Source organism: Ptychodera flava, chromosome 21 (assembly GCF_041260155.1).
Source record: "Ptychodera flava strain L36383 chromosome 21, AS_Pfla_20210202, whole genome shotgun sequence".
Lineage (NCBI taxonomy): Eukaryota > Metazoa > Hemichordata > Enteropneusta > Ptychoderidae > Ptychodera > Ptychodera flava.
This window is the reverse complement of record NC_091948.1, coordinates 13,785,833-13,890,878: the sequence shown is the minus strand read 5'-3', so window position 1 is coordinate 13,890,878 and position 105,046 is coordinate 13,785,833. Positions and strand designations below refer to the sequence as shown.

The following is a 105,046-nucleotide window of genomic DNA, read 5'->3' as shown; positions in this document are numbered from 1 at the left end:
TTGTATTTACGCAATATTATCCTCATGAATATTCTGTGTTACGCACACAGACGTGCCAAACCCGTGCACAGAACAGGAACATCGAAAAAAGCTGTTCCGAGGCGATTTTTGAGGGCAGAGGAAATTTTAATTTTGCTCAGGCAGGGAACATGTTTTTAAGTGGCAGGGGAGCAAATTTTAGTGTTTGTTTTGTAGGGCAGGGCAGATATCGGTTGATTGTCCTGGGACAGAGCTTGGCGAAAAACGAGGAGAGAGAAAGCTACTTTTAAAACGGGGACAGGGGAAGTTGAGTCATGGTGTTTCTGGGGATTGGGACACAGGGCTAGTACTTATAACTTTTCATGTCTGCAGGGGAAAAGGAATGACAACATTTTGAGGGAATTTTTTTCCAGGGCAGGGGAAATTGGCAAGTTTTTTTTCGCCACAGGGCAGCTTCAAAAATTCACAGTAGGGAGGGGAAACGGGCAAAAATAAGTGGGGAGTGGGTTTGAGTGCGGCAGGTAGGTCGAAAAAGTTTTAGTGGGAGGGCAAATTATGAATTAATTACCCTCTCGACTGAAAATTAGTCAGTTCACACTATATACCTTATCATTAGTAAGGACCCCTTTAAAAGTGAATTGTTCGTTGGCTGCACCTGGCTGAACCGGATATTTGGCGAGGTCTTTTTCAAAATAGTAAAAACTAGCAGCAATTAGGCCTAATTAAAACTTTGGGTAAGGCCTGCAATCGTGTGTCAGTCATACTAAGAGGTACCAAAACGACTGAAGACAGTATTTCCTAACCAAAAAAAACGGGGTGTCAAAGAAAGTCGATAACTAAATTTTAAAAGTTGAATAAATATTCATGGTCGTTGCTCACTGTTGATTAATTCGTGGAAAGTATCGTGTCTCCCGACTTTGATTCAACATACCCTCTCTTTCTTTCTTTTTTTTTTTTTTTTTTTTTTTGTCGATCGATAAAAGTATTTTAATCTTTAATATTCCATCATTGTAACCGATGTCATATCCAAACCTACTGTATTTAGTTTCTGACGAAAATACAAGGACGTGTCCAATGCGCCAACGTGGTGCAATATGTTTTGAGACATTGAAGAAATATTGTAGTTCGGTCGCGCTCAACCAGGTTGCTCCAGAAGTAAGGATGTCACAACAAGGTCTAGGCGAAAAGATAACGAATCAGTTGTATAAAAACACGGTTTTTAGTTGGATATCGTATCTGTTTCAATTTCTAAATAAGCTTTGGAATCAGCCTGGTATAATAACTATCAACCTGTAGGCACCCCCCCCCCCCTATGACGGGAAAAAGCGAATATAAGCACTTTTTATGCAATTCATCATCATCGGGTCACGGTCGCGATTTCACATGCGGAACTGAGCTCGGTGTTCACCACAACTTGATGTGGGATTTGATGGAGCTTGGAGGTACCGGTGTATGAGTTAGGTAGTCAGAATAACAATAAATCACAAAAGATTTATGCATCAAAATGTACAGATTAATGTGACTGAACTATCTTATGATTTGTTTGCTGATTGACGTTTGGGGCAAGGCGGCGAAAGTCCAAGGCCAAAAGAAGAAGTACGCAGTCGAATCACATATTTTGTAAGAAATAACCACCGGTTTCCATAGGTACTGTGCTCAATCCGGCCCTGACTTATGCTCCCGTCCTGTTTCCAAGAATAAGTTTCTGCGTTGCTAAGCAATGTCGCTAAACAACCTTGACTCACCCCCGAGCCGATTTTTGATGTCGTTGATGCCCCTGGTGAATGTTAATGAGAGTGTATTGGCAATATTCGAAAACACACCGGTACAAATGTAATGCAGCTCTCCTATAGTTATGTGTCAATTAATCAATTTTCGTCGCAAGTCACATCAATTTTAACAAAGTTGAACTCAGAAGAGAGTGTCGTCTGCTGACTGCACATATTTGTCATATAAATGAGCGACATTTGCGATGGCAACCCTAACAAATCGAAACGAGAGCATTTTGCTAAATATCATGATCTTAGTTGTCCGCGGATTATAAGATTATAAAGTTGTTATAAAACGTGCCTGTCTATAGAATTCTTTGGAAGTCTTGATCGCTTACGTCGTACAATGATTCATAATAAACTGGACAAGTAGAATTCGGACGTCCGTCAATTCTAAATCTCTCATGCAGGATTTTTTTACTTAATCAGGCAGTCTGGTATAGACCATCTTGTAAAACGCTCCATCTCTATATACTCGCTAACTCTTTGCAATTGGAATGCTATGCCTGGGAAAACAATACGAAAAGTTCAGACATGTCGCCATACGGTATATTTTCTATACACTTCGGGGGAAGAACAAAATATAAAAAGCTTCATACTTCATAATTGATTTTATTGGTAATATAAACAGATGAAAGTCGATGTACATCAGCTCTCCTCAACTTTATTACATTTTGACTGTATTTTGGATAGTGTGCGGTTGTTGGTGTACTCTTTACATGTAGCTACCGAGGGACACATCTGACTGCGTTTCCGCTGTATATCGTAAATGTTCTTGTTCTGTACAAGTTTACGAGCATTTTCGTCTCGCCAGTCGTTAATAACCCGTTCCAAACGCCAATCATGTGATTTTACCCACCCAGCAAACAAACAAAATCTGCCACACATCCAGTTAAAATATTGTTTCACTGCCCTTAAAATATCCACTGCCATTACGATTCCCCTGCCCCTTTTCGATGAACAGCTCCGTTGACTACCTGTACCTGAAAATTTAGCGTTCTTTCAACTGTCACTATGGGTCTGGTCAGTTTCTTCGGCCTGGGGGATCCCAGGCTATGGAACTTTACCCGAATAACCGCCGTCACCCCACAAAATGGAGTGGCAATGAAATTAACAAATCACACAAATTGCGTAACTTCTCACCCGTAGGATGGGACCGTTAGAGACTAGTGACAACTGCTTCTGAGAATTAGTCTTTGACTGTTGAGAAGATTTTGCGGTCATGTAACGTCTCTTGTCTTACCAATCAGATATTGTTCATTTATATGTTTATCATCAAGGGGAGGCGTTAGAATCTAGTTTCGCCTTACAGAAGTTTAGCTATGTTTTGTTGATCCTTTGACAAAAATGCTATCGGCGCGTGCCATGGGACCGCAAAGTCATGCAAACACGTGCTTTGATGCAAATACTGTATTGCTGATGCGTCAGTTTTCGGTGCGGAGCTAAATCGTGGCGATCAACAGTGCTCAGTGAACGATGGCTTGAAGCAGGGACCTGGGCGATCTTCACCGCTCCTAAAATTAAAGGCTTTTTTTTTCAGTGAAAACCGACTGTTTTGGAGAATGCCCGAAATGTCACCACCATTATCGTTTCACCTCTTTGACACTGATAGTACTCGCACCATACACCATAGGCGAAAGAAATCAGTCCCCTGGGGTAGGGAGGGGGGGTTTATTTGTGCAACGGTTTACCTTATTTTATTTTATTAATTTTGACTGTGATATTTCAAATAAAGTTCAACTCCAAACCATCTGACTGCTTTCTTGATCATCGAAATCTTTATTTGAAATACCACAGTCAAAATTAATAAAATTACTTTTATTAATTTTACCACAGTCAAAATTAATAAAATTACTTTTATTAATTTTGACTGTGGTATTTCAAATAAAGATTTCGACTCCACACCGTCTGACTGTTTTATATATTACCCGACAAGTCCTTATCTCCTCTCCAACGTGTGTATACACCATTGTAATTGCTCCGAAAACATTGCCAACTTGCTAATCCGTTGTCGGTATCAGCGGATTAAGTGATTGAGTCAACACCACAGCCGCCCTACACATGTGGGACGAATGTGGTGTTGACGTAATTAATAAGCCATCCGCTGATACGCTGATACAAGTTGGCAATGTTTGCGCAGCAATTAGAGTGGTATGTGCACTGGTTGAAGAGGAGATAAGGACGTTGGAAACACAGTCAGACAGTTTGGATTCGAAAGCTTTATTTGAAATATCACAGTCAAAATTGATAAATCAAATAAGGTAAACCGTTGCACAAAAAACCTCCCACCCCGGGGACTTTCATCTGCCCCTTGTGCATACACAATGAACCATTAATTACAACACCGTCCCTCCACCTAGGTGGGTGGAGGGACGGTGATTACAACATCGCTTCAACCCGTGAAAACGACAGGTTGAAATCTCATTTCACATGCATATGTGCAAATCCAAAGCCAAGACGGCTTCATTTAGATGCAAATGAACGAAGGGTGCAGTTGCTAATCATAATATCAAACAAAGGACAGCCGACTTCTAAGAATACCTAACATTAAACTATTTCCCCATCGATCTGCGTATCATAATATGAAAAAGTTCTCTGGGAAGGAAATCAATTCTATAATTTTAGCGTAGCATTACGGTGTTTTTGTCCAACAGTAAAACCATATACAGAAACAAAGCCTGTGGTTAAAAATGAGCTTACGCGGACCACGGTCCCTTGGTGGAGGGACTGTGCACGGACAAGTACAATGAGACATACACTGATTTTCTTGATTTCGTTAATGCTTTCCTCTGACTAATTTTTCTTTGATTTTTTTCCTTCTGAGTCCACCAGTAGAATTGAAAGCCATCTAGTCGATCGACACCCGTGACACACTTGTCAGATGTTATCTTCGATACCTCTAATGTCCGATGCAACATTCTCTTCGACAAGCTTGCTTGACTTATTCTACCTGCAACTTAAAACTTATAGTGATTTTGTAGCTCATTCCACTGTCATTCTTTACTATTTTGCGTAGTATTTGATAGCCGGTACGTTCTCTCGATACCTCGACACACTTGTCCGACAACCTCTCAAATGGGTTATATCTCCGGGGAATATATTGGCTATGAAATGCGGACCTGTGAACTTTTATCTCATTTTTGTACTAAATTGAACTGACTTGGCTTCAATGTTTGTCGGCTGAAATATTTTTTTCATGATTGTTTAGAGAGTTTACTGGCGCAATGGTAATTGACACGTTTTGTACAAAGAAAACACCGTTTGAAGGACTTCCTCTGCAGGAAAAGCGTACCCGTTTCACACGATCTACATTTGTTCACCGTCCCTCCACCCACGGAGGGACGGTGATTTGTTGCATAATTGTTCATGTCAGTGGCTTTTCTGCATTTTGGAAAAAAGTTATGTTTCTATCATTTGTCTTTCACTCGTAGTTCTGACGTCGCGAAGGTCGGACGAATTCTGATCGCATGGTTTAGATGTCAACGGAAAGTTTCACAAACGGCGATTTTCAGAAATTCTCTCGGATATTTGAGGACGCCATTAGGCCAATTACCTCACAGCCATGATATAGCTGAATGATCTGGGCCTGACCTACACTTTGACAACTGTAATTACCACGATAAAAATTTGCGTTAAAAAGACTGATAGCTTGTGGAATAAAAGGGTTTGCGTAGCGCTGGCTACCGGTGGCCTCCAGCCAGTCGTTTCAACCCATGTCATTACGATCTCAATTTCCGGCCGCAAGTCACATCGGCATCGTGACCTAAGTCGTTTCAGCATCCCTGTTTCGATTTGTTTTGTTTTGTTTTGTTTTTCTTGTTGTTGTTTTTTTTTTGGGGGGGGCAAACTTATCAGTCATTGACTGACTAGTTGTATTCGTAAGCTTGATTGACCTTTGCCTTCTTACCTTTACTTTTACGTGCATTTGTTTTTTCTCCAACGGATTCGCCTTCAAGCTTTTGTTTTATCAGCGGCTAGTGCTATCGATAAACTTGTGTCACAGAATTGAAAATGATGTGAAGATATTACTATGTTTTACCATGTTCCCTGTAAGATAGAACATGCTAGAGGCCGACACGAAACGGCTTGCGGTCGGAATTTACGACTTTATGCCGAAACATCTAGAAATTTAACCCGGAAATAAATGTTAAAATACGTGCCAGGAGGGACCGTGGCCAGTATCATGGCGTTTCCAGTCAGTGGACTTTTTCAGGAATTTCCCAGTTTTCACTGAAGCGCCATTATAAATTGACGAAAGTCCATCATGTGTTTTATGATAATTGCTTATTGCATCTGTCTTTGAGGTTGCGGTATTTTGTAAGTATATCATAGTTCCCAGCGATATAAACATTATAGTGCTGGTTTGCTCACAGTGGCAAGAAAATTCATATCATGCAATCGCAGATTCCATCGCGAAACATGAGGTGTCAAGAGGTTAGAACTACATTTACACATAAGTACCAGATACACCTCCATGCTCTATTGTATTTCACATTCAGAACAGGCGTGATCGGCGTTTGCGAAGAAACGCTTTGCGTTGTTCATGTAGTTATGTGTTTAGGGACTGTCGTTGTACATATGATTGTCAAATTGATAAATTGATGTATAAATTAGCGACATTTCCTATAGTATATGTATTCTTGGCAGCTATTCTATTCATTCGAGGAGATTTTCAGGGGGATAATTCACTTCACTCATGGAAACACGGTCCCTTGATCGTTCGAAACGTCAGTCGTACCGGCTTACTGTCACTCACAACTTTTTATCCTGTTCGTCCTGTGAAACATCGGAACATCGTTCCGTCGCAACTTACTGAAACCACGGTATTTAGCGGTTCACTGACCTTCAAAAACAGGAACAATTGTTTTCGAAAGTTTGCGTAATATGCCTTTTTTTTCTATAACACGACCCTAACTTACACTAAACTTTTTTTCGCATTTCAAAAATTACTAGTGAACTTTCTTAATTTTATAGTTTTTTTGTGCGTCCCTATTGACCAGCCAGCGTTTTTGAATGTAAGTTTCGGGAAACTTCTTTTAGGCTCAAATCAAAAGTAGCTCGCGCGCACCTAAGGACCACAGTAGGTAACGACATCGTCCAATTACTGATCAACGTCCAGCCAGAATTATTGCCACTTCGATCCTGATCATTCTGACCGCCAAGCTGTTTGTGTGAGCAGTCAATCCATGGCTAATTACAAATCAAATCAGAGTGGGTTGAAATGATTCAAAGTTAAGTACATGTATAGTTATGAGGTAAAGAAGGCGCTAGGCGATAATGCGTGCTGGTAGACACTAATGAATGCCATGCTACCGTGCCTCGGAGTGAGAGTTAACACGTTCTTGAACGTACTACATGTAGTACCTAGAATTAGCTTCGCCTTAAAACGTGCGTTAACATGAAGAAAAGGAGTGAAATGAGAATTTCCCTTGTTGGAAGTGACTAAAAAGGGGAATCAATGTGGCCGCGGCAAAACTAGACGTCGAATAACTCCTGTCGAAATGGTCCGGGTGTCCAAGTGAAGCTGGCTACCGTCAGCCTTTAGTTACTGGGAAGACTACATATTTACTGGGAGACATTCTGTGCTAAAATTGACCGAGGCTGCTCCACTATTAATGTTCCTTTATATACCAGAACTAAAAGAGTGTGGTCATAGTATTAGTAAGGCACGTAACCGAAGCGATTCATACTTCCCGTGTGTTACCCGAGCGCGTTGCTTATGTAATCACAACGGACAGTGGTGACAATTGCCCCGCCTGTCCACTGACGCCACTCGCTAGCAACTTCGACATAGTTGAGTAACCCTGCTCAAAACCATATTTTCTATCCAGTTTTAGCTCCGTAAACCACAAAAGTGCATGTTAAAGACAACGTAGATCACTATGTTAGCACTATAGTTGAAAACTGCAACGAATCACCCTGCTGAAACGTACATTTGGGCGTATTTGTAGATTCGACGTACACGGCCTGTAACAGCTTAAGTGTGAGATTTAGGATGTGTAAGTTTCTGCCGGTCACAACCCTAGGAAATATAAGCTGGCTTAATCGACGGGACAGGAAGTGGATAAGGCGCGTTTACGTTAGCTTATAAAATCGTAAACGCCCGATTTCATACAGTGCATGTGTCAAAAATAGTTATTCTGTACATAAACACAGCGGAGCTATATCGGCCGCTAGGTCGCTTGTTTCATTGAAATATTAGAAGAAATCTCAGGGGAAAGTTTGAGGGTAAAGTATTTTTTAGGAAGGATGATAGGTAATTATGCCAAATATGCATAAAAAGGTAAAAGGTTTAGGACTAGTGGCTGGATTATCGGGTTTTAATAGATACAGTGGGTTTAAATTCGGTGCCATACTCTGTGTATGAGACAGACACATTACGGCTATATGTACAATATAAACGATAAGTTTGGGTATCATTACACGTTTCAAAGTCACCAATTCATTGATAATTTACGGTTAACTAGCATGTGACGACTCTGTCTGGACTGATAGCTGAACAGTTGATTGCTTGATGTACAATGTAGCTGTTACAATTCAAGTAACAATAACAACTGAAAGTTAGACGTTAGAGAGTTGTGGCATCACATTGTAACCCACTTAAGATGAGTATTGGTGGGGAATATCAGTTTTTTGTCATGTGACCCAATATTATAAACGTATTTTACGCGGAATCTGTTGTATTTAATACAATTGTCCAAATTTCGATGAAATCAGACAATGTACGTTGAAAAACTATCCTTCTCTTTTATTACAGCATGCGCCTGGTACATGGAACCGTGCCTTAGCATTTTTGAGTATGCTTACAGATGTCTATCCTTAATAAATTGTATAATGAATAATGGTTTATTTACATTTTTTTCAGTTCCATTTCGTCTAGTCTGAATGCTGCCGTTGCGTGCATATTGCAAGACATCGTTAAACCTTGGAGACGGTGGCGATCTGAAAGGACAAAAATTGAAGTGAAAGAGGACGATGTTTGGGACACTAAGCTTACCAAAATAATTAGTATGTATATTGTATTAATTAAATAGAAACTTTTTCTGTTCAAGTGTTATCCGGCACCGATACACTACAAGATCCGTCTGCATGTCGGTCTGAAGGATTTTCCCTCCCTCCTCCCCTCCCTCCTCCCTCCCCCATATCTCTCTCTCTGCCTCATAAGATAAATCTAACATACTAATGCCATGCGTATCAAGTGATGATAAAATTAATTTACTGCATATAAAGATTTTAATGAGTTCTCTTCAAAGTTTTCCGTTTAATTTAAAATAACTTATATTTTTCGGTCCAAAATCAATACGACTTTTTATATCATGTGCATTATGACATGACATTTGCATGGTACGTCACGATGAGCAACAATGTATTATGTAGATATGCCGAGAAAACGTTCCGTCAAATTGTTTTGTATACTTATTGGATGTGTGTTCGATTGCTGTGTATTACATTACATAAAATTATTTTCCAGATTGTGTTCTTGGAGTGTTTGGAACGCTTCTCGGGTTTCTTGTGCCATACCTAGGGACGTTTGTCGAAATATCGAATATAGTACTAGGCGTGCTTTTCGGACCTTTACTTGCCATCTTCATCATGGGGATGTTCTTTCCAAGAACTAACACGTGGTAACTATGTTATTTTTTGATGTACTCCGATTTGGCCAGTGTTTTTGCCGACACAGAACTATTATGCTAGAAGTTGTGAACATCAGGCCACCTTCTTGATGACAAAAATAACATGACAGTAATATAAAAAAATCATTTCTTTATCTTATTGTGGCATTCTCCCAAACGTATACATTCCCCGATTTATAGAGAAGTTTAGAAATGTTATGAATACTATTATTGGCAGAGTACTAAAGGAACAAAGTCGCTCATTTTTCATGAATTTTGTTTGATACGAGATACTAAAAGAATCTGAATGAATGGGTGACCTTGCATTTATTTGACCCCGGTTCTAGGCAAATTAAATGAAACCATCGCGAGAATGAATTAATGGTCATGACCATTCATTAATTCTCACGGTGGTTTCATGTATCGTGGCTAAAACTGGGCTCGAATATATGCATGACCACCCATTTATTATCTTTCAACATGTCAAACAATATAAATAGTATCTCGTATCAAACAAAATTCATGAAAAATAGGCGATTTTGTCCCTTTTATACGTTTATATAATTAATATACCTTTGCCATCCGGATTACAATTTGTTGGCCATGATCGGCAGTTGCTCAGTAAACAATTGTGCAACCCCATAGTTTCACCCCATGGACTCCAAATTTGTAGGCTTGAACCCTACAGTCCTGTACGACATCGGCCGTTTCCGGAAGAAGTACCAATATCAAATCTCCAACAATCTTAATCGCTATTAATAAAAAAATCGCGAAAAAAGCTTTTCACTTTATGAGTTATTCTATATATTGATGCGACGTCATTTGATATTAAGAGAAGTGGTAATTTAGCGGAGCGGTTTTTAACACCCTTGTCACCGCTAAATGAACAGGACCCGTATGTTGTGTGTTTGAATCCGATCGAGAATGTAGTAAATTTACCATGATATTTTACTTATTTCACTCATTATCTGTCAACAATGTCCCTTAAGTCTGATATGTGTTTTTATAGGGGTGTCTTTACTGGCCTCGTTATTGCCCTCGCCTTCGGCATATTCGTCAGTGCTGGTCCTATATTAGCAAGGGAGTTCAATTTAGAGCTGCTAGCGATACATAAGGTAAGAGAAATTCCGAAAAACCCACATTTATCTTCAATGCTGACACACCCACAGCGAAAAGTTTTTTCCGCTTAAGTAAAATATGTTTCACTATACGTATGTAACTATTTTTTCCGCCAACGGCTAAAACCTGACATCAAACGACATAACGTTATCTGTTTACAAGACATAGCATTCGTTTTTGGTCTTACCGCAATTAAACGATTAATTTTGCTTTGTCTTTTTGCTCATGGTGAATTCTCTCTACGAAGTAAAAAAAAAATCCAAAATTATCAAAGTTTTGACAAGGTAAACATGCATTAACTTTCTTTGTTGCAAAATTAAATGAATTGATTCTTACGTGCAGTTATTTTCCTTAGGATTGTCTTTTTCTGTTTGACTGGCCACGACCTATAAACTAATCTTATCTCCTCAGATGTCCTTCATGTGGTACACAACTGTTAACTTTCTGGTCACAGTATTTGTTGGTTTAATAGTCAGTGAGATTGCTCGATGTGTCAAACCATCGCTGAAGAGACCAGTTGATCCTTCGTTGCTGGTTAATTTACTCAGGTAAAAAGATTAAATATGCATAAGTCAAAGGAGTTGCATCAATTCCATTTACTTAGATTGAAGGGAGGAAGATTTACTTTTTACAATTTACTTAGATTGAAGGGAGGTAAGGACAGAGGAATAGGAGTAGGAAACCATTCAATGGCATAGCATGGGATGGTAAGGGGTTTGTTTAATGGGGGCATGGCTGAATGGATTGAATAACACGCTAGTTTGATAGCACATATATTCGCATCCGGGATACTACTTGTTTGCATACTCAAGGAATATTTGTACAGTATTATTGTCTGCTTCAAAGTTGCTTATCACAATGGATTCACATATAGGTAAAGGCGAAAAGATAGTCTAGTTGAGAGAAAGACGAACTGATAGACAGAGCCAAAGACGAACAGATAGACATGGCCATCCATGCGTGCTTGCACACACACATACATACATACATACATACATACATACATACATACATACATACATACATACATACATACATAAGGACAGGCAGACAGACAGACGGACAGGCAGACAGGCAGACATCTACTTATTAGACAGAGAGACAGCTACTGGATAGACAGACACATACAAACGGCCTCACAGATAGACAGACAGACACAAACAGATAGAAAACTAGGTAGGTATACATAAATAGGACGATTAATTGATTAACAGATACGCGGTGTTAAAATTGTGTGCATCTTATATTTGAATGTTTGAACTGAATACCGTTGCTACAATTTACATTCTTCTATTTAAAGTCAGTATAAACAATACGGGAAACATATGCAATAATGTGTATAAACTCATCTAACTTGCGAAGACTGCTTGAGGAATTCCATTTATAATGATGTGCTTTTTCTACAGATCGAAGTATCCAAAGAATTTTGATGATAAATCAGTTAAACAAGACGGGTTTCAGCTTTCATCCAAAGAGACCAACCCGCCAAAGTGTGATTGAATTTCTGATCAGTGAGACCTTTCATGCAGAGACTAATTCATATATGTCACAGAGTTATCACAGCCTGAAATAGTGCCAGCCTACTTCAGATTACAGTAGCGCTATGACTAATTAGAAAAGACCATATATGTGATATGTAAGCAAAGTAATTCGATCCTATGCATTAAATATTATGTACAGAAATGATACTCACGTTTTCGTGTTGAGTGTGAATACTAATAATCATTAGAATGATGTAGAAAGAAACCTGACATTGGAATTATTGTCGTTAGCACGTGATATAACCCCACGCCAAATAAACTGTGCAATGCTTATCGGCAAGATCTAATTTTATTTGGACGGGTTTACAAACAGTATTACTAGCTGCACGTATTTGCTCTTAACAGCTATCGTTAAGATACTGTGGCAACTTGCTCTCTTTTAAAATTTCTATGATAAGAAATTAAACAAACACAGGCGAAGGTCTTATCGCTGTGTAGAACGTCTAAACCTTGACAGCTGGTTCACTTTGGAGAGTCATGGCCTGTTTATGTGACACTTTGCCCCCAAATGATCACGACTTCGACTTTTAGACCTTGTTTAAGTGCTACAGCTACTTTAGCTGGTGCATGCACAAATTTAAATAAAAAAAATTGTCAATGCTCCGGAGGTCCTGGGGCATCAAAAATATTAACTGTAATAGCAATTTTCTTTGTCAGTGGGCTATAAAACCCTACCATGAGTTATTTGAGTGATCAGGTGCACAGTGAGCCTTTCAGGCTATTGACGAGAGTAATGAGATTGAAATTTAATCTGCACTGACCATCGTACTAACGGAAAGTACAATGTTCAAAGAGTCAACTCGCTTAATCTGACCTCAGAAAATGCATTTCAATTTGCCCTCAGGATCAACCAAAGTTCCAAAGTTCTCAGGTACTGTATCTCCTTCATAAGACTCAGAAGGTATAAATCATACAGTGATGGTCGATGCACTATAGGTTTGATGAAACACTTGTCAAGCGATTATCACCCAGCAATACTACGATATGAAGTGTTATCTTTGATGGTAAAACTAGAACTACACTTATTATATCTTGTATTTTCCCGCAAAATCTTAAACTCCTAGGCGCATGATCAACGTTGAGTCTCTGCTTATCCGTCGAAACCATATGTTATCCCCGTTTGACATATTATGGTGCATTCTATGGCATTGTCAATGGCTGTCATATTGACAGCTTAACCTTGAGCAACCAAATTCGGTTGATAAGTAGACAAAAACTGACACAAACACTATATGTAAAACACTCTGGTCCGGATAGCTGCTAGAAAGTCGGACAATATTAAACCAACGTAGCACGTCAACATTTGCTATTACAACTGTTATCATACGCAGACCGTTTACCGAGTTCTATCTAGGTAAGTACTTTGAAGGGTTTCTTGTGTTTTATCTTCGAGCAAAAACGCAATCTGAAAGTACGTGTACGTTCAACATTTTACTGTTGTTACACGAATCGTTGTTCTCTCAGGGGGCGCGTTCTTTCATAGGGGCGTGTGGCCGCTTTCGCGATATGTAGCCGCCTCTGAAATAGTCGTTTGCATTTATCAGCGCACTTCTATATTAGCTCAGGTACTTATTAATGTGTGTGTGTGTGTGTTTATGTGTGTGTGTTACTCAACTTCATCGATCGTTAAAACATCATCAAAGAGCACTCATATGGAAAATAAGAACAATTACTAAAGCCATGTTTTAGTATGATATGACGTTTTATGCAACACGAATGCTGTCATTTCATAAATATTGTGTTGAGCTCCGATCATTTGCCTATAAGTTGCTTTGTAGAACATGGTCGCGACCGCTTTGCTGAGTTTTTGAAGTGATTTCCTTGCGATGGGCGTGTGTCCACGATTTGAATGTAAGATCGATGTATCATATCTTGTTTTAAAGGGAGGGGGTCGTCAGAACTGCGCCTATGTGACTCTCTTTTTTACAAGCGATGTATTTTAGGCACGGTATCTAGATACATCACGTCGACACACCGTCAACATTTACATATATTATTATAATATTATACTCGGTGACTTTAATTTCCACTGGAGAGCAAACCAACCAGATTCAAAAACACAGAAGTTCAAGGACCTAGTTCACCCTTGCAATCTCAAGCAAATTGTCAGCAAACCAACTCATACCCGAGGCCATGCACTCGATCTTGTTTTCACTAACTCTGATGCCATCATCTCTTCTACTACCATTGACAAACTATACCTGTCAGATCACTTCCCAATGCGTCTCAGCTTAACACAACCAAAACCGCCACTCATCCAGGCTGAAGTCACCTATCGCCGTATCAAAGATATTTCACTGAGCACATTTACGGAAGATCTCAACAATTCTGTCCTGCATCACCTAAGTACTGATGACGTAGAAACTGCGGTCTCACATTATAATACTTGCTTGGAGGAGCTGCTAATAAGCATGCACAGGTTCGAAAACGTGTCATCACCCTGCGTCCGGACTCCACATGGTATAACACTAACATATCTGTAGCAAAGAAACTCAGACGTAAATTAGAAAACAAGTGGCGGCACAACAAGCTTGAAATCAACAGGCAAATTTTCCGCAGCCAGTGTAATAAAGTCAACTCATTAATTCGTCATGCAAAGACCAGGTATTACACCAAACTCATCGAGGAGAAAAGTCATGACCACAAAGCTCTTAACAGGATCGTTTCCAACTTAACTAAAGTCATACCTCCTGGTTCAAGTCATTCACCTGTAAATGCCCCAAATATTTTCAGCAAATATTTCATCGAGAAAATCGTCGACATACGTTTGGATCTGGATGCAGCACCAAGCGCCTATCAACCTTCTGTAAATTCTTTAACTCCATCATCATCATCACTTTCATCCTTCTCACCAGCTAGTCAGAAGGAAATCAAGAATATGATAACGTCATCGCCATCGAAATCTTGCAGCCTTGACCCAATCCAAACAAACCTACTAAAAGGAGTCATCGACACACTTGTGCCAGCCATCAACACCATCGTCAACCTTTCACTGAACCCTGGGATTGTTCCTAGCTCATATAAATCAGCAGTTGTTACTCCATTACTGAAAAAACCTTCACTTGATCCAGACATCCTGAAAAATTACAGACCCGTTTCTAACCTTCCATTCATCTCAAAAGTTACAGAAAAAGTAGTTGCCAAGAGACTCAATGCCTATCTCAACAGTAATTCACTTCTTGAACCGCTCCAATCTGCCTACAGAAAATTCCACAGTACTGAAACTGCACTTCTAAAGATCCACAATGACATTACTCTTTCCCTCGATGCTGGGCAATATGTTATCCTTGTAATGCTTGATTTATCTGCAGCGTTTGACACCATCGACCACAACGTTCTGCTTTTACGCCTCGCTCATCTGGGTATTTAAGGTACTGCCCTTCAGTGGCTTTCATCACATCTAACCAATCGATACCAGTCCATCATAATCAATGGTTATTCGTCACAATCAACTCCACTTCAATTCGGAGTTCCACAGGGATCAGTTCTAGGCCCGCTGTTATTCACTCTATATACTCAACCGTGGACAGATAATCCGTAACCACAATCTTAAATTTCACCAATATGCAGATGATAACCAACTGTACTTGGCTTTAAGAAAAATCAATATTCCGACAGCAATTTCTCAAATCGAAGACTGTCTGGTTGACATTAAAGATTGGATGACATCAAACAAATTACAACTCAACGATGGCAAAACAGAAATCCTCCTTATTCGTTCACGATATGATCACTCACCAACCACCATTGACAGCATTCAAGTTGCATGAAGTTCCATTCAACTGGCAGACGCAGCACGCAATATTGGATTCCTGTTTACAGTAGCCACGATTTCAAGAAACACATAATTCAGACCTGTCAGAGCATCTATCTACTTATCCGCCGTATTGGATTAATCAGGAAATATCTCTCTCAACAGACAGACTTGTTTGACTCTCATGTATTCAACTCTTTCTGCCAAGCTAGACTACAGCAACTCCCTACTCTACGGTTTACCAGACTCATACATCAGATTTCCACAAAGAGCACAAATTTCGGCTGCCCGTCTCATCATAAAAACAAGGAAAAGGGATCACATTACACCAATCCTGAAGGAACTTCACTGGCTCCCCGTGTCTACAGAATTCAGTTCACAATCCTACTTCTCACATATAAATCAATACATGGACTCGCTCCTTCATACCTGGCTGAACTCATTGAAGTCAACACCCCTAGCAGATCTCTCCGATCAAGTCTACAAACCACACTTAAAGTTCCACGAACTCGGTTAAAATCATACGGTGACAGATCCTTCTCCTATTCCTCATCAATTCTATTGAACAAACTGCCAGCTCTTATTCGATCAGCCCCGGACATTCGCACCTTCAGATTTATGCTTAAGACTCATTTTTTCAAGAGAGCTTACCTGTGACCTAGTGTAAAGCGCCAGTGAACATTGCTGATGGATAATGGGCGCTCTATAAATTATTTATCCTATCCTATCCTATCCTATCCTATCCTATCCTATCCTATCCTATCCTATCCTTTTTCACACTGAGCACAGTTCCGACGATCCCTTTCCTTTACACATCAGAAAAAGTGTCGCATTAGTAGCAAACAGAAATCACATCATGACAAACCCTACAATCTAGACATAATCATTGTTAAAACGTTTACCACAGAAAGTTGATCTGACTATAACTTAGAAACATGCAAAATATTATTATTATTATTATTATTATTATTATTATTATAAGACCTTATGGAAAGAAGTCTGACTTATAGATTAAACTGTAATAGCCATCAACTCGAAACTGTACATTGATCGCGTTCAAGCATTGACAAAGACAACATATTCGAATGTTATCTAAGTTTGGTCAAAGAAAGACTTGTAATGTAAAATAACCCGTTTAATACTTTCATAGGTATGCATAGTAAAGCAAATGCTTTCAAATATTGACAAATTATCAACATTCTTTGCTGATGACACTAAAATCACCACGAGTTTAGAAATGTCAAGTATGCGTCAGCTGTGTAAACTTTGTGACACAAAAGAAGTGAACTGTCCCCGTGGTTAACGATTTTAGAAGAGTTCAATTGCAGATTAAAAACATGTCCACTAACGTTGTACCCTTTGGAGTAGTTGATTATATCATCTTTGGCGCCATGCTGGCAATCTCGGCTGCAACGGGAATATATCATTGTTTGGCTGGAGGAGGACAAAAGTCAACATCAAAGTAAGTTTATTATTATATATAATCCCATGGTATTTTTCTCTGTTTGACGTCATCGTATACGAGTGTTTTTCGCGGAGCCGTACAACTTCGAGCCGAAGGCGAGAAGTTGTGCGGCTCCGCGAAAAACACGAGTATACGATGATGTCAAACTGAGAAAAATTCCATGGGATTATATATTTATCACATGAACAGTAGATGACGTAGATGGATCAAAATTATCGTAACAAATTGCATGAATTTCGTCGCGATTTGTGTTTTACTTACGCGGATTACTTTCATTTAAAGAGTAAGCGGCCCGTCACCCAGGAGATACTTTCATTCATAAATCCCATCAAGCTGAAATTTGCTACATTAAAGGGTATCTCCACCAACCAGACGTACGGATTCGGTCACGTGAACGTGTCAATCATTATCTCGCGCTGTACCGATGCTAAGGCAAGTTGCCATCGGCGGACATGTAGCTTTCACCGTGCTAGCGACGGATACCATAGTATTCAGAGTTACTTAGAATATTTACAGTTATATTTATGAAGTAAATGAGACGACACGATCGAAACAGTAATTCTCATTCTCAGAGATGCCGTGGCTTTCAAAATATCACACAAGTTTACGACCTTTGCGAGCGCGAAAGATTCCGTTCGATGACACACTCATTGCATGTCTGTGCCCACAACGTTGCCGTCACCGGTCTCTGCCGGTGTCAACTCGTCAATCCCGATCTCGGTCATCAATGTTTTCGTCTTACGAACTTTGATGTTTGCATTGACACATATCTCGTCCATGGATACATCCTAATTTTGTTGACGGAAACTCTGTTTTGAGTGTTGTCTGAGTCAACTTTCGAAGTACATGGGATTCTACAGCGCTGCACACAGCTCGACAGCTTATGTCTTCGCTATATACAGCATTATGCCGCGCTGCAAGTTTGATTCCGACGGGGATTCCGAGCGAGACTTTACGGAGTTTTTGTGTGATTAAAGAAATTGATCGTTGTTAGTCGAATGACTTTAGGCTTGTGCCTCCTATGTCGCTTTCCCGAAGATTATACTATACTCATTTATTCAGTTTGAGGTGTAGGTTTCGGTTTTATCGCCAACCGGGATCGCCAGGTACGACGTCCACGCGACTCGACTGGAGCCGAGACGTTACTGAGCCATTAAAATAACGATCGTCAGTGCGGTATCTCCATTCGATTCTCGGGAAAAGCTATTGTTTTAGCGACTTGAAATTTCGTTGGACAAATATGCCTTCTATGTTTCCATGTCTGGATTTATCGGGTCACCTTTTTGTAAAAATAACGTGCGAGCTAGCACGGCATCGATCACAACAAATCTGTTCGTGTCGCGACGCCTGCATATCATGTATGAACGGTACCATGAAAGAAAAAAGTTCCGGTTGATGACGTACAACAGGGGTAATTCGGATTTCTTATCCGTCCTGTTCTACGTCACACAGGTGGAAATTCGGGCCAGTTCATGTGATAAGTCAAATAATTGTTTGATTTTCACACCTTGGCACTCCATATTTTTTCTGATTTCAGGTAATTTCAGGCATTCAGAATTTGGCAATAATATAGCTCGTATGCAATAGATTTTGAACCCATTTTGATGTTGTCTATATATAACATTACTGGAAAAATTTTTGTTATGACTAAGATCCCGAGTAAAAGAAAACGTTACAGACACAATAACACTCGCTCCATCATTGTATCTCTGTCGTTTTATCGGATATTACAATATTCGCTGACAAAGTTATTTTTAGAAAACCAAACAATGGTTTCCCCAAGGTTTATGTTTCGGGCTTACCTTGACGGCGTTTGGTGGGTATTAACGCCATTCCACTGCTGCGACAGCACAAATTGAATAAAAAATTAAAATGCCTTTCAAATGAGACATAGCTTGATTCAGTTTCTCTTTTAATTTGTAAGTGGTACCTCTTCGTGTATGTTCACTCTCAGATTCTTGGTTGCCGATGGTCGTATGGGATGCGTACCGATCGCTATGTCGATATTTGTAACGTATACATCATCAATAGCTATTCTTGGATTTCCAGCCGAAGTATACATACACGGAATTCAATATGCCATGTATGTTACAAAGTACTTATGGGCCTACTCCTTCGCTGCCTACTTTTTCATCCCAGTCTTTCGGAATCTTCCTATAACGAGCGTCTACGAGGTAAGATAATTAAATAATACCACATGATAGCAAGAACGTGATCCGCCCTACGACTGGTGTTCAAGATAATAATATTGATGATACATGATAATATTGATGATACCTTAGTCGAAGGTGAGGATATCATCAATATTACGGTCATATGAGCACTAGTCCGGAGGCATCTTGCCCATATTATCATGCGTTATTAAAGATACATTCAAATGTAATCTAAAGATGTCCATATATGGTCAAAGGGCGTTCCTTGGTATTCAAAATGCCCATGTGACGGCGCTGTTTTTAAAAAGCGGTCACCCGCTTAAAATCTGTGATTGGTTAGATTTTCTCTTTCCATGATAACTGTGGCAAAATTGGAACATTTGACAGTATACCTTTAATTTTATTTCATCGAACACACAGCTTCATGCTAACCTTTGCGAAGAATGCAATCGAAAATCTAGCAGGGTCACCGCTACGAATCACAATATGTCTTGAACGCCATGCTACCTGAAGTTAATGATCATCTTGAAATATTGGCTAAAACTGAAAAATTCTTGTTATGACTGAGATCTTGAGATCAGTTTTTGAAATTTACTGTATGGTGTAAATGTCAGCTTGGTTAAAGTGGCAACAGTGTACAGATTTATCAATGATTGAATTGTCTTCTACCATGTGCACCCTTGAAGACAATGTGAGGGACAAAATATCATTGTTTTAACATGAAACTTGAAAAAATACCGTGGTTCGATATATCTCGAATACCATTACCAAATTTTACCTTTGATATTTAGATACATTCTTTAGTGCATTTTAATTGAAACAATTCAATTTACATTAAATGTAATAATGTAAGGGGCACTGTCAAAAGTTCGATGTCGGATAAAAAACTTAATCCTTTTAGTTTTGGGGTGGGGAGTGTTTGACCCAAAAAATTTTCTATCCGACAAATCGATTTAAGGTCTTATCTCTTAAAGGAGAAACCTTGCTTGTTCACCCATCGATAAACTTCAAGTTTGTTGTTAATATTGTTGTATTTTCATTCGATAAAACACAAAATTAAAATGTGTTCTTAGTGTTAATGAAGTATTATTTTAGTCGTTTTTTTATTTCACCCCATAACTGACTGGTCCTTTGCTTCGCTTAACATAGAAAGAGCCTGCCAATAAGTTCAATATAAGTCGATTAAGTTTCTAGGGGGGGGGGGGGGGGTAGGGGGAAACTAAGGGAATTAATTTTTTTATCCTAAATTAAACTTTTGACATCGCCCCTAATAATTAATGGGACAGAAAAGTTAATAGACGGGAACACAATGGCTTTGCCCACGCATAAATTGAGCGATAAACTGATTTATGAGCCTTTCCCTCTGATTGCAGTATGTCGGTTTGCGATATAACCTGGGTCTACGCATTGCATGTACTGTGATATTCATATTGAATACAGCAATTTACATGGCGACCACGATGGTAGGACCAGCTCTGGCAGTTGAAGCAGGTACGGAGAATAATAATGTATATTATAACCCAAATAAGGGACTATGTGCTTTAGGTTAGTTGCACACCGGGATGATTTGCCCGACGTTAGGAGAGCAAATAGTCTCCTGCTTCGAGGGTACATAGTCCCGTGCTAGAATATTTTCAGTACAGGCCTTTCTTAAGGTAGAACGCACCTTGGGGACAGACATTCGGACTCTCAAACTTTTACAATTCTCTTCTGATATACCACATGTGGGGGTTCATTTTAAAGCTCTTGGCGAAAGAAAACTTTTGACCTGTTTTTTTTTTTCGAAATTCGAAAATTTTTCTTTTTCTTTATAGAGTTAACACAGGGATGGCGGCCATTTTGAATTTCTAATATCGGTAAATCTTGGGTAATTTGTTTCTCTAGTACCAAAATTTGCACGGTGACCCCCGATTTTTAGGGGCCCAAGCCGACCGGCTGGGCCCCTATTGGTTTTATAGGAGTTCAACTTTCTTCTACTTCTTCTTCTTCTTCTCCTTCCGCTCTTTTTTTGTCGACCTAGAACTCAAACACCGCTTACCGCAAACTTCTGAAACTTGCAGGGCTAATAGGTACCTATGAGATCTCGTGCACCTGGGTATACAAATTTCGATTGGTCACGTGACCTGGCGGCCATATTGGATTTTCCAAAAACCTAAAAATGGCTTCTCCAGAAGACCCAGGGGTCTAGTCGATTTGAAATTTTTTGTATAGCAAGCATGGCCTAAGGTCTTAAGAATTTGCTAATAAAATCGCATGCGGTCACGTGACCTTGGCCGCCATATTGGATTTTGCAAAAATCGTGATTTATTCTTTAAAAATCTTCTTCTCCAGAACCAAAACACCGATTTGACTGAAATTTCACATGTAACATCTTAAGTGTGATCTCTTTCAAGTTTGCGAAAGGCGTTTTGATCGGTCACGTGGTTTGGCCGCCATATTGGATTTTGCAAAATCGTGATTTAATCTTCAAAAATCTTCTTCTCCAGAACGAACACACCGATTCAACTGAAATTTGACATGTAGCATCTTAAGTGTGATCTCTTTCAAGTTTGCGAAAGGCGTTTTAATCGGTCACGTGGTCTGGCCGCCATATTGGATTTTGCGAAAATCGTGATTTAATCTTTAAAAATCTTCTTCTCCTGAACCAACACACCGATTCGACTGAAATTTGACATATAACATCTTAAGTGTGATCTCTTTCAAGTTTGCGAAAGGCGTTTTGATCGGTCACATGGTTTGGCCGCCATATTGGATTTTGCGAAAATCGTGATTTAATCTTTAAAAATCTTCTACTCAGAACCAATACACAGATTCGATTGAAATTTGACATGTAACATCTTTAGTGTGATCTCTTTCAAGTTTGCGAAAGGCCTTTTGATCGGTCACGTGGTTTGGCCGCCATATTGGTTTTTTCGAAAATCGTGATTTAATCTTTAAAAATCTTCTTCTCCCGAACAAACATCGAATTGACTGAAATTTTGCATATAGCATCTTTAAAGTGATGTGGTTCAAGTTTGTGAAACAAGGTTTTGATCGGTCTCGTGGTTTGGCCGCCATATTGGATTTTCCGTAAAATATTAAATTCCAAGTGAAACGTACAGTAACTATTAGATGATGTTCAAAATCCTACTTTTTCAAGCTCGAATTTTGCACATAATTCTTCTTCCGCTCTTTTTTTGTCGACCTAGAACTCAAACACCGCTTACCGCAAACTTCTAAACTTGCAGGGCTAATAGGTACCTATGAGATCTCGTGCACCTGGGTATACAAATTTCGAATAGTCGCGCGACCTGGCGGTCATATTGGATTTTCGAAAAATACAGATTTAATTTTAAAAATCTTCTTCTACAGAACCAATATACAGATTTAGCTGAAATTTTACTCATGTCATCCTTAGAGTGATCTCTTTCAAGTTTGCGAAAGACGTTTGGATCGGTCACGTGATTTGGCCGCCATCTTGGATTTTACGAAAATCGCAATTTAATCATTAAAAATCTTCTTCTCCAGAACCAACACACTGATTTAACTGAAATTTTACACATGTCATCCTTAGAGTGATCTCTTTTAAGTTTGCGAAAGACGTTTGGATCGGTCAAATGATTTGGCCGCCATCTTGGATTTTACGAAAATCACAATTTAATCATTAAAAATCTTCTTCTCCAGAACCAACACACAGATTTAACTGAAATTTTACTCATGTCATCCTTAGAGTGATCTCTTTTAAGTTTGCGAAAGACGTTTTGATCGGTCAAATGATTTGGCCGCCATCTTGGATTTTACGAAAATCGCAATTTAATCATTAAAAATCTTCTTCTCCAGAACCAACACACCAATTAAACTGAAATTTTACTCATGTCATCCTTAGAGTGATCTCTCTTAAGTTTGCGAAAGACCTTTGGATCGGTCACGTGATTTGGCTGCCATCTTTTATTTTACGAAAATCGCAATTTAATCATTAAAAATCTTCTACTTCAGAACCAACACACCAATTTAACTGAAATTTTACTCATGTCATCCTTAGAGTGATCTCTTTTAAGTTTGCGAAAGACGTTTGGATCGGTCACATGATTTGGCCGCTATCTTGGATTTTACGAAAATCGCAATTTAATCATTAAAAATCTTCTTCTCCAGAACCAACACACTGACTGAACTGAAATTTTACTCATGTCATCCTTAGAGTGATCTCTTTTAAGTTTGCGAAAGACGTTTTGATCGGTCACGTGATTTGGCCGCCATCTTGAATTTTACGAAAATCGCAATTTAATCATTAAAAATCTTCTTCTCCAGAACAAACACACCGATTTAACTGAAATTGTACTCATGTCATCCTGAGAGTGATCTCTTTTGAGTTTGCGAAAGACATTTGGATCAGTCACGTTATTTGGTTGCCATATTGGATTTTTGAAAAATACCAATTTAATCTTTAAAAATCTTCTTCTCCGGAACTAACACCAAAATCTTTTCGCAAACTTTCTAGGCCATACTTCTTGATGCTATATAATAAATTCAAAGGAAATTGACCTGGCAGTTTTTGAGAAGAAGATTTTTAAATTATTATTTTTCTGATTTTTCAATGACCTTTGACCTCCCCTATACCTCTGCAGCTTAGCTATACAAATGGCTTATTCTAGCCTATGTAAGAGTCATATCTAATTCTGGGTAATCTAATAGAGCAAGAGGTCAGATTTTTGGTATATAGGGATAACTACGAAAAACAATTTTTTTAAGAAATTTCAAATGACTTTGATGACCTTTGACCTCAAATATACATATATGTCCATAACTCAGGAACCACAATTTGCTACATCCTTCATATTTGGTATGATCGTAGACCACATGGTGCCATATCTGGTACCTCATTAAATGTGCACATATCTAATTTTGGGCAAGCCAATACAGCTAAAGGTCTGATTTTTGGTATATAGGCATAACTTAGCAATGCAATTTTTTGGACAAAATGTCATGTGACCTCGATAACCTTTGACCTTAAATATACGTATATGTTCATAACTAAGTAACCACAAGTGCTACACCCTTCATATTTGGTATGATGAGAGACCATATGGTGCCATATCCGGTACCTCATTAAATATGCACATATCTAATTTTGGGCAAGCCAATAGAGCTAGAGGTCTGATTTTTGGTATATGGGGATAAGTATGGGATACAATTTTTTTTGACAAAATGTCACATGACCCCAATGACCTTTGACCTCAAATATACATATATGTCCATAACTCAGGAACCACAAGTGCTACATCCTTCATATTTAGTATGATTGGAGACCACATGGTGCCATATCCGGTACCTCATTAAATATGCACATATCTAATTTTGAGCAAGCCAATTAAGCTAGAGGTCTGATTTTTGGTATATAGGCATAACTTAGCAATACAATTTTTTTGACAAAATGTCATGTGACCTCGATGACCTTTGACCTTAAATATACATATTTGTCCATAACTCAAGAACCACAAGTGCTACATCCTTCATATTTGGTATGATCAGAGATCATATGGCGCCATATTTTGTACCTCATTAAATATGTACATATCTAATTTTGGGCAAGCCAATAGAGCTAGAGGTCTGATTTTTTGTATATGGGGATCAGTATGGGATACAATTTTTTTCACAAAATGTCTTATGACCTCAATGACCTTTGACCTCAAATATACATATATGTCCATAATTCAATAACCACAAGTGCTACATCCTTCATATTTGGTATGATGGCAGATCTTATGATGCCATATCCGGTACCTCATTAAATATGCACATATCTAATTCTGGGCGAGCCAATAGAGCTAGAAGTCTGATTTTTGGTATAAAGGCATAACTTAGCAATACAAATTTTTGGACAAAATGTCATGTGACCTCGATGACCTTTGACCTTAAATATGCGTATATGTTCATAACTAAGTAACCACAAGTGCTACACCCTTCATATTTGGTATGATGGAACACCATATTTGCGAAAGGTGTTTTGATCGGTCACATGGTTTGGCCGCCATATTGGATTTTGAGGAAATCGTGATTTAATCTTCAACATCAACTTCTCCAAAACCAACACACGCAATCAACATGATAAAGTCCATGAATTCTGATATCAAGTTCTGTCTATCAGATAATACATCAGGGAGTGATGTTTCATACTATCCTTAAAGAGAGAAATTCACTCTTAACTACAGGATAAAGAAGAAAAAATTGTGATATGCAAGTGACTGAGCCATGACTAATGATGAGATTTTAACTCCCTTTATTTAAACTCAGTGGATAGCCATAGCTATTAAGACTTGGAAGAACACTAACAACAAAATCATTATTACATAAATGTGTAAAATTCAATAATAACAAAAATATTTCATTTTGAGCAATTACTCCTACTTGAAGTTTCACCATACAGTACTAACAAAAAGTAAAACAGAACGATATTAGAAACTCTTCTTCACAGTAGATGTATCACCATATTATTTCATTACAATCATTGAGTAGCTAATAATGAACACAGACTGAAGAAAGTCATACTGCACTGTTCCAATAGGTGTAACAATTTTGATCATGAAAGTTATCTCTTAAGGTGCAGCTGCGTGTTACCAACACAGTTTTTTCAAAGCAACATTTCTCATCAAAGATGACAAGGAAACCCCCTCAAACTATATATTTTCAAAAAGTAGATGGCAGTAGTTTAGTGAAAAGATGAAGTGGGTGTATATTTGACATAAAAAAAACTCAATATCGGTACTAATGATAACAGTTAATTTAAGTCAAAAACTTGATGCTAATTTTTGAAATGTAATACTTCACTTCAAAGAACAGTATACGTAGTAAAAAAGGACTATTTTGTTTTGCATGATCTATCTTCATTCTAAAATGGCAAGGGTTTAAACACTGACAGTCAAAAAATTGATTGAAATCATGATAAGAAAAATTAAAATACCTCTTATTCAAAATGTAATAACTTTATTGCAAAACAAAATAGTCTTTTTGTTATACAGTATTTAAGGAACATAATGTGAAAATTTCAGAAAATTTGTGCCAGCCAGAGTGGAGTTAAATTCTTTTGAAATTTCGAACTTGGGAGGAAAAAGAAGCCAGGAAATTGGGTGATATGCATATATTTGCATAAATTGACACTTCTTTATCTCATGTATGTTCAAGAAGCTAAAAGGTGAACCCAACCAATATTTTAATTTTGGGTCAATAAATTTATTAAACTTGAATAAATATTTGCAAAAAAGTAATTTTTGAGCAAAATATGCTGTGTTTGGTAAGTGACTTGCTGTATATTTAAGCAATAAACTACACCAAGCAACAGTATATACAATGAAATTTGACCACTTCATGACATAAATGCACGAGCCGTAGTGAGTGCATGTCTAAAGTGAACTGGTCAAAACCCAGTGGTATCTGGTCTCTGGGTGTGATATATTGCTATTATATCATAACAATATATTGAAACTCTGGCATGGAGTTTGCAAATGTGCTAACTGTGTTATATCATGAATATACCAAATTGTTTTAATGTCTTGATTAATAAGATGGCTGCATTTGTCCGATCAATATACTGGTATGGTATAATTTAATGTATAATACTACCATGGTATCCAGCCTTTAAAACTGTCAAAAAGCACAAACACTCAGTATGCAGTCACACAGCCTGTTTGAACTCATCATAACATTATACCAAGTGTGGCATCATCTTTCTGCACGTTAAGCCATGCTCCAGCTAGTCTTGCTTTCCAGACTACCAATGATGTATTCCATTGAGATAATGTGAATTGGGCAGGCACAGCACTATATTCAAATATTACATATCAGCATGCCCAGGTTGAATATTCATTTAAAAGCCAAAAGAAGTGTACATGTCAGGTTGATTCCAGCAGCACAGAATCATGCTGCATTGTGATTACATATCACTTACATTGTACTTGTCAAGACTACATTGTTGCAGACTATCAACAAAGTTGAAGACTTCCTTGAAAATATAGAGACCATGAAGCATGGTTATATATCATAACTTGGCAAAAAATGTGAATTTACTTTGTTTTGAACTGTTCTGACCCTTTAAACTACATGTTGAGAAACTACATGTGAGTCTTCCATAGTAAATTTATAAACTTATATCCTCAGTTCTTTGCTGACGTTTGGAAATTCCTTGAACCTTGAATGAATGGTTTCAGACTTTTACACAACAAACAGAACACAGCATAAAGATTCATTCACAATAGATTACCATCTACAGAAATGAAGTCTTTTGAAACTCAACTCATGAAGTAATTGGCACATGATTGACACCTGGCAAAGATATGCACCATATGTCAGACAAATATATAAACCATTTTTCTTTAAAGAACCAATAACCATGTAACCATACAATGTACTTAATTGATGAAAATTCTGCAAAGTATTTCATGATATGGTATATAATGCCATAGTTGCCGAATCTCCCTATATTGAAGCACGAGACATTGACACTTCAAAACATGAAGTGGCAGCTTCCATCTCTATTTTCTGTTTCACTGTCATGTAGCAACTTCCTTCTATTGCTGTGGCATTAGACATGATCTTGTAATTGTTTTTGTATGTATCGTACCAATGCTTTCCATACCAGCCAACAAGTTAATGTAGCATGTCTTTTTCCACATATTTAAAAGGCAATAACTTCAATGTGCTTGTATCTCACACACTTTATCAAGACTTTTTCTCTGCAACAATCAATTGCTTTCTTCAATTGTGCTGTACAGCTCCATTTGTTGGGTTGAACTAGCTATGGTGTTTGTCTAGTGTTAGCAGTTTTCTAGTATGTCAATAACTTGAAGGAATCCCTGAAAGTTTTTATGAATCATTGATATATCAGTTGATTGTGTAAAAGTCACTTGCGATGAGTTTCTTAAGCACTTTCAGATTTATCTTCTTCTTTGTTGTTATTACAAGTGCCTTGTCTTGAATATGCACAACGGTTTTAACAAGTGTCTCCATTGTCTTTCTATTAAATTGGTGGCTATAAATATCCTAAAATATGAATATTTGTAGTCGCCACATATCCTTGTTGCTTTGTGACTCACTCTTCTCACTTTGCAGCTTGATGCTAAAGTCATACTCCCAACTGCTTGCAGTACACCTTACTATGATATTATGTCAAAGTGACGCCTCTAAGGTCTGGAAAGCAAGACTATGCTCTAGCCAGCCACAACTTGTACAGATATTACAACTGGCAAACATTTTGTTCATTATGTAATGTTTAACATTTGTATGGCAAACACATTGATAGCATGCTCTGACAGCTATGACAATCAGTAAGTCAGATGCTCATGCTTCTAAGATAAATTCCTTGAAAAATACAACAAACTGCGTCAGCACATCCATGAGTTTTGCTTCATCTTTTCACACAAGTTCAACAGACATCATTTCCAGTATTTCATGTAAAGAACTCATACATTAGCTACCACTTGCAATGTGGACTTGTAAACACACCTTATTAAATTTCTTTGCTTACTATAGGATATAGCTCTTAAAATTAAATAATAAATATGAATAAATAAGTAAATAAGTCTACAGCCAACAATGCAAAAGAATATTGCAAACTTGGAACATTCATAAAGTATGTACATGTATTGTGAAGTAATACAGGGCTCTAAATTACTGACTATAAAGGCCACCACTTTTCCAGTTTGGGCCAGCTATTTCAAACATCAGTAGTCTTTTCCGTTTTGAATCATCTTTTTCAAGAAGCAGTCGTTCAATTTGGAGTAGAATGTCTACCTTTTTGACAACACACATACTACAGACAAAATCTGTAATTGTATGCAGGTCATTGTGAAAAGATCAATGGCTTGTTGACTGGGACACTCCCATGTCTCACTCATTAAGAGTAATACAGTCAAACTCATTTTTCAGATATCAATACAGTAGGTGATCTATAGAAGTTCATCTAGAATGTACAGTGGCTGCATATGCAACAGTTTTGCATCATCAATTATTAGTGACTAACCTTTGTCAACATTGATTGTCATAAAATAAACATTAGAGTACTATACTACAGCGACCACAATACTTTCTCACTATAGATCACCTAAATAAATTTGTTACCGTTAAACCAGTTGAAATTGAATTTCCTTGCATTAAAATGATTATTGGACCAGTTTCATGTGATATTCAAACAAAATCTCCTTTGTAGTCCAGTTATATCTAGTCTTATGGGAACATCAGCGAGGTCAAGAAGTTTCTGTATTTCATTAGAGTATCTATAGCAACTAATGGCAACATCTAAATAAAAGCATTTCTTTTAGGTCAAATACATAAAAATCACATAACAAATACAATATTTGCATGCACTTATTTCAATTCTTAAGTCCGTCATAGCCATATCTCTTAATTTCATTTTTCATCATAGTCCGTAACTTATATACAGGAAGGTGGTCAGTTTCCATCTACAGGGATGAAAAGACTTTCTATAACATATTTCTTAAATTATCCTCCACATTGTATTACCAAATAAGCTGTAAACTCCGTAACCCTAACAATTTTTTTTCTGATGTTTTTGAAGATTCCCCTGTCTGATGCAAAGTGACCACCTCATACATTACATACTTTATGAATGTCCTACAAAATAAATAAAATATATAAATAAACAAATATATAAATGAAATAAATAAATAAAATAAATAAAAAAATAAATAAAAAAATTGGGAGGCCGTCTAGCACCAAACTCCCAAAGCTCCCGCTGCAGAGAGCTTCCTCATTGGGACGGCACAATTCAACAAATTTGAATCCTAACAGCTTCATGAAAACTGAAATATCTTGGTATAACTTCAACTTTTACACTGTCAATACCTTTCACATAAACGTGGTCAATCAATGTGCCAAGTTCTGTGGTTTCTTGATAGACATATTGCTTGAAGCCATGTTCTTCCATTAAAGCAACTGTTGATTTTGAGACAAACAAGTTTTCATTAAAATCACCCATTATTATTGTATGTTTATATTTGTCCATTTCTTTTATCAAAAGTAGTAAGAATTTTCTAAATGTAGGGGCACTATATGATGCTGGTCTGTATACAATGGCCACTTTCACATTTACATCATTCAAACAAAATGTTATACATTCCAAATTAGAGATACCTGGATGCAAAATTTCACATGACATTGATGTTTTCCAATATACTCCAACACCACCATGGCACTGAGAGAGCAAGCTTGCAGTATTCTTGTTATATTGGTCATATGATTTACTTCTTGGTTGATGATTAAATGTAAACTCATCTAATTCCACATCAAAGTGTTGTTGATCATCAGATAACCATGTTTCTGTCAAACAAATACAGTCAGACTCCATAAATAGACTATCATTACGAATATCTTCAATATGTGAGCACAGCCCTTGTATGTTATGCAATATCAAGGAGCAGGAAAAACGTCCCTCAAATGTTAAATCTGGCTCACTGAGAAATGGTGGCATTTCAGCAATGGCATCTGTAATTTTTTCATTACAATATATTGAAGATGGTTGGAAATCTTCAATGACAAGTCCATCCAATGATGTCACTCTACTTAAAGCTACATAAGCTTGTCCAGCTGCAAACATCTTTTTCAAGCTAACAACTGTTTCTTCTTTCGTCACTCCCTGGATTTTATGGACAGTGCACGCCCAGGCTAGTCTCACTGGGAATTGTTTCCTAATTCCGCCGTTGTGTGCGACAGTAACTTCATGTGGTTCAATAGGGGTGCTATTTTCTTCCATATCTGATGGTATCACTTTTTTTCTACGTAAATTTACACCAACTTTTGCATCATCGAATACAACAAACACTGTTGATGGAAAGCATTGACTAGTGGTAAATGCAATGTGAGACACAGTTCCAAAGACACCATTTACCAGTCCATCAGATATGTCAATATTGTGGGTCAGCTGCACTCGGGCACCAATGGCAATTGTAAGAGTCTTTGCCAAATCCTTTCTGTATACTTTGGCATGATGTCCTTCTATTTTTTCCATTTTGCCACTTGTAGCATTTCTACTGTAATCTTCAGCCTCAATGCACACAGGATCTGTACACAAAGAATGAAGCATTGTAACATTGCAATTATTCACTTCAGCATTGGTACCAAATATGTGAATAGCATCAGATTTCTCGCCAGTTACACGGCTTTGCAGCATCTCAAAATCCTTTGGTGCCAATTCGTCACTTTTCTTTTTAACCCTCAATCGATTCAGTGTCTCTGCAAATTTGTACTCTTTCTGTCTCATAATTTCTGTCAATTCTACAATGCGGAAATTATCTTTCCATAAACTAACTGCTTCATTGTCAATACACAATGGATTGCCTTTCACAGGAGGCAGTTGATAAAAATCCCCTACTCCTATGACACATACATTTCCAAATGCAGTAGAATTGCAAGTTTGTTTAATTTGCTTTAATCTTCCATGAACGTAATGCAACAATTTGCGGTCTACCATGGAAATTTCATCGATAATTAAAATTTGAAGATTTTCCAATTTACTACGAAGAGTGTTTATCTTTTCTTCACGCAGAGGTAGATACGGCAACTTTGAATCTACAGCAATTGAGAATGCACTATGTAAAGTTGTGCCTCCAATATTAAATGCTGCAACACCTGTAGGTGCAGTTAATAGTACAGAAACATCATCAGGTTTTGGCAATATACGTGCCAGTATTCGTGTTGCTTCATAATAAATTGTTTTGATTAAATGGCTTTTGCCAGTGCCAGCACCACCGCTAACAAATACATTAAATGCCTTTGGATGCTTGCCATTGCTCTTGTCTAAACACCATTTCCTAACTTTGTAAAACACTTCAGATTGTTTCCTGTTCAATGATCGTAGCATTGCTTCAACCTTTACTCTTGGTAGTGAAGATGTGGATACTTCTACATGACAATCACCACGTGGTTTTTGCACTAAATCAGGAATATCTGCCTCATCAAAATCATCATTATCAAGGCAATTTCTACGTGATTCAAGACATTCCATTCTTTCTAATTCACTTTCTGGACATATTTCAGCCCATGCATCCTCTAGTGGACCATTCATATCCAACATTTCTTCAGCCATATCAATTGCATCAGTATCTTTCTCAAATAAAGCTTTGTTGCTATCTACTATCACTTTCACCTTTTCCAAACAGCCACCTTGAAATTTCACTGCACCATTACAATAGAAATCTTGATATGTTTCAAAAGTCTTAGGTTTCAGTTGAGATTCAACACGATAGGGCAGGAAGAGTTGCAGGATGCTTTGAAAATACTTCTCAGGATATTTGGTTTCTGAAAATCTTGGGTATCTAATTACAGCTGGTTCAGTTCTAGATCTCTTTTGCATGTATCCTGCACCATTTTGCAACTTCTCAACAGGCATCTTATGTTTTCTACTTTTTACATTGGACATTTCTGTACTTGAAACAATTCTATATTCTGAACAAAAACTAGCAAGACACATATAGTTAAACTCTTTCTTGTTTGGTCTGTTTTTATATCTATCAACAATACTTGTCATCCAGATTGATTCTTCATCGATTTGTTCTCCTTTCAATTTTTTCTGTATTACACTGAAGGGTAAGCTCATCTTGATAGGATTTTCTCCTACAGCAATAAACTGAACTTTCCGTGAGCATTGTTTTAGCTTCAATCCACAAACTCTATATACAGCCTCCTGAGCACTTACTTCTCTATTGTGCAGATATACACTACCCAATTGTTTCAGTGCAGATTTTGCATCCAAATTGCCCTCTTTAGTAGCCTCTCTTTGAGCATGTTCCAACAGTAAACCCATTTCTCTTTCGGCTTTTGAGATGTATGAAACAATATACACAACACAGGCATAGGCATCTACAACAAACTGGATATCCATATTTGCATTCCAGCAACCAAGGAGATAAGCATTGTACTGATTGACCCAGAGGTCATTCGGCTTACGTTTTAAAACTAAACTTGTCTTCTTTGAACGAAGCGCATATGCTTTCTCAAACACATCCTGCGATATTCCAACTGCATTAAATAATGCATCCACAGATTGAAATTCCTTCTTCTCGTCACAGACAAATGCCCAAACTCTTTCTAAGATTTTTGTAGCGATCATCTTGCCAATTGCTGTATCATCTAGCTCTACCTGTGGCACTTCAATTCATAATTCATTGGCCAGATTTGGTACAACATTATCAGTCTCTGACTTTCATCATCATCTTTATTTTCACTATCTACACTGTCACCTGGGCGACATATGAATGTCTCCTTGGAAGGAGGTCTTGGGAAGTTAAATCTACATGCAGTACCCTTTTTCATGCATGATTTTGAGTGCCTTTTGCTGTGTGTCTGAACTGTCTTTACAATCTCATGCAATTCCTCATCCTCATCCACAGATGGCATGTCACATGTTACATATTTGTCAACAAATCCAACAACATCTTCATCACAATCTTTGTCAACTTTTGGAGCATTTTCAACCCAAAATAAACAGTGTGTGTGTGGTGAACCACGCTGTTGAAACTCCACTCGATAAAAATAATCTTTAATCTTTCCAATAGGGTTTGCTGGTGACCTTATGACTTCATTTAGAAAACAATTAAATCTGTGATCAAACATTCTTGCTGCAGTTACAGGATTTGCCCTCAAAATAGCACATTTCTCAGACCAATTAAGATCACTAGCATTACGTGTATCATCTTGCTCACGAAGTATTGTTTCAACTACTTCTGTCCACCTTAGGTCAGCAGCAGAAAAGGAACAAAACCATGTTGGTATGCCTAGTTGTCTTATCATTGCAAACAAGTCTTTCTGTGTTGCTTGCCAATAAGGAGGGGTTCCTCTGATTGGCTTCAGAAATTTGTAACCTTCATCACACTTCAAATTTCCTTCAAAGACTCTTTGTTTGTTAGAACATCACTGGTCACTTTTTACACACAAGCATGAGCACTTCCCTTCCTCAAGGCAATTGACACATTTGACACAACCTGTTCTACTTCTGCAAGATACTGTGCAAAAAATATGTAATCTATACTCTTTGCAAACCTGTTTACTCGCATTCATTAAACGACTTTGCAGGTATCGACCTAATGTTATCTTAACCTCTCGATCATCATGAAATGTTGGTGAACCAGTTGGAAACAAAACAGGAAAGCATTTCGCTTCATTACATTCATCCATCAAAAGTCTAACAGGAGCATTACCCTCTCCAGGTGCAACACAAACAATATCCTCAAAGTGATAATCAAGAATATCTTGACCTATATCAACTGGTTGAAAACAGGTGTCAACAAACATTCCATGAACATCTTGATCAGGTTCATTTTCATTGTCTGTGTCTAACAACCCATCATCTTCATCAGAATCATCTTCTTTTTGTTTTTCAAGTGTGTTTTCCCAATCCACATTAAATTTTATATCCCTGTACAACTTGTTATTCCTCTGCAGGTATTCCAAAGCATTCTTTACATGACCCTTCTTCACAAACTGATACTGGTAACAACCTTTATAACTAAGTTTACGTTTCAGTTTCACCTTTATCATCTGATCATCTGTCTCACATCGAGGCAACATACTAGTAGCCTTCTCTATATTAGATGGCACACATACTATAGGTCCATGAACACCATTCTGTCCACCTTTAGGTAAAGCTAACATCTTCATAAATGGAATGTGTAATGCAATCAAGTGTTGCTCTAAACCATTCAGGCAATTTAGTTCATAGGGATTGGCTTTACTTCAAGATTGTTTGCAACAGCTTGAGCTGGCATTTGTCCCTGTAAAAGCTTGTTGTGGCATGTGTAACATATCCACAATTTACTAGCTGCACTATTCTTAATTGGACAATCTTCCATACACAAATGGCTGCATTTATGCACATATTCATCCGTTATACATTTGTTGGCGATGGTTTTACAAATCCCTGCTTTCAAACAATATGTCTTTTTAGTACATAGCAGTACTTGCTTTCTGAACAGCCGTCTATTGCAAACAGAGCAAACACAATTTGGAACATTTGACAATTCTTTTCTGAAAGCGAAAATAACATGTTCCATATTTTCACATTTCAGTCTAGCATTTAACCTATTCGTCTTACTTTTATCCAATACATGTTGTTTAAAATCTTGATTTTTGTCATATCGACCAACAAATCGTGCTTTCGATGCTTCTTTAAATTCAAAATCTTGTTGATACTTTTCTTTGAAGTGTGAAGCACACTGAGCTTTCTTAGTTTCTCTTAACTCATGGTCTTCTTTATACTTTGCTAACAACTGTGATTTTTTTGTTTCCCTGAATTCTGAATCTTGCTGGTATCTTTCTGAATATCGTGATTTCTCTGTTTCCCTAAATTCAGCATCTTGCTGATATCTTTCTGAGAATTGTGATTTCTTTGTTTCTCTGAATTCAGCATCTTGCTGATATCTTTCTGAGAATTGTGATTTCTTTTTTTCTCTGAATTCAGCATCTTGCTGGTATCTTTGTGAAGATTGTGATTTCTTTGTTTCCCTGAATTCTGGATCTTCCTCATATCTTTTCACAAATTTTGCCTTTTTACCCTCTCGAAACTCAGCATCTCGAAGATATTTTCCTGAACTTAGCAATTTTTTTCTTTCTCTGTACTCTGCATCTTCTCGATATCTTTTTCTTTTCTGTTCAATTCTCAACTGTTGGTAGAGCTTGTCTCCATAGTATTTCATCTGACTTTCTGTCTTCTTTTTCTCTCGAAATTCAGAATTTCCATGATATAGCTCATACTCTCTAGCAGCTTTACTATGTTTTACATCATAACATATATTTGTTGCACTCTTCATACTTTTTTCCACTTCATATTTTTCTCGTCTTAATTTCTTACGCAACCGTTCACCGATACGTTTTCGTTTCATTGATTTAACTCTTTGCTCACTTGAAGGTTCATCAAGACTGTCAAATAATTTCTTTACATTCATATTATCATCTGCTTCATACTTATTAGTGTCAGAAATGCTGCAGTTAAAATCTGCTGCTTGTGCCATATTACTTTCCCTCTTCAAAGTAACATTAGCAATGATTTGGTCACAACTGTTTGCCAAAGAACACACTCGGCAATGTGGCAACCTGACACATTTGACAAATTCATAGTGATTTTGATTTAAATGATTCAGGTATATACCTTCACCAGTATCAATATTGGTCTCATTAAATAGACTACAAGAAAATTTCAGCCACTGATTTGCACTGTAAGTGTATACGTTTATGCCAAACATTTCGGCAGCGGTCAGAATTTCTGTCTCTGTTCCCCATACACCAAGCTGTTGTATTTTTGACTTACTTATGTAGTCTGAAACAGAACTGAATTCCTCCCTCATATAACCATCATATACTTCACTATTCAGAATCATGTGATTGACAATAGCCAATCTTACTGTTTCATGATTATCCTCAGTTCCGCTGATAGCATATGATAATGCTCTGAACAAACAATTGCCATCACCTTCAATTGATTTAACTCTACATGGCTCTCCAGCTTGAATATTATGAACCTTGTCAAACATTCCAACACTACCTTTATACTGTATGCCAAGTTTTACACACAACTGTTGACAAACACTTATTGTCAGTGGACAAAAGGGAAATTTAGATTCCCTTATGTCACTTATCAATACTACATCTTCATTGTTTGCATCTTGTACATTTGTACTTACTTTGGTCTCCATGTGTCTTTCAACAATACTCAGTGTATCATACTTTTCTAATATATCAGATTTACCAACACTATTTCTGATTTTACCTGTACCAGTAACATCAACTACTTCATCAGAAATATTACTAGAATCATACCTACAAGAATTTGCTTCTTTTAACACAGTCACAGTGGTACTTACTTTGCTTGCCACAGATTTCTTGTCCATGTCAGCAAGTATCTCATGTTGGTTGCAGACTCCATTGTCACATTTGGCAGTTGTATTTTTAGGTAAAATGTTACTGCTCAATTTCTCACACATGTTATTATCCAATGTCTCACATTCTTTTATAGTTTCACTGCAAGTGAAATCGCTTAATTTCTCACGTATTGTTTGACTGTTAATATTCAATGTTTCTGACTGCTTTGGCAATTCATAGCTGCTGTTGTTTAGGAGGGCAGCATCCTCTGGTTTGTCGCTGTTGTTTAGGAGGGTAGCATCCTCTGATTTTGTGCTGTTTTGTAAGAGGCCAGCATCCTCTGGTTTGCTGCAATGGTTCAGGAGGGCAGCATCCTCTGATTTTGTGCTGTTTTTTAAGAGGGCAGCATCCTCTGGTTTGCCGCGATAGTTTAGGAGGGCAGCATCCTCTGATTCTGTGCTGTTTTTTAAGAGGGCAGCATCCCCTTCTTTACACATTCTACTCTTCTTCCAGTACTTCTTGCGAGGCATCTGAAATGAAATACAAAGATTATGTTACTTTCCAGACATTGAATACACTTTGAGTTGTCTCCCCATTGCCCTGTTACACAATGCCTTTACAATCATTCTATGACTTTTGAATTTATTAAAGGTGGTTGGTCACAATTGTTTTCTAAGCACTTCTTCTTTCCAAATGTTGCAACTTTGAGATCATAATTTCAGAGTATCATAATGTTAACATAATCCATCAAGTATATAGGAGTACCTCTAACCATAAACTCTGAATTCCAAAACCAATTCTGACTTACAAATGTGAGTACTCACACTTGCATACACCGAGTATAACAGCTTACTTGGACTTATACAGTACAAGTGCAAGGCTACCAGCTTTCTTGTGTGAACAGTATGAAAAATAGCGTCAAGGACACTGAAGCTCCTCAAGTGTGAGAACACTTGAAGTAGTTCGTTGTTGGTAAGCAGTAATTGACTTGGAGGCATGGGGTTGGCATATGGGATACACAAGATTTGTGTTAGATACATTTAATTGTATATACAGCATGATTTGGCTCATTAATATAAGTTGCATACATTAACACCAATCTGTCCTGATGGAGTATGTGGCTGTCTACTATCAGGCGACTACTAAAGTGAGTAAGTGCCATTTACTGTATTGCAATGCAGGTGAGCCACAGTTATTCCTCTGTCAGCACTCTAGTGAACATTGCTTCATTGCGTTTTTCAACATTTACATTTATAGTATACAACTGAATTGCATGTTCACATTGATCTGCTTGACCAAAAAATTCGTCAGCCTTTTGCTGAATTAGGTTTATATCTTCTGGTGTACATGGGCCAACTCTGAGACAATTAAGTAATCCTGCATATTGTTTGTCATCTTTCTGTCGCATAATACCAGTCAGTTCATGCACTGTAAAGTAGTCTTTCCAGAGGTTTATTGATAAAGGGTTACATCACTGGTATAGATTTCCAAAATCCATCCATCCATGACAGGTTTCAGTTGGAACATATCACCTACAGAAACTATTGACACACCACTAAATATCTTTATTTCCCTTCATTTCTTGAAGACGGAGATTAATAAAATTGAATAAACTGTTACCAACCATGCTAACTTCATCAATGATGACAACTGACAAATTCATATATATTGTTTGTACAGTGTTTACTTTGTCAGTGTGTAATGGTTTATAACAAAAACCTTGACTTGGCGGTATTTTAAAAGCACATTGAAATATAGCTGCACAGCAGCGATGACCAGCTTTCGAGACATCTCGGTGCCCAGCGGCAATAGAGAAATAAATATGCAAAAAAGATGAAAGGCTACAGTAGTATTTGTGAAATCAAGCTCAAAGGTCATCAAATTCATGTGACATCTCACAGTTTTCCCTATATACAAAAAATCAGACTTCTAGCTGTATTGACTTGCCCAGAATTAAATTTTTGCACAATTAATAAGGTACATGATATCGCACCATAAGGTCTCCGATCATAATACATATGAAGTGTGTAGCACTTGTGGTTATTGAGTTATGGCCATATATGTATATTTGGGTCAAAGGTCACCCAGGTCACATAATATTTTGTCAAAAACATTGTATCACATAGTTACCCTATATACCGAACATCAGACCTCCAGCTCTATTGGCTTGCCCACAATTAGATATGTGCATAATTAATGAAGTACAGGATGTGTCATCATTAGCTGTCCCATCATACAAAATGAGGGCTGTAGCCGTTGTGGTTACTGAGTTACAGAGAAATATGTATATTTGAGGTCAAACGTCATCGAGGTCACGTGACATTGTGTGAAATAAATTGTATCCCATAGTTATCCCTATATACCAACCAGATATGAACTGAAAATGCTCACGTGTTTCATTACATATTGCAGTTATGTGTAAATTTGAACCTTTGGCACATGTTTCCAACTTCATTGACAGTATCATGATCAACATAATGAAAAATAATCAACGCCGATTAATTCTAAAAGGTCATGAAGTATACAAATATGTAATTAGCTCAAATAAAACTATTACAGTTGTTTGACTGCTGTCATTGTATCACCATTTTATAGAGCAAGTGTAATTACTGTTGGCAAAGTCCTTCAAGCCATATATGCCGAGCTGTGAAAGCTCATTATATATGCAAATTATAAAATAGCTGACATGAAAATGTGAGATGACTTTCAATATTGTTTTAACCAGGTATAATCATCAATGTACATAGCATATTTTGCGGACTTTGATCAAGTAAATCCCAGTATACATCCCTAATACGCACAGTTCATTAAATATGTAAATTAGCAATTGACTTAAGTAAAAATACTTAATGATTGTCAATAATGTCGTATCATGGTATCTGCAATATATGTGGCAAGTTTTGTCAACTTTGGTCAAGCTAATTCAGATATATATCTCTAATAAGGAAAGTTCATTAAATATGCAAATTGGGAATTTGCTGAAGAGAAAATGCTTAATAACTTTCAATAATATTGTATTACAGTGTCTTTAATGTACATAGCAAGTTTCATCAATTTTGATCAAGTCGATTCAGATAAATATCCCTGATTATGAAAATTCATTTAATATGCAAATTAGAAATTGGCTGAAGTAAAAATGTCTTTTGACTTTCAATAATGTTATATCACAGTATCTTTGATGTATATAGCAAGTTTCAACAACTACAATCAAGTTAATTCAGATATATATCCCTAATTGGGAAAGTTCATGAAATATGAATTGGCAGAAGTAAAAATGCTTAAAGACTCTCAAAAATGTTGTATCATAGTGGCTCCAAATACATGTATCAAGTTTCATCAACGTCGCTCCAGTGAATTCAAATATATATCCCTCATTAGCAAAGTTCATTCAATATTATGTGCAAATTAGGAATTGACTAATGTTAAAACTTTCAATAATGTTAAATAATAGTACTTTTAATATACATACCAAGTTTGGTCAATTTTGATCGAGTCAAATCAGACATATATCCCTAATTAAAAAGTTCATTAAATATGCAAATTAGCAACTATCTTTCATGTCACCCATTAATGGTTCCCACTGCTGATATATCTTGGTGTGATCAACATTTGTAGCATATCTCATCAAAGTGTGTGTAGTCGTTTTTAATGTATATCCGTTTTTTCTAAAATCATTAATTATGCAAATGAGTAAAAAGTATGCACGCCACACCCACCAAAAACTATTCACTTCTTGCCATTTGCTAACTGAATATATGTACCAGATTTGATTCTGATCTGATTAGCCATTTTTGAGATATCGGTCCAACAGACAGACAGACAGACAAACACACGGACACACAGACAGATAGACAGGCATCGCTGCGACATACACTCACATGTGTAAACATGTGAGCAAAAAATCAGCGTCATAAGGTCTCCCATCATACCAATAATGAAGGGTGTAGCCCTTGTGGTTACTGAGTTATGGACTGTAGATGTATATTTGCAGTCAAATATCATCAAGGTCACGTGATATTTTTGTCAAAAAAAATTGTATCCCGTAGTTATCCCTACACACCAAAAATAGTCACAATGTCACTGGTCGCTCCCATATAGTTATCAAAACAAGCTAAAATCAAGCTAAGAGATTTTTTTATCACAAATAGAAACAATTCCCCCAATAAAATAAAATTATACAAATTTCACCCGAATTTGATCAAATCTTACTGACGTCACCCGTAAAAACCTCTACACTAAGTTTCAACTCAATCGGACGTGTGGTTTCAGAGTTTAAAAAAATTTTTGATCAAAAATGAAAAAAATAGCCAAAAAATGCAAATATGCAAATTTCACCACGATTTGCCCAGATTTGAGAAAGGTCACTCCTATGCACTTCCATACCAAGTTTCAAATCAATCAGACTTGTGGTTTCAGAGAAGAAGATTTTTTGACCAAAAATGGGAGAAAATTACAAAAAAATCATGAAAATAGCAAGTCAGATACTGACCCAAGATGTGCACAATCATTTCAGGTCAGCCCAAAGTACTTACATGCTAATTTTTCATCTAATCTGCTCAGTGGCTATTGAGATTTTCAATAAAATATAAACTTGTTAACATATATACATATTGCTATGGGAGCTAACAAACGACCCAATGGACGACAGAGCTCTGCTGTGTTATGAAGAGAGCAACGTTTTGTGACATATGTATTGATGAAGAAGGTTGAGATCTTTGATAGCTCATTTCAGGATGGCCTGACCTAAAATGGCAAAATTAGCTGCAAAAATACAAAATTGATGATTTCATCATAATTATGTATACAAATGTATACCAAATATCAAAGCTATCACATGAGTAACTTTTGAGAAACAAATATTTTGACCAAAAACGGCAAAAACTGACCCAAAATACAAAAATTGAAGATTTCATCAAATTTCACTATATCACACTAAGAGAACCCCCAGGAACCTGTATACCAAATATCAAAGGCATCAGACAAGTAGTTTTTGAGAAACACATTTTTTGACAAAAATGGCAAAAATTGCACCAAAAATACAAATTGCAGATTTCATCATATATTCTGTATATCATATTTAGTTTATCTGTAGGAACCTGTATACCAAATATCAAAGCTGTCAGACGAGCGGTTTTGATGAAATAAATTTTGACCAAAATGACAAAAAAATTCCTTACAAATACAGATTGGCTTATTCATTACAATTTGAAGAAATCCAAGTTGGGCTTCCCTAGGGACTGTATACCAAATATCAAAGCTGTCAGACGAGCGGTTTTGATGAAATAAATTTTTGACCAAAAATGACGAAAAAATTCCTTAAAAATACAGATTTGCTTATTTCATCACAATTTGAACAAATCCAAGTTGGGCTATCCCTAGGGACCTATATACCAAATATCAAAGCTGTCAGACGAGCGGTTTTGATAAAATAAATTTTTGACCAAAAATGACAAAAAAATTCCTTAAAAATACAGATTGGCTTATTTCATTACAATTTGAACAAATCCAAGTTGGGCTATCCCTAGGGACCTGTATACCAAATATCAAAGCTGTCTGACCAGCGGTTATGAGGAAGGAGATTTTTTACCAGAAACGCCTTTTTTGGCACTAATTTGCATATTTTTGGCAATGACAACTTCATTTGAACAAAATCTCATCTAAAGCCCATCACCCATGTACACATCAAATATCAAGATGAAATGTGCAGCGGTTTTGGAGTTTTTGATGTTGACGGACAGACATACAGACATACAAACATACAGACATACAGACATACAGACGTACAGACATTTTCCTAGCCTATAAGAATAGCTTCCATTGCCATATATACATATGGCTATGAGAGCCAAAAATCAGATCTCTAGCTCTATTATTAAGCCCAGAGTTAGGTATGTGCATAATTAACACAGGAAGTGGCTGGTCATGTGACATTTTGTCAAAAAACTTTGCTCCCATAGTTATCCCTATGTACCACAAACACATTGAAGTTGACAGCCAGTTAATTGGCCCCCATCAGTTTATCACATGACACATGGACACACAGATGAAATTGGCTAAATCTTGACAGAGGGAAGTAAAAGTTGACACCGCCATACTGGTTTGCAATTCTAATAGCTCCTCAGTATATAAAACTGAGAAGCTAAAAATCTGTCTGCCTGGATAACTTTGATATACATACTCAAAGTTATACCGTTCCAGGCAGACAGATTTCTGATATTACTCATTTAATCATAAATTGCAATTATTTTCATTATGAAATAAATCTTTCTCTTGGTATTCTTTCTTTGGATAAGGAAAATGCTTTATATCTGCTCTTCAGAAGAAAAGTATTTTATTTTAACAATGTCTAGTAATCTGTTGTGCAATAGGTAAAACTTCACAGGAAAGCTGCCACCACAGCAGCAAAGTTTTTTGAAACATCACTCTGGTCGTCATTAGAAGTATTGTCTGAACATTCCATGCACTGCCGAGAATGCCCTGAATTATTTCGACAGTTATATATCACGCAATCATTCCATTAGCGAAATCAATGAAGTACATCACAGGTCAGGTCAGGTTAGCTCATTATCTCCGACTTCAGAAGAGTAGGTTTTCATAAACAAATTGTCTGACCAAAACCAGCAAAATTTGCCCCGACAATGCGAAATGATAAAAACAAAAAATTCTGACTACAAATGACAAACATGACTGTTATTTGATGTAGTTCTATGTGTTTTACTGAATTACAATTTGTGTTCTTCTAAGGCTGATTGTAAAGGCTGTGGCATTGCCACATATGAACAACTATTCCAGTGTCACAAAATGGCAGCAAGTTTTGATAGATTGCCTGACAGTATGCCCCTATGCCATCAACACTACTGACTGTGAACTTTACAATTTTGTCAAAGGTCACATTCCAGTTATCTGTGCAATTTGCAGTAGTTACAAGGATGTTGAGTGTGTAACCATAAACACTGCATCAGATCATGCTGAGGCATCTGCTGTACTAACTGTAGCTTATGAGTTTGAGGAAGACAGGGCAGTAATGCTCTCCACAGTTTATGATGTACATACTTGACAACATTGCAAAGACATTTTCATAATTACAGGTAGTCCAGCGAAACATTTGATACACTGAAAAAATCTATGAGCTGGCTTATGGTCAAACTTCAAAGCGTATTTGAAGATTGCATGGTGTCATATTCAAATCCTGCATACAGAAAACTTTGGACAATATTCAGGCACTGTGGTTCATCTTTGGAGGACTACTTGCCCTTTACTTAATATGCAAAAAGTAATAAACTTCATTTTGTGAAAGTCTCCAAATATACAAAGTTGCCATATGTAAAAACACTATGAAGGAAGGACCCAAACTTTGCAATCAGTGTTTCACTACAGTATCCATCGATAAAGTTGATGAACTCAGTTCATATGCTACAGTCAAATGTAATCAGATGGGAAGACGGTTCAATGCAACATCTATTTCGACAGTAGAGATTAAGCCTTCATTAATTCTTACTGATGAAGACATTATGCCATTTCGACTACACACTACTTTAGGTGAATACCGGTACTTCACTGTTGTTCCAACTATCTATAAGAAATCCCTCTATAGGGCTATTGCAGTACAGGGAATTTACTCTCTCAGACATTGTCATCGTGATGAGGCTGGAAAACCAATGTCAGCACAATTACTGACTCTTGAAAACAAGCTTATGTTTAAAGTGAGAAATGAAATTGTGGACAACCTTGACAAAAAACACACAAGATGTTGAACTTCTCAACTCCTCTACAATGAATCATTTCTCCTGAAAAGCAATGGCTGTGATAAGTATATTGATTTTCAACACAGATATGATGAAATTAGACAAGGTGCTGATTGTGCAGGTGTTCCAGAAATTCAATCATTGTGTTTTTGCTTATCCCGACCTGTAACGATATACAAGGAGAGTGATGGTTAGTACCTTGAGGTCTGCAAATATGGGGCTGATTTATTATCTAACTCTGATCCAATTAATCTTTTAGTTCTGTATCATGAGGATGCACAGGTATATAGACAATTGCTAAATCAAAGTGTCTACTATGATTCTACAACATTCCTCAACGAAGACAACAATCTGTCTTCCTGGAAAGAAATGAATGAAGCAAGTGAGAATGATATTTCAGTCAATGAACTTCTCTGTCCGACATACATGTATACAGTGATAGCCCATAAGAGCACTCAAAGATCTTCTCATCACATACGGTAATTGCTCCAGTACTGATTGAAAAATACTATAATACTACTTTTACAGGGTTTGATGAAGAAAGCGGTCAACATAATCTTTCTTTACAGGATTTCCAGGTTTCAACTGAGGAGAAAATAGATTTGACAAAGTTAAAGTTAGAGTGCTTTCTCTATACCCTCAAAAAACATCCCCTCCATCACGTAAACCTTGACATGTACATTCCCAGTCTAAAAGAAAGAATTAATAAAGATGTCAAAGATGCAATGCTTTCAACGGATAGGGAAGCACTTTCAACGCTGACACTCTACCTCCCCCACAGAGCATTACTACAAAAGAATATCAAACAACAAATCTTCCAAGTAGCAACACAGTCATCACCTGTTAATCAGTCAGTGTCTGCAATGAAAAATATAGAAATGCATGTGAGAACATACATTGACAAATTGAGAAAATCAGTGGTGCTTTATGAAACAACTTCAAACTCTCCTGACTCTGTCTCTCATCTTTTTCCAAGCAAAACACCATCTGGTAAAGATGCACAAGATTTGTTGACATTCAGGGCTGTGGGAAAAAAATCAATGGAAGATTACATCTCCTGTGTGATACTTTTCTCCCCAAATTCAAAGCTTTGCACCTGTTCAACGCAAGAACTTGAAAACATTTGCTATCAACCCATGCCATTACACAAAATATGCAATTCAAAGACCAGAAATTGGTCAACTCTATTCTACAGAAAAAAATCTCATGACATCAGCCAGTTCATTCAACTCCCAACGGCAACAGTCACTGTAGATGGCCTGCCAGAAAAGGGACAAAAAGCAAGACTAGTGTGGGTAAGAAATTGAAAGGAAGACACCCGTCTGCTTTTTATTCAGATTTGCCAAGGATTTTTAAAGTACAATGTGTTGTCTTTGAGGAACTCTTTCTAATAAACACATCACCACTTGCATTTCATCACACCTTCAAGGATTTTGTGTCATTTCCGTGTAGGTGGGTGAAACCATACTTTAGTAAAGAGAGCACACATATAGTACCATTTTCTTTGATCAGCCACAACGTCATGGCCTTAATCCCAACGCTATCGAAAGAGGTGAAGACAATGATATGGTATTTGAAACATTGGAGAAAAATTTTGGAGTGCATACACACAAACAACTATTCGTAAACCTACTATGTAATACCATGTTGACATTGTCAAAGCCATACATCTCAAGACATCAGAACATCGTAACAGCTGAGGCTTTGATAGAGTAGACACTGACAGAACCAAACAAAGTGATACACATGGTGTCATATCAATAATTTCTCTGTACAAATCCAACCACGAAGAGAGTGACTCCAGAGTATGGTACAATGCACTCCGATCACAGTATCAGAGTATTCTCATATATTTTACTGATACTGATGTTGATTATATTGATTTGCCCTTGCATTCTGTTGATAAAAATGTTTTGCTACACTTGAGAGCAGCACCATTTGATAATGTTTACCTCAATATGCCTACACTTTTGACCTGTATGAAGCATGACCTTTCACTAACATCAATCCACCAACTAGCAGAGCAAGTTTTTTAAAACTTTATTTTTCTGCAGTGGATATGACAACGTGTTTCACTTTCATGGTTATAGCGAACCAGCCTTTTAGATACATTTTTTAAGAATGCAGAGTTTATAACAGAAACAGAAAATTGTCACATGACCAGTATGCTTAGTGATACACATGAATCAATGGATCAAAGGTTACATGTTTTGGTCTTTTATACGTTGGTTGGCTGTGTGTTCAACAAGAAACATTCATTTGCTTTTCCTGGGTATGACAGGCCTAATGCACGTTTTACATCATTCATCAGTAATGAATTAACTTTAGACATTCATCACAAATGGCTTGATGATATTTGAAATAGAATATGGGGTAAAATAGACTCTGAAGTTGGATTTTAACCATCAAATGAGGCAATGAAATATCACTGGAAACGGTCATGTCGAGTATCCTATTTGTGGGACAATGCAAAAGTAGATGATGTACAAATACCCCCAAGAACTGAGTTTGGATGGAAAGTTGACAATGAAAAATTAGAAGTTCTTTGGAACTCTAATTAGAACTTTGAAAAATTAAGAACAACATTGAATTTTCAACAAGTGGATGCAAATGTACAAAAATCTACATGTACCAAGAGGTGCTGTACATTTGTGAAATCTGGAAATGTAGTGGACCTGGCTGTAACTTCCTGTCATGTGAACACTTGCCAAATCAACCCACTGCAGTTGACAGTACAAGTGATGAATATCAGTTAGCTTTAGACGAAGCAGAAGAAGATGATGACAATTTTGAAGAGGTTTTTTATGGCACTAATGAGGATTTAATTGTTGATGATGACACAGATTCATTGGTTGATAATATGGAAGTGAGTACTAAACAGTGTTTGCAAATTGAAGAGAATCAGAAGTACACTATAGCTCAGATTGGAATTTCAAGGATATTTAATGTCTGTTAAACTATGATGATAACTTCTTATTATTGGCTCATACTAAATGAAGACATCAATAATTATAAGCAAATTTTGCTACACAATATTAAATGGGGTGAGCTACATGGAAATCTCTCTCTTGCAGACAATTATGACAATATTCCACCATGTTAAACATGATTCAGGTAATTTTCCCAGTAGGGAAGCAATTCTTACATTACCATGGCAATTTTGCTTTTCTCCTACTTGATATCAACAGTCAAAGCGTAAGTGGCCTACCGCGTGAAAATACTGTTTCACTTACGTAGTACTCACACATATATACGATACATTTACTCTTCATGTATATTGTTCACTAATATGCCGTTCATACACAGGCCATTGAAACGTCTCTGAAACGGTTCTGGGCCAATACTGACACAGAAAGTTATGTGTGGACACTCCGAAGTGGTTCTGAAACGTTTCAGATTTGAGACGGTTTAGTCGGCCCGACCAGAGCCGTTGTAGGGATTAACTCTATCCGCAAATCGCTGTGTGGACAGACTGAGCCGCTTCAGAAGCGTTTCAAACGCCCTCATGCGACAGGTATTTGTAACATAAAACAAACAACAACCAATATACAATATTCACTTTCGCCATGGCTGCCGAACACAGTACTACATCTCGCGGTATACTGGTCCGACGAAGAGATAAGCTTGATACCAAAAACCCTATCAATTCGACCAGAAAAAATTCATTAGGATTTGAAAAACGTCGAATTAATAGGAAATTAAAACTGCCGGAATAATTTAGTGGTCGAATTTAATTTGGAACGACGAGGATGAAATTTAAGCGAGACATTTTTGCCATGTTGAGACTGCTTCAAAGCATGGACTGTGAAATTTTGTGAGGTCGACAAATTTCGTAACAAAAAAACCTCAAACGCACGTTGGTGTCACATCAAAATCAAAGTGGCCGCGATTACAAACGGAACAATCTGTGAGACTGCCACCGGCCGCTCGACGGACGACACGTAAGTTGACATCGTGTGCCAGCCCTTGGAAATATATTGTAACTCCTTGACAGGCAGATGAGATAGTCTTATAGCATTTGATGCATTGAAATTTTGTAAAAATAATAAAAAATGACATCACCGATCATAAGAAACGTGGTGTTGAAGATAATAGTTTTGAAAAGAAGACTATGACGACCATATTTCTGTAAGTATTATCTAACTTTAGAAAACCAACATCTGAAGATTTACTTCCACCAACACTTTTGGATTTGTTCCACTCTTTATTATAAGATTCGTCGAATTTCTGGAAAGTAGGTGTACATTTTCGATGTCTGTGTATCGTCTACACCGAAGTCATATCCGAAAGAGTATAATCAGTTCGCGACCGCGTAAACCTCTCTCTCCCTCTCTCTCCGGCATTTCAATGTTTTATATTGTCGACATTTATATATCAGTCTGAAGTTTCAGGTCACTGCTCATTGCAAGTAGTTGATGTCAATTTTTCCGTATCGGGCATGGTCTCTATCGTCACTCTAATTGTTAGTGTTTTCCTGTTATATTCCATATCAAACTCAAAACACAACGTGAACAACGCTGATAATATATTGCATATTTCGTATCGAAAACCGGTAAAGTTCGTAACTGGTGACATGTCACGCCCTGGAGAAAGTTCATCACCATCGATCGAATGTCCGTGGCGCTTTTGCTTCCAAATAGACATATTGAAATGCACAGGGAACTTCGCGGTATGGCAATTATATGAACTTTACCTTGAAGAAAGTCTGTGACTTTAAACTGGCCGTACAACCAACAATAAACATGGCGGAGCAACGATACCGATTTCAGAGACTTCGATTTTTTTTCATTGCGACCTCGACCGTTGGTGAGAGCGAGTTGTCTATTTTTTTCCCACTGGCTATTTGGCTTTGAATTTTCAATTGCCATCTTGCGCTAAGTTAAAGCTAAAAACAAGACGGGCGTTCTCTGTAAATCAATAAGCCTTTTGAATATGAAAAAATCGGACATCTGAACCTCAACACGCAGCTTGAAAGTTGTTCTCCGAATCAGGACAGGGACATCGGCCCGGGACATCGGTGAGGCCGGATTTCACGTAGTAGCTATGGAAACCGACGGCTCTGTCTATGGTTCGTTGTAAGAAACCATGCGATGTACGCTCCCTTGGGCCGTGGAATTTCGCCGTATCGCCTCTACAGACTACACCGTCTATTACCTAACCATGCTATTTAAACAATCACACGATAGTTCAGTAACATATATCTTCATTAATCTACCGATCATCCACCCGTCGAACACTTCGAAAACAATGGTCGCGGTCACGGATTCAAGGACGTTCACAAGAAGAAATTATCAATAAGTGGCGCGCAGAATTATTTTTACTGGTTTTGAGAACTTCTAAAATAACTTGTAATCTGTATATCTTCACACATCGAACCGATATTGTATACCTATCACCGTCGAGAACCGATATTGTATACCTATCACCGTCGAAGTCTATGTCTTTTACTGTAGAGTTCTTTTTATCCAAAACACATATTCAGAAGAGTCCCACAGAGCAGTCAAATGAAAGGATAATTGCTTCAAGCGAATGAAATTGCACGAAAGAATGAAAATCAACAGCACACCATGGACGTGATTTAAAACAATAGAGCTTGTGAATAGGACTATTTGAGTAAAAAGTGCCGTTTTTCTCGCAATTTTAGCAACTGTAACGACCCTTTATTCTTTAATACCTTTCCATAATTAAATTAAACTAGGTTTAGGGCTTATACACACAGTGTACACTGATGTACAGAACTTTAAAAAGTATTCTGCTGGTAACGAACAGGGGTTTACACTCTAATGGGCGCGGTAAAACAATGGTCACGTCCATAGATTCAAGGGGATTCACGGGGAGACACGATGGCAAATAGTGCAGTGTCGTAAAATTGCTTAGACTAGTTTTAAGAACAGTACAATATCTGGTCATCGGTGTACCGCTACCTGTGAATCGAAACGACAAGTGTAGACCTATAGCTTCGAAATTTTATGGGAGAGACACCACGACTGAGACCGACAGTAGCATAACAAACTATTCCCAATTGTTCGTCGTGTTTAATACAGACATCTCTGTAGGTGATTCTGGTTTCTCTTGAATCAAAAGTCCGACATTGACAAAATTGACATAAAATAAGTCCGAAAAGTTATGTTTTATTCAACTAACTGATTCATCTCCTTTGATATCCCCTATTAGCTACATGTAAACAGTCCGGAAGACTGACATCGATGTCTCCGGGCCCCCATTTCTTCACCGTTTTGCAAAACATCTCATCAGCCGCACGCATGGGCAATATCTTTGTACGTTGGTCAAAACTAATGACAGTATAGGTCAGGATGTAACATCGGTCAAAGTAATATTGAATATGGAAGACGAAAATGCTTTCATTGATTGACAAAAATGAGAGGGAACGAGTCAGTAAATATCGAACCATAAAGGGGAGATCGAGACTGCCATCCCCCATGATTAATCAACTGGGAACAAAATTATATTTCGATCAACAGACTTACACAACCAGAGACAGCATTTTATTCAGCTGTAAAATAAGTCACCGCCTTTCCTATAATAACACCCCGTTTGCGTTTCGATCTACTCTGCTCTGTCTCCAATCGGTATGGCCGTCCGGGTTTCGCCTGCCGTACTGACTGATACATGGTTATTTCTTCACATATTTTTTCATCGTTTGGCATAAAATACAGCATCTCTTTGGTGCACAAGGCAAATCAACGTTTAGAAGGAAAGTCACAGGAGGTTAGGATATTATATACCGTAGGTGAAATTAGAATGGAATGTTGAAGATGAAAAGACTTTTATCAGTCGACAAAAATTGCCATAAACCGAGAATTGAGATTGTCTATATGATTTATTAATTGGGAACAAAAATATTCGATTGAGTCATTAAGTTTGTGTTTGATTCGTTTTAAAATGTGTCCCTACATTCTTATCCGATTGTTTGTGTTTAATAAAAATGTTTGTTTCGCCTCGGATATTTGTAGGGAAGTTTGGATTAGTGTGGACGGTAATGTTTTGTATGTGTGAGGAAAGCTATGGCGAGGCGAAACAAACATTTTTATTAACACAAACAATCGGATAAGAATGTAGGAACACAATTTAGAAACGAATAAAACACAAACTCGACACAAAAACATTTTGGATAGTTCGGTGGGGAGCCTCTTTCACATTCTTTACAGCCAGTACGACGTCGTTCGTTTCAGCCATCTTGTTATGCAGTATGCTTGGCCATACACACCTTTTGAACTCGAGAGGGCGCATTAAGACGTCTTAAATATCAAAACAATGGCTTAATTTTGTGAGTATGGACACGAGCGGACCCAAACTATTAATCCCCTGTGTTTACAAATCACAAATAAAGTCGCTGAAACGTTTCAATTTTTGCCTGTATGAACGAAGTAGAAGATGTGCAGCAAACTTTTATAAAACCTCTATGAAACCTCAAATTTCAGAGTGTTACACCTTAGACAGTTATCTTGGGTTCCATCAAAGACATTTTTTGAGACCACCTGTAATTTTGGAAATATTGGTCTACGTACTTTGAAAATGACAATTTCCATGGCTGAACAAACAATAGTATGATCTAAGACAAAACTACTAGCATAAATTCAACGCACTAGTTCCTTCAATCCATCCATTATTTTTAAATAAATATCACTCTGGACTGGTCATTGTCAGGAGTATTGCCTGAACACTCTATGCACTCCCCTATTTAGACGTAACATTTACAATAAAACCTGTAACCTTGAGGCAGGCCCAGCCAGTTATTGAATTTCATATATCAAGCAATCATTCCATTAGCGAAATCAATGAAGGACATCATAGGTAAGGTCATGGCATTAACTCCCACCAAGTGCTCACTCAATTCATACCATAGACTATCGCACTGTCCTCTTTTATTTTTAAAACTTATCAGTGTCATTTCAGACATAATATGCCTAAACAGTTTGGGCAAGTCTATCATGTCCTCATCCCCCAGGCTAGCCCAGCTAGCAATCTGAAATCAATGGCATGACAGGTCAGGTCATCCAAGAATGGCATCCACGTCCTTACAACTTGCTGAAATGATAATAGAACATTGTCCTACGAAATTCAAGTCCTCTAACAAATCACAATTTCACCCAGTAATCAGAGACATGCCAATACTTAATGAAAACATAAGACACAGTCACAATTTTACTGATACACAGTCCCTCTACTAAACTGGGACTTGCCATCTCAACAAAATGGTGCACTGATTCGGCTACCTTCAAAACTTCAGTCCAATTTTCTTAGTGAAAAACATGGCAGAATTACCACGAAAAATCAGTAAGCCAATGAAAACACTTGCATTTTCCTACAACATCACCACCGACTTTAGTATGATAGTGACTCGATAGTGCTAACTGCAGTGTCGACCATTACATTCAACCCCTGTTTCTTCTTGTCTGGATAACACTATAGACAGTCGCATCCAGAGCAAAGTCATTTGTGTAATCATAAACAGTTCAGGACAAAAATACAACCTTTAGATTTCAAAAACAAATTTTGTTTCAATGCTATTTGTTATTTCCTGGTCGCTCTCGTTTCCTTACCTGTGTAAAAAGATGAGTTGTGTCAAATACAACAAATTTACTGGGCAACAATTCAAAACTTGTTATTATTCACACTCCCTAATATGAAATGGTTTAGTCTGGTGCTTCTATGTATTAGGTTTCGCCATCATGCTTTAGCTCATGTACGATGTCTACTCTACGGCAAATGATGAATGAAGTCATTCAGGGAATTCCCCTGGCATATTGCATAACAATGTGGTCTGTGCTTCTGATGTTACTATTACTGTGTCATGAACTTTATTTATTGTAAATGGCCACAATAATGTTCACTTGTTACAATTTTTCACATCTATAAAGCACGTCTAACCACAGTGTACATGTCCCTGTTCCAACCATGTTCCATTGTCTCACGAATTCTCACCTACTGTCATTGGATTATCAATTGGTATGATTGCAATTATCGTAGCAATGTTGTCACCGACAACTACCTACCTGTGGGCGCACATTTTTGAGTTCAATAACCCACACCAAGGCTCTTGTACCAAGTTTGGATAAAATCCAATGATACATGTTTGAGTTATGGCTAAGCACATCAGAAAAATTGTAACAAAATGGCCACCATGTGGCCATATTGGATCATATCGTGCAACACATGGACATGCATATGTATGATATACGTCAATGTCCTTGTATCAACTTTGAATAAAATCAGTTGATTTGACATGTGCCTGAGTTATAGCGCTGTACATGAAAAAATCATAACAAAATGGCTGCCATGCAGCCATATTGGATCATGATAGGATCATGATAGGTCATACATTCATGTACATATCACATTATGACATCGGTCCATGTCCTTGTAACAAGTTTGAATAAAATCAAATGATACATGTAATAAACACAACACCACTTGCATTTCATCACACCTTCAAGGATTATGTGTTTATGTCGTTTAGAAGGTGGGTGAAACCATACATTAGTAAAGAAAGCACCCATGAAATACACACTGTCTTTGATCATCACCCACAACGTCATTGCCTTAATCCTAAGGATATTGAAAAGGGTAAAGATGACGACATTGTATTTGAAACATTAACAGTTGAGCATCTTCTTCTGACGTATTGGAGAAAATTTCTTGGAGTGCGTACACACAAACGACTATTAAATAACCTACTATCTGTTGCCATGTTGACATTGTCAAAGCCACAGCTGTGGTTGGTCTTCATGTGTTCTCAGGTTGTGACAGTGTAAGTGCTTTCAAAGGCAAGGACAAGAAGAAGATGGCAAATATGTTGCTGGCTAATGATAACTATACAAGTACATTCCAATAACTTGGGGCAGAATGGACACTTTCTGATGAATTGTTTACACAAATAGAATCATTTGTGTGTGATGTGCAGTGTTGAATCTAGGATCTTAGGATTGGGGGACATTTGGGCCCACTGCCTTAAATTTTGGGGGACATTTTCAAAATTTGGGGGACAATTTTTTGGCAGTAAATTTGCATATTAATCTGCATATTAAATTAGCATTTATTTAAAATAAGTCTATGAAGTCTTTGTACATCTATTCAAGAATATAATTGTTTTGAATAAAGTATCACAAATTCACTCACATTCATAGAAAAGATGCAGCACATTCTGTTAGTCTCAAGAGATAATTCTTTCAGTATTATGCAAAAATACAATTGACAATTTCCCCACAGTGAGAAAAGTAAGTTCATTTGTCATTTCACAGCTCTCATTGATAGAGCAGGACTTTTTTTAATGACTAAGTAGTCTCGATCTCTGCAGCAGTAAGTTCCCATAGAGTGATGACGCTTTGTCCTAAGCAAGTTTGGAAAATGGCCGACACCATGTGCTGCATCGAGGCAAAACAAACACAGCACAACGTCCCGACTCTGACAATGCAAGCCGTGCAAGTATTAGTAAATGCATTCTTACTGAAGAACTTGACATATGACCCGTCTGGTATAAGATCTGAATAGATATTCACTGTTGTTCTCGCTAGATCGAATTTCTTGGCAAGCCATGCATGCGTGACCGTGGCATAACGACTTTGACAAACAACATGAACAAGCTACGTCTAGTATCTCGATCCATGTGGACACATGAAATGTTTCAGAAAATTTTGGAATTTGGTTTGATTTCCGCTTGATCAAGAACATGTTTTTTCTTTTTGAATGGAATAGGTGTGTTGGCTACATTTTTCAAAAACCTTTCTGTGTGAGAGTTAGTTTGAAATTACTCCCGTACATGAATTTTTTTTCTCGTCACGGCTGTCAGTCAGTACATTCACAAACAAGTTTTATTGACAATGTAACAAACGCAAATGTCATTTCAAAACGGACGTGTGCTGCTAAAGTATTTATAAATGAAATCATTGGTAACATTCTAGCAAAATATAGCAAATCATCACGCAAAGTGGTTACGTTTAACAATGAAAGAAAACACACGTTGACCTATTTACAGACCTCCCCTTATTGTGAGTGCGCCCAAAGTGACGCACTGGGTAGATTTCAGAGCGGGATTTTTTGCTGAAACGCGTCAATCCCGCGATGGCGCGCTCTAGATTCAACACTGATGTGTATGGCCAAAATCAGTGCAGTGATGTGAATGAAGCAAGATACAATTGCTTCTGTCTTGGTTCACAAAATGATGGTGCCCTCCCTGCTAACAGAGATAGTCTGAAAAAGCATACACAGTGTGCAAACTACCAAACAGCAATCTACAGGCGATATTTGCAAGCCAAAATGGATGCACCAAGCCCACATGGACAAGAATGGATAGTGCAAGACTCAGATGTATCAATCCAGTGGATGACACTTCCCACTTTACCAGATTCTGTTATCAACTTTGTGAGCTGTAAACACCAGAAGTCAGGATGCTCGTCAAGATGTTCTTGTAGAGAGGTAAACCTGCTATGCACAGAGTTATGTCAATGTATTTCATGTTCAAACTCACAGAACGATGAGAAAAGTGCACTAGGAGATGACAGTGCTTCAGACATTGACAGTGACAGTGAATGAACTGACAGATTGCATTTGAAAGATGAAACCACATTCAATATTAATTTTACTGTCTTTGATGATCTTCAATTAATATACACTGCTGAAATTCTACAGTCATTATCTGGCAAGTGAAGAGGAAATCAATCTTCATATGAGAAAGCAATGAAAATTTCATATATTTTGCACAGTAAAAAACTCATTGTTAATTTTGAATACCGGGTATGGCATGATCATGTAAATTTTTCTAATTGTGCAAGAACAATCAATTTTTGGTCAAAAATACATGTTCATACATACTGTTCCGAAAAGAAAATTACCTACTGACAACTTTGAATAGACCATTCATATATATCTTTCAATGACAAAAGTACACAATGCATTGGCACATGTATCTTAATTTTGGGGTACAAACCTAGAAATAGATAGTTTTTTGTAAAGATGATAAACTGTGTCATCAAGATTATATTGCCAGTAAGTAAAGTAGATATTGCAGTAAAAAATATTGGTGATTGACTTAAAGAAAATGCACCTGTGCTGATATCTACACTTTGGGGGAAAAAATCTCAAAATTTCACGTTTTGGGTAAAAAATTACTTTTTTGTCAATATTTCACATCCCAAAAAATAAGTTGTTGATATCTACAAAATAATATGCAGAAAAAAATTCATTACATATCAAAGATCACACACTTGAATGGATTTCCCTCCTTTCGGGAAAAACATGCGAAAAAGCATATTTTTGATCAAAAATCTCACTTGTAACCGCATAATTTGGGGTAAACTTTTTTCCCTATACACACACTATTAAAAAATATTTGAAGCTGACACTAAGTATTTCAAAGACCATAAACAACTGAATGCTATTTCTAGAGCCTTTTTCAACGTTAAACCACAGACTAAATGTATGTGTCAAAGGTCAAACGGAGTTTAGATAGCAACGGATATGGATGGCAGAACAGCAGCTCCCGAAACACTGATGCCCAACGCACGCCCAATGTTTATGGAGCACGGTCGACGTTTTCGAACAAATTGCAAACCCAATAAACGACAACATTAGTGAAGTAAAGTATTGAGTCTTCAGTATTAATAAATCAGTATGACCAAATGCAGTAAATATGTAGCATTTCACACCAACACGCCTTGTCCAGTGGGGTGCGCCTATTTTCACCTCTACAGGGCCATCGGTATTGTAGCGCTACTGGTGAGCGAAGTCGCAAAAACCATAAATCGCCGACCGCCTCACCGATGCGCTACAATTTTGCATCTACCGTCGACCGTGCTTCCATCCCGGGTCATACGGCCTCGTGTGGTGAAGGCCGTATAACACCGGGAACACACAGCCCTATGGGCAGGGCTATAAGCTACCGATTCCACAATTTCGTCCATTTATCCGAATGGAGTACGTTCACATCAATAACACTCATACTGTCTTCTACCTTAATCTCTCTCAAGCATGAAGGGATTCCTGATCAGACTCCGCCGCTGACAACAAACAATCTATAAATCAATAAACTTAAACCACTTTTCTGCTAGTCCACTTACCTCGATCAAAATGGCGGCTATGATTTCGTTATGACATCCGACATCCTGTGCATTCCCGTGATCACCGTTGGTGGCGCACCAGCTACGGGTCTGCCTCTCGCATTCTGCATCCAAGCCGCTCAACCACTACGATATCGCAGTAATTATGTCAGTGAACGGATTTTAGCGAAAATTTCCTGCCACTCACCACCTGTTGCATTCTGAGCTGTCGAACAGCACAAAATGGCATTCCACATCAGTTTTTAACAATATCACAGTAACTACTATCTCACCGTGACGTTATTACTTTGAAACATCGTTTGATATTACATGATAAGCCTGTCCAATCATAATTCAAGTACAGAAAACTCACACAAGATTCTTCCAACCAAATTTGTACTACACTATTTGTACAGCAATATCCCAATAATTGCAAATTATTTGACGGTAATTGACGCCTCAGATAATTTCTCATCAAAAAGATAAACACCAAACGTCCACTACTTTCGAACTTTATGATACACAATGCTCATTTCTTCATACTCCTCTATTATCTTCAATATTTTTCATTTTATTATCCCTATTATTATATTTCCATTCGCAAAATTATTCTATATGGCGCATATTGACTTCAACTGGAAGAAATATCTTATCACTTAACGTACGAACTATATGGTCTTTATGCACACAACACACGCAATTTAGATCATATAGACGGGGTCTGACAGTAAAAAGATTTCAATCGCGATTCCTCCACCCCCACCCATCGTTCTTTGTGAACGTAGCCTTATTCTTACTTGCTCCATCAGTGAATATTTCCTTGCATTTAGTTCAATGCCTGTGATACAACCCACACCTAACCACAATTTTCTCTAAAGATTTCACAACTTCTCAACGTCACCGTTTGAGGACGACCAAAATTACACATGACACATATATGAAGTGTTTCTTATTTGACCATAATTAAAGATAATTTTTACCGTTCCCTGCCATTTTTTTCCAAATGTTATCTCGGTAATAGCTATGAAATACAATATACTATATACTATGCTGTATTACTGAACAACACACTCACAAAGTGCGGTAAAGGAAAAATTACAAAACTCAAAGATGCGCACTGCACCGCTTCTTCCCACAGCAACAAGATACAAGTAGTTCACTTGTTTACGATGATTTCGTGTGGGAACACGTGGTTCTCGGCTGATTTCAACCACCTCACAATCATAAATCACTCCGATACCACTCCATCATCCGGTGGTTCTTTTATTTGTCATTTGCCTTCTTCATAAAGAACATACATTTAACCGCTGAAGACTATTTCAAGGATGACTTCTCCAGTCAGACATACCAGCCCTCGCACACACAACAATTTCTTTCCTCGTTTACACGAGTACTATTTGCGCATTTATATAACTTACACCGGTCGTACTACTATATAGTTCGTCAACGTTCCCACGACTGCCCAGTACAACTTCTTTTCCGCCAAGATGTACACGCCACGCAAGAAGCTCCGATTTTCCGACAACACACAAACCCCATCAACATCGACTGCAACACAAGATGAGGAGTACATTAACATCCGCGGGTATCCACACAATGTTTCATCATTACGTCAAAGTCCCAAAATGAAAGGACGATATTTCAATTTCACATTACAAACTGGTAGACATGAATACCACGAAACCGTGTGCTTCGTCACAGAAAAACACCAAACCATTTCCAATGCCGCGCAAACAAAAACCCCAGTTTCACTTCTGTCAGTCGCGAAAGCCGTAGGTAAGTGTGCAAATGTTTTACTTTTGGTATCCTCAACTTTTATCTTACTTTCTAGTCATAAAACTTCTCCAGACACAGTACGCAATCTTACCCATAATCCAACACTATTTGTATGCATGCAGACAAGATTCCACATTGGCAATGGATTCAACACTCTTCCAGGTATTGTCGATCCAAAACCGAAGAAAAGATAGGAAAAAAAATTTCCAAACAGGGTCAAAAATTAGAATCTCGGCTTTAATTTTTGAATGACATGAATCTTCGAATCGTTCATGCTATACAGATCCACAAAAAAAAAAAAAAAAACTACAACTGTACACCTTTCGAACTATGTCATACAAAATACAAGTAACTCACGGGCGTTTGAGACGGCAATCTAATGGTTGGAGGAATGAAATAACAGGATTGCGGTTTGTTATCTGCGCGTGCGCAGTAGTTGTTTTTGATTGTCGACCACGCCATTGTTGTCCATCTCGTGGGTACAGATTCCTGGGCAATCGCGATTGAAAAGTTAGTTTCACAAGACTAGTTGACGTGCACGAAGAAGGATTCCTTCTTAGTGATTGTAAAATGAAGAACACTTGCTGTATTTGTCAAACTAAGACCTCGTCGCCTTTTGATAAGGCTGATTCCTACGCACAAAATTTTGGTGGATGTTTGGGGCCGCCGCAGCGTATACGACTGGATATTTAGGCATGACATGTCTATGGCAAAACAAGTCAGAAGATTTTGACAGAACAGTGACAAAGATTTCCACCATTTACTTGACTCGAAGGGCCAAAAGGGAGGAACTAAGGGACGTAGACAGCTTGGTGGGAAAAGGCAGAAACTATCGAGAGGTACAACTCCTTCTTTGTGCATGGCAGCTAGCGATGAGACTATATGGACTGTGAACAATGTGTTGACCATAGCTTTGAATGTATAGCTTCTGCTGGTGCATTTGTATCGCTTTGCCCTGATGTCATCATCCAAATTCTCTCTTTTTTAAACGTTTCTGATGTCATACATTTTACATCAACTTGCAAGTTGTTACACACGTTTAATGCTGATCCAGTTGTTTGGCACAGGAAGTTTGTTCATGATTTCCCTGACAGAAACGCTTCACTGTTATCTCATAAGACAGATTTTGTCCAGAACACTACATAATGGTATGAAATTTACAAATTCAGTCTAGTATATGATCTCATGATTGCAAGCAGACCACTTTGCAAACATGAAGTTGAGATCTTTGCCATGAAATGTTCAATTTTCGGCGACTGGTTTCCTGTTAACTTCCCAAATGTTAATCTATCAAGGAAATTTAATGTGTTGACTTTAGCGATAGTGGGAAAGTCGGGAATCTGCAAACTGTTGGCATGGAAACAGAGCAAGCAACTGAAAGTATTCATTGTTACATCAACAAATTAAACAGGTGTATGCAACTGTACAAAATACTGCAAAGTGACATGAGTTACTGGTCAAAACACACAATGTATTCAGCAACCCAGGACTGCCAGATCTTGCCAAAACTCTACCAAAAGGAGCTCAGAGTAAGAGAATGACATAAAACTCAGTTCTGCCAGTGAAGTATGCAAGTAACAGACACTTCATTGTGTTGTTGAGTGCAATGAAGCACTTCATTGTAATAAAAATGTAAAATCAAATGTATTGTGTCCTCCTTGCTGGCCACTGTTTTGTGATGTGATTGTGTTGTTGTCATTGTCGTTTTGGATTTTAATTGTTGATGAGGTTGTTTTTGTTTAGTTGTTGTGATGTTCATTAAATGGCAACTTGTTTATTTTTTTTAAATATCTGATAGAAGTCGGTATCAAGTAAACTTGAGAGGTCTGCTCTTGTAACCTTCCCGCTACGAACTGTAGATATATTGTAGAAAGTATTTTTCGAAAGTGTTTCAGAGGTATCTAGGCAACCCCAAGCGTACCATAGATTTCCAGAGAAAAAATTACACAGGAAACCTAACAAAATCGCTACTGTCAGGGCTTTAAGTATAAGCTAACACACGCAATCTCCAAATGTAAGCTGGGAAACGTTAGGATATTGAACAGTTTTTTGTCGCAAGAGAGGAAAAATCGATGTGGCCAGAGAAAAATATCATGAATATTAATGAGAATGCATCGCTTCAGATCATAGGGTCAAACGTCACAACCACTAGATGACATCAAAGCAGTCCGTACGATCGTATTGACACGTATACTGGTGGGTAAAACCACATAAAAAGAATGTAACACCCGAAATAAGCTTTCAAAAATGGGAGAATTTGTTTAAATGGTGTCATTTTGATGCATCCATGCAATCAGGGGCATCTTAATTACAATGAACAATGACATAAATAATGACAGCATGTGTTCTGGCCTCGACAGAGTCACCGCCAACACGAAAGAGAATGCCACTGCTTGCAATGTAAACATACCAACTTCAACAATGAAAATGTTCAAAAAAAAGCATGTATACTGAAGGATTTATTATCATTTTGACGTAAAATATTATTTTTTCATTACAAAGACCGTTAAAATTTGAATATTTAATGAGCAAGTGAAAAATTCCGAAATCTTCAGACTTCCGCGGTCGATTTCAATGGCACTTGCATTCCAAGTATATCTGAACTTTTGCCTTGCCACTAAGAGTGCTGATTCGTTGATAATGGGGTATGGAATTATAAATAGGGGTGAGAAGGTTGTAGTGTGTGGATTTGTTGTTTTCCACATGGTTTGAATAGTTACTGTTGGTGGCGCGTTTTTTGAATATTTCCCACTGTCCATTGCGTGTAAATAGAGGTCACAGAGTTCATGCGCGATCGATTAGATTGTCAAGCTCTCAATGGCAATGTACGCTCGTGAACTGCGAACATGGATGACAAACATGTGTACGCCTACAACCTCAATTTCCAGCTCATGTCTATTTTTGAACACAGCATGAGTCATGTAATCGTGCCCTCAGTGGCAGGATGGTAATCTCCCAGCATACAAATCATGTTGCATCATCAGATTAAATACGTATTGTGCAGTACACATCTGTCATTTTCCAACACCACATGCTCCCTTTATAACCTTGATTCTTTCGTGTATGCAACCAGCAATTTATTACGAAGCACAACCTATTGTATAAATCATTCATTTTCGCTACTAAATGAACACAAAACCTGTTTTCCAACAATTACATCATTTCACCTCCCTTATATCTTGCTTGACTCTTTTCTTTGTGTCTGCCGAGAAGTCATCACTGGCTCATTTCATGAGAAACAAGACATTCACTGATTCACCCGCAATCAACCGCAACCTGCCCTATTTTCCTTGTAGCAAAAAAAGCACAATCCACTGTTTTTTTCTCTCAACATTTAGAGATTGCAACAAAACTTTCACACAGTTTTTTGAACGATTGTAAACATTGTTTTCCCACTAAACCTTTCATTTTGCCAAGTTGTTAACAAGAACCTGGACCAGAAACTTCATGGATTTAGTACATGCGACAGAACACCAATACAGCCCTTTACTAAAATGACATCATCCAAAAGCTTCAACCAGTCAATCATCTTGTATTATGCATAATTATTTATCAGCACTGGTAGTGCACAAGTTTGGGATCACCTTCGGACATGAAAGCCGTCTTTCAAAATTTACGAAATATTTTGGCATCCAATTACAAACTTTACTACAATTTTCACAACCCGCAGGAAATCCAGACTCACTGTTCTCACTGAATTACATTTGACAATTTTCCCCCATCTTCAAACCTGTATTTGTTATGTGACAATCCAACTAAACAAATTCCATGGCTAAATTTAGTCTGATTCATTCATCTGTGTTTTTCTCTTTTCTTTCAAACAATTCTTTACCTGACACAGCCCTGTAAACCAGTAATGCTGTTTGTGAGTGTCATGTTAGCAATCAGTGCTTTTAGCAGCTATTACGCTAGCTGTGTTTCTATAGCTACTTTTTCCACCACTTTTCATGAGCTGCCTTTGACTTTTACACTTTTTAACCCTCCACAACTGCTATGACAACCTCCATACACACATATCCACATTTGCCTTGAAGTAACATTTATGCCAGTTTGATTGACGATATTTTGAAAAGTTTCCATCCACATTACACATTGCTATCACACCCTTATCAACAGCTTTTCCAATATTACACACATACCACGGTCAAATATCTGTACAAAATTCATCAAATTTCCACCCTTTTTCTACCTTTTCTAGACAGGGACTATCTTGTCACCTCTATTTTTCCTTCACAAAACTTACACAATTCTCAATACACTATGTCAGTGCTGTTACATAATATAGACCTTTCAACTCCTACACACAAACTCAGATGATATTTAGCATCACTGGAACCAGTTTATGTTTAAGCAATAAACCACACCCAGTGATGGTATACCACAAGATTTAGACCAGTTCACGACCTATATGCACAAGCGATAGTGACTGCATATATGAAGTGAAGTGGTCAAAACAAGTGGTATACCATCGCTGGGTGTGATTTATTGCTATTATATCATAACACTATATTGAAATTCTGGCGTTGAACGTCATAAACAGAGTTTTGCTTAAGCTGAGAATATACAACAGTTCTTTTCACATCTCGACCAATCAGATCGCTGTATTTGCACCATCATTATACTGGTATGACATAATTAGAATTGGAGAGGTGACCACTCACATTAGCCTTATTACCACTACTATAACAATATTTCATTTTCCACTTCAGCTCAAACTACAACTTCTTCTGAAAACGAACAGTTCGATGTTAAAATCAACAGGAAGGCAAGCATTCTTCCAGTCAATAAGAAAACACTCCAATTCCAACACAGACAACCACCATCACTGCAAGAAGTAACTATCAAAGACGTACTGAGTACATCACTCACAGAACAAGCTGTAAGTATATATATTACAGTCACAAAATAATTTTCCCCAGTTTGCATTGATATTTGATGTACACTCCCTATGCATAATCTTACTAAGAAATATTCAAAATATCCTAAAATCTCAACATCTGTACTCTTGTCATTTTTGATCAAAAATCTGTTTCTTCTAACTTTCTTGTCAGATTGCTGTTACCGTTAGTGCACACATCGCTGCAAGTGACAGTCAATATACAATTTCCAATATTTTTATAGTTTACCCTCCTTCCTACCAAATTGCAATGTACTGACACAGTTTACTGTCCTTCCTACAAAGTTACCAATCCCCTTGTATGGAAATGGCCAGTTTCTTCGCTGGGTGGGTGGTGGGGGATGTATTCATGTGGGTCACCCTGTTTTTGACTTTGGTGATGGGGGGTCACCATGTTTTTTAATTGCCCAATAGACGGGGGGCAGTGTGTTTTTGAATTTTGACATGGCTCATACTTGCAAAAAATGCATTGTGGCAGCCACAAATTTCATCATTCAGTTGCATTTTTCACCTCGCCCTTTGGGCACGTAACTTTAATTATAATAAGACATAATTTTCAGAGCTCCTTCCTAGTGCAAACCTTTCATGCTAGGCGACTGATGCTGTATGTTGTGGGTTCAAACCCGATTGAAAATTAGCTGTAATTTCATGCGTTTCACGTTTTTTCATATCATTATTTTTACTTCCGGGTTTACGAAGCTCTAAAAAGTCTAGGGTCGGGGGGATGAAATTGGGGTAGGTCAGGTAATCACAACATCACATATTTTTGATTTTGGCCTTACAGTCACAAAATAATTTTCTCCAGTTTGCATTCATATTTGATGTACACTCCCTATGCATAATCTTACTAAGAAATATTCAAAATATCCTAAAATCTCAACATCTGTACTCTTGTCATTTTTGATCAAAAATCTGTTTCTTGTAACTTTCTTGTCAGATTGCTGTTACCATTAGTGCACACATTGCTGCAAGTGACAGTCAATATACAATTTCCAATATGTTTATTGTTTACCCTCCTTCCTACCAAATTGCAATGTACTGACACAGTTTACTGTCCTTCCTACAAAGTTACCAATCCCCTTGTATGGAAGTGGCCAGTTCTATACATGAATTGATATAATTTTCAGCTTGATGATATGCATGCAGTGCCTATTGTCACCTTCCACTCTAGAGAAACCTTAAACATGTAATCAGCAACTCTTCATTTTTTACGTTCTCTTTCTTTACAGGTTACTATCAGAGCCAAAGTCACCTCTAATGCAGTTGCTGAACTCAAAACAGCACGAGATGGTACCCAACTGACGCTGACGAAATACACGGTGTGTGACAAAACTGGGTCCATTGAAGCAAATACCTGGGGAGAAACAAGTCTAAAACTTAACCAGTCATACCTCTTTGAATATGTTATTACTAAGTCATTTGCTGAGAGCAAAAATGTACAAATAGGTTCCCGTACTATCATCACTCCTATTGACGACATTGGGGAAATTGTTGAGATCCAAAATGAACAACCTGTCACTGAAACAAGTGCAGGAAATGTTCGCTCAATAAAAGCCATTCTGATGTGCCACTGCACAAATTGTAAAAGACCAGTGGAACCTCTCCACTCTCAAATAGTCAGATGCACTGCCTGCGACATGAAACAGGCATCAACATCACTGTCAAAAAATATGCAAGTAACCTTGCAGATCACAGGATGTAGTAATACATTCACCATATCACACCACGTTATACATGAGTTCTTGCAGACCAATAAAAAGGAAAACCTCCTAACCGATGCTGAGGATTTGGAAGACTACTTCCTCATCAATGTTTCAAACCTCCTGTTGGAGCACACACCCACCTTCAATGTCACCTCGATAACATTACCACCACCACCCAAGACCTAAACCACATCATGAGTAGCCAGAGAAACTCTAAGAAATACAACTGTATCCCTTTAAGATATAAGTGAAGGATTGTTTAGAAGATGCCTTCGTCACACGCTATCAAAAACCATAACAATTACTCGGCTTTCATCAATTTACCATAAAACTTTCGTCAATTCAGATATAGATACTACACATGTAATTTATGATGTCTAAATACAACACCTGGTGAAAAGTATCTATATTCTTGCAATTAGGGGCAGATTATTAAGGCAAAATAATCCTGCAATGTTTCACTCATATAGATGTACTATTCACTTTGCCTCAGGACGGGTACAAAAACGACAGCATAAGTTACACTTGCATTCCTTTTCTAGAAACCACCGCCATATGGATGCCGAACTGCTACCTTTTCCGGCTAAAATATCCACATTCAAAACCCCGTTGACATTTTCCAGTACAAAACTCTTCCATATTTAACGACATGGCGTTTAACCAACTCCAACTTACCAGCTTACTTATTGGTTTGTGTCTTCTTGGATGTAGTAAAGGCAGCTTAGGAAGCCAGAGGCTAACCGCTAAGTGAGTCTGATACTGCCAAATCATGCCCCTACTGTCATGTGACCTTTGAAGAATCGTTTACCATCATTTTGTTGATTGCTGCTTTATTATTTTGTAATACTTGTCTTGCATCGACATATATCATAGCATTTATTTGTGGAGACTTTAAAAACATCGATGTTTATATTTCATCTCAGGTAAACGTGATGATTTACTTCCTGGCAACTACATGCTATCAAACACTACTTGTGCTTTGTTGTTTCGTCATATTTGAGAGAGAGACAGGGACAGACAGGGTCAGAGGGTTGCAAATACACAGACATAAAGAAAGAGAGACATCAGCAATTGTGCATTTGTCCATTTCTACTAGCATGACATTGTTTGTGAAACTCTACAACACAATACACATTACTTTAAATTGTTCTTTATGCCTTGGCGCATCTACTGTGTGATTTCCAGTGGACTCTTTACTGTTTGTGTTGCCATGACATTGTTTTCCTCAATTTCACACTATGTTATTTCCATTTAACAGTTTTTAACTTTTATATTAGATTGATAGATTGTTTTTTCTAAATACTACCAGGTACTACAGAGTATACACATTGTACTTTCACCATTCAGAAGCAGTTGTCAACTTTTTAGTCCCCACGGCTTTGTTGTTTGGTCGGACTTGAGAGAGCAACAGGGACAGACAGGGTCAGAGGGTTGCAAATACACAGACATAAAGAAAGAGAGACAGCAATTGTGCACTTTTCCATTTCTACTAGCATGACAAATTGTTTGTGAAACTCTACAACATAACACACATTACCGTACTTTAAATTGTTCTTTATGCCATGACGCAGCTACTGTGTGATTTCCAGTTGACTTTTTACTGTTTGTGTTGCCATGACATTGTTTTCCTCAATTTAATGCAAAACAATGTTAGTTCCATTTAACAGTTTTTAACTTTTATATTAGATTGATAGATAGTCTTTTTCTAAATACTACCAGGTACTACATAGTATACACATTGTACTTTCACCATTGAGAAGCAATTGTCAACTTGATAGATTGGGTCATGTCCGTCCGTCCGTTCACGCAGATATCTCAGACATGCCCTGGTCAATTTCTTTCAAACTTTGCACAAGGATAGTACCCTACCCCATACAGATGTACGTCATTTGTTACACACTGCAATCAAATTTGGCCATGTTAGAGGACTTTTTAGTTTACACCTCTATAGACTCCCATGTATAAGGCACTTCTCCATAGACTCCCATTTATAAGTCAGTTCTGCATAAAATCCCATGTATGAGGCCAAATAAAATAAAAATGTACTTTCTCATCGTATTCACATTGCAAAAAAGAACGATGCACTGCCACAGTTTTTAGCCCCATGGATGAAGTCCAGGGGCTTATAGATTGGGTCATATCCATCCACTCACGCAGATATCTCAGATATTTTGACAAAATGTCATGTGACCTTGGTGACCTTTGACCTCAAATATACATATTTGTCCATAACTCTGTAACCACAAGTGCCACACCCTTCATACACAGTATGATGCGACACCTTATGACACCACATATTGTACCTCATTAATTATTTGCATATCTAATTTTGAGCGTGCCAATAGAGGTCTGATTTTTGGTATATAGGGATAACTTAGCAATTTTTTTCACAAAATGTCACGTGACCTCAATCACCTTTGACCTCAAATATACATATTTGTCCATTACTCAGTAACCACAAGTGCCACACCCTTCGTATATGGAATGATGGGACACCTTATGACGCCACATATTGTACCTCATTAAATATGAACATATCTAATTCTGGGGAAGCCAATAGAGCTAGAGGTCTGATTTTTGGTATATGGGGATAAGCATGTGGTATAATTTTTTGCACAAAATGTCATGTGACCTGGATGACCTTTGACCTCAAATATACATATATGTCCATAACTCAGTAACCACAAGTGCTACACCCTTCATATTTGGTATGATAGAAGACCTTATGACGCCACATACTGTACTTCATTAATTATGCAGATATCTAATTCTGAGCAAGCCAATAGAGTTGGATGTCTGATTTTTCCTATATAGGGGTAACTATAGGATAAAATTTTTTTGACCAAATGTCATGTGACCTTGTTGACCTTTTACCTAAAATATACGTGTATGTCAATAACTAGATAGCGATAAGTGCTATGACCTTTTTATTTAGTAAGATGGGAGACCTTATGACAACACAGGCTTTACCTCATTAATTATGCACATATCTAAATCTGGGAAAGCGAATAGAGCTAGAAGTCTGGTTTTTGGCATATGCGCATTAATTAGCAATACAATTTTTTTTCAAAATCTCACATGACCTTGATGACCTTTCACCTTGATTGTACATATATATGCATAACTCAGTAACCACAAGTTCTACTCTCCAGTTTTGATAGGATATTAGACCTTAAGATGTCACAACTTGTACCTCATTTATTGTGCGCATATGTATTTCTTGGCTGGCCAATACAGCTAGAGGTCTGATTTTTTTTCCTGATTTAGAACCATAACATAGACATGCACCTTATGACAACACATGCTTTACCTCATTACTTATGCACATATTTAATTCTGGGCAAGCAAATAGGGCTGGAGGTCTGGTTTTTCGCATATAGGCATTAATTAGCAATCCATTTCTTTTCAAAATGTCACGTGACCTTCATGACCTTTGACCTTGATTATACATATATATATGCATAACTCAGTAACCACAAGTTCTATACCCTCCAATTTCGATAGGATATTAGACCTTAAGACGTCACATCTTGTACCTCATTGTGCGCATATGTATTTCTTGGCTGGCCAATACAGCTAGAGGTCTGATTTTTTTTCACAATTTAGAACCATAACTTAGACATGCCTCATGTTTTTCAAATTGGGAACAACGGCATAGACCTACGTGCCCATAGATCTCAACATATACACTCCAGTGATACTTCTTAATGACCACATTTCCCTGCCCAATCAAGACTAATACTACTATTATAAGTTGGGACTATGTCACTGTCAATAACTTGTTCATTTCTAGCATGACAGATTGTTTCCGAAACACTACAACACAACAGAGAATACTTAAAATTGTTCTTTATGCCATTGAGCATTCACTCTGTATTTTTCCAGTTACATTTTTACTGTTTTATTTACCATGACAATTCGTTTCCTTATCATTTCAATGCAACACAGTTTACTTTGTTCCATATGCCACTGAGCATCTATTGTGTACTTTCAAGTTATATGGTTACTGTTTGTGTTAACATTGACACATTGCTTTCCTACATGCTACCAAGCAATAAAGTCAAAATTTGCACATAGTACCAGCGTGTTCATTTTTAGCCGGATGCCGGCCAAATTGGCCAGCTACTTTCGTATTTTGGGCGACTACTTTTCACCACTGTTTCGCTCTCAGGCCCGGAAATTCTGGTTTTGATAATAATATTTTGATTTTTTTGGTGGTCTTGCCAGCCAGAGATAGGCCTAATAGTTCAGTAGTGTCAATGTGGCCAACTATATGTAGTCTAGCAATTTACACAGTGAACTTGTTGCTATCACTGTAGTACCGCGATCAGTGAACGTGTTGTACTACACTGGGAATCGTTCTCAAGGTCAACCTTCCTTGCCAATCACAGGCTTAATTATTCCGACGTTCACATCAGGTATAGCTGAAAATATTTGACAGACATACAATTACGTTATGCCTGCGAATAGCCAACCATTTCCGAATGAAGCCGACTTTAAAATTTCTTTCGCTCAAGCCCGGAAGAGAAAGTCAACACTTGAGAGCTTTGTTTTCTGCATAAGTGTAGGGCCTTGTCTGATGTGTTTGGTAGACTTTTATACACTGTATCAAATGCATGAAATTGCTCAGAAATGTCTTCAAATTTTAAAAAATACTAAACACCCCCCCCCCCACCCAGGGAATCTGGTTCCACACAGAAGCTAACCGCCTACTTTTTCTAAAATTTCCGCCCACTTCAAAAATTTTTGAGAACCCTGTATTACCTTCAGTGTCAAGTAATTTCAACAATGGCAACCGCTTGGGCCCCGCAAACGCTGCTTGCAGCTTTAATTATTCTTGATTTTGAAAGAGAGTGATTGAAAGATCCCTTGAGGAAAGTTAGAGCAAAAGTGTAAGTCTTTCACTTTCGAGGTGCATACTACCTTACGGAGGCATCATGGTCCAGTGGCTAGAGCAGTGGACCCCCACCCAGGAGTGATGGGTACCTGGTGGGACAGTGGTCATAATGTGTGCCTTTAGCTCTGCTGCGCTTTTCGCTGCACATGTGAGCTGTTGTTTGCTCCCCAGGGAGTTGAGTGGTATCATATTAGGTCCAGTGACCAGCGGTAATAATAATTGTAAAGTGACTTGATCACATGTACTTGTGGTATATGCGCCATATAAGAACCAATATTATTAGGGGCCCAAGCCTACCGGCTGGGCCCCTATTGGTTTTATAGGAATTCAACTTTCTTCTTCTACTTCTTCTTCTTCCGCTCTTTTTTTGTCGACCTAGAACTCAAACACCGCTTACCGCAAACTTCTGAAACTTGCAGGGCTAATAGGTAACTATGAGATCTCGTGCACCTGGGTATACAATTTTGATTGGTCACGTGACCTGGCGGCCATATTGGATTTTCCAAAACCTAAAAATGGCTTTTCCAGAATACCCAGGGGTCTAGTCGATTTGAATTTTTTGTATAGCAAGCATGGCCTAAGGTCTTAAGAATTTGCCGATAAAATCGCATGCGGTCACGTGACCTTGGCCGCCATATTGGATTTTCGAAAATATCAATTTAATCTTTAAAAATCTTCTTCTCCAGAACCAATACACCGATTCGACTGAAATTTCACATGTAACATCTTAAGTGTGATCTCTTCAAAGTTTGCGAAAGGCGTTTGGATCGGTCACGTGGTTTGGCCGCCATATTGGATTTTGAGAAAATCGTGTTTAATCTTCAAAAATCTTCTTCTCCAGAACCAATACACCGATTTGACTGAAATTTGACATGTAACATCTTAAGTGTGATCTCTTTCAAGTTTGCGAAAGGCGTTTTGATCGGTCACGTGGTCTGGCCGCCATATTGGATTTTTGCGAAAATCATGATTTAATCTTTAAAAATCTTCTTCTCCAGAACCAACACACCGATTCGACTGAAATTTCACATGTTACATCTTAAGTGTGATATCTTTCAAGTTTGCGAAAGGCGTTTTAATCGGTCACGTGACCTGGCGGCCATATTGGATTTTGCTAAAATCATGATTTAATCTTTAAAAATCTTCTTCTCCAGAACCAATACGCCACTTCGACTGAAATTTGACATGTAACATCTTAAGTGTGATCTCTTTCAAGTTTGCAAAAGGCGTTTTTTGATCGGTCATGTGGTTTGGCCACCATATTGGATTTTAGGAAAATCATGATTTAATCTTTAAAAATTTTCTTCTCCCTAACCAACGCACCGATTGAGCTGAAATTTTATGTGTAACATCTTAAGTGTGATCTCTTTCAAGTTTGCGAAAGGTGTTTGGATCGGTCACGTAGTTTGGCCGCCATATTGGATTTTGCGAAAATCGTGATTTAATCTTTAAAATCTTCTTCTCCAGAATCAACATACCGATTCGACTGAAATTTGACATCTAACATCTTAAGTGTGATCTCTTTCAAGTTTGCGAAAGGCATCTTGATCGGTCACGTGGTTTGGCCGCCATATTGGATTTTAGGAAAATCATGATTTACTCTTTAAAAATTTCCTTCTCCACAACCAACCCACCGATTGAGCTGAAATTTTATGTATAACATCTTAAGTGTGATCTCTTTCAAGTTTGCGAAAGGCATCTTGATCGGTCACGTGGAATGGCCGCCATATTGGATTTTGCGAAAATCGTGATTTAATCTTTAAAAATCTTCTTCTCCAGAACCAACACACCGATTCAACTGAAATTTCACATGTAACATCTTATGTGTGATCTCTTTCAAGTTTGCGAAAGGCATCTTGATCGGTCACGTGGTTTGGCCGCCATATTGGATTTTAGGAAAATCATGATTTAATCTATAAAAATTTTCTTCTCCACAACAAACACACTGATTGAGCTGAAATTTTATGTGTAACATCTTAAGTGTGATCTCTTTCAAGTTTGCAAAAGTGAAAGGCGTTTGGATCGGTCACGTGGTTTGGCTGCCATATTGGATTTTCCGTAAATATTAAATTCCAAGTGAAACGTACAGTAACTATTAGATGATGTTCAAAATCCTACTTTTTAAAGCTCGAATTTTGCACATAATATCATTAGTGCAAGATTTTTCAACCTTGTTAACCGCTTGGGCCCCGCCAACGCTGCTTGCAGCTTTAATTATTATTATTATTGTTATTAAGTTACATAGTTTTCACTCGAAATGTTTATTAGCAAATGACAATAATGTCCTTTATTTTCCATTTTAGACTAAAATACGTTAAAAAGAACGATTTTTAATCCTCGAACTGCACGTTGATGTATTAAATCACTGTTATGTCGTTCATAGATTTCTCATGCCTAATTTTCTGACGACAGGATTTCCAGTGTAAAACATATGCAAATTGAACATTTCGAAATCCCAAAGTTGTCAAGTTGAAAAGAGTCGCTAAACTTTGAGTCAGATGATGATTGTGTGCCCGCGACGTCTTAAACGAGTTACCAAGGAACCCTATGGAGTGGGTGACGTTCAATTTATGAGGCATGTAATCATTACTAGTATAGGTCATTACCAAATTTCGTCTGTTCCTTTGTCGTATTAATATAAGCATCAGCTTTACTGCGTCAGACAGGAGACGAAGTCGAGTGTCTGATGCTGCACAAATGACACGAATGCTGATACTTTGCAGGGAACAGTCGATATTGGATAATATATTACAGTTTTGTCAATGCAATATCAGTGGTTTTTGTGACGTCATACCTCCTGATTATCACTGACAATATATCCTATTATCCAGCATTGTGGCCCCACAGCGAGCATACAATACAATACAAGGGTTTTGTTTGTAAACGAATAGAGGACTGGGCATTGAAAAGGGGGAAATTATGGGGTAAACCATGTAACACAGATTTAGGGCCGATCATGCCGGACGATGCTCACTGGCTTCAAACTCAGTTTAAATTTCGTTTTTTATTCGTTTTCTATGCCTACTCATTCACTGGCATTGCCAAAACTATAAAATAAGGACATAATATACGAGGCGATGCCTTATACATTATGGAGTACAATGTTTGCTTGAGTCCATTATTGGCCGGGAGGGAGTTGTTGTTGTTGTTGTTGTTGTTGTTTCTTTATTCCTCCTCAACACATGAGAAGAGTTACATCAACACATTAAATTACAGAGGTAGTAAGGGAAAGAAGTTACTCAAAAAAACCCACTAAATTATATAAGTAAGCTTCTTACAGAAGGCAATACACGATACTAAGTTCAGTTCTCAAGGCACATTTGCACAAAGTTCCAGCACAATTTCTTGAAGAGTTGCTTGTTCACCAGACTCCTGGTAGTGAATCATGTAAATACTATCTCCTAAAATATTTCCAATGAAGTCCAGGTCATTTAGTTGAAAGTGTTGCAGAAACAGTAATGCTCATTTTGTCGAAAAGACAGTTCCAAAAGAGTCTCTTGCTATTGTTGTATGACAACAGGAAGTTAACAGATGAGTCAAAACATCATCAACTGTATTTTGACACTTAAAACAGACTTCATTTCTAGGAAAAGTGAGAAGTTTCATAATACTGTAAACAATTTCTCGGCGTTCAGGAAAATTGCGTAAATATGTGTACAAGTGAAATGGAGCTAACTTAGTGTGCAATCGAGAGTAAACCAGCATATCATCTCTACTTTCCAATCTTTGTCTCCAGCAATTATTTTCATTCTCATGGATGGCATCATTCACAATTGTCTTCCAGATAGGTTTGGCGGGAAATAGCCAGTAGCGCAAAATTCATCAAGAAAGCATGTCAGATTGTATTTTGAAATGATCTTAACAGTATCAGCAATAAATCCTAAAGATTTCTCTGTAGAAGACAGTTTGAATTCAAAAAGACGATGTAAAAAAATACATTTTCTTGTTGAAAAAATATTACAGTTGCAAAGATTTCCAAAAATAACAGTTTACATTTGTCAATATAGGCTTCAATTGAAATAAGACCTAAAGCACTTAAAGCGAAGTCAGTGGCAGTTCTGATGGGGAAACCCTGTATGATTTTAGCAGCATAACGCTGGCTTTTCTCAAGCATAACTAGTTCATTTTTTGTGAGAGACCAAAGCTCACATCCATGAAAAGCAGCTGGAAGGCACCACGTTTCCAGACTTCACAGCTAAGAATTGGATTTAGACCATGCGGTCCAATACCCACACTGCGAAGCGAATTTATCAATCTCCTGGCTTTTTTGCAGGCAGATAATGTGCGATCTATCGAAGACAGTGTATTGGTAATTTGCATGCCAACAATGGTGATAGAGTCAACTTCTGTGACAGGAGAATTATGTAACAAAAGATTGCGTTGGTGGTGGCGTTCTCGCTTTGTTTCTCCGAAAACTAAAAGTTTACTCTTTGATGCGGAAAGTTGCAGTCTCCAATTTGAACAATAAGCACAAACTATATCAGATAATTTCTGGCACGTAGCGCGAGTTGGCGCTAAAATTGAAATATCATCCGCTAAGGAGGGCGAGCCTACAAACGAGGAGCCAATGAAACAACCCACATTACTGTTTTCCAGTTCTTTGAAAGATCATTTACATAAAGTAGGAATAAAGAAGTGGAGAGAACACTTCCCTGACGCACACCTTGGAAAATAGGGTATTTGTGTGAAACATACATTCCCAAGGCAATTTGACATTCTTGGCCATAGAACATGGTTCGCAGAATCCTCCAAACTTTTGAGTTAAGACCACCAGAATACAATTTATGAAAAAGTCCGTTCCACCATACTGAATCGAATGCTTTATGAACATCTAAACTACACAGAAAAACTTTGCTGCGTCTTTCCACATGGTAGTAAATTGTTTCTAGTATGCAGAAAGCTGTCGTGATATTGCTTTGACCTGGTTGATATCCGGCTTGTAAAGGATGCGGAATTTGTTTTTCTGCAAGCCAGGGCTGTAAACGCTGTGAAATGCAAAGTTCAAAAAGTTTCTGCAGTGAAGAAAGCAAAGAAATGCCTCTATAATTTGAAGCATCGAAACGATTTTTGTCACCACCCTTGAAAATTGGAACAAGGAAAGCAGTTTTGAACGAAAAGGGAACATATTCAACGGTGATGATTGAATTAAACAGGTGTACAAAGAATTTACGAGTGAAGGCCCTCCGAAGATAATATGCTCATACGTTAAATTATCCGGGCCACCTGCCTTACCACGTTTTAGTTTCCCTATAGCACGCGTGATTTCATCAGCTGACAAGGGTTTACAAAAAATGGTGTCAGTATTACGTTGGCTGTCGTTCACCAATTTACAATTTCGTTATCGATCTGGTATTTAAAACGAGCTGAGAATACTTCATCTTCAGACGGTTCGTAAAGTTGCTTGAAGTGGTGTGCGAAAGCATTTACAACACAGTCGGGATCAGAGATTTTCACGCCATTAACTTTCAGAACTGGGAAAGCGTCAGATTTGTTTTTTCTGCGAAGATTGATGCTACGCCAAAAGAGAGACTGATCAAGTTCTAAACAGTTTTCAATAAAGTCATACTTTTCCCTTTCAGCTTGGCGTTGTCGTTTTCTTAATTCTCTCCTAAATTGGCGTTTAGAATCCTTGTACTTGCGAAAGGATTCATGTTGTAGGCCACGAGGTCTCCCTGCTTGAATCCACTTATTTCTAAGCTCCCAAGCCCGTTTGTGAAATTGTTTGATATCCTTCCAATAGGGCTTTAAATAAGGTTTAAAACGAGAAGCTGGAATACATTGCTGTGCAGTATCGCGCATAACATTGACCAGTTTATCTGTGAAGCGATCAATGTCGGGGGGACAAGAAAGCATCTCTCCGTTAGCGACGTTAAGGGCAAGCCGATCTAAATTTTCAGAAAGCGACTTGGTATATGAATCTTTAATACGGTCAGGGTCGAGTTTCGACCATGCCAGACGTGTTTTATGCGAAATAATGGGCTGACTGTGCGAAATTTGCAGAGTTAAGTTGCATAGAATAGGAAAGTGGTCTGAAAGGTTTAAGGCAGAGTCATCGAGAACTCGGCATGACTTTATCCCTTCTGCAAGATTTGACGGTACAAGTATAGAGTCTATTGTGGACGTATTCTGTCCACTGAACGACCAAAATGTTTCTATCGGACCTGTGCAAACATTCAGTAAATTTGTTGGCAGAAGATCGCATGAAGTAACAAACTGTTGAAGAGCTTTATCTCGTGTTGAAGTTGGAAGCCCAGGGCGACGAGGCCCGAATAAATTTGCATTAAAATCGCCAAGAAAAATGACGTCACCATCAGGCGAGTACGTTGAATAGAGGTCATCTAGAAAGGTAATGTAATCTGCATAATCATCAACTGCATAATTAACAGGTGGTAAGTAAACCGCGAAAATAAAAGCACATTTAGTAGGCGCGTAATCAATTTTGAGGCCAATAACTCGGTCATCACCCAGATCTAAAAAATCAACACATGAAAGTAAGGTTTTTCTTACGAGGAAGGCAACTCCCCCTTGTCCCCGAAGAGAAACATATTTACGTTGTCTTCCAACGCTCTATCAACAACACCAAATGAAGTGAAGTTGAGGTCAATAGAATTTAGAAAATTAATTGAATGCGGAAACAACCAATGCTCACTTATAGCTAAAATATCAATGTTGTGAAGCATTGTAATCAAGTATGGAACAGTAGACATCACCCCACAAACATTCCAACAACCAACCCGCAACGTATTACATTCAGAATTAGAATGCATTAAAAATGAAAAACAGAGTATAGAAAACGCAAAGGTAAGATATCTAGTCATCTGTGCTTTGAATGTTAGTTGTTGTCCTGCTTGTGTATTTTGATTTCGTCTCAAACTCGAATGTTCTGAAAATTTTTGTTCTCCCAACCACCTTCTGCAAAATACATTGCGGGGCCAAAAGTCTGTGGTAAGGAGAGCATCTACATACTTTAAACGTACATTAATTTTAGCCGCCACGGCTCCTACACGTTTGCTAGCAATAATTCTTACCATCGTAAATTCGATATTGTGTTTCTTTAAATGATTCTCAATTTGCTCACGGGAGGTGCCGGCTTTGATGCCGCCAACGTACATTCTCTGTGTTCGAGGTCTTTGAGAAACACCTTCAAAACCAAAGTCAGTGTCACTATGAGAGTTAGCAATTGCTGAGTGAGATGGATAATTACCAGATTGCAATTTCTCTGGGATCGGCTCCCGCGTCAACTGCGCTGTATCAGGTGCGGGCTGCAAATTTTCAGATAAATCAGATGTCACGTTAGCGGCTGAAGTCGGTATCTCGGATGGAGTTGTAACCTGTCGTGTTACAACACTTGACATGCTTGACTGTTCTCCAGTCTTTTGTGGCAACGTGGTATTTTGTTCACAAATACCTGAAATAGACTTTGGGTCTTCTGAAAATATCGAGGTTTGATGCGTTTCCCGTTCTCTTGTATTAATTCGAGGCACCGTATTAGTAGAAACTGTTCATCCTGGACAAGCACACTGTCATCTTCATTATCGTAGTTTTTATCTGGCAACTCATAATCCTTACCATGCTCGCAGGTCAAAGCGACGTCACGATAGGATGGCTTGGGAAATGGCGCTGTATGATTGGTATTTTGCGCGGTGAATACATGTTGACCAGAAGGGCGTTTATTCATTTTCTTTTCGAGGATATTCAGCTTTGACAACAGTTGACCATTCCTGTCGGATTGGTTCTCCAAATCAGACAGTATCCCCTTTACTTGCTGATTCAAGAGTTTTAACTGAGATTTCGAATTGGCTTCAAAAGCCACAGTTTCACTTCGAACTGCATCTACAGTTTTCATCAACGTTGAGACTGTTGATTTCGTGTTCTCCAAATCTGCAATAGTTTTAGAGGATGACTTTTTAAGAATTTCTATTTCTTTGCGCAGACTACTCACGTCAGATTCATGTTCCTGTTTCATGGCAAGAATATCAGCCATTATGGATGCCACGTTGTCTTTCACAGACATGTCCGTGTGGTTCACGATGGTATTTTGAAGTTCAACATCCTCTTCATTTTCGTCGCGTGCAGAATATAGGAGATTCATAGTTTGACTGTTAGAGAAGTATCCTTGCTTCAACAGCGGTGTAATAATTGAAGGATTTTCTTCGTCAAGAAACCTGCAAAGTTCATAGCAGTCTTCCAACAGCTTTTCACCAACTGATGCTTTCGCGTTTCTACGATTGATTCTGCGCGCCAAAACGCCATCTGGACAGACAGGTATTTGCTTTGCTAGCTTGAAAAGTTCATTACGTAATCGATGGATTTCATTAATGTCATCATTTGTTTCTGAACGTATTTCAGCAATCCAGTTATCTCTTGGCAATTTATCAAATTTTTCAAGTGAGATTTTCGTATACGGTGTCTCATGCGTGTCTTGATTCGATGCCATAAGATGTTCGTCGTCTCGATCTTCGTCTGACAAAGTATCAGAATCTCCACTCACCGCAATATGCCCAGCCTTGTCAGTCATTGTGATGCAAATGAATGCAGTTACCGTTCATGAAGCTTGGGTCTGGAACTTTGTCGAAAATGTTCAAAAAACCTCTTCGAGCTGACATGAAATCTCCGTAAAGAGGAGATGGTCTGTACCTCTGACACTTCACGGTGCCTTCAGCAAAAAAGGGTAGACTGCAGAAGTATTACTGGCAGGTAGGGAGAAAAAAACCATGGAGCGAATAGAACACGCTTGCACGACGTTCACGTGCGATTTTCTGACGACAGGATTTCCAGTGTAAAATATATGTAAATTGAACATTTTGAAATTCCCAAAGTTGTCAAGTTGAAAAGAGTCGCTAAACTTTGAGTCAGATGATGATTGTGTGCCCGCGACGTCTTAAACGAGTTACCAAGGAACCCTATGGAGTGGGTGACGTTCAATTTATGAGGCATGTAATCATTACTAGTATAGGTCATTACCAAATTTCGTCTGTTCCTTTGTCGTATTAATATAAGCATCAGCTTTACTGCGTCAGACAGGAGACGAAGTCGAGTGTCTGATGCTGCACAAATGACACGAATGCTGATACTTTGCAGGGAACAGTCGATATTGGATAATATATTACAGTTTTGTCAATGCAATATCAGTGATTTTTGTGACGTCTTACCTCCTGATTATCACTGACAATATATCCTATTATCCGGCATTGTGGCCCCACAGCGAGCATACAATACAATACAAGGGTTTTGTTTGTAAACGAATAGAGGACTGGGCATTGAAAAGGGGGAAATTATGGGGTAAACCATGTAACACAGATATAGGGCCGATCATGCCGGACGATGCTCACTGGCTTCAAACTCAGTTTAAATTTCGTTTTTTATTCGTTTTCTATGCCTACAAATTCACTGGCATTGCCAAAACTATAAAATAAGGACATAATATACGAGGCGATGCCTAGTACATTATGGAGTACAATGTTTGCTTGAGTCCATTATGGGCCGGGAGGGAGTACATTACTGCTTAAACAATCGTTACCAATCCAGACTGTGCTTCAAAACTCTCCTAATTTCAATTGTGCCCGATCGTCGTATGCAACAGAGAGAGGTGGACATTTCATTTATTCGCATTGAAAGTTCCCATGTCAACAGGTATCGTGCACAACGTTACTGTTAGGCCAAGCCAAGCGCTTACTGCCTGTTCTAAAGTAGACAGATGTGGTTGCTGGAGCTTTTCCAAATTGACAAATGCAATGCACAACTAAATAACCATGGAATAACGCTACGAGATTCGGCTTAATATTCCCGTATGTTGCTAGCCAAAAAATATAATTTTTGCTCAACGGTCTTAATTTTTTTATTTTAAAATCGCATCTTATGTGTAGAGTGGCAGCCGTCTCAGTTGTTTGTTTACTTTGTTTACAGTAGCAAATACAGTTCAGGAACACTCCAAAACCGATTACGTTGATCGTGCATATCTCGACGTTTTCTGTGAAATATCACGGCTGATATTTTAAAGTAAACGTTACCCGGATGGGGCGATATGGGCATTTTTATATGATTGTTGGGCATATTTTGTGTGCATTCTAAGGTGAACGGCGCACTCCATATTAAAGCAGATACTCTGATAAGCGGCCTGTTTTGAAACATTAGATTATTACTTAATATATATTTTGAAGAAATCTTACTGATATGTTGTCTGTCAAATACATTATTTTCAGTCCAAGGTATTGAAATGTGGAACACGTTGGTCTTTGTGGGTGCAATTGCTACCTTCTATACAACACTGGTAAGTAACGACATCCATTTACACAAATTTTCTTTTTGACGTCAACCGTTAGCAAATCCATGCAATATTTGACAGTTCCGATTAGCACTGTCATGGTGAATGTGATGACGTTGCCATCTCTTTGCAGAACATTATTATCAATTAAAAAATCGATTAGTTTGTTGTCCGTCAAACCAGTACGAAATTTTGGGTTTGAAGAGCATTGTGTTGCCTGACCTAGGATGATGGGGGTTGCCTTATTTTCAAAATCGTTATACAAGGACTCGACATAGCTCACCTATTTCACCCTTGTACTCATGATTGTTAATTAGCATTGGTCTGTTTAACACTTAATATTGAATATATATCAATCTAATTTTTAACAGGGTGGAATGAAGGCAGTCATTTGGGCGGACGTATTTCAGTTCATTGTCATATTCGGATCAATTGTGGCGGTGGCGGTCCTAGGAACCAATGAAGTCGGGGGAATCGAGCACGTATGGAATGCCAACAAAGTCGACGACAGGTTGAAATTCTTTGAGTAAGAGGCTTCATGATGTAAAATATATTGACTTCAGATTTTTGAGTTTTTTCAATTTGATAGTCAATGACCAAATGTCACTTTCTATAGGTGGTGGATCATACTAGTCTATAAATATTCAGAAGGATAGAGGCAATTAAATAGTAAAGGAAGATCCATTTATTTTAAATTTAGATTGTATATTGTCTTCATTTAGCTTCACCTATCTCCATGGTTGATCCAAAAGGTATTCCAAAAACAATGCGTTAATGATAATTGCATAGCAAGTCCTTACAATATTTTGGTTCATTTCTTTTTAAAGCTGTGAGCATCATATCATTTTTTGCAACAGTTATTTCATTCTTAGTCAAATGACGTCTTCAGACATTTCAGGAAAACAGCTTAGCTTATTTCATTTCTTATCACGTTTGAAGAGTTCTTTAAAAACGTCCTAGCTGTCTGAAAATACAGATACAGCAAGTGTCTATCCGACAAAGCTTGCAATGGCAAACAGAAAACAATTCTTGGGACTGGTGTTAGTCTCGAGTGCAAAATTACGATTTTCGTACTTGAACAGTTTGCAAAAACTCTTATTCCCATTTTCAACAATACATGGCCCACATTCATTACCGATAATATTACAACGGATTTCTTTATACCAGTTTTACTGTAGACCCTTCATCACGTCTATCGTTCTTCGGACTATTTCTGGGTGCTGGAATCGGCAGCCTGGGTACTGCTCTATCTCAGTCTACTGTACAACGGTACCTGTCGGCAAAATCACTGGGTCATGCAAGAGGGTAAACAAATAATGTTTTTCGTTGGCGATACCATAAACACTCATATGTCTCTTTCCACGTCGATTGCATGTTAACGGTCTTGTGAATGCAAATACCTCATTATTGGTATAAGCTTATGTTTTATGCAATGCGGACAAGGACTGCGATCCGTAGACGTAGGTTAACAATATACATGGGGTATTTATCTTAGACTGCATAAAGTCCCCATGCTTTCTTTGTCAATACAATAGATGAGACATTCCCAATGTCATTGGTAAGGGCTGTATTATTATATATGAATTATCTGAATTATGAACGTCCGTACAAGAAAAGACAGTGAGTAAAATAAGTAAAACGACGAAAAACGGGATTAACGGCTGTCGACTGTTTATGTCAGGTGCATTATTAATTCAGTTATCCAATTGAACGCTTTCCTGCAAATGTGTAAAAATATTGAATGTTTGGGTTTTTAGTTTTGTGTCGACGACGATACAAATATAAATTCAACTGGTCAGACACATCTTTTGCATTTGACAATGGCCAATACATTTATTATGTAACTGCAGAGTAATTTGTCGTCTTCCATGACTATGGTAAATCATTCTGGACATAGACCTGATTTGTTCTGTGAGACATGGACGTATCTTGCAACCTTAGCTGACTTTGAACAATATCTTTCTTTGTCAGTTTATATTAATACGTTTAGATTATAAAAAGACAAGACATTGTACTTCCTTCAGCTTTGCGAAATATACCGATCCCTGTTCAATACTTTTATTTGGCCTTTATCTTTCATTTTCCAGTTCACTACTACTCAACATCCCATTCTATTTTGTTATGTTTCCCATAATGTTATTCAATGGACTGGTACTGTACGCTTACTACAACGGTGAGTCTGCACAGTTGTTTTTGATGTTTATCTTAACTTTAACTAGAAATTAATTGACACTAAAGCAAAAGCAAATTATTCCAACTTTATGATAACATCGAAAATGCTTAAAACCGAACCCGTTTTAAGTTCCAGTAGCAGTTACATGACAAAGTACGTGTATATGTATGTATCTGATGTGAATTTATGGCTTTTTTTGGCACTAGATTATCAAACACCATTGGTTGCTGCTTTTAATTCGACGGCTTCATCTCTGTTTTCTGGTAAGTCAAGAATTTTCAGTATTCGTGACGAAAACTTCATTGTACGACATTTTGAGAAAAGCAATCGAGCTTAATCTATAGGAGTGAGGTTTATGTTGAGGATTTCAGGTTCATGACAATCCCCTGACAGGTTTTGACGTGGCACCATTGCGAAAATATAATGTCGTGCAATTCCCGTGAGAGCTATAGACGTGGATATTTTCTCCAGCGAGTTGTACTTGCAAGAAAATGTCCAACAATATACCCCTGTTGCATCACGTTTTGTGTTTTTGTTAAGATTAACAACATCACTATGAATGATAGAAGTGTTTATCATGATCTGCAATCAGTTGGTTCTTTGCATATCAAAAATAGCCTATTCTTGAAATGTCGATCATCAAAGAGAAGTAAGGTATATCAGTTATATTAAACGTCGACCACTCAGTTTATGGTGTAAAGCACGTTTGAATTATAGTGAGTTCGTCGATGAATAAATTTGCGTGGCGGCAGTGCTGACTTAATTGAGTAATCGCACGGATTTTTAATTGAGTAGATTATTTTTATAAATAACATTCGCCTTTTTTGAACATATTATTGGTAGAAACCGCAACCATGGGGCCAAAACGATATGCACCTAACTACGATAAAGCAGACCAGGTATGGATCGATACGCCGACAAGATGTACAGTCATTGTTTGTATTTCTTAAATCTTTTCTTTAGTTCAAAAAGAGAATGAAAAGTAAAAATGTACATCTGTATATTAAAGAAGTCAAGAAATATAACAATCTTTATGCATTCGACTCATGAGTTACTTCAATTAATGTTTAAAAAAAGGTACTTTATTGTTCAACGTTGATTTTTTTTGCTGTTTTTCACAATGATTTTAAATATAATTAGCGGCCTATTGCTATCTGTTCCTTGAATTCATACATTCCCTGGAAAGTATTCTAGGTCCTTAGTTTAATTAGGCTACTTAAACTTATGTTAAAACATTTATCTTGGCAGATATTGATGTACTTCATAAGTTCGCAATTTGGTCAGATTCGAGGAATACAAGGATTGTTCGTCGCCTGTCTCTTTGCAGGGGCGTTGAGGTAAGTTGTAAAAACATAATGATCTGCTGTCCCTGTCAAGCAAACCCCATTATATGTATATTCAGAAAACTTTGTTGAGAATTATTCACAATCAAAAGGTGTGTAATATATATATATATATATATATATATATATATATATATATATATATATATATATATATATATTATATATATATATATATATTATATATATATAAACAGATTACTTCAAGTACAAAGTAATGAAATCTATACTTAAGTTTCATGCATCTTGCAATCCTCAGATAGAGTATCTCAGGATTGCAAGATGCATGAAACTTAAGTAATAGATTTCATTACTTTGTACTTGAAGTAATCTGTTTATTTATTTATTTATAACGCTCTGCTTTTTGCATTGAGCACTGTAATTTCCCTCGAGGACATCTGTATACTTCGATATATATATATATATATATATATATATATATATATATATTATATATATATATATATGTATATATGTATATATGTATATCGAAGTATATAGATGTCCTCGTGGAAAATTACAGTGCTCGATGCTGAAGCAGAGCTTTATAAATAATTACACAAAATTACTTCAAGTACAAAGTAATAATATATGTTACTTAAGTTTTATGCATCCTGCAATCATTAGACAGAAGAAGTATATATATATATATATATATATATATATATATATATATATATATATATATATATATATATATATATATATATATATATATGCATACACCACATTATGGGCATAAAATTCGATACCTAACCAATGATCATCAGTGAAATATTCCTTAAATGAATATATCAATACATCTGGCACCTTGCGCTACAAATCATATGTTTTAGTAATTAATCAATAGGTAGAAACTCCAGACTCTTAAGTAGTAAAAGTGGTTAATGAGGCAGTATGTTGAATAAGTTAAGGAAATAGTATATCCCTTTCGATGCAGCCAGATTATATGATAAAAGTGTCACATTGTTATCTCAACGCAGTTCCGTTTCTTCCGGACTGAATGCTACTGTGGCATGCATTCTGCAAGATGTCATCAAACCCTGGAGACAATGGCGATCAGAAAAGACAGGAAATCAAGTACAAATGAACGATGCTTGGGACACAAAATTGTCTAAAATAATGAGTATGTATGGTGGTTCTCTGTAATTGATCGTTCTTTAGCACATAGCACACATTTCGCTGGAAATGAACGAACATATCGTCGACTCTTGCTGTCTCTCTCTCGTCCCTTCCTTTTATAGCTGTATGTCAGTTTCAATCTCTGTCTCTTGCTCTATCTGTTACCCGATCTTCCCCATCAAAACTTTACAGACCAAAACATATCTATATTGTTCACGTGGTTCCATACACATTACACCCACATTTATTACACCCAGTAAATCTAAATTTATCAAAGAAAAGGGTGTTTGCAATGATGGAAACATTAATGACTGGAATATCAACGAAATACTGTGTTACAAAGACTACTCCACCGGTACAAAGACCACTGCTTCGTTCTGGTACACTTAATTAAATTTTGTGATAAGTAATTATCCCTCAAAATAAAAATAATATCATGTACATGTCTTTTGGCAAACTATCCAGACTTATTTGTATCGTTTCTGCGGCGACCTAAAACCATATATAGTGCGAACGTAGTATTAGTTAAGAAAAGCAGAACGTTGTATAAATTGTTTTTCATTAAACAATACAAGACACTTCACTTCTAACTAGAGCCGGAAAAGTGCAGATAATTAAGTATACTTTTGAACATTTGTTTTTGCGATACCAGCTATACGGTATAGACCAACTGGCTAAATGGAACCTTTGCTTGTTTACTGTGTTTAGACACTGTAGCACATCGTGGATGTTGTACAAACTGCGCATTTGGTTATAGTTTTTGTGAAATCATTCTCATACCTTTATCAGTAGACGTAGATCAAACCCCTTTATCCAGGGACTTTCCTCACTGATGAGATCTATACATTTAAAATAACCTATTAAAACTACATATGCTAGATTTTCCTCCAAATGATTGATTCCATTCAACTGTTTGTATTTTACTCGCGCTCGTCATAAAAGCCTAGACTTTATTTCCAGGCTGTGTGCTTGGTGTGTTAGCAACGCTAATTGGCTTCCTAGTGCCATACCTTGGATCATTTGTAGAAATATCTAATCTATTATTTGGTGTATTTGCTGGACCTTTAATTGGCATTTATATCATGGGGATGTTCTTTCCAAGGACCAATACTTGGTAAGTACCTTTTTTGGTAAATTGTTATCACATACTTCGGATAACCTCACGCATAACCACATATTACTTGATCATTTACTAGAACTATTTTAATCCTAAAGCTTGCAAAATAACTTCAGAGAACAAATGTGAAATAATTATATGCCTATGTTCTTTACGCTATGCAAGCCCCCTATACACTACATGCCAGAAAAGTCTGAATGTGGTTACACTTTGAATTATCTCCAGGTATTAGGCCTAAAACGAATTTACTTCGTCAGAGTACAATGTATAATCTTCCATGCAGGTAAACTGTATATACATTATGTAACATTTCATAAACCAAATCGATTGCATTGTGTAATCGTAGCATAACCAACGTAAGTTACGGAATAGATTTCGTTTTCTCCTCCACTTTGTCATGTATTTGTCCTTTGACAATCTTACGTAAAGTTTTATCACAACGTTTCGTCTATTATCTGATGTAGTAAAATATTGGCCGACCAGCGGGAGATACAATACTTGTTAAAAGACAGAGGATAAAAACTGCAACAAGTTAAAACCAATACAGTAAAATAGTGACCAACAGTTTGTCGTTTGTAATTATCATCTGGTGTATTTGGTTGCCTTATGCGCCAAAGCAAGCAAGGGTAGGCTACTAAGCTGTGAACGCTGTTACCAGAGTGTGACAAAGTCAACAACAAAGGCATAAGCAAGAGTATAACAGAAAAATATACAGATAGAAGGTCAATGATTTGAGGGATAGAAAATTATTTCACAACGCACAAGTGCATTCTTTGTTTCTACGTGTACATGTAGTACAACCTAACTTGCTATCCTGACTGTACAACAGGATTTGCAGGTGAATTAGAAAGTTCACTGGAAATTCACAAGTATTTCAAAAGCCGTTCTGAGATACTCTACCAACCAATGGACTGTAAAATCTTGAAAAGTTTGGAATAAAACAAAACTGTGTATGTAAAAATTTTCCAAATTAAGTGATCGATCCGTGTTTGCAATAATTACTCTATTTTCTTAGTCCTTCGTTGTCCTAATGGTATTAAAGCCTTTCTGGCGTCTCTCTTCCAGACAACTCTCTTGTACACGAAATGATCTAATGGGAAATACACTTTTGTAAATTAAGGAAATACTGCAGAAAACAGTTCAATTGAGACGAATTCTCGAGTTGAACGACAATTTTTATGGTTACGCGGCACAAAACTTAAATAACCCGTGTAGGGTTCAACCAATCAATGACGATATTTAATTGATGTAAAAACAGAAAAAAGATGACGTTTAAGCTGCTTTTAAATTTGGTTTTAGCCAATGAAATTGCAGATTTTCCGGGCGCTATTTGCATTTATGATAAGGTACGATCTTTGCCGAAGGTAGGATTTTTTTACCGTTATAAATTGTTATAAATGTCGGTCACGCTGAATCGGGCAACACTGAATCCATATCGAATTTATACTGACTTGTGGCCAAGAGAACCCATAGGAGAGTGTAAATGTCCGTCCCGAGGGGTTGGGCAGGGGTAGAGGTGTGGTCTCAGCACAGGCCAATAAAGATTTATACTGCTTACCTTTGGTGTCTCGGTCTTATCTTAGTACTGGTTTTGTAAAGGTTCTGTTTCTCTTTAATTGTGTCATGTAATTGTCCTTTTACAATCTTACACGAAATTTTATCACTGTGTTGCGCTATAATCTGATGCGTTTGATTGACTAAAGCGCAAAAGCGAGTAACGGTAAATTACTTATCTTTTTACACTGCTACACGATTATCTCCAGATTGACATGACAAAGTCAATAACGCACGCGCCAGCTAGGGTATAACCGAAGAAAGGGGAGAAACTCTAATAAGTATTGTCCAGGGAAACCCAGTGTACAAAAAACACTTCCCAATTTACAAACGCCACCATTTTTGTAACATGTTGAAACGGGAACAGTTTGTCGGATGCTTCCTTGGACTGCAGAACGCTATTCAAAGCCGTATAGTATGTGTCTTGAGGAGATCTGTCAGACTAGGAGCGGAAGTAGAAACCTTACAGCTTCATAATAATATTTAATTTTAGTTCACGTGATCAAAGCGGGTAAACAACATATCAAAGATGCTTTTAAGATTTGTGATTCATTTGTAAAACACAAAGCTGTACAGACATGACAATCCATGTGCTTTTGACGATGGCTAACGTTTGAGGCCTGGGAAAAACTCGCCGCTTGCTACATAAAAACTAATGTCAGCCAAAGTATTTTCATCTTCAATATTTTTTCCTTATTTGACCAAATTAATATAGGTATAATATCCTAACTTACGGTAATACGTTCCTGAATGAAATACAAGACGTGGCTTGCACCAACGGGGATATTTGGCGAGATGTTCTGCGAAAATGTGAAGAAACATCGGAAGCACGGCCGTACGCAGCCATGTCGACCCCTGCGTTTCGGAGATATAAAATCTGGCTTTGACTAATATTTCTGTCATGCTTCCGAGAATAACTTTCGAGCTGCGCAGCCAGTAGGGTTGAGGTTAAGATATTCGGATCTTACGTTTGAAATGTCTTTTGATTTACAGAGAAAACACTAAGCTTTCTTGTTTTAAGCGTTAAGTGAGCACTCGGTATCAATTGAAAACTCGAAGCAAAATGTCAGTGTGTAAAATCTGCGGACACGGTCGCATAAATATAAAGTGTCTACTAGATGTACGGATGTCCTCTGGGCACGGCTTTCAGAGTTTCTGCCCTATCTTTTCTTATATGCTTGCTGGTGCGTTCTTTTTTACTTGACGTTTGCAAAAGTTGATCCGACATTTATATTGGCTTCAACGTTTATGATTGCTGGATACTTTATTTTGACATGACCTTATTGATATTTGACCACATTATTTCGGTTTTTTTCTGACAATGTTTACTCATACTATATTTCACAATGGTTCATTGATGCACTCGCAGGGGTGCTACGATTGGGCTCGTCGTTGGCTTCTCCTTTGGCGTCTTTATCGGTGCCGGTTCAATAGTAGCAAGGGAGTTCAATATGGAGTTACTTACGATACAGAAGGTAAGAGGACTTCAGAAAAGAACAATATACTTATTTTTGTGCTGAACGAAAAAAAAGGAATACGCATAATTGAATGATTATAACACAAATCGCGGACTCATTCGATTTCAATCATCTACTTCTAATATGTAACGCTTTCCGTAATTATTGCTTTAGGTAGCAATATGAAAAAGAATGGTGGGATTCGACTCCTATTTTTTTAGGCTTTTGAAGTGCATTTACATTTGCAGTAGATAATTTATATTATCTATGTCCGTGCAGATGTCTATGTGTCTATCTATCGAAGGGCTCTCTGGATCTGAATCGAATCCATTGCATAGTTGTTGTGTGGTAATTGCAAGAACTTATTCTTTTTTGGTTTGTGCAGCTTGCATTGTTTATACCAATTTGCATGATTAAATGTTCAAAAGTCAGGTATTTTCATCATTTTTCCTGTAATTATTGCGTACGGATTAAACTTTATTGCATTTCGATATTTGATCTTTAGATTTCCTTCATGTGGTACTCAACCGTAAACTTTCTAGTCACACTGATTGTTGGTGTTGTGGCTAGCGAGATTGCTCGATGTGTGAAACCTTCTCTTGTAAGACCTGTTGAACCATCGTTGCTGGTAGTTGCCCTACGGTAAGATCAAATAAGTTTTTCCAGTACATCAGTCACTGGATTTTGTTCAGTCCTAAAGTCTAAACGCATTTGATTAGATGTAGATAGCGAACTAGGTGGGTAAGTCGGTGGATAGGAGTGTAGTACTTTGATTAATAGGTAGGTGTGTCCGCATGTAGTGAGGTAGGCCTGCAGATTGGTATGAAGTTTCGTAATCAGTTAAAGTAAGATATTCATTCAGTTAGTCATTGGGAAGATGATTGACATAATTCTATTGATAGACAGACCAAACAGGTCTTACCTGCCAAGTCGCCATCGCAAGTATCATATAAAACGTACACTGAGAGCAAACTGGATTACCCAAAGTACCGTTGTTCAAAAATAGATGTTTTATATGTCAGATATTTATCTATTGAACTTTGTTGAAATCATAGCTTACATGAAAACGGTGATTTGAACGAAGCTTTTCATATTTCATTTTGCTAGTTTGCATACTTATATCAAATTTGCATCAGCGCAAATGCCTTTTTAATTCTGTCGACGTGGTCGTCAATTTCAACTACTATTCTTAAACGTGAGTACGGGTTGGGAACATGTATATAATGTATACAACGTAATATTAGGTTAACTCTTTCTACAATGTAAACATGCTATGTATAAGGTTTTGGAAGCTTATCGAGAAAGGAGAAGCCTCGGGCTTTATCCACTAAAGGTACCAAGTGAAATGAACCGAATTAATGAATGTCATCCTTTTCATTTCCCGTATTGTTCAAATTAAGGTAAATCATGTTGTCATCTGCAGTGTTGAGTCATGTGTACTATCTTATATTTGACAAAAAGTAGCCATCATTGCAGATTTATCCACATTATAAAATATTTAGAACTTTGAGCCCAAAAGGGAAAATTGACAAATACTGGGACCATGCTAACGCACAATATAACTACTACATGTACATGTACTTATTCACAATTATTACAAAGGCTCGAACGGTATGTTTGTATGTATAAACTTCATTTTTGACGGCCCTGCCTGGAAAGCACTGAGTTCTATGTGGGTGGTGCGTAGTGTTGTTCGAATGTACTTCTAATATTTTTGAAAATTTTATTCGGGCTTTTAAAGCCCCAGTATTTGTAACTTTTAACAATTTTTTTCATATTTTTGATTAAAATGACATCCTCAGTATGTGAAAGTAGACCATAATTAATACTGAATCGCATGGTTTGCATGCCCAGCCCGCCTCACGATTAACAGTAAAAGGAGTGAAAAATGACTTCTTGTCCGGACCAGAAGTCAGCTTTGTTGACACACGAAACGAAACGTAATCACACCACCGCGCATGCTCAACCACATCTACGCAAGTTTTACTGTGGCGTCCGTAGAAACCATACGCTCTTCGAAAAGGTCTGGTCCATCGAAACTGGAGACTCAGCTAAAAACGCGCGAAAGTTGGGTGAAATACCGGAAAGATATAAATATGTAAGTGTTTACAGATTGTTCCGACTATAATGAGCCGTGCAAACAAACGTCTTGAACAGCTAAACTAACGACGGAGGCAGTCGATTGTAAGCTTCATGCAAGGCACTGCACGTTGTGACCGATGGTACGGAGGAGATCAAGTTTGCTGAATGAATTGAGAGAGAAAAACATATATGAATAAAAATTCAGCACTTCACCATTGTAATCATTGAACTAGTCGTTTCTTCCATTATGGAGTATAATGAAAATTTCGTTGAAAATAAATGACGGGACCACAGTCCCTCTATCCACTGTGACGGGACTGATTCTGCTCCGTCTGCTCAAACGAAGTTTTGTGTACGGCCAGGCCGGCTACGCTGCAGGAAACACAGCCTATCAACTTCGCATATCGTTGCCGTACGGCGATTGAAAACGCTCAGAAAGGAAAAATTATATCTTGAATGCAGTACAAAAGTCTTACTTATTAAATTTAAAAGTATTTCAAAATAATATCGAACGTAACGGGTATATAATCCTCACAAGGACTACATTAGTACAACAAGTATCGGCTAGCTGCGATGCGATGGAAGTTCAAACACAAGAGAGAGCCCGGCCTCACTGCAAAGTCGTCCCCTGCGCACCTGGCCCGACAGCAAACTAACCTCTTGGTTTGATTCTGTTGTTTATATTTTTGTATAAAATTCATGATACATATCTGACTTTCACAACTGTACAATTTGCTCAGGCTGTAGTCTACAGACGATCGGAGGGAGCTAAGGCAGGCCCCAAATTTGCATGGACAATGCCCGAGACAATTATAGACGCAGCTCGATGAGAAAGTCATTCACATAAACCTAAATGAAGTGATCAATACAAAACTTTTAAACATCACTGGTTCAGAAAATTTATGATCAACGGTTCTGACCTACGGAATTTACACTGCGACGTTGTTTTTTGTGTGTTTGGCCAGCTACTAGACCTGTAAGGCTGTACTACATGGAGGTAGTGGACTGCACAAGTGCAGCGGGGCCGGGCCGAGATTGGTGTGGGGCCTGGAGCAAGGTAAAATTGACAGCGTCCATTGCAGAATGCCCGCGTGTTATCCTTTGTCGTTTGGGAGGAAATTTACCGCTGTATTCAGAATGCCTTTTTACCAGTATAAAAGCTCAGTAACTGATGCATCAAGAGCCAAGAGTCTGTAAATTTCTTAGCAGTAGCTCCATTGTTTTTTTCTAAATTTTCGCTGAGATACAGCAGTGCGTGTACTGGTCCCTGATCGTTCTGACTCAGGCGTTCACAGCTGTTTAGGGAGTCGTCATTATTTACGATCTGGGGGTCATAGGAATTACATTAGAAACTCCGAAATTTTGAGTCGCACCCCAGCCAACCAAGATGACTTTGAGTAACCCCCTCTCTAACAGAAAGTTTGGCTTACCTGAGCCCATGTAATAATATGCAGATATAAAAGCTCACCTAATAAGCAGTCTCTGACCATATAGTATTGTTAAATTTGGATGGGTAGCATGTCATTATGGTATGGTTAAATGTCCAATGGTTGTTGAACTCAAGTCAAATAAAATATACATTTCTATGATAATATAAAGGATGAATTCACAACAGTTCAGTTTTGTCCTAGATCCTGTGCACTTATAGTGATATCTGTCGAGAACATTTCTCCATGACCCAGCCTCTCCTTCCAACCCTGGTAACGACTGCAGAAAACTACTGTGTGACATCATCATCACCACTGTTTATCCTCATCTTTAATGTCGCTCGTGCCATTGCGTACATGAACAACGATATCATTCTCATCGTCACTATCTTCTCTTTCATAATAAGTATTGCTAGTAGTAGCACCTACTTGTAGTTTTTTGCCTTGCTTCATCTAGTTGATATTTATTTGTACTGTGAGAGTATTTATTTTCTTTTTATTTAATATGTATCAGAGTAAAATATATAATCAACTAATCATTATGTCATTGAGGACAGGGTAAGACAAAGAAAAAACATTTTGAGCACCCCCTTATAACTTTCAATTTTTGAATGACCCCCAGGTCGTAAATACTGACGGTTCCCTTACTTGCTGCCAAAGGCCATCGCGTTCACTGCATTCGACAGCCTACCATACATTGCCAAACTATGTTGCTTCGATTTCGCAATCATCTTGCCGCTAAAGCGACAATCAGCTGAAATTTATTACTTCAAGTTACTCAATTTTGATAGCTATTTGCCTACAGAAGTGAGCCAAGTGTATATAGTGTCGTCTTGATTTTACATCGGTACCCGGAGTTCTAAGAGACCAACTGCAGGGTGCGCATCGGTGGCCCATCGGTGCACTGCCGACTGCAGTTTGAATAATCCGTATATAACGCACACGGTACCAGAATAGAATGATAGCCTCCTCTGCCAAAGTTCTGTATCCTCTGAAACACAGTAGCAGTACATATTTGAACGGAGAAGAACAAAATAAAACCATTCGCAGGTCATTCAGCCGGCGACCATGGGCGATTACCCTGGCAGTGGCGTGGCATGTGCAAGGCCCCAGGAGTGTTGCAGGCTTGATGATGTCATCAGTATCGGCGTTCTCGATCACGTGCACAGCCTACAAATTGTCAACAAACCCGCGCGGCAATCCAACTCGATCGGGCAATATTTAGCGTTTGTATGTCACTACAGGAGCACAAATTTGGCTTATTTCTTTACTGAACAACATTTCACGATGGATGTAAGAGAATAATATGTAATTTCGAACATAAAAAAGGTTAAAAGTTACAAATACTGGGGCTTTTAAATATTTCGCGCAAGACATCGATACAGTTGAATATAGCAGCACTTACTAGCAACAACATACCGCACGGTACGGAATTAACATTCAAATAGTACTAGATAACCCCATGTATGCATGGGCGAGAGCTGTCCATATGTGTCTAGAATTGGTCACAATTAACTAGTATAGCCGTCGATTTATGGTTTATTACAATTTACCATACTTTCGACGTTGAGTCAATGCAAAGACAGAAGCAGTGATGCAAACTACATGTAATGTTAATTGTATTTTACAGATTATAATTTGTTGATCCCTCTCGATATAACGATGATGTTGTTTCTCTTCCCACAGACCCAGGCATCCTGAGAAATCTTACGATACTGCAAGGGAGTCGGCTGAACTTTCACGCACTGATCTTGATGACATACACAAGTCTGATTAAATTTAAGATATATCCACAGAACATTAGTTTGCCTAGATACTTCCATACCTCCGTCTCTTATCATAGTCAAATGTAATGATTTTAATTTCATATTATGACAACTGATAATAAAGAGTCATACACAACCAACGACACCTCTTGTAGCGTAAATTTGGGTTTGCAATCATCTGACCGTCCGTTCACCTAATCGTGTACACATTACTCCTCATAATACAATGCAATTGAATACCATCCGATTCGAGGTAATAGTCTATGAATATTCTATGTCGATGATTAGAAGATTGTAAAACAAAGTGATTAGTTCAAAAGACATTGATGGCTAAAGTATTTTCCAGCTGACCATGATTTAAACGTAAATCTTCGGTCAACTTCTCCAAATGTGAAATTACAAGATAAATTCCGATAAAGCAATACGGTGGCTTGGCGTTAGCTATTGTCAGTAAAATGTAAAATTATGTCAGCATTGAATATCGATCATCGATTAATTCATAACTACTAGCGGGTTGTCTGCATCTTCAGTTATTTTGACAATAAACGAATTTGATTGCTGCAAGGGTTAAACGAAATTTCTCATCAAGGTGGTGGAAATATATTCACACCTATGGATATACAAATTGTCCCTAGCTATTCTCACTCTTGAGATAATACAATTACTGGGGATAATACAATTACTGGTGCATTATACAAATTGTATTAAACACTTACAACATAAAGCTGAAAAGAGTGGTTTACTCTGTTTCATTTTCATGACAAAAACGTGTCTTTTGGCTAACTTAAAATAGCAAGTGATTATGAATGTCAGAGTAACCATCAACACCAAAGAGCACTTCCTTAAGTTGTGTCTCGTGAACAAACTGAGAGGTTCCTTGTAAATTTTAGCAACATATTCAATTAATAGACATTTTGTTTTCGTGATAGTTTTTTCATAATGACGGTAAAAGCATTCTTTAAGCTTATTTTGTCGTGCGTTACCCTTACAATACTTTAATTTTCGTGTAGGTAGAATGGGCCTCGGGGACAGACACTCGGGCTCGCAAATGCTTACAATGCTTTTTTGAGGGTATACCAGTTGTATATCACATATAGGGCTGACTTTTAAGGTCATTGAGGAAATAAATTTTGACCTAGTTATTTTCTCGAAAATAGAAAATATATTCTTTCCCCGTTGAGTTAACACAGAGATAGCGGGCATTTTTAATTTCAAATGTCTGTAAAACATTTGGTAATTGGTTTCACTAAAGTTTGCCGTGACTTCTGATTTTCATTCATGATTTCGCGAAAGAGAATGACTTCAAGTTTCCTTTAATACGGCAAGTTTGAGCAAACGCTTAGGTTTTCAATTTCGAGACCACTATTGCTTTAAGCTAACAAACCTTTATAAATATTTATTACCCGATAGATATTGATGTACTTCATAATAAGTTCGCGGTTTGGTCGGATCCCGGGAATGCAAGGGTTGTCTATCTGCTGTCGCTTTGCAGGAGCATTGAGGTAAATTAAATTAAAACATTTGCCAATGGTCATCTTCTCTAAAATATTGTGCTGTGTAACTGGGGAGGAGATTTTTCATGAAGATGCCGGAGTACTTTAGCTGCATTTCAGAACGTAAGAATCTGCTCTCCGTAATCAAAGCATGTGAAACATCAGTCTCCATAAAGGACATCGCTATATTTCCGTACATTTTAATATTGAAACAGGCTTATGAGAATAAAGTTCAGAACGTGCATATGTATGTTAATGCATGGTTCTGAGACTTTAAGTATGGTAGATTAGTTAAGATGCAATTTCAGAAAAGTTCTGGTTGGAATGATACGAAATTTGCCAAAGTGCGTCTTGTCTTGAAAAACAAAATCTGTGCATAACTTTGGATATAAGCCAAGTTCCGCGACCGGACGGCGATATTTTACTGCCAAATTCATATCGTCAAAATAATTGCACATTAAAACATATTAGAAACAGCAAAACACAAAATTTTTAAATGAAAATCGACAATCATGTAAAATGGCAAACAAGCTTGTGTGATAACCATTGACTTATTCAAAGTTATTCCAAAACACCCTGCGTCAATTTTTTACATTGAAATACAAGAAGAAATCACTAGTGAAAGTTTTAGGGAAAGCATTTTTAAAGAAGGATGATAGGTGCATATGCCAAATATGCATAAAGAAGACAGAAGGTTTAGGATAAGTGATTGGAATATTGGGTTTTTATAAAAACAGTGGTCACGTGACCCAATATACATTACATTTTATGTTGAATCTGTTGTAATTTGATAAACTTGTCCAAATATTGATGAGATCAGACAATGCTATGTTGAAAAGCTATTCTTTTCTTCAATTATGGCATACCTGGTACATGGAACCGTGACGTAACATTCTTGAGTATGCTAACTGATGTCTATCCTGAAAAAAAATTATATAATAAATAATGACTTATTTACAATGCTTTTCAGGTCCATTTCGTCTAGTTTGAATGCTGCCGTTGCATGCGTATTGCAAGACATCGTTAAACCTTGGAGACGGTGATGATCTCAAAGGACAAAAATTGAAGTGAAAGAGGACGATCCTTGGGACACAAAGCTTACCAAAATAATTAGTATGTATATTGATTTATATAGAGAAGTAAAGAAACGTTTTGAATACTATGATTAGCAGGGTATAAATACGTGTATAAGTTACATAAGCTTATATCTGTACAATACGGATTACTATTTGTTGGCCGCTGTTGGCAGTTTCTCAATAAACAATTGTGCAACCTCATGGTTTCTAAGCAATCCCATGGGTTTTAAATATATAGGGTGGAACCCTACAGTCCTGTACGACATCGGCTATTTACGGAGTAAGTGCTAATATCTAATCTCCAATAATCTTAATCACTACTAATCCAAATATTACTAAGAAAGCATATCACCCAGTGATTTATGCTATATATTGATGGGACCTAATTTGATATTAAGAGAAGTGGTGATTTAGGAAAGCAGTTTTAAACGCTCTTTTCTTCGCTACATGAACAGAAACCATATGTTGTAGGTTTGAATCCGATAGCGGATTAACTATCAATGATACATTAGTCGGGTCGGAAGGTAGGGTTCCATGCACCCCATGGATGTATTTTTTAACCCACATTTTTGTAATCCTTAGGGTCTATATTTAATGAATTTTGATGTTCCCAAAATCAAATCGTGTCCCATGGGGTTCATTTGGCGCCATCTTTGCCGCCATCTTGGCCGCCATCTTGGATTTCAACAATGGGGTAGGGGTCACGTATCTACCGCTCGACGGAAACAGAAACAATAAAATACTATAAACGTTACATTTTTAGAAAGCCAAGATCATGGCCTTTTCATTGATATATAACTTAATAGGGATTAATTAATATTCGAACGTCGATTAGACTTTATATCGGCCATTGGCCGTAAATCGTAAAATTTGCTAAATTTCACACCCAATAATTAAGTTCCCGTTCCTCCAAACAATTTTTCATAAGGTATTTATATATTTTTTGGAAGAACTGAGTGTATAAACAAGAAAAACAACATTAGAAGTATGTGTCTTGAGATTTAGTGGGTGCATGAGCTTGTTTTCTTATTACGCGGTATGCCACATATCCGTGTGTAACATAAGGGGTAGGGGTAATGTTTCCCTTTCTGTTTCGAATCATGAATGATGAAACCATAACAATGTTACATTTTTGAAAGTGCTGCATCAGACCTTTCTAAAAATATATAGATTTATGGGGTAAAATTGTATATTTAAAAGTTACAAAGCTTAAACCTTTCGGTTTGTGTCGATTTCAAGTGATTTTTTAAGAACGAAATTACAACATATGGGGTAGGGGTAATGTTTCACTTTCTGCCTCGAATCATGAATTATGAAACCATATAAGTGTTACACTGTTTGAAAGCTCTGAAATTGGCCTTTCCAAACATGTATAGTTTTATTGGGAAAAGTCCATATTTGAAACTTACAAAGCTTATGCCTTTCAGCTTGTATCAATTTTAAGTGATTTTTAAGAACGAAATTACAACATATGGGGTAGGGGTAATGTTTCCCTTTCTGCCTCGAACCATGAATTATGAAACCATATAAATTTTATACTATAAAAAGCTCTGAAATTGGCCTTTCCAAACATGTATAGTTTTATTGGAAAAATCCGTATTTGAAAGTTACAAAGCTTAAACCTTTCAGTTTGTGTCAATTTTAAGTCATTTTTTTAAACAAAATTTTAATAAAGGGGTAGGGGTAATGTTTCCCGTTCTGCCTTGAACCATGAATTATGAAACAATATAAATGTTATACCGTTTGAAAGCTCTGAAATGGGCCTTTCCAAACATGTATAGTTTTATTGGGAAAAGTCCATATTTTAAAGTTACAAAGCTTATGCCTTTCAGTTTGTGTTAATTTTAAGTGATTTTTAAACAGAATTATAATATAAGGGGTAGGGGTAATGTTTCCCGTTCTGTCTTGAACCATGAATTATGAAACCATATAAATGTTATACTGTTTGAAAGCTCTGAAATTGGCCTTTCCAAACATGTATAGTTATATCGGGGAAAATTGCATATTTGAAAGTTACAAAGCTTAAGCCGTTCAGTTGTGTCAATTTTAAGTCATTTTTAAGAACGAAATTACAACATATGGGGTAGGGGTAATGTTTCCCTTTCTGCCTCGAACCATGGATTATGAAACCATATAAATTTTATACTATTTGAAAGCTCTGAAATGGCCTTTCCAAACATGTATAGTTTTATTGGGGAAAGTCCATATTTTAAAGTTACAAGCTTATGCCTTTCAGTTTGTGTCAATTTTAAGTGATTTTTTAAACAAAATTATAATATAAGGGGTAGGGGTAATGTTTCCCGTTCTGCTTGAACCATGAATCATGAAACCATATAAATGTTATACTGTTTGAAAATTCTGAAATTGGCCTTTCCAAACATGTGTAGTTTCATTGGGGAAAGTTGCATATTTGAAAGTTACAAAGCTTAAGCCGTTCAGTTTGTGTCAATTTTAAGTGATTTTTTGAACAATATGCACAAAACAGTTAGTCCGTTGGCCAGGTATCGAAATCATCCCCTCTAAGGCATTTTACCCACTATGATTTTCTGTTAGCTAGTATTCTCAGCTGTCATAATCTGCTTATTTTCCATTTAACTGATGGTGTGTGAGAGTGTAACGACTTGTTTGTGAAGGGCTGTCACGCCCTCAGTAGTAAAATAGGAAATGGGTTAGGGGTAACATATTTACCGCTAGTCGGAAACAAAAACAAAAAAGTACCATAAACAATACATTCTTAGAAAGCCCAGATAATCCCCTTACCATTGGTATACAACTAAATGGGGATAAATCGATATTCAAACATCGATTAGATTTTATATCGGACATGAAATGTAAATTGTAAAATTTGCTTAATTTCAAACCCAATAATTAAGTTCATGTTCCTCCAAACAATTTTTACAAGGTATTCATATATCATTTGAAAGAACTTAATGCAATAGAGAAGTAAAAAACATTAAAAGAGTGTATCTTCTTGAGACTTATGGGGTGCGTCGATTGTTTACCTAATATATGGTATGCCGTACATCCCTCTATAATATACATTTAAGGGATAGGGGTATGGGTAATGTTTCCTCTCCTACCAAACGCAGCGAATAAGGAAGCCACATAAATATCATATCTCTGAAACACTAACGCAGTTGTTTTGCCAACAAGATATGGCTTGATGGGGTAAACTAAAAAATTATGCAGTGACAATGCCTAAACTCAAAAGTTTGTGTTACTTTACTGAAATTTACTTGTTAAAAGGAACTTAGAAAAATACTCTATAGACATTAAATAGCACTAAAAAGCTAAAATGGTGGTTAATAAAAGACGTTTTACTCATTTCAATAACTCAAATTAGGGAAAGAAAGTTAACAGCTATAATATGTCAAAAAATATATATTCCAAACCCACAAACACTAAATTGGATGTCATAGTCGTCATGCAAAGTTGATATGACAGCAGCAACAATCAATCCTTTTCTTTAATTGTATCGCGAGAGATATATAAGCAATAAAGCACCACTTTGAAAGGATACCACACGGTTTCGACCGGTAAACAACATATACGCACGAACTTCAGTCGTGTGTATAAGAGTGAAATGGTCAAAACCGAGCTCGAGTGGTGTACCCAACTTATAGAGGTTGTTTATCGCTATATTATATCAGTATATTGAAACTTGTGATGAAAATACAAACAATGTGAAAGAAACCCACTTTGGAGATAGGAATGGCCAACTTTACAGTATATAGTTAATACATGCACAGTCACGTGACCGTCTGGGCAAATCAGAGCTCACTCTTAATAGTGTTACTTTTAATACCACACGGGAACACGAGAGAATCTTTTATCGCTGAAAACCAATCACCATTAATCCACAATATAGCTTCTCCATAATAAGATAAGATGGATCGACACTTTACCTTCCTAACCAGAAAACAAGAGATCATAACCAATTTTTCGAAATTATTTTACAACGCAGGACACTATATACTCCCAATGTGGATTACATTTTCGACTGGGTACTAAAATTCAATAGCAAATAATACTGGAACTAAAACCCGAAAAGCCAAATGTCGCAGAACGCATTCAAATTACGCAACTAAATAGTAAACAGAAGGCGAACAAACACTCTCTACACCAAGCAATAAGAAGGCGAGACAAACCTCAGAAAATGACTAAAAAGGCTTATATTCCCATCGACACCTCAATGTTTAAAATGCCTTGTGAGTGAATCTATCATTAGTTTCTTATCATGGATGACATTTAAACCAATGTTAGACCCTGACGTCTTTGAAGCAAAGACCCTACAAACGGACGTTTTAGGGTCAATGCTTGAAGATACCATTCCCACCAGCATGATCGAATCAGAGAGACTAGATTGATCTAACTTTCGAGCTAGATCAGCCACCAGCAGCTGAGAAAAAATAAGTCAACATAATCATCAGAGTCAAGCGAGCTAGACAACGGCTTCACACATATACTCCACAGAGAGGACATTCTTACACAATTCACAAAAAGCGTTCAAAAGCTTCGTTAAGGCATTGTTCGCGATCCCAGGGACGGGCATGGCTGGTTGCGTGGCAAATGCAAAATGTTAGTCATGCTGAATCAAGGTGTAATCAAGTAATAGCTTATTTATAGATTGGGAAAATCCTAATCCTGATAGTAATGATGGAATATAAACTTTGTGAAAAGTTGAGAAATTTGCCACTTCTTTGATTTGTATGTTTTACATTCCATGTTGTACTAGCCTGTACTATACATGAACAGTCAATACATCCGGCAAGTATTCTGTGCTGTTCTTTTATAGTTAGGTCCCGCATTCCGAGATAAGTCTTTCTATAGTGTCAACCATTCTCTTCGATTACTGTAATCTACTCTAATAAATTCCCATTTAACTCATTTGTATGATTACAGGAAGCCTAAGCCTATCTCTAACAATCTAAGATTTGAGATATTTGACAACAATATATATGCAATTTCATATTTTTCATAGGCCTAAATAACACACAGAAGAAAGTCATACTCAATGTTTTGTCCAATTGAAAGTCAAATTTTCACTGAAACAAGTAGAGGTGGCCATCTGTAAGCCAAACGAGAATTAATATTAGCAAAGATGGATATTAATTAAGCCTTTCCCATTTCCGATCCCAGTTACTCATACAACGGGGTATAAGCGAAAGCCAAGAGTATCGAATGTGTTGAAACCTAAGTGGCCCCTATTCAGTACCACGTAGCCTACAGGTACACCTTAAAGAATACTTACCAGGCCAAAATACCGAGTGTTGAATTCCTTCAAAAGTGGCAACACCTGGAAAGACACTGCGGCAACCAATTTATCACCCTGATCTCTAACTATTTACCTCTACACCCAATAAAGCACCGGGACTCAAGACAGTTGTACATCACAAACTTAAGAGAGCGATCGAAGACACTCGCTACACAGAACGCAGGATGGAAGGCTGCAAAGACGATTCTTCAAAAAGGAAAAAAAAAGAGCTAAAAAACAACACAAACATTCACAGCAACGACGACAGGTCGGGTTTTCTTCCTATACTACGGTACAAAACCAAACCAAAGGGTCTTTCAAAGGCCACCGCACTTCCCTTAAAGCCCGGCTCGAATGGACTGGGATCATGATTAGTGCCAAGTTTAGTTGGGCGTTTTGGGGCATGGCTCTGCATAATGAGTCTGTTGGTAACGGTTGCGATCATTCGCATTATCTGCGGATCTGTGTGCTCTCAGATCACGCTCAGGCTCGGACTAATATAGATACGTACAGCCTTCGTTTCGAGGTTCGTTTCAGTCATGCCATGGCAAATACTCGAAATAAAAAAGAAAGGAAAACTATCAACTTAATCAAACAAGAGTTTGCTTGAATGAATTTACCGAAGTTTCATGCCATATCAACGTTCGTTATGTGAACGATTCAGCTGCTGACCGCCATGTACATACGGAATATTGGCGCCATCTAAAGTCGAATAAAAAGCTTATATCTGGGCTTTCTAAGAATGTATTGTTTATGGTACTTTTTTGTTTTTGTTTCCGACTAGCTGTAAATATGTTACCCCTAACCCATTCCTATTTTACTACGGAGGGCGTGACAGCCCTTCACAAACAAGTCGTTACACTGTCACACACCATCAGTTAAATGGAAAATAAGCAGATTATGACAGCTGAGAATACTAGCTAACAGAAAATCATAGTGGGTAAAATGCCTTAGAGGGGATGATTTCGATACCTGGCCAACGGACTAACTGTTTTGTGCATATTGTTCAAAAAATCACTTAAAATTGACACAAACTGAAAGGCTTAAGCTTTGTAACTTTCAAATATGCAACTTTCCCCAATAAAACTACACATGTTTGGAAAGGCCAATTTCAGAATTTTCAAACAGTATAACATTTATATGGTTTCATGATTCATGGTTCAAGGCAGAACGGGAAACATTACCCCTACCCCTTATATTATAATTTTGTTTAAAAAATCACTTAAAATTGACACAAACTGAAAGGCATAAGCTTGTAACTTTAAAATATGGACTTTTCCCAATAAAACTATACATGTTTGGAAAGGCCAATTTCAGAGCTTCCAAACGGTATAACATTTATATGGTTTCATAATTCATGGTTCGAGGCAGAAAGGGAAACATTACCCCTACCCCATATGTTGTAATTTCGTTCTTAAAAATGACTTAAAATTGACACAAACTGAACGGCTTAAGCTTTGTAACTTTCAAATATGCAATTTTCCCCGATATAACTATACATGTTTGGAAAGGCCAATTTCAGAGCTTTCAAACAGTATAACATTTATATGGTTTCATAATTCATGGTTCAAGACAGAACGGGAAACATTACCCCTACCCCTTATATTATAATTC

The 105,046-nt window shown here is 37.5% G+C and overlaps 4 protein-coding genes across 6 annotated transcripts; 3 read left to right on the top strand and 1 right to left on the bottom strand.

Moving 5' to 3' along the window:
- Positions 1-8,617: 8,617 nt before the first annotated feature.
- Positions 8,618-12,224, top strand: LOC139121480 (uncharacterized). The gene is made up of 5 exons (XM_070686380.1): positions 8,618-8,756; positions 9,220-9,373; positions 10,371-10,476; positions 10,892-11,028; positions 11,887-12,224. Exons 2-5 carry the CDS (start codon positions 9,342-9,344, stop codon positions 11,978-11,980), a joined length of 369 nt encoding a protein of 122 aa, XP_070542481.1. The 5' UTR covers positions 8,618-8,756; positions 9,220-9,341; the 3' UTR covers positions 11,981-12,224.
- Positions 12,225-13,251: 1,027 nt separating this feature from the next.
- LOC139121476 (sodium-dependent multivitamin transporter-like) lies at positions 13,252-95,749 on the top strand. Its single transcript, XM_070686377.1, has 16 exons — positions 13,252-13,375; positions 17,104-17,237; positions 19,195-19,414; positions 20,767-20,884; positions 81,507-81,574; positions 81,940-82,094; positions 82,736-82,873; positions 83,656-83,741; positions 83,948-84,004; positions 84,585-84,640; positions 84,990-85,078; positions 86,068-86,210; positions 87,167-87,320; positions 90,247-90,352; positions 90,840-90,976; positions 95,530-95,749. Exons 2-16 carry the CDS (start codon positions 17,113-17,115, stop codon positions 95,618-95,620), a joined length of 1,743 nt encoding a protein of 580 aa, XP_070542478.1. The 5' UTR covers positions 13,252-13,375; positions 17,104-17,112; the 3' UTR covers positions 95,621-95,749.
- On the bottom strand, positions 30,446-58,074 carry LOC139121471 (uncharacterized). The gene is made up of 3 exons (XM_070686371.1): positions 58,053-58,074; positions 37,234-37,761; positions 30,446-31,441 (listed from the first exon to the last, which is right to left on the bottom strand). Exons 2-3 carry the CDS (start codon positions 37,759-37,761, stop codon positions 31,376-31,378), a joined length of 594 nt encoding a protein of 197 aa, XP_070542472.1. The 5' UTR covers positions 58,053-58,074; the 3' UTR covers positions 30,446-31,375.
- Positions 59,504-70,483, top strand: LOC139121478 (uncharacterized). Of its 3 annotated transcripts, none has more exons than XM_070686378.1 (3): positions 59,504-59,807; positions 64,517-64,686; positions 65,934-70,483. In XM_070686378.1, the coding sequence occupies exons 1-3, from the start codon at positions 59,519-59,521 to the stop codon at positions 66,591-66,593; spliced, it is 1,119 nt and encodes a 372-aa protein (XP_070542479.1). In that variant the 5' UTR covers positions 59,504-59,518; the 3' UTR covers positions 66,594-70,483. The 3 variants fall into 3 exon arrangements, 1 of the variants encoding a protein (XP_070542479.1); XR_011549286.1 differs by lacking the exon at positions 59,504-59,807 and adding an exon at positions 60,237-60,317; XR_011549285.1 differs by lacking the exon at positions 59,504-59,807 and adding an exon at positions 60,242-60,646.
- Positions 95,750-105,046: the final 9,297 nt, after the last annotated feature.

Coding starts and splice junctions, on each gene's coding strand:
- LOC139121478 (XM_070686378.1), top strand. CDS start 59,519: ATGTACACGCCACGCAAGAAGCTCCGATTTTCCGACAACACACAAACC. Junction 59,808..64,516: donor GTCAGTCGCGAAAGCCGTAG/GTAAGTGTGCAA, acceptor TTTCCACTTCAG/CTCAAACTACAACTTCTTCT. Junction 64,687..65,933: donor CATCACTCACAGAACAAGCT/GTAAGTATATAT, acceptor CTTTCTTTACAG/GTTACTATCAGAGCCAAAGT.
- LOC139121480 (XM_070686380.1), top strand. CDS start 9,342: ATGGGGATGTTCTTTCCAAGAACTAACACGTG. Junction 9,374..10,370: donor TTTCCAAGAACTAACACGTG/GTAACTATGTTA, acceptor GTGTTTTTATAG/GGGTGTCTTTACTGGCCTCG. Junction 10,477..10,891: donor AGCTGCTAGCGATACATAAG/GTAAGAGAAATT, acceptor TTATCTCCTCAG/ATGTCCTTCATGTGGTACAC.
- LOC139121476 (XM_070686377.1), top strand. CDS start 17,113: ATGTCCACTAACGTTGTACCCTTTGGAGTAGTTGATTATATCATCTTT. Junction 82,874..83,655: donor TCACTGGGTCATGCAAGAGG/GTAAACAAATAA, acceptor TTCATTTTCCAG/TTCACTACTACTCAACATCC. Junction 90,353..90,839: donor AGTTACTTACGATACAGAAG/GTAAGAGGACTT, acceptor TTTGATCTTTAG/ATTTCCTTCATGTGGTACTC.
- LOC139121471 (XM_070686371.1), bottom strand. CDS start 37,761: ATGCCTCGCAAGAAGTACTGGAAGAAGAGTAGAATGTGTAAAGAAGGG. Junction 31,442..37,233: donor AGAAATCTGTGGCAAGCAAA/GTAAGTACCACT, acceptor CTTTGTGTACAG/ATCCTGTGTGCATTGAGGCT.